The 104,129-nt window shown below is 41.4% G+C and overlaps 4 protein-coding genes across 4 annotated transcripts; 2 read left to right on the forward strand and 2 right to left on the reverse strand.

The window, feature by feature from the left end:
• Positions 1–4,009: 4,009 nt before the first annotated feature.
• RBM22 (RNA binding motif protein 22) lies at positions 4,010–16,333 on the reverse strand. The gene is made up of 11 exons (XM_072152538.1): positions 16,179–16,333; positions 14,382–14,435; positions 12,507–12,536; positions 10,851–10,983; positions 9,335–9,435; positions 7,541–7,713; positions 6,313–6,513; positions 6,071–6,235; positions 5,345–5,433; positions 4,473–4,595; positions 4,010–4,398 (listed from the first exon to the last, which is right to left on the reverse strand). Exons 1-11 carry the CDS (start codon positions 16,230–16,232, stop codon positions 4,271–4,273), a joined length of 1,251 nt encoding a protein of 416 aa, XP_072008639.1. The 5' UTR covers positions 16,233–16,333; the 3' UTR covers positions 4,010–4,270.
• A 1,079-nt stretch (positions 16,334–17,412) lies between these two features.
• LOC140133011 (uncharacterized) lies at positions 17,413–19,857 on the forward strand. The gene is made up of 3 exons (XM_072152539.1): positions 17,413–17,915; positions 18,656–18,802; positions 18,885–19,857. The coding sequence occupies exons 2-3, from the start codon at positions 18,756–18,758 to the stop codon at positions 19,765–19,767; spliced, it is 930 nt and encodes a 309-aa protein (XP_072008640.1). The 5' UTR covers positions 17,413–17,915; positions 18,656–18,755; the 3' UTR covers positions 19,768–19,857.
• A 243-nt stretch (positions 19,858–20,100) lies between these two features.
• Positions 20,101–25,453, reverse strand: LOC140133013 (uncharacterized). The gene is made up of 4 exons (XM_072152541.1): positions 24,577–25,453; positions 22,272–22,413; positions 22,036–22,189; positions 20,101–21,394 (listed from the first exon to the last, which is right to left on the reverse strand). The coding sequence occupies exons 1-4, from the start codon at positions 24,625–24,627 to the stop codon at positions 20,650–20,652; spliced, it is 1,092 nt and encodes a 363-aa protein (XP_072008642.1). The 5' UTR covers positions 24,628–25,453; the 3' UTR covers positions 20,101–20,649.
• A 763-nt stretch (positions 25,454–26,216) lies between these two features.
• RIOK1 (RIO kinase 1) lies at positions 26,217–69,106 on the forward strand. Its single transcript, XM_072152540.1, has 17 exons — positions 26,217–26,377; positions 29,091–29,268; positions 31,067–31,157; positions 32,983–33,052; positions 38,746–38,788; positions 39,816–39,908; positions 48,845–48,957; positions 51,223–51,303; positions 55,235–55,321; positions 57,139–57,276; positions 57,511–57,614; positions 58,077–58,183; positions 61,487–61,552; positions 64,284–64,403; positions 64,556–64,609; positions 67,460–67,600; positions 68,749–69,106. The coding sequence occupies exons 1-17, from the start codon at positions 26,325–26,327 to the stop codon at positions 68,857–68,859; spliced, it is 1,650 nt and encodes a 549-aa protein (XP_072008641.1). The 5' UTR covers positions 26,217–26,324; the 3' UTR covers positions 68,860–69,106.
• Positions 69,107–104,129: the final 35,023 nt, after the last annotated feature.

Below are 104,129 nucleotides of genomic sequence, written 5' to 3' on the forward strand. Positions count from 1 at the left end.
CCGGAGTAAACTTATCTTCACTTGCATAAGATTACCACAGTCACTGCCTGAATCTATGTAAGTGACCCATGTTTATTATACTTGATTTTGATGGGATTTCCTTTAAAGGAGCAGGATAAAGAATTCTAAACCAAGCACACTGACATACCGGGGTGTGCCCCCTCTGGCAAGAAAAAAGGGCTTTAAAAAGTCTGCAAATGAGCCTGAGGGGCACCCGGCTCCATTAACACCTATGGAACCTGGAGCCCTCAGACTCATTTGCATAATTTTAAAAAGCCTTTTTTTGTAACATTCAGGGCAAGAGGGGTCCCCAGAAGCGCCAGATGTCAACTGGTACAGGAGGCATGAGAAGTCCTGCCCACCCATGGCCTGCCTCACCACCCTGAACGGCTTTCAGCATATTGGCTTGAACTGGCTTACCACGACCCATTACTCTAGCCCCATGTTCTAAAACCAGAACCTGGTTTACAATGCCCCTTATTAAATCTTAAGAATGTGCCCTCATGCAGAGGTCGCACTAACATTTTTCCAGAAGGGTAAAAATACTCCTCTCACCATTTTTGAGGAGTATTTTTACCCGAGGAGGAGTATGAAAATTTTGGTAATACGCCGCGCTCACTATGCCCACACTCCACTCAGCACACACACTCCACTCAGCACACACTCCACTCCACTAAGCACACACAGCACACACTCCACTACACTCAGCACAGACAGCACAAGCGTAACTTTACGCATGGCAATTATTTTGGGGGGTAATGGCGCCTCATCACGTGTCTATGACGCGTGGTGAGGCGTTAATGCGACCTCTGCCCTCATGTATTTACGGCCTCTGTACAGCCCTTTCCCCCTTTAGGAACAGCGTCCGCAACCACTGTCATGTGCTGGGGTGTCGGTAACAGCTCACTGTTTCTACCTTTACACACTCCGATTAGGATATGAGAACTCGGACGACATCCGTTTTTAGTCCAACACCCATTTAATTTTGGTTATTAGTTTCCGCTGCGGTGTCTAAATCTTCAAGGACTGCAGGTATATTTTAATTGTACTAATTTTCTTTAGCTTTTTCCCAGTTCCTGTTTACCCCCTCCTGTTTTTCCTCCTCTTCCTACCCCCCCCCCCCCCTCTCCTTCCTGCCTACTCCCACATCCCATCCCCTGGTAATTCCCTGTGGAAGCCGGACCGCGGAGATCTCCCAACATTACATCACCCTCTTCCAGTTGGCGGAACTTAAGATCGCCTCCCTCAACGCTCAAGGACTGAACTCCCCATCAAAACATTCACGAATACTCCACCACTTACACAGACACAGATCCTATGCTTACAGGAGACCCACTTCAAGACCAACCATGCCCCCATAATCAAACGCAAACATTACATAGTTTTATGCCAACAACCCCCGGTCACGCCCAAGGGGCGTAGCAATCGGCCTACAGAAGTCCCTTACACACACACAATAGTGGACTGCACCACAGATCCCAATGGCAGGTATATTCATTCTCCTCAACTTGAACATTGGTGGTCACCCATTATAATAATAATTATTCTTTATATAGCGCACACAGATTACGCAGCGCTGCACAAAGCATGACAATTGGTCCTTGTCCCCATGGGGCTCACAATCTAAACATCCTAACAGTATGTTTTGAAGTGTGGGAGGACCTAGAGGAAACGCACGCAAACACGGAGAGAACATACAAACTCTTTGCAGATGTTGACTTGGGTGGGATTTGAACCCAGGAGCCCAGCGCTGCAAGGCAGAAGTGCTACCCACTCAGCCACCGTGCTGCCCATTCTCCATCTGCAATGTATATGCCCCAAACCAGGTACCCTTCCTCATCCAACTCAGACAACATTACCCCCTTATCAAAAGTACAGCTAGGGGGTGACCTTAATCTGACTATAGACCCCCCTAGTGCTCTCGATTGCCGCCCAAACAACAGGTGAACACCTTGCACCGATCGCGGATGTTAGCGATGGGTCTTTGCTGCAATATGCAGCAAAGCCCATCTCTGTATGAAGAGGACTCAGCCCGTGAGCCCTCTTCATACACCCTTCATAGCTCCATGACGTATATCCGCCACGGAGCGTGAAGGGGTTAAATACCTGGGATATTTAATGGCAAAGACTTATCACAGCTATTTGCCGACAACTTCGCTCCTCTACTGACCAGATTTGAAACAGATCTAGCCTCCTGGGAGAAAAAAAAATAATAATTTCTTGGTTTGGACGACTTAATATCTTTTAGATAACCCAGCTGCCACAACTGCTCTATCTTATGCAGACCATCCTAATTTTCATGTGCCTCTCCTTCGGGAAGAAGGTACGAAAATGCTTTGAGTCGTTCGACTGGTCACCCAAGAATCCAAAGGGATACACTGAATATGCATGAAATTGGACTACCCGACGGTTGCCTCTACTATTTGTCAGGAGATCTCGCCCAGAGACCTTATGACTCTCCCTTGAACTCACTCATCCTCCCGTGACCCTTTCCCCGACTCTTTCACACACTCCAAGCCTTAAGAGGAGTGTGACCGAAACTCTCCCTAATAAACCCAAAAGGACCTCTGCTCCCGATCATTGACAACCCTACATTCCCACCAGGAACATCCAAAGGCCCATTTTTAGCCTGCCACCACAATAACCCACTCAGATTCTCTCAGGTGCTTGTAAGATCTACACTCCAACCCACACAATTCCTTCTACCCAACGACACCCACTTCCCACACACTACCTCCAATTCAATCAACTTAAAACATTTCTCAACACCATTAAGAATCACAACAGACTTGTGTGCACCCTCTTTTAAGAGGCAAGTCTGGACTCCAACACCACACCATAACCTTCATCTACAAACTGCTAATAATCTGATCCTTGCTTCCCCCATACAGCGCTGCCGTGGAGGCCGAACTTGGCAAACATTTCTCCCAATCACAGTGGTCAAAATGTCTCGCTCAGAGATCCGCAATTGCCACCAGCTACAAAATCCTCTCCAGGTAGTACAGATTGCCCACACAACTGCATCTATGGTACCCAGAGGTCCCCGATGTCTGTTGGCGTTGCGGTGCCAGTGGAGGCACCATAACCCACATCTGGTGATCCTGCCCACATATCAACAACTTCTGGCCCACAGTTATCACCAGCATCAAAAACATCACGGGCAGCTTGCCCCAGGCCACCCCTGAAGCAACTCTCCTGTTCATGTTTGACATGCCGACTCACAAATATAAGAAGGCCCTCACGCCACCTTCTTAAAGCCGCCTAGACAGTAATTCCAAGGAGCTGGCGCTCAGATTCCTCCCCCCCCCCAATGCCTGAATGGTTCAATATCTTCCCTCGAGTACCGTATGCTCCAAGACTGATGAGTATATGGAAAGGCTGTATCCTATCTTGCCTTTCCGGCTGCCAACCTTCCTGACACCACCCTCTCCCCAAACCATACCTTCCCATTCTCCCCTCCTATCAATCCGTCACCCACCTTTTTCTCTTCTCTTTCTCCCCGTTTTTCAGTTACCTTCAGTTATAGATATGACTGTACATGTTAATGTGATACTTTGCATTGTACCTGTACAATGCTGATATCACCATCTTTGTGTGGCTTTGGATTCACAATGCCCTAAAAGGCGCTATATTGCTACCACACATATGTCATGCCAATGTTGATGTACCTATGTCTGTTTAATAAAATGTTTTTTCTTGAATGGAAAAAAAAAAGTTGATGGACCAAGAATCTCCAAATGTTTCTTATAAATGAAGTGCCAGTGTATATGCTTGGCCGTGTTTCATTCACTTCTAGAAGCCTGCTAGAAAATGAGGATGGACTCCCAGAAATCCAACTCTTAATCCCTCTCGTGTGTAGGGGACACGCATTTGTCTCTTACCATATGTACCAGGAAATGTAATTTTCATAACCTAAAGTAGTTTATGAAATATAATCGTGTAGCATTTTAAAGTTCTCCTGTAAAGGCAATTGAGCTAATAAAATGTATTCAAACTATTTTACAGACTGTTTAAAAAAAAATAAATTAAAGTTTTGATAATTTATTAAAAAAAAAAGTTGAAAAAAAGACAAGTAAAAGATTTCGACTTGATTTTTTTTCTTCTCTGTCACCACTAAGAAAACATACACATTTAAAAGCCAGTATATGCCATACGAATGTCCTCATTTGGTTCCTGTAGCTAGAGGGATTGGTAGTATACATCTGGCTTCCATTACCCAATAGGGCAGTTACAAGAAGTCTGTCTATTTTCCATGGAGTTCCTTGTAGACTCAGGCGCTGCTAGGCTTGCCTGCATGCGCACCCATGCGCTGGGGATCTTGTGAAGGATAATGGATGTGACCAGGAGCACGCAGGAATGGCGGCGGAGCCATAGGAGGAAACATGTGTGGGCTAAATCCTGTAAAAGAAAAATGTTACTGTTATTAGAAGTCTGATGATTTACAGAATCAAGCAATAAGGAAATAAAGTTACCTGGGGGCGGAGCAGTTAATCCTGGTGGGGGCAGCGCAATGTTCACTAAAGCAGGTGATCCATTTGGAGGAAGGTTGAAATAGTTTGCAGAGGCCTCCTCTTCAGTAGGCAGTGGGGGCAATACTTAAAAAAAAAAAAAAAAAAAAAATTTTTATGTCAGTCCGAACATCAGTAAGAAAAAAAAAACAAAAAAAAACAAAAAAAAAACAACAACACAACACTGACTGGTAGAAGTGGCCACAAGCAAAGTTGAGGTTTTTGAAGACTACTTTGTAATGTCAACATGTCAGAAATTTGCAGTAAATTACAGTCAGATGGAATATTAGCATTATTATTCCTTAAAGTACATTATGCCTTTACACCCTCATATTTAAATGGGTTTTCCCACAAAGAAACATTAGGACATCCCTGGGAGGCAGCAATGGTGGACATGTGTGGCACTGTTCCGCGCCGTACACTGGGGAAAGATAGAGCATGCACCGCTGTTTTCTATGGAGTGCTACAGAATTTGATGGCGCTATATAAATAAAGATTATTATTATGGAGGGAGTCAACTCCTCCTTCTCTTCACTCGGGTGGCATACCGCCATATGAATGTACCCTTACTCTGTACCACATTACAGTAGTCATAATTCTAATCATATTTGAAACATCTTTAGTATGGATACATGTGGTGTGCAGATAATGCATCAAAAAGGAAACCGAGCATTGTAGCCAGCCCACTTGTTGGAACAACAAATAACCTTGACACTAGACAATCAGACAGTCACACACTCATACCAACATACTCATTCTTCGTGGGAAAACCCCTTTAATAGATAATAGTACACACTAGTGAACATTGTGCTATACAGGCCTTTGACTATACATACCTCCAGGTAATCCAGGTACAGGTTCAAGTGTCAACCCAGAATCAGCAACACCTTCTCGCTCTCTCTCTTTCCCTCGAGCTGCCTGAGATCTGCAAATATGCAAAGAAACAGAGAAATGCATGCTTAACATCTCAAGAAATACAATAAAACACAAGTTTTATTTAAAAAAAAATGCATAAACTTAATTTTTTTTTCATGTCATATTTTACAGATCCAAAACAAAGTGTGAAGCCATCAGGATAGAACTGGTGGTGTGTGTTCAAACCACACAAATTTAGAGTTCAGCATATGCCTGGTCACAAGTCTATGGCAAGCATTTATTACAGCATTTGTACCATGTGCACCTAAAGGGGCATGTAAGTTCTTAAATGGAGTTTGCGCCACATTTAACACAGACATGTGCCACAATTGTGTCTGCACCAAAAAAAAAACAAAAAACTGTGCACACTTGCCTAGCAGTGGAGGAGGCACCAGATTAATCAAGACTGTGCACCAGTTTTGATGAATCTGCTGCACACTCCACACTATTGGAAAACTGCACATAGTACAGACTGCACTAGTTTTGATAAACGTGGGTCCAGGTTTTACCACTTCTAAATTTATGTGCAACCACTCACACATAGCAGTCAGTTTTCTTAAGAGGATTCTTATCACTTAATGATGCATGGACTGCATAATACATAGGAAAACCCATGTTCTAATAGCTAATATAGTATCATATCTCACCTTCCCCACTTGACATTGAGGCGCCGACCATTAACAATCAGCTTATTAAAAGATTTCTCCGCTGCCGTTTCTGCTGACTGTCTAGTGGCAAACTGAATGAAGGCGCACTGCTGGCGCTGGACTACTGTAATGGTTCTTATTTCTCCAAACTGGTAAAAATGATTCCTGTATAGAAGAACAAGGTATAATGTTAGGTTGTATCTACATGCTTATATTTCAATACATTATACAGAAACACATACCTAAGCTCTGATTCGCTGATGTTGTCACCCAGCCCTCCCACATATAGGGTAGTAATGGTCTTGTCTTCTGGGGGATCCAGACGTGGCATTGTGGAGGCCCTTTTCAATAGCTTGTCGGCTACGGGGTCATTGATGCCATAATACCGGTCTTTAATATTCTGGTCTGCAAGGGGGTCATCAGGATCTGTGGGCTTCTCGTGTCTAAGAAAATGTAAAATGGTTGAAAGGCAAAACAGGCTTCCAATTAACACCGTAAGAGAAATAAAACAGAAATAAGATTGCTGCATTAGCGACCATGAATCTGCACTACTCTCTCCATTCACTTCTATAAGAGATATCACATCAAGCAGGTTCTTTTGTTTCTGTGACTTCCACAAAGATGAATGGAGACGACATCCATTGCCAGCTCTCTATGCGTAGTATCCTTGATACAGAAGACTCCAGGTTCTTATCCCAGAAGTGATATGCATTAAAGGAAACCTACCACCACAAATCTACCTATAAAAGGTAGATCGGGTGGTAGGTGAATCAATGAGATGTGAGGAGAGCCCTTTTAAGGGCTAATCCTCACGTCCCCGCACTGTTTTGTAAACTTTTATTACCCTAATATGTTAATTTACTTATGCGGCTACTGGGGCGTGGAGTAGCCGCATCTGAGGTTACACGAGGCGGCTACTCCACGCCCCGGTAGCCACTTTACCCCTCCTACTCACCATGTTCGGCGCGCAGCTGCTCGTAGCTGCGCGCCCTCGTCCGCCGATCCTGCCGTCTGCGCATGCGCAGAACAGCAGGCCCGCGCCGTCACTGCTCCGAAGCTGCACAGACGCGGGCCTGCTGTTCTGCGCATGCAGAACATGGTGAGTAGGAGGGGTAAAGTGGCTACCAGGGCGTGGAGTAGCCGCCTTGGGTAATAAAAGTTTACAAAACAGTGCGGGGACGTGAGGATTAGCCCTTAAAAGGGCTATCCTCACGTCCCATTGATCCACCTACCACCCGATCTACCTTTATAGGTAGATTTGTGGTGGTAGGTGCCCTTTAAATGCGTAATATGGAAATACCTCTAACACTCATAACATTTTCCTTCACACCAAGTGAACTCCCTATAAAAGTAAAATTTATGGAGCTGCACATGTCAGCTTGCTCTCATTCAGAGCAGCTGAAAAATAAGGATCAGCGGATGTGGGGGCGCTGTCAGATATCTGTGGCATATCCAAAAACAAACAATTACCTGTATGGACATTCTTCTCCTCTTTTACACTCTCCCTTCACCCAGAAAGAGCAAATGTGGGGCCGGTTACGTTTGTAGTATGGAGTAGTACGAGCCAATTTTAAAAGCATATCGCTACTGGATGGTGCTTTACCCAGACCTCCAACGGGCCGCGTACCATCTGAATTTGCGATCTTTAGGATATTAAAGAAAATAAATTAGATTAGTAAATGCACTATACAAATGGTTTCTTAACTAAATTGTATCCTACATTACAAAGTTTTTTTCTATTATTTTTAAAGGCGATTGCTGACTACAAGCAGAGCACTTCATCTGTAGTTTAAGAACTGCCTTGTTACAACTTTGGCTACTTGCACACAGACAAACGTGCATTCTCTGGCACAAACACTGGACCTGTGGACCATTGATTGTGGCCCATGTAGCATTGGTGCGCGAAACCAACCCACCATTGACAGTAGAAGAGACTGCCCAAGCCCCAAACAAGGGCAGAGTCAGGTAATACATGTAACATAAAAACCACAGCCTAGTGGGTGCCCATTTAAATAACTGGAACCGTGAAACAACGGCTAGCACATGACAAAAAACATTTGTGTGCACAAAGCCTCAGGGTGCTTTCACGTTTTTTTTCACAACTGTGATTTTTCACAGAATCCATTTTTGCTAACGGACACATACAAATTGAAGCCAGGATAAGAAAACCATTCTTTTCAATGGGCTTTTTCACACTTCTTTTTGAGTTTACTGACAACTGATCAGGGGAAAAAAAAAAAAAAAAAAAAAACAGAACAGGAAGAGCCAAGTAGAGAAAAGCAATCAGTATGCGTCCATAAGCCAAAATGGGTTCAGTGAAAAATCACGGATGTGAAAAAAAAAAAAAACACCAATGTGAAACCACCCTTATGCTGCATGCACACGAACACGTGCCCGCCATGCTACACGGGAGAGGAGGAGCAGGTGAGCGCATAGAAAATACTAACGTTGAAAAAAAGTGTAGGCAGCACTCCAATTTACTACTGAAGGATCTTTCCAGGATCCATGGAGGCTTTGCACCCCCTCTATTGAGGTTTCTCTCTACTGTGCGGACTTGGTTTTCTTCTTTGCATAGAAAATACTAGCCGCACAGCCGTAGATACGGCTTGTTGCACTCACCATACCGAGCCTGTGGTCATAGCTGTCTCTGGGACGTATGTATGGCCGCAGGCTTGCGGCCATATATACATTAACCCCACCCAACGGTGGTCTGCATTGGGCCTTCGTCTGTAGGGTGCAATAATTGAACAGCAAGGGAGAGAGGTGTTGCACCCCAATGAATCAACCATCTAATACCCATCACATGGATTAAGCTAAGAAAACGCTTAAAAGAGTTGTCCACTTTCAGCAAATTGAGATTTTGTGATAAAAAGTTATCCGAATTTCCTATATACTTTCTGTATCAATTCCTCAGTTTTCCGGATCTCTGCATGCTGTCCTACTATAAAAAGCTTCTACGTTTACTTTTAGTGTAGCGGAATCTGTCCATGGTCATGTGATGGACACGAGAGACAGGTGCACAAGCCATTACCACAGAGTAATCAGAGCCGTGTGATAACAGCACGTGCAAGTACATGTCCATCACATTAGCATGGACATGAGGAATTGATACAAAAAGTATATTGGAAAATTGTATAACGTTTGATTACACAAACAATATCAATTATTTGTTAAAGTGGACAACCCTTTAAACTGCAAAAATAAATGCAATGTAAAACATTTACACTTTCATACATGATCACCATAAACTGTGCAAGTACTTACCTCTCTCTCCATGTTCTGTGTATAGTATTCTTTATTTACATCAGATCTAGGCATTTCATCCTTAAAGGAAACCCCTGCATCACGCACTTGAATCGGAAGTCCTTTAAAAAAAAAAGTTTGATGAAGGTGTTTGACACCGAAACGTTGCTGCTTGTTCAATCAAGATCACCTCTTTAAATTTGGAGTGCTGCCACTTTCTACTACTTGACCTGCGGCAAAATAGCAACCAATCACTACTCAGCTTCCAAATGCCACAGCATCCACCAGAAAATGGTTCCTTAATATGGTGGTTAATATTTGGATTTTGGAAAGCGTGGGGTGAAAATTTCAACTCAAAATCTGGTCTATGAGAGTGGCTGTGCAAAATTTGGTGATTGTAAACGCGACAGTGCGGATTCCTTTAGTGGACATACATACACACACTCAGCTTTATATATTAGACTAGCTGTAGATCCCGACGTTGCCCATGATCGTAAATAACTGCTCTTAGCTATAACAAAATAGTATTAGTTGACAAAAAAAATTTTCATCTAATTATGCATCTATATCTCCATGTTTGTCACACAATCAATCAGTTCAATCACTTTTCAGTCACAGTTTGTTCAGGGTCTCAGTTTTTCACGTGCATTTTTGATACAATTTCAATGCGTTTTTCACACGCAGATGATGCGCGTGAAAAGGACTCAGGACTGAGCTCTATCTTTTCTATGGCAATTGATCAGTGAAAAATGCATTGCACTTGCATGTGTCCCAGAGTGCAATGCGTTTTTGACGCGTCTCCATAGACTTGTATGGTGCGTTTTTCTTGCAAAGGGAGACTTGCAAAAGTAGAACATGTTGAGATTTAAACGCGCTTTAAAAAAAATGCGAGTGTGTGCGTGAAAACAAATGCAAGTCTGAAAAATCCCATTGATTACAATGGGTCAGAATGCAATGCTAGTTCCACGCGTCAAAAGCATGCGCAGAACACGCGCGTGAAAAACTCAAGTATGAAAGGGGCCTTATACTCATTGCCAATAGTAACCAATCAAAGCTATACTACAGTATAGCAGTATATGTAGTGCTAATAGCACATTGTAATGAAAGCGCTAAAACGAGACTAAGACCCGAGGCTATCATGGCGATGGCTCGCAGCTCCACGATGGAGCGACGATCCTCGGCAAGATGGCGGCGCCCACCGGGATAACAGGTGCTAGCTCCGATCGCGGGCATTAACGTTAAGTCTTTGCTGCAATATGCAGCAGAGACTTACCGGCTATGGAGAGGGCTCAGCCCATGAGCCCTCTACATGCACCTGGACCTGATGCACACCCGTTAAAACACGGTTAAAGAAATAAGGTGACATATTCCCTTTTATACTAAACTACCAACTTTAGTAGTTTAACATTCTTTACAGGTAGAAAAATATATCCCGTATTAAAATTAATCTGTCAATAGAATATGCTGCCCAAGACCAGCAACACTTGTATATTAGAAAATAATCCGCTATTTATAAGGTTGTTATGTGAGGACTTACCATACTCCAGGTCAAGAAGACAGGTCTGGCAGACATTTTTTAGCTTGCTACAAGTTTGACATACTTCTGTTTTCTTAAAGCGCATTCTCACCCCTGGACACCAGCGAAATACTGTGAAAGGTCGTGCACATATCTAAATAAAAAGAAAGGAGGAGAATTCATTATATAGTCCATTACCTAGATACACAGTTCTGAGCAGATAACAAGTCTCAGTGAAGAAAATTGGGGACTCCAATAGCCTAACTACTAACTTAAAGAACCTTGATGGCCACCTGCAGTCCTGGACAGAGGGCAAGATTTGTGATTTCATGTGATCACATACATACAGTACAGGTAGAGTTTGTTTATGTGAGGAGCCCAAAGTACCTGATGGACCAAGATGGAGTCAGAGTTGCTGAGTGACAATTCACATCAGACTGCAGTCTACATCTACAATGTTTTTCAGAACAGTAGGTAGATTGGAGAGAGAAATGTAGCCAAGAATGGTTTTGATCATCACATACGCATGCCGATAGCCTGAAAGTTTATCTATTCAAGTGCTTTGACTTAGTAGAGTTTCTTATACTACTATATGCTCTGATGTTCTGCCTCTTTTACAAAGCAATGTCTCAAGGACATGTAGGTCTCTTACATTGCTGTAAAAATATTTCTAGGTATAAATATCGACAACAAATATAGCTAGCAAATATTTACAAATGGGTGAAGTAGGTATAAAACATAATTTTAATTTGATAATTGATAAAAGCTAAACTTCACTAAACATGTATAAAAGCAATTTGAGAAGCAGTGGATTAAATGGCTTGAGTGTCCAGGTATAGGGGCTGATGATTTGATACATAGGTGGCAGAGGGTCCGTCCTGAGGGATGGCCAGAATTATGAGGGAAGAGGAGATAGGCGATGGGAATGATGATTCTGGGGACACTGGAACAAGAGGCTATATCTTTAGGAATCGTGAAACAGCCAGAACTTGGTGGGGGGGCGGGGCCAGGTTTGTATTGTATAATGTTTGAAACTAATTGTACACTACACAGAAGTGTTTATGATTTCTGTATGTTAATACTGTGAAGTTTATATGCTTAAATAAAAGTTCAGTGCACCAGTGCTTCTGGGTAGTCAATGATGGGTAGGAATCAAGAAGTCTATACATGCATTTTGGATCATTTGTTCAGTTGTTTAGTTTGTTTGGCTATTTGTTGCTTTCATACATATTTAGTTAAGTCTAACATTTAACAATTATCAAGTAAAAGTTATAGGGGTTGTCCACTTTCAGCAAATAATTGATCTGGTTTGTGTAAGGAAAAAGTTATACAATTTTCCAATATACTTTCTGTATCAACTCCTCTTACTTTTCTATCTCTCTGCTTGCTGTCACTGAATAGAAAGCTCCTATGTTTATTTCCAGTGGATAGAAATCTGTTCTTGGTCATGTGATGGACACACAGATGCACGAGCCGTTAAACAATCAAAGAATTTTAACGATTTGCTAAAAGTGGACAACCCCTTTAAGTTTTATCTATTTATCTATTGCATAAACTATTGGAAGCTGTCACCAGCTAAAAATTACATTTCTGGTGACAGGTTCACTTTAGTGTCAATAGGACAACTATACTCCAGAGCATCGTACAGCAGAAGACTGATATGGGATAACCTCTCACCTTGCATTCCTTGCCATATTTTTCTTTGGTCTGAAAGAAAATTAGAAAAAAAAAAATCAAAAAAAAAAAATCAATAAATCAAAAAGCCTGAAAACCATATAAACAGGAGGTTTTATTGATCTTTTAAAAATGCCATCAACATCAATTTCACGTCACCCGTTATGCATATGCATGTGGAATGACCTTTTCCATCACAATTTTTACAATTAAGTCAGATCGTGAAAAAAACACTTTTTCTAACAATCATTTAATGCATCCATTTTTAGTACATTAGATGATAGAACATAGGTGGTAAATTTGGATGCTGGTGTGGGTTGTGTGTGGTAGGAACATCTGGTTAGCAAGGGTGTCAGCTTACACTTGGAGAGATAGGAGGAAAGAGATGGGTGGATTAATTTATTATCATGTTGATGATTCATCATAATAAAAATGTTAAAAAGGGACAGCATCTAACATTTTATTGAAGCTTTATTGTTAAATGGGTTGTCCGAGAGCTAAAAAAAAAAATAAAAATTACTTGCTGCCGGGATGCAGTTGCTGAAAAAAATTAAACATTTACTTACCTCTGCGGTTCCTCACGCCGCTGTCTATCCAGCTTGTGCCCCCATTTGTTTACAGGGGCATGGAAGCTACGCTGAGAAAAGTTACCAGGCCGGCCAGGCCACGCCCACCCGTCCCCATGTCTCAGCACTGCATTGCGCTGAGGTATGGGGACGGGTGGGTGTGACAGGCCACCTCAGCAGGCTGAAAACTGAACTCAGCACAACTTCCATGCCCCTGTAAACAAACAGGGGCACGGGATAGATAGATGGTGGGCGGGACCGTGGAAGTAAATAAAAGTTGTTTTTTTTTGTTTGTTTTTTTTAAAAACCCTCTCCCAGCCACATTCTTTACACTTACAAATACCTGTTCCGACTTACATACAAATTCTACTTAAGAGCAAATGTATAGAACCTGTCTTGAACCTATCCTGAAGACCTGTATTAGGGTTAACATATTCGTAGTTGCTTTGGGAAAGCAGATATAAATCAAATTTTCAATAGCATTTTTCACTAATCAGGGTAAACTACATGGGTGAGAAAAGTTTCAAAAAGTCCCACAATTATCAGTATCTAAATGAAAATGGAGGGAGGAGTTGTATTGGAGCAAAAAGGTGGGGGCTGCGAGCCGAGGAGTGAGCGAGACAAGACATGATTTATTTAATCATGGCAGTTGCAAGCTTAAAACACACAATTATATTGCAATCCAGCTGTAATGGGCTTCTGGAACCTGTTTTAGTGAAAATTAGATCCCTGGTGACAGGTTCCCTTAAAGTGAGAAAAAAAAAAATCCTGGTACATCACCTATTTTTTTTTAAACCACTCCTGGTTCTAGCTACAAAACTACATACAAAAACACTGGCAAAACATAAGACGCAGTGTTAATGGGTAAGTCTTTGGGGACACATCTAAGAACCGGAGTACCAAATGGACAAAGTGAGAGGTGTGAAAACTATGTAAGGGCAAAAAAAAAAAAAAACAGCAATATGCAATGCAATATGAAGAGCCCATCCAGCATAGGAGAAAGTATTTCAGGAGAGTTTACAGCTACAGTGCTTTATTTATGAGAATAAGGGGGGCAGGTAAAATATGGGTCTAAAGCTGGATTTCTGACTGTGTTGATGAGGGAGAGGAACAGTGATGCAATATCTAAGCAGATGTGAGTTGAGGGAAAAAAAGCATAATGGTTATAATACTACCTTCTGAGTTACACGCATAAGGAAAGGGATAACCAGAGGAAGCAGCGGTATCAGTTATATTTGTACAATCATTACTTAATTGAATTGAGTAGAAAAAAAAGGTGTCACTCTAGGTGTTAAATGGTTGATTTACTTACCATTCTAATATAAGGATTTTCTCCTAGACATGTCTGACATAGAATTGGGAAATCCTGAAAAGAGAACACACCGGTCAGTAAACAATACATACTAAAATACATTCTACCATAATACCCGGTTTCCCAGAATATAAGACCTAGTGGCAGTCACAGCTACAGCTCCCCCCACACCGTACATTAGCATCAGTAAAACTTTTAGGTACTGCAAGAGGTTGTGGGAAAACTATTTATGGGATAAAATCACTGACTGTTGCATTTAAATGCGCCACAAGCAGCTACAGGGACAATAAGTACACAAGTACTCATTGCAGGAAAGTGCTATTGCTGAACAGGAGAGATTTGGGGGCCAATTATTTGAATGGAAATTCAGCATGAACATTTTGGAGAGTTGGTCTTTATATTTTAAAAATGTTACTTTACCAGGATTGGTAAATGTACCATAGATTGTTGTACATGGAAATAAAATGAGAAGACTTTGATGGAATTCAGATTGTTATGATGAGGTATGCGATGGAATGACTACAGTAAATGTAGATTTTTTTTTTTTGAAAATAAATGTTCATGTAAACATAAGACATCCCCTGAAAATAAGACCTATGGCCTCTTTATGGGCAAAAATTAATAGGAGATGCTTTCTTATTTTGGGGGAAACATGGTATATTGATTCATGCTGGGTCGGATGGGTCTCATGCTGGGACCAACAACCATTAATAGAAGTGGTTAGGAGAAGCAGAAATGAGTGTCTAAGCATCATTCGGTCATCAACACGTACCTACAAGCCGACTGTCTGTGCCACAAATTATAGGCCGCTATCATATGCCAGCGCAAAATCAATCTCCCCCTATGAGTAGTCCCTCCAGAACTTGACTGACCCAATGGTCAGGTCCATAGTTTTGAAAGGGAAACCGTAACATTGCAAGGCATGTCCAACACTGCTGGATAACATTGACCTGCACATAGTCTTACAAGAGGCACCATGATGTGCATCATTTTGAATGAATAAAACTGATATTTCTTTGCTGAATATGATATAATCTGTGACAAAGAATGTGGTATAGCAATGCATTATATGACCTATACAGATACATCTGATATATATACCCGAACACAAGCCAAACAGACTACCGTATAAAGCCTACAGGAGGGCCACCCGGTCCTCAGCTCTGGCGCAGGGAGAGGACCCATGCCACAGCTTTCTGCCCTCTCCCAGGCACTGAACAAGTTCTGCATGTGTACAGAGGAGTAGGGAGACTTCTGAATGGGGCCCCCTTCCCAATACTTCTTTGTTTACTACAGGACGCACACCTCTAGGGCCTGTGATGCTCCCATGCACACCATGAATATGAATGTGTTAAACATAGGAGGAGATTTATCATAAATGTCTGAGAGGAGAACTGTTACAGTTTCCCATGAAGGCCAATCAGGGAAAAGCTTTCATTTTCCAACAGCTGTTTATAAAATTACAGCCGAGTTCTGATTGGCTTCCATGTGCAACTAGAGCAGTATCAACTCTAGACTAATTGGAATAAATCTCTCCCATTGTGTGTATCCTCTATGGCCCACCCAGTGAGCCGGGGGCCAGCACACGGGATCACACAGGGCAATGTGGCACCGGGCGGGTGTGGTGTATGCTACACTGCAGCCTGTATACTCTGCACTCAGCGAATACACATCACGTTACATGGTGCCCGGCTCCGGCCTACTGCGGCCTCCCCTGCCCCGGCTCACACCGCGCTACAGCCGCTCATCCTACCACCGCCTGCCCGGTACTACGCCTCCGCTCTTCCCGCCACTCACCGCGTCTTCCCAGTTCTGTCGGTTATAAGTATTTGATCCCAACGACGTCGCCATTCTGATCCTCGAAGACCTCGACTGCCGCCCGGACTCTCCCCACTACTGAGCAAGCGCGAAAAATCCCAGCATGTACGCATGCGCTACACGAGTGACTCGCAGCTGCGCACTGATAATATGAGTGTGACAGGCGCCACCTCGTGGTTCGCAGTGGTGCATCCACTTTGGCAGAACTAAACTGCAGGATTGTACTGCTGCTGAGAGACATTCTGCTAGGCATAGCCAGCATATGCACACAGGAAGACAGACAGACAGATAAATCAGCACAAGAGGTTTCACTTTTATTCAGATTCAGGAGGCGAAACAAAGCAGCTGGACAGACAAATCCCCACAATATTCCTTTGTTATTCTCCTCACACATAATTGTCTACATATTCCAGCATGTTTTCACAGGTACATGTTCTTTAGCTTATCACTAAGGTCATCTTTATGAAACATTCTAGATAATCTGATACTATGCTTTTATCCATTAAAGCAAAATTCAACTTTTAACATTATTTTATAAATCAAAAGCGCAGATCATAATAGTAAACTTTATAATATAATTTTTAAAGGCATATGTTTCTGCATCCTTTCCTCCCACTTCCTTTTTCCTTGTTTAACCCTTACAGCAGTGGTCCCCTGCAGCCCCTGGTCTAATATGCTAATTTTCCTGCAGACAAGACACCTAATTTTACCATTAAAAAATGGAAAAGTTATCGGCTCAAGTATAATCCTAGGGTGGGAAACGCAGCCTCGCGTCATCAATGAAATGTCCAGCAGCAGCCCCCCCTTACTAATAAAATGTCCTGCAGCATCCTCCCAACATTAATAATACGTACAGCAACAGACGCCCCTCACTAATAAAATGTCCAGCGGTATCCATCATTAATAAAATGTCCAGAGCCCCCCCTCATGAATGAAATGTCCAGCAGCACACTCCCCTCACGAATAAAATGTCCAGCAGCATCCTCCTAACATTAATAAGATTTCCAGCAGCACACTCCCCTCAATAATAAAATGTCCAGCAGCACACTCCCATCACTAATAAAATGTCCAGCAGCACCCCCTCATTAATTCAATAACCACAGCAGATCCCACCCTCACTAATTAAATGTCCACAGCAGAGAATCTATTAATGAAATGTCCACATTAGAGCTCCCCTTTAAAGAAATGTCTACAACAGAGAACCCCTTTAGGCCGCGGTCACACGATGCGCCTGACGCATGCGTTGCAAGGCGCACGTTTGGCGCGTGCGTTTGACGCATGCTTCAAGAGCGCATGCGTTACTGTGACGCATGCGTCTTTCTTGCGTTTGCATTGCCAACCCCCAATTGCAAGCCATGGACACCTGTGTAGCAATATATAAGTGCAAACGCAGGTCCGTTTTTTTGTGGTGTTTGTGTTTGATGGTGGTGTCTAATGATGGAGCAATATACTGGGCCAAGCAGAGATATTATCATGGGATGTGGTGCTGTTATTCTTGGACTTGCAGCGCGTCGTCGCAGGCTTCGCAAATTGGTATTTTTCTTTCACTTTTACATTTTGTTTATTTTTTCTAGAACTGCTTTGGAAGTTATTTTTTAATCTTCTTTTAAAGGAACAAAGTCAGCGCCATTTGAGAAGACGATTATGGGTTCATCCTTTGTTGCAAGGACGGGATAGCCACGGACAGTTTTTTCAATTGTTTGTTGAATTACGCAGGTATATATATATATATATTTAAAATGTTTCTTACATTATCCTGGTTTAGTAAATACCTGTATATCTGTGGACCAGCGTCTAAGCTATGTTCCGTATTTGTCAACAAAATGGACAACCATATTGACTCCAGTCTAAGGTGTGGGTGGGAAATGCATTGGTCACAGCACCACTTCAGAATATAGCCAACAAGGCAACAGAAGTATACAGGCAGGTCAATTCTTTTTTAAATGATGTTACATTATATACTCACCCCTTTGGCAGCCCCGATGCTCTGCGTGGCTCCATGAGTTTGACGTGGCTGATCTTCTTTCTTCCACACGGCTCCTCCTATTTTTTTGGACTTCTGTATTCTGTTGCATAGATGCAGGCAGGCACATACTATGATGCCGCTGATTAATAAGTCATATTATGCAACAGCTGGCAGATAACTATGCCGCCTGTTACAGAACACCAAATACAGAGGAGTGGATACGGGCAATACAGAAGAGTACCCGTGCACACATTGTTGATCCATGTTTTTAATTGCGGCTGTTGTTGTGAAAGTATCCTTATTTTTTATTTTAACCTACATGTTTTTTTTTTTGTTTTTTTTGGACCCCCGTTTTTTTTTTATTTTCAAAGAAGCAAAAAAAAAGCTGGCTTATTTTAAGAATTGTATTGGTTTTATGTATGTGTGCATTTTATTAAGTGCTTTATAGTTAAATATTTATTAAAAAAGTTATCTCTTCTTTGTCTCATAGGTATCCTAATAAATTTCAGGAATATTGCCGTTTAAGTATAGAGCAATATGACTTTTTGCTTGGCCTTATTAAGCAGCAAATAACATTCCAATCTACTGTGATGAGGCAAGCAATATCTCCTGAACAACGTCTACTTGTAACGTTAAGGTTTGTTTTTTTTAATTTTTTAACCTGTAAAAAAGAAATTATTACACCAAAGTGATATCTTTGTTTCTTTCTTTCAATAAAGGTTCCTGGCCACAGGGGAGAGCTATCACTCCATGCAGCATCAGTTTCGGATAGGGAAAAGTACATTGTGCAAGATCATTCCACATACTTGCGCGGTGATATGGGCTGCTTTGCAGCCTCGCTGCATGCCTTTTCCCACCACAAACTATTTTCAAGCCATCTCGAAAGGTTTTGAGGAAAAGACGGATTTCCCAAATTGTCTTGGAGCAATTGATGGGAAGCATATCCGTGTGATACAGCCACCTCATTCAGGGACTCTTTTTTTCAATTATAAAAAATATTTTTCAATTGTCTTACTTGCCATTGCGGACAGTGACAGTAATTTTATTGCCATTGAAACTGGTTCGTATGGCAGCACAAATGATTCGAGAATACTCGAAACCAGTGCAATGGCAAGACAGCTTCTTCAAAAACATATTAATATTCCTCCGGCCAAAGCACTTACTGGGAGCTCCACAATTCTCCCCCATGTCTTTGTGGCCGACGAGGCATTTGGTCTCCGCACTCACTTATTGAGACCATACTGTAAGCGGGGTTTGACAAATATGAAACGGATTTATAATGCCCGTTTATCTCGAGCCCGCAAGACTGTTGAGTGCGCTTTTGGCATATTAAGTGGGCAATGGCGTTTACTTAAAGCAGCTATATGCCTAAGTGTAGAAAATGTAGACACAGTTGTGAAGGCATGCTGTGTTCTGCATAATTTCAGTCGAATTGGTATGTCTCCACATGCACTGCTTGACGTTGGCAATGATGTCAACCTTGCAAATACAATAGACCAATGCAATTGCCGTGCTTTATCTGGATGGCGCACAAGAGATGAATTTCTCAAATATTTTAATAGTGAGCACGGGGCAGTTGCTTGGCAGTATGATGCCATTTAATTTTTTTTTTTATATTTTTCATTTACTGTATCTGCATTTCATTATTTTGATGGTTGTAATAAAATCTAATTTTTCTTTATTTTGGGCTTATGTGGTTTAACAATGTTCAATGATTCTAAAAACAACTCTTTTTTTTTTTTATTTTTTATTTTATAATGCACTGAAACATTAACCTCTTTTTTTTTTTTTTTTTTTTTTAAAATATCCAAAAGGCTATATTTGTAAAACCAAATTTAGAAAAATACAAAAAAAAAGGTGTTTAAGATTTCAAACACAATATGATCCATTGGATCTCTTTGAAAATTTAAAGTAAATTTTTCAAAAAACCAAAATGGTTAAAACTCATTGCATAAAATTGGATTATGCTTAAACCCAGCAAGTAAGGCCGTGGTCACACGTTCCGGTATCTGTCCTTTCATAATGCAACATTAGCGCACAGGGGACGGTCCTTTCCCTTTGTAAAAATGCATTTTGAGGTATACTTCTGCAAATGACATATTGATCACATGCTTTTGCATGGAAAGGCTTGTAAGTATTGTCAAAGGTCCGCCCCCTGTGCACCAGCATTTCATTATGACTGGACCAATAAAGCCACTGACACATGTTCTGCTTGGAGCCAGTTTTAAATGTAACACAAGCCCAAGGTGTCCGCACTGTGACAAATGGCATATGTGCTTACAGGGATATGCATGTGACAAATAGACACATTGCATGTGTCTCTATATAAATGCATATGTGCATGGGCAGAGGCTAACCACATTTTCACTTGGGTTGCATTATAAACGGACTGTTTGAGCAACATCTGCCTGTATTGTAATGGCTTGACTATAGAAACTTAAAACTTGGATAACAGTTAAACGGAAACTGTAACAATAAAGACTGCTAATTGCGTCGTGTAAGGTCATGGGGTTCATTTGGACTATGTGTTGGTGAAAATGAAAATGTTGAGGCTGGCAATGCAGTTACTGTCTGCAACTCTTCATGTAGCCTTTGCTGTCTCCATGGGCTTGAATCAGAAAGCAGCATTTGAAGATAGGAACTATTTGGATCCTCGGAATATGATGTGCTTGGCAATGCATGAGTTTGTGTAGTTTCTGTTTGGGTACATGTTTGTTTTTTTGGAGGTGATGCAACAAGACTAGTAGTTGGACTAGTTTCAAATGGTTGTGTGGTTGTTGTTTTTGGACACAATAAGTCTTTTAAATTGTTGACCAAAATATCAATACTAGGCAAAATATCACAATTGTCAAACAGTTCCACCACAGTCATGACATAAGCAATAAATAAATTGCGTTTCCCAGCTGGGAAGCGTCTGCATTGGCCCGCTACAACAACACCCAACCCATCATACATGTCTTGTGACCCTGCACGACGCATCATGTTTACCGCCTCATGTTCAATAGCACTTATTGGATCTGACTGCACACGTGCTGCCCTTCTTCGAGTTTGCCTGGTGTTGATGGGTGGTGGTTCTGGTGGAGAGTCATCAATTTCCACGTTTGTTTGTGAATCTGTACCATGTGCATCTTCAACCAAAGATGTGTGGCTCTGCTCCATTGTTTGGTCATCAGTATCGAGATGTTCGTGTGCTTGTCCTCTTGTTTTTTTTGGAATGTTTCCTTGAGTCCTTTTTTTTTTTTTTTTTAAAAAAAAAAGAAAATAGAGTATAATTGTATGGTAAAAGATCATAATAAGATGCAGTAATTTCATTGTACATTCAAAAATGAAACAAAGTAAAATAATCTTATAATTAAATTTATACTTGAGAGGATCAATCCAAAAAATGCTAGAGTGCTTGTATTGAATAACAAACAACATTGAAGTCAAATGGATACACGAGCTTTTTGTAATGAATAAACACATTGAAAGAACCGTAATCTGCACACATTGCAGATGTTACCTACATCTGCTAACTTATCCAAAGTCATGCAAAGTTATGCATGTGTGTATACCATAAAATTATCAGTTGTTTGTAACATTGGCAATGTGTTGTATTCTGTGTTTTTTCACTGTGTTCTTCAATTCAATGATCCTGTGTTTAATAATTTATTTGTATTCATATCTTTGCTTCTCTGTGTTTACATAATAAACTGATAAATCTCAAGCTGGGGAAATACTCGTCCAAGCACTGAGCCATTCACAGTATGGCAATACTTGAAAGACCATCAAGCTTTGCCTTTTTTTTTTTTTTTCTTTTCTTTACAGAAATTTACTTAACCTTTTTCAATACATGAATACAAGATGATCTTATTTCTAAAATAAACTTACGGCCGAAGAGTACGAGTTGGTAAGAGAAAAAGTAATTCCTCAAAATGTTGATATGGCCTTTTGTGAGACGGGGAGGAGCCACTCTTTTCATTTATTGCAACTTCTCGTCTGAAGCGATCCCTACATGACCGCCACCTCGTGCGAACCTGCTCTTCTATTTTAAATGATAATTATTTTCTGTTATTATATTTAATTTATTAATAAAAAAAATAAAAACATAAATTTGTTGCACTTACCCATTTTCCACTGTTCACGTGGTTCCATCTCCTCCCAATCGCTGGTTAATTCCTTGCATATTTGAATCCATGCCTGACTTCTTTTGCTTTTGCTGGCATAATGTTTGTGTTGTAAGTCCCATAGCATTGGTCTTTCCTTCACCTATGTATGAGCACACATTTTTTAAAAAAATTTTTACAATGCAAATTGTTTTAATGTTGTAAATAAAAACTATACATTTTAAATTTGTAAATGTGGATTTATGTCAAACATCTTTTTTCTTTTCATTGTGATATTTTGAATGTTTCTTTAATGGCCATTTTTTAAAAATTAAATTTTTAATAAACTTTGTACTATTTAAAAAACGTTGAAATTGTATTCGAGCATTTTTTTTTTTTTTAAGTTCAAACTGAAAAATCGAATTGGCAAAATTTTTTTATAAAAATATATGTGGATGAAAATATAAGCCGTGACCAGTAGTTTAAAACAAAAAAAAATCGTTAACCAATTGTCTCCAGTGTAAGCCCAGGGTGTAGTATACAGCCAGCCACATACAGTATACAGGCAGCCCCCATGTAGTATACAGCCTGGACACCCTATTTTTTAAACAAGACATAACTCAACAATTTATATTCACTCTCTGTTGAGCCCAATCCACGCCACGGCTCCCGGCGGATTCTTCTCTCTTCTGTAGATGGCTGCAGGCCGTAGCACAATACAATGCAGCCCTGTTGACACTGATGACTTCATCAGTGGCAACAGCGCTGCATCATAGTGTGCAACGGCCTTCAGATTGCATGGACGCAACTATGCCAGCTAGAGAAGAGAGAAGATAGAGAATGAAGCACAGGGAGCCGCAATGGGGATCATAAGCCGCAATCAACATTGTGGACAATGGATGTTTTTTACAGAATTTTTTAAATAAAGACTATTGGATAAGCAAAGATGAGCTATTTTTGATTTATTTTGCATTTTAAAAGTAGGCATATACACAAGCATATACAGTATATAGCCTGCGCGCACCATGGAGTATGTAGCTACATGCACACTGCCTTAGGACGTGTTGACACATTCAGCTAACCATCCGTTAATAATGCTATGCTAGTGCACAGGGGGCGGTCCAAGTTCAAAATAGACATGCATTTCTGTTGAAAACAATGTGACCAATAGTTCAATTTCTTGATTCACAATGGAGATTTTTGAGAAATTTGGGGCCAAAGCCGGCACCCTGTGTGCAAGCGTTTCACTATGAACGGGCGGAGAGTGGAATGTGTATCCATGCCCATATGCTACATTTAATAAAAATTAAGATGGACGTATATACGGCCATTAAATGTTCAACATACATTCAAATGGCATCAAGTCTTCCAACGGTAGCAGTACTGTGCATCACACGTTGTGCTTCGTACCCCGTCCAAAGATTTGACATGTGCAATATTTATGCTGCAAATGACACTTTGAAACATATATACCTATAGAGAGGGTCAAGGCTGAGCAGCACTCACCTCCTCCTCCTCCTCTCCCCCGCAAAGTGCACAACATGTTATGGAGTGTGAGGGCGCATTCAGACAATGCATTGTGTAGTGCGTTGGGTTGCGTTTTGATCAATCACATGCTAAGGATACATTGTGGCAGATTTACTTAACCGGCCCATTTGCGATCCATCGGGGCATTCTCTGCGCTTGATTCTGGTCCGGCAGGGATTTATTAAGGTAGTTCCGCCGCCGTCCACCAGGTGGCACTGCTGCACTGAAAAGCATCGGAATGCTCTTCAATACACCAAGGCCGGCTGAGTGAAGGTAAGCGCAAGCTCCAAAAATGATTTTCTGTTTTAAAATGCATTTTTTTTTCAAAATACGTTGGGTTTTCATTCATCCACGCCCCTCGATTTCCATTGCGCGCGTGCAAGCGCAAATGCACCACAATCAGATCGCGTGTGCAAAATAACCCATGGCAATACAGGGAAAATCTGAACAGATCTTATAAATTCTGGTAAGACGTTGGGAAAACACAAATTGTGCCCTTAGTAAATGAACCACATTGTGTCAAAAAAAAACAACACAACATAACACAAGGCATCATCTGAATGCACACGTGTATATACACTGCCAGGCCGCCGTGTTATAAAGCATATTTTAAATGTTAGAAACACATTAGTTTAAAAATTTAGTAAAGAAAAAAGTAAACTCAACAGCAAAGTCACATAAAAAGATTTTAAAGGACAATGCATACAGCATTTACCCCTGCCCCACCACCAAAAAAAAAAAGGTGCTATAGGGAATTAAAGCAAGAATGAGAGACACAGAAAAAGTAAAAAAAACTTACAAGAGAAATGACATGTGAGGCATCAAGATCCGAGCGAACACCAGATGCCATACTGGCAAGTGCACCCTGACACAAATACCACAAGAAATGAAATGCCAACTTTGCAAAAATGTAAACAGCGGGAAAAACATCATGAAAAAGCAGACAGAACCGGTACTGAACGTCAGGCGCATCCGTCAAACGCACACAGAGCTAAACAACGTTCACTGACAACACGCCAGACGCATGCGTCCAGCAACAATATGAAAAACGCAACTGGACGCAAAAACACATGCGCTAAGCGCATAGAAACGCAAGGACGAAACGGAAAGAAAGAAAAGCCATTGATAACCATAGAAAAAAAAAAGGATGCGTCCGTCAAAAAGACGTAGGACGCATGCGTCAGGCGCATCGTGTGACCGCGGCCTTAATGAAATGTCCAATATTCACAGCACAACCCCCTTTTAAAGGAAACCTAGCTACACTGATGCAGGATCATATCTTGGTTAATCCCTGAATTGAATGGTTTTGCCCTGCCACTTGCTCAGGTATGCCCAGTGCTAGCACCGGCCCTTGTAGCATTGATCAGACCCCCTAGAGTTAAAGTACCCTATTAAAAAAAATCTAAAAGTTAAATGTCCACCCTTTCCCTAGAAGTGATATAAAAAGAAATAAACATTAGAAATCATAAACATGTTAGGTATCTTTGTGTCCCAATCTATCAATATATAAAAGCAGTTATTCCAGCCTTTTCTTTTGTCATTTTACAACTCTTAAAAATTTAAATATGGCACCCTTAATAGCTACATATACCAGTTTGAAAAAGATATTAGCATCAGAATATGGCAAAATGAAATTTTATTTGCACAAATAATTTTTTTTACAGAGGACCTGTCACCCTAAAAAAACGCTCTAAAGTAAGGAGCTCCGAGCGCTACCCCATTATTAGCAGTGATAAACTGCTAGCTTTTTCAGAACCTTCCTATAAGGCTAGCAGACACTGCACTGCCATACCATGAGAACGCTGAACCGCTTATTCATGAGGGGGTGGTCTGAGGCACTGAGAATATGGCAGTGCAGTGTCTGCCAGCTTTATTGCTGCTAATAATGGGGTAGCGCTATGAGCTGCTTACTTTAGAGTGAAAGGTCCTTTAAAACCTATATAAAGTAAAGCATAATGGGAAGGTGTCATTTGGAGCACACAAGGAAAGCCATAAAAATACAAGGCACAAGAAAATGGCCCAAAAGCGTTTTTTCCATCAAGTTCACTGCATTTGGAATTTTATCCCACTTTACAGTACTCCGCACGGAAAATCCAATAGCAAGGACAAACACTAAAACAAGCTCTTATATAAAGCTCTGTACACAGAAAAATAAAAAAAAGTTTAAAGAAGTGGAGAAAAAATTTTGCAAAAAAACGAAAAAGGGCCTTGTTTTGGAACTTTTTCATTTTTATGGCACCAAAAAAACAGGAGCCGTGGAAATGATACATCCCTCCTGTGCGCACAAAGCGCTACTCTGCAGCCGAGCACGCCATTCATTAGGGCGGCTGTGACTGTGATCGGACATCACTGAGCGCACACGGTAACGCATCAGAACATATCCTTGTCATGTCGTCCACATATCGCAGCGTTCTGGTACTATAGCTCGGGCTCCCTCCCTTATCCATCTAGAGCGCCATCTACAGGTTCCTTCGCGTTACCAGCAGCGGATGAGATTGTGTGAGGAACACAGGAAGCACATGGCGGCTCTGTCATATTACCCGGCACATGTTAGTACCTGGGAGCAGTAAGATGGCGGGCGAGCAGGAGCAGCTGGACAGGTAGTGTATATAGTGCGGTATTGCGCAGCGGTAACGCACTATACATGGTAAGAGGGGCATAGACGTCCAGACCACACCTGGGATAGGAGATAAACATTACATATCTTTGGGGGTGCAGCTCCCCCTCATAGACCGTGCTGCACACATGGAACTGTGTAGCCAGTGCCTGAGCTGTTATAGATACTAATATTCTACTGTGGAAGGCTGGGCACCTTCTATGTACTGTACACGTGACGGTTATCTTTTCATCTTTCTTCTGACAGAGGAGGAAACAAAAGTTTTCATGTGTAACTTGCAAGTCCAGCCAATTTTGGGTTGATCTCTTCCCACGTGCATTTGAAGTCCTGTTATCTACAGAACATATTATACTTCCTAGTGACACTAGTTATTGTTTTGTGTATTGTAATGGGAAGCTGGAAAAATTCCAAATGTGGCAAAAGACACAGTTACATACACAGTGGTCCAAATGACAAAAGTAAAAAACGGCAAAGTGTATTAACATAATACACATTCAGGGCATGTTCCCTTTAGGTATATTTTAATCCTTTTGTAGGCGTAAAATCAATGTAGGATAGGGCTACACATGATTTATACCATGGAGATATAAATATAATGCGATGGAAACTAGGCACTAACAGAGGTCGCATTAACGCCTCACCACGCGTCATAGAGACATGATGAGACGCAATTACCCCCCAAAATAATTGCAGTGTGTAAAAGTACGTGTGGCAATTATTTCCTGTTTCGCACAGGCCGCTCAGCAGGACACGTGATATAGTCATCCATGTCAGCGGCATACTGGAGAGACCCGGAGCGAGAGCGCCGGCCCCGGGGAAGACATGTGGGCTGCGGGGCTCCCTGTCTGTTCTGCAGCAGCCAATATGATGCAGGAGAGCAGTGCTACGGGAGTACACCGCCGACACTGTACACTGCACTCTTATGTATTGTGCGCGCTTGCGTGTGTAGCGGGCGAGCCGGGTGCGCGCTTGCGTGTGTAGCGGGCGAGCCGGGTGCGCGCTTGCGTGTGTAGCGGGCGAGCCGGGTGCGCGCTTGCGTGTGTAGCGGGCGAGCCGGGTGCGCGCTTGCGTGTGTAGCGGGCGAGCCGGGTGCGCGCTTGCGTGTGTAGCGGGCGAGCCGGGTGCGCGCTTGCGTGTGTAGCGGGCGAGCCGGGTGCGCGCTTGCGTGTGTAGCGGGCGAGCCGGGTGCGCGCTTGCGTGTGTAGCGGGCGAGCCGGGTGCGCGCTTGCGTGTGTAGCGGGCGAGCCGGGTGCGCGCTTGCGTGTGTAGCGGGCGAGCCGGGTGCGCGCTTGCGTGTGTAGCGGGCGAGCCGGGTGCGCGCTTGCGTGTGTAGCGGGCGAGCCGGGTGCGCGCTTGCGTGTGTAGCGGGCGAGCCGGGTGCGCGCTTGCGTGTGTAGCGGGCGAGCCGGGTGCGCGCTTGCGTGTGTAGCGGGCGAGCCGGGTGCGCGCTTGCGTGTGTAGCGGGCGAGCCGGGTGCGCGCTTGCGTGTGTAGCGGGCGAGCCGGGTGCGCGCTTGCGTGTGTAGCGGGCGAGCCGGGTGCGCGCTTGCGTGTGTAGCGGGCGAGCCGGGTGCGCGCTTGCGTGTGTAGCGGGCGAGCCGGGTGCGCGCTTGCGTGTGTAGCGGGCGAGCCGGGTGCGCGCTTGCGTGTGTAGCGGGCGAGCCGGGTGCTCGCTTGCGTGTGTAGCGGGCGAGCCGGGTGCTCGCTTGCGTGTGTAGCGGGCGAGCCGGGTGCTCGCTTGCGTGTGTAGCGGGCGAGCCGGGTGCTCGCTTGCGTGTGAAGCGGGCGAGCCGGGTGCTCGCTTGCGTGTGTAGCGGGCGAGCCGGGTGCTCGCTTGCGTGTGTAGCGGGCGAGCCGGGTGCTCGCTTGCGTGTGTAGCGGGCGAGCCGGGTGCTCGCTTGCGTGTGTAGCGGGCGAGCCGGGTGCTCGCTTGCGTGTGTAGCGGGCGAGCCGGGTGCTCGCTTGCGTGTGTAGCGGGCGAGCCGGGTGCTCGCTTGCGTGTGTAGCGGGCGAGCCGGGTGCTCGCTTGCGTGTGTAGCGGGCGAGCCGGGTGCTCGCTTGCGTGTGTAGCGGGCGAGCCGGGTGCTCGCTTGCGTGTGTAGCGGGCGAGCCGGGTGCTCGCTTGCGTGTGTAGCGGGCGAGCCGGGTGCTCGCTTGCGTGTGTAGCGGGCGAGCCGGGTGCTCGCTTGCGTGTGTAGCGGGCGAGCCGGGTGCTCGCTTGCGTGTGTAGCGGGCGAGCCGGGTGCTCGCTTGCGTGTGTAGCGGGCGAGCCGGGTGCTCGCTTGCGTGTGTAGCGGGCGAGCCGGGTGCTCGCTTGCGTGTGTAGCGGGCGAGCCGGGTGCTCGCTTGCGTGTGTAGCGGGCGAGCCGTGAAGATGATTTTCATGTATATATAGCGTCTGTTAACATTATATACAGCTAGGAGTTTAATATTTGTATTACAGAAAAATTTTATGCTCCTCCTTGGCTAAAAATACTCCCCCAAAATAGTAAGAGGAGTATTATTACCCTTCTGTAAAAATGTTAGTGCGACCTCTGGGCACAAAGCAGTAGGATATTTCTACTTTAGATTGCTAAAATATCAAGCAATCCTGCAACCAATATTCCATTATAAAGGTGGACAGTGTTGTCCTGATATAGCTATGTATGCATCCTCGTAGGTCCTATTGTCTTACTAATTGTCTCCTTCCTATCATAGCAACGAAATGGAAAGCTATGAACAGTTCCTTCAGAGAAAAGAAGAGCTTGCTTCTCAGCAACAGAATGAAGAGTATAGTGAAGAAGAGGATGAAGATGATGAAGATGGATGGGACTGGGAAAATGACAGCTCAAATATTACCAAATATTATGCATCTTCTAGAAGGTGTAACCCCCAGGTAAATTATGCAGACTGTTTTATTCTGCTTTGTACCTGTTCAGTATACCAGTGGATGTGTTCTTACTGTTGGCTACAGGAGAAATATACCTTACCACATTACACTTGAGAGAGAGGTATGATTACCTTCAGTTAATACGGAGGCCATTGCTTTTTATTAGTAGGTAGTGATCTGTTGAAACAGCAGCTTGACCATAAGTCATCCAAAGACTATAGAAGCAAAGAGATTTTCTGTATAATCCAAAGATTTTTTTTTTTTTTTGCAGCTTACAATTTTATTAAAGTTTACACATTTACAAATAATAAAACATATAGGAAAAATACAGTGATCAAAAAGACCATGCAGGGTCCACAACTGTAAATTAAAACAAGACAAGGAGGATACCAGATGCACTTAACAATGTAGTAATGGGTGGGTATACATTACATCTAATAGAACCCATGAGTAAGGACACAGGTATATAAAGAAAGGTATTGCAATCCAATAACCATTATAACTGTGAGGTATTCAAAAAGCAGTAACCTAGCATGTTGATATTTTCGGAACCAGCAATACCCAATGTGTTAATGATTTTTACTGTTTATATTTATATTTTTTTTCTAGGGAAAGGGGGGTGATTTGAATTTTAAGGGTTTTTTATTTTTCTTCCTTTTTCTTAATTTTTACTTTAACCCTTGGTCTGATCGATTCTACCATATGCTGCCATACTACAGTGTGGCAGTATATGGGGATTTTCCTCCTCATTCATTACAATGTGCAAATCACCCATTGTAATCAATGGGTTAAAACGAGACAGCCCCAGGTCTTCGGAAGACCCGAGGCTGTCATGGCAACCGATTGCTGCTCCCCAATGACATCACGCCACCATCTTTTAAAAGCCGCCGGCAAAGCGGTGATTGGGACACCACCCGTCATCGGTGCTAGCACTTATAGTGGGTGTTACCGGTAAGTCTTTGCTGCAATATGCAGCAAAGACTTACTGGCTATGAAGAGGGCTCAGCCCGTGAGCCCGCACCCGACGTGCACCGTACTATTACGGTGCGCATTGTTAAGGGATTAAGAAGAATTTAAGATATTCATTACTACATCCAACATTGACCACACCTCATAGAACTTCTCCATGCGGTTATTTGAAGAGGCTGTTAAGTACTCCATCATGCCTTAGTCCTGGATAAAATTATAGAAGTCTAGAGAGGATGGGGGGACGTCTTTTCCCAAAAAAGCAATATAAGTGCAGGTAATAAATGTAGAAAAAGCTTTGCTCTGGTTTTACCCAAACCTGCAGGTGGGGAGACATAATAGAAAGACCGTGGGGTTTAGGTTTATATCGGCATGGAGGTTTCTTCCCAAAGTAGTTTGTACCTGTTTCCAATAGGAGACTATTAGACGGCAGTCCCAGAAAATATGAAAAAGGGAACCTCCTGTTATCAGGAATCACCAGGTTAAGTTTTGTAATAGATCAGAGGTAAATATATGATAAATATATGGATAGCTAGAGGCTGCAGTTGAGAATTAAGGAGAGGCAAACTTCAGATTGTCCATGGTAGCAGTGAATGGTGACGTGAACACACATGTGGCATCACTGCTCTGTTCACATGGGGCTCTTGGATATGACAGTTCTAGTGACTGGCTTCTGCATTATATTGAGTTTGCTATGTATGTCATGCAGTTTGTTCCAAAACTACACCGATTTTTAAACTGTATTACAATTGTACATTTTCTTTATATTCCTTGGAACAATAGGTTGCAACTGTAGTATCTGCCATTTTTATTCTCAGCAATTTTTGTATTCTTGCAGGCTAACAAACAAGAAATGAAAAACAGTTCTTCTAAGACCTATACAGCTACAGACAAAGTTTTACAGAAGTATGAGAACAAAATTAATCTAGGTATGATTTTGCTTTTTGTATATAATTTGGTCACAGGTTGGCACAATCATGTGTGAATATGAGTAGTCTAGATTTTCATTCTCTGCTATACAGTCAAGAGCAAAGGTTGCATTACCGCCTATACAAGTGTCATAGATGGCTGTACAGTATGTCTCGCTCCTTAAAGAGGACATGTCGTCCCACCAAATATGCCCCCCATAATCCTCTCCCCAGTCTTTTTCTATATATGCCAAGTTTATTTTAATTTATGTTGGGAAAGCTGGTTGTAAGAGACCTGACCTCTTATCAAATAAGAGGTCGGATCCTCGTATCCCCTGGGCTGGCAGTCAGCTTTATTCATGAGGGGACCCGCCGACACTAAGCCACCATCCTTGGCCCCTCCCCCCCCCCTGTCAGTGCAGACCTGTAAGAGTAGCAAGCAGCATCGAATATATAAAAATATATATAAAAAGAGATCAAAAGGCCACACAGTCCTCAAAATGATAGCATTAAAAACGTCATCAAAAGTCGCAAAAAACGACACCACCCACAGCTCCGTGCACTGAAGTATGAAAAAGTTATTAGTGCCAGAACATGGCAATATGAAGATTTTTTTTTTTTTTTTTTACAGAAGCTTTTAATTTTTTAAATGTATGAAAACATTATAAAACTTATACAAATTTGGTATCCTCGTGATTGTACTGAACCAAACAATAAAGTAGACGTGATTTGGGGAGCTCAATGAAAGCTGTAAAATCCAAGAATACGGCGCAAGTGCGTTGTTTCATAATTTCCACTGCATTCAGAATTTGGAATGATAAATACCATATATACTCGAGTATAAGCCTAGTTTTTCAGCACAAAATTTGTTCTCAAAAACCCTAACTCGGCTTATACTCAAGTCAAGAAAATAAATGGTCAAATCTCACCTTTTCGAAGTCACCCGTTGGTCCTATGCTTGTTTCGATGCTCTGGTGCCGCTGCGGGTCCTTCAGATCCTCTTCGGGTTTTTCCGCTCCTCTTCGGGTCCCCTCGCGATGCCGGCAGCTCACAAACAATGACGTCGGCAAGCAGTTGACGTAATTCTGTGTGGAGGCCGGGCCCGAAGAGGACCGAAGGACCCGAGGCACCGGCGACAGACTGGGCAGTCTATATACTACATGGGGCTGGCAGGCTATATACTACAGGGGTCTTTCTGGCTATATACTGTGACCAATGCATTTCCCACCCTCGGCTTATACTCGAGTCAATAGGTTTTCCCAGTTTTTTGTGTTGAAATTAGGGGGTCTCGTCTTATACTCGAGTAAATACCATCACGGTACCATCACTATGAAGTGCATTTTGTTACGCAGAAAACAAGCCTAAACAGAGCTCTTCACATGGAAAAATAAAAAAGTTACAGATTTTTGAAGGTGGGGAGATAAGAGGCAGAGGCACTGAATGCCAGGGAATGTAGACTTGCCGTTACCTCTAGCGCCACCGCACAGAACCTGCTCCTGTCTTCACTCCTTGCCTATGCTCAAACACAGCATGTACTGCATTCCTTCTCTCTGATTGGTGGTGCAGTGGTCACATGCTCAGCATCGCACCACAAGAAATCCTGGTTTTGAACAGTTTTGCCACATTTAAAAACGAAAAGGGACCGAAATTTCGATCCACACTAACAGTGGAGACCTCCCAAAGCAGATGTATTTTACTGTCTTATTTCTGTCATAAACAAATTGACAAAATTTACCCCAATGACCGAATACTTTTGTCGGGATAAGCCATATTTATTTTTAATTGGCTTAAGTCCATAAGTACCTTTTAAGTGCATAACCAGTGTTACACATTTCATATTTTGTAGGTAAACTGTCTCTTTCCGATTCTGTTATGAACAAAGTCACAGAAAAATCCAGACAAAAGGAATCCGGACAGTAAGTATACATCTTTACCTTTTACTCAAAGCTTAAATGTAAAGTTGCTGACAAAAATGGTGTTAGCACAGCTGGAGAGAGCCTTTGACAACAATTCCAACGATACCTGTATCATGCTGCCAATGAAGCCAAAACAGCACAGTATGCTTGTAAATCACTGAAGGTCCTTTGCATCCCACTAAGTACTTTCAAATGATGCAGGATAGCATGTTTATAATTGGCAGACCTGAAGCATGTGATGAGTCACATGCTTGTGACATCACTACAGGTCCTACAGCCCCTCTCAACAATCCTCCTGTTGTCTCTAGCTGTAATCTACGGGTTCCCACGGCAAATGGAAATTAGCTTGGTGAGGTAAAACCTCTGCTAGCTGCTAAACAGTTTCAGATGGCTAATTAGAGTAAATTAGAGAATTGCTTATTTTTGGTTCGTGCAGAGTTAATGCTCTTTCACATTGGCATTGTTCTACCAAGTTCGTGGTTCAGTAATTTCAATGGATGCCTCACAAAACCATTGATTTATATGGGCATTTTCATATTGGCTTGTATTTTCACTGCTCCATTGTCCATGGAAAAAAAATTAATGAAACTTGTCAAAATAATGTTTTATTGTGGACACAGAGATAAAACAGATTAATCGCAGAAACAAAATGGAAGAAAGACAGACGCAACAGAGAAAAAATATAATGGAGGCGCCACTGAAGCTAAGCACCAACGCCAATGTGAAAGAGCCATTGGGCAAAAGTTTTTATGCTTTACAGTTCTGTACTTTAATTGATCTCCAGGTTCTTGAATTCGGGGGTCATTCCCAGACATTTATATAATATCCACTCCAGATAAATTTCTAAATATGAAAAACTAATTATAGTAATTGTACATAGAAGTCCAAACACCTGTGGAGCAGCAGCTAAGGACATTTCAGTTTCCTATTCACAGAAAATCTATGGCTTTGCTAGGTAATGAGAGTCATTTGCCATCTCTATTAAAGGGGTTGGCCGCTTTAACCCCTAGGCCCACCTGGACGTTATAATACGTCCCGGTGGCTAGATACTTAGCGCACAAGGACGCAATATAACGTCCTGCTACTGGCACCGGCTCACGAATTAAACCGGTACCAGAAGCAGCCAATGTCAGCTGTCTAGTACAGCTGACAGAGCGCTGTAACAACCGCGTTCGAAACCGACTCCGATCATGGGTGTTAACCCCTTACACGCCGCGGTCATGCATGACCACGGCGTGTAAGGGTGTTTCTGCTATGGATCCTATTCTGGGCAGCCCCAAAGTCTGCCTAATTCTCCGGGGCTGCCCGATGTCCCTGACACTCAGACCCCTTCTGGATCTGACTGTAAACTGTCTGAGCATGTGCCTGCACACTCAGACAGTTTACACTGCTCTACAATGTAAAAGTATTGTAGAGCAGTGTATTGGATTTGAACCAGCGATCAGAGCATCACTGGTTCAAGTTCAACTATGTATAAGTAAAAAAAAGGGAAAAACACAAAAGTTAACACATTAGAATAAATAAAAAATAAATACATTAAAATGTCACTATCCCATAAAAACACTTAATAAACTATAAAAAAAACACACAAAAAAAGCCACATATTTGGTATTGCCGCGTCCGTAACAATCTATATAATAAAACAGAATCGTTACTGGACCTGCACGGTAAACGCCAGGGGAAAAAAAGGAAAAGACGTTCCGAAAAAAGATAATTTTTAATTAATGCCTTTAAAAAAATGCTCTAAAAAGTGATTTGAAAAAGTTACGTACTCTAAAATAAGACCACTAAAAAGAACAACTCTTCTCGCAAAAAATAAGCCCCTAACCAGATTTGTCAGCCGAAAAATAAAAAAGTTATGCATATGAAAAAATGGTGATGCTAAAATGAACAAAATTTTCTCCAAATTAGTTTTTATTCAGTAAAATTGAATAAAATACACAAGACCCCACATATTTGGTATCGCTACGTCCGTGACAATCTGCATAATAAAGCAGAATCGTTATTGGACCCGCAAAGTGAACCTCGTAAAAAACAACCTCAAACTCTATCTGAACAAAGATGATTTTTAATTAATACCCTTTAAAAAATGCTCTAAAAAGTGATTTAAAAAGTTACACACTCTTAAATGAGACCACTTAAAAGAACAATCCTTCTTGCAAAAAATAAGCCCTTAACCAGATTTGTAAGCTGAAAAATAAAAAAGTTATGCATATGAAAGTCGGTGATGCTAAAATTTACATTTTTGACAAATTACTTTCTATTCAGTAAAAATCGGAAAAAGAAATAAAAAAAAAAAACTATATAAATGAGGTCTTTTCTTAATCGTGGTGGCCCATAGAATAAAAATAATATACTATTTTTATGGTATGGTAAATGGCCCAAAAAAACTGCAAAAAAAGTTCCTAAAAATTGATGATTTTTATTTCCTCAACCAACAAAGAGTTAATAAAATCTTACCAATTAGCTATAGATGCCCCAAAATTATGTACCGGAAAAGTGCATCTCATGTGGCAAAAAAGTAAGCCCCTATAGCAGTGATGGCGAACCTTTTAGAGACCGAGTGCCCAAACTACAACAAAGACCCACTTATTTATCGCAAAGTGCCAACACAGAAATTCTATTTGTGATTTATACTCCCTTCTCTGTCACAGTTTTCATTGATACCAGCACCTGAGGACACCAATAAAGCAGAAAATAGTCCCAGGTAGAGCTGTCACTTTAAAATATCTCTGTGCACAGCAAGTCCTGGGCTGTCTGGGACTGCAGGAAGATACCTGGAGTCATCTCTGCTGATGGCCTGAGTGCCCACAGAAAGGGCTCTGAGTGCCACCTCTGGCACCAGTGCCATAGGTTCGCCATCACTGCCCTATAGGTTCACAATAAAAAAAACAAAAAAATTATAGCCTGTACAATGTGACATGGCAAATCTGATCTGCATGGCGCCTCCTTCCCTTCTATACCCGGCCGTGCGCCCATACAGCAGGTTACCACCACATATGGGGTATCGGTGTACTCGGGAGAAATTGGGTATCAAACTTTGTAGAGCCTTTTTTCATTTAATCCATTACAAATGTTTAATTTTCCACCTAAAATGAGTGTATTGTCAAAAAATATTACAATTTGTAGACCACACCTCCATTTTGTTTTAACCCCTATAAAACACAAAGGGTTAACGAACTTCTTAAAAGTGGTTTTTCATACGTTGAGGTGTGTTGTTTCCATAATGGGGTAATTTACGAGTCTAGCTATTATTTAGGTCTCTCAAAGTAAATTAGAAGTTGAGCAGGTCCACCTAAATATTTGTTTTGGTGATTTTCCCAAAAATGTGAAAAATGATGCCTAAATTCTGAGCCCAATAACATTCTAGTAAAATATGTGGAATCTTAAAACTATGCCAACATAAAGCAGACATTTAGGAAATGTAAGTTATGAATTTATTTGGGTGCTTTGACTATCTGCATCAAAAGTAGAGAATTTAGAACGTTGAAAATAAAGAATTTTATTTAGTTTTTTTTTCATAACTAAACACAAAAATCATCCAAATTTTTAAACTCATTTGAAGTACAATGCGTCATGAGAAAACAGTCTCAAAATCCACTGGATATCTCATAGCGTTCCAAAGCTATAACCACTTATAGTGACACAGGTCAGATTTGAAAAATGGGGCCGCGTCCTTAAGGCCAAAAAAGGCTGAGTCCCGTAGGGGTTAGGCTACATTCACACGAACGTATGGAGGACGTATATACGGCCGATATACGGCCCCCATACACTCCTATGGGCGCACGGCACCCTACGGGAGCGGTACGGTGCAGCACACGTGCGGCACCGTACCGTTCCGTACCCGGGAAAAAGATAGGACATGTCCTATCTTTTCCCGTAATACGGCGCCGTGCGCCATAGGTTGCTATGGAGAGGGGCGGGGGTGAGCTGCGCTCACCTCCTCCTCCTCCTCTCCCCGTACACTGCCGTTGCCCGCTACGGTACGGTACGGGCGGGCAACGGCAGTGTGAATATAGCCTTAAGCACATTCCAGCAAATAATGTTATAACGAGCTGCGCACCTGTGTGACGTCACATGACCATGGACCGCTGTTTACTGAGCAGGACAGCAGAGATATAGAAAACAATAAGGAAGTGATACAGAAAGTAAATAGGAAAATTGTATAACTTTTCATTACTCAAACATTATTAATTATTTGCTGGAAAAAGCTTAAAGGGGTTATGCCACGAAACAATTGACTGTCAAAGAGGTTAAAATATTTCAAAAATCTATTTGTAATGGTTACCTGGAAGTAAAATGCTTGTTCAGCCTCTATTCTGCTCCACACAGAAGCAGATGTGGGAGGGGCCTAGCCTGGTACATGCACAGCACTGGCCTCACCTCAGTGCTACAGTGCGCTCAGCCTTCACAGTCTCCTTCCACCTGCTGTGCTCAAATAGTCCCTGCATTACTGATCCAATAGAAGTCCAATTGAAATGTCATACGCCCCATGTTAAAAGTGCACCAAAAAAAGTTGGTGCAGTCTGTCAAAGCAGTGCAGGGGGCACCAGATTCATGAAGAACGTGCGCCAGAAATCCTGAATCTGGCTCCCCTGCACACTACATAGGACACTGCACATAGTACACATGTACTATGTATTCTCACAGCATCATGGTCGGTCAGGCTGACATGCATGGATGCATAGATAAATAGGTGACAGCTTCTCACATGTTACTGATCTTTAGCTACTTCCCTGCTAGTCAGGGACAGGACAGCAGTGTAACATGGAGGGACAGTGAATGGAGGAGAGTACAGGAGGAGGACTGCATCAGGAGAGGTCAGAGCTCAGCCTGTTACTTGTGTTATCTCTGCAGCCTCCTGTGTGACCTGACTAATGGTGGAGGGAGGAGAGGGCTGCTACATTGCTATGATCCATGTTAGGGGAGGACTCCTCTGTGCAGCAGATAGCCATGTCTGGCTGCAGTTACCTTGTATCTGCTGCTGTAGGCTCCTGTGTGACCTGACTAATGGTGGAGGGAGGAGAGGGCTGCTACATTGCTATGATCCATGTTAGGGGAGGGCAGCAGATAGCCATGTATGTCTGCAGTTACCTTGTATCTGCTGCTGGAAGCAACTGTGGAGCAGTGGAAATCACCTCATTCACTGGTGTAGACGGCTGAGCTCTCTGCCCCCATGTCTCACTTCCTATTGGCTGCAGTGTGTCAGGTGATCTCTCAGTGTGGAGTGATCTGTAGTGCAGAGCAGCTGGTGGAATGTTTGTGCGCAGACTCGGCCAGATCAGCTGTTGCTCAGGACGGGACCCAGCTACCACTAGAGGGCGCCAGCAACCAGGACAAAAGGAGTTATCTCAGTAAGCCTGCATATTTTGTAATAAGTGTAAATGGTGAAAGTACTTGTCACAATGCATTGGACCCAATTACAGCCATTTGCTATGGTGACACAACCCCTTTAAAGTGAACAACCCCTTTAAGGCAATTGCAGATTGTACAATTGACCTTCTAATTCTGGAAACAAATGATGCATAAAACATTCCTGTTGTCTATCTGCAAATCAGTGTTGTAGCCTATAGAAGTGTCCAAGGAGATACCTGACCTAATGCTTTAAATCTCAGCCAGCAGTTAATAAATATTTAACATCCCTTCTAGTGTTTGATAAAGATGAATCTATTTATTATTTATTCTTTTTCTAGGTACCGGGTTAAAGACAAATCTGATAGAGCTACTGTTGAACAGGTATGTATGAAATGCATTTGGAAAGTATATGTGTTTACACTTCCTTTCATTCAGACCTCACTTTTTTTCTTCTCTTGCCTTCACCATTCTTGAGGCAACAGTAAAGCTTCATTGCAGACACCTGTGATAACTGTTACAGCTGTTTATTGTAGCCTAAGGCTAAAGTACAATAAATTACCAATATCCAGAGGTCCGTTTGTAACTAGGGGTCGTATGTAAGTCAAATGTTCTTAAGTAGGAGACCGCCTGTATTGGTGGCATAAATTCTAAATAGGGTTGCACTGATACCAGAATGTTGAGTGCAATGCCGATACCGGAGAAGTATCGCAATACCGAAAGAAAAAAATATTATCAGAATTTAATGTTTAAGGTGCAGTCACATGGGGAGTTTACATTGCATTTAGAAACGCAATACAATTGTCAGGGGCGGAGCTCAGCCTAGTGAAAAGTATGCGATCAGTAACGATCAAGGTGAAGGCCGTCTTGGTAATGTTAATATAAAATGTATAATTTATGTTGGGTCTTATACATTTTTATTTCATCTAACTGTATTAATTGTGAAAAAAACATAATGTAGTGATATATAGAGAGATCTCTGAGAAGATCCATCTCTGTATACCAGTCCATTGAGCCTGTGTTACAGTGTAACTCTAGTCAGAAACAATCCTCCCCATCCCGACTGAGCATAAAATAATTTGATTGAATAACACAAAATAATTTAGAGACCTTGTGTCTGGGGAAGCTCTGGGATATGTTCCTGATATTTCCCTGATGATGTGGCTCCTGCTATGCCGCTGTCTGACAAATCTATATAAAGGATTCCCGATCTGACTTATCTTTACAAAGGATTCCCTGCCCGAGGACTCCTCTGAGGATTGCCTGCAGTCAGATGCTAGAAGTCATTCAGTAACGAAAATGACAGAATCTACGTATTAAACCGTTCTGAGTATGAGAGTATCGCACAAGTATAGAGGTTTTGATAAATCATGCAACTCTAATTCTGAAATGAATGTACTTGTTTTCTCAGGTTCTAGATCCAAGAACAAGGATGATTCTTTTTAAGATGCTTACGAGAGGGATCATATCAGAAATCAATGGTTGTATCAGCACAGGCAAGGAAGTAAGTTTTATTATTTTGTGGACATAAAAACTTTAATAAATTCTTAAATATTATTTGGAAAAAGATGTAGTTTGGTGTATATTCAATTACAACAATTTTATATTTGGCAATGAGTTGTTACTAATTGATGTTTTGTGGGTACAAAAATAATTTAATTATTAAATATTAATTGGAACAAGATGTAGTTATTTTGTCGTCTCGTGGATTACGACAATTTTATAGTTGGCAAGAAGTTAATAATCAGCTGTTTGGCATCATATAAATACAGTACATAGAGCTTAAAGTATTGTAAATATTCAAGTATAAGCTGTTTGCGTATAAGCCTAGGTACCTAATTTTAACACAAAAAACTGGGAAAACTTATTGACTTGAGTATAAGCTTAGGGCAGGAAAAGCATTATTCACATCCTCCACATATAGCTAGCCAGTCCCCTGCCCCCCCCCCCCTCCAATATATAGCTTGCCAGCCCACTGCCACGCAGTATATATAGCTAGCCAGGACATTAAAAAAAAACTCTCTACTCACCTTTCTGACGCCCCTCACAGGTCCTCTTTTTGCTTCCTGTTGGCGGCTGGCAGCATGTCCTTGCGTAGGTCCACGGCACACACGCTGACATCAGCTGCCTGCTGACATCATAGTGAGTGCATTGCCATCATGCAGGGCCTGGCGCTCCCATTGCACACACTATGATGTCAGCAGGCGTCAGTGTGTGCGCCTCGGAGCTGCTGCCGGCCGCTAACAGGAAGCAAGAAGAGGACCGGTGGGGGGTGGTCGTAAAGGTGAGCATTGATTTTATTTTTTTTATAGACTTGAGTATAAGTCGAGTATAGTTTTTACAGCACATTTTTTTTGTGCTGAAAAACTTATTCTTGTGTATGTGGTAGATTTATTTGTTGTCCAGTTGTGAAAGGAAGCTTTCAATGGGAGCCGAAACTGCAGTGATGGCTTACAGGTACAACAGGGCTATTAATCCAACCTCTTTTGGCGGTGTTTACCTAAGTTTACATGGTGATGAGTACATAAGGTGTCAGTAATTACTGCCCTCCAGAATAGTCCATCAATAGTTTACTAACAACCTAAAAGTTAAAGAAAATCTACCATTTGATTTCATGCATTGTGAACAAAATATACCTTGAGAATGCTGTAGCTTTCGTTGTATCATATCTTGTTTAATCTCTGAGCTGAATGGTTTTGCTGAAAAATCAAATATAAAATTCAGAAACGTGGGAAAGCTGGATCCACATTACACACAAGCTTTTTGAACAGCCAAGACTGGACAAATCAACCTGAGCTGGATCACTCATTCACAGCAGCTGGGGGATGGTGCAGCAATTGATTTTTCTGCTTGGAGGGGGGGTGTATGTAGTTACTGTATTTCCTATGGGTTTATTAAGGTAGATCTGGTGGTAGGGGCATCTAACGTATGTAAGGATAGCTCTTTTTAGGGCTAATCCTTTACTCCCTTCAAACTTTTCTAATCTTTAATCAGGGTAGTGTGCAAATTTTCTAAAGAGGCTACTGGGGTGTGGAGTAGCCGGAGCAGAGGCTACACGGCGTGGCTACTCCACTCCCCAATAGCCTCTTTGATCTTCCTACCCAGACATCTTCAGCGCGCAGCTACAAGGAGCTGTGCGCACTCGTCCGCATGCACAGTACACAGGCCAGCGGCTGCGTGATCTCGGCTCCAAAGCCGGAGTTACTGCGCATGCACAGAACTCCGGCTTCGCTAAAGATGTCTGTGTAGCAGGATCAAAGAAGCTACTGGGGTTGGAGTAGCCGCGTTGTGTAGCCTCAGCTCCGGCTATTCCATGTCCCAGCAGCTTCTTTAGAAAACATTGCATGTTACCCTAATTAAAGATTAGAAAAGATTGAGCGGAATAAAGGATTACCCCTAAAGAGTTATCCTTATATACGTTAGATCCACCTACCACCGGATCTACCTTAATAGGTAGATCCGTAGTGGTAGGTTTCCTTTAAAGGAAACTACCATCAAACAGGGATAAGCCGAGGGTGGGAAATGCATTGGTCACAGCCTCCCAGTATAAAGCCAGCCCCCTATAGTATACAGCCTGCCCATAATATAATTCCTGTAGATAAAAAATTGGCGGTCCGTCGCAGGGATCGTGATGTCAGCCTCTCACTGACATCATAGTGTGTGTCGAGCTGCCGACGTCATGATCCCTGCGACGGCAGCGCAGGGACACTGAGCCGATGCCGGAGCATCGCAGTATAGAAGAGGACCTGCCGGGGGTGTCGGAAGGTGAGTACAGTGTTTGTTTTTTCGCATGACTCGAGTATAAGCAGAGGTGAAGTTTTTCAGCACATTTTTGCTTCTATTCGAGTATATACAGTACCACAGTCTCAGTACCTGGAGTAAGTGCCACTGTAAGTGCCTTTGCCTCTAAACTGTAACGTGTGAATTTGCAAGCTTGCATTAATAGCAGAATGTGGGGCTTGTCCCTTTTCCCATGAAAAGTCAATGTCAAACCGCTTGGTTTGAATTTAATTTGTTCTTTTGTTGAAAAGTAAGAGAGTAGAACAGTGGGTGCCCAAACCGTGGGGATGTAGAGGTCCCTAATATCAAGTAAGAAAATTGATAGCTGCACACTGGATTAGGCCACGACCTCCATCTGTGAGGGAATATATAAGTAGGGTTAATAATGTGCTCACCATGGAATATGGTTCTTACTTGAAAAAAAAACTCCATAGCTAAATTCGAAAAAAAATTTGGGGAAATGGATGGATAAGCCAGGTCTGCCTTCGCAACGGCTACTACAAATAAGGACGAGTATGCAATACCAGCTTTCTCTAGCCTCCTAGACAAGTTAGATAGCTTGATATGGCAAGATTAGGAGGAGTAACATTTTTGGGCGCATATGCCCTACCCTTGGGAGCTGAGTCTGGGGGGGTGGAGGTTGGGGGGGGGATATTCTGTTTGTTACTGCATTTTGTTAGTTTAATGATCCATGCTTTGGAAGATATTTCTTGGGTCTGTTGTAATTCAGATTTGTGGAATAATGTAGGCCATGCTTGGCCGATTTTACACATACTGCCCTATGAAGTCTACATGACTGAATGTAATGCAAATGTTTTGTTTGTATGTGTTTATGCTATAAAATCAATAAAAATAAGTTTGATTTAAAAAAAAAAAAAAAACAAAACAAAAAAAACAGTGGGTGCCAATGTGTACGCAATATCTTTGTTTTCATTGAACCATTGGTGAGCTGGGTTTAGTTACCTTTAAATATAAGACAGAATAGGGCCACTCGGCTGCTTAAACCCTTTTTTGCTCTTTAAAATTTAACTTTTGATTCTCATGCATTTAAAAATATAGAGTGAAAAGACAAAAAAATGTGTGAATGAACGGTGTTTCTTACCCGATTTGGTTGTCTAAAATTATCAGAGATCTGGAGGTTAACCTGTTTTGGCTTGTTGATCTATCACATTCCTTTCAAGATGCTTTGATTAGTATTAGAGTCTTTCATTCTGGTCAGCTTTCAAACAGAGGGTATTAGTAGGGTATGGGAAAATTTAGGATTGGGGTAGGGTAGTTCACACCATGCATGCATCCCACTGCATCCATCTGCGGTATCCTATACCTGCTGTTTTTCCCCTCCTCTCTCTGAGCTACCTCTCTTATGTGTTTGTCTTCCGTATTAGAGCCTGGCCTGACTCTCTATTCCATTAGGTTCCTCTCTGTCTCTGTGCTAAAACCTATTGTCGCCAAAAGCAACTCCAGGTGCCGTATGTGAGCCTTTTAAAGGCTTAATCGTGACATCACTCTGTGGGCGTGTGTGGCTCCTCCAATGTTTCTCTCCGTTTGGGTACCTCCCACTAGTTTTGATTGGTTCCTGTGTATGCTGGGTCTCTGTTTGCTAAGCCTATGTCCAGCCCTGATGTGCGTGCATGGAATACTCCACACTTTGATTCCGGTATGTTTAACCTCTTCCTACATGCGCGTGCGTGGGGCGCTCATCCCCTCTCTCACAGGGCATCGGCGCAGCTTTGTCCCTCCTGGCGCATGCTCTCGGGCATCGTAGTTCTTCCCGGTGCCCAATTTGTCGCTGCGCAGGTATTGAATCTTTGCTATATCAACCACCGAGTCTTCATATTCTTTGTTTTATTCATTATTTGGGCAGTCCTGATTGGTTCGATTAGTCATCTTTTTAATGTTCCTTATGTCTATCTGGTTAGTGGCTGGCTTACAGTCTCAGTTATACAATTATTAATAAGACTGTGGTATTTAGTGTTATCTCAGTTGTGAGTATTTAGAGGAAGGGTGCAAATGTAAAGCCCTCGTTTAATCCCCTGGGGCTTAGTGTGTGAAGGCGATAGATCCATCGCGCTTCAATTTGCATTAGTTTTTTTATCTATGTTTCCCCGTCTGGCTCCTGTCTTGAGTTGGTCAATTGCCCAAAATTTCAGTTGTTTTAGGTCATCCTGGTTCTGCCAGTTTCATATGTTTCGTTAGTGTGGTCTCTTTATCTGTGCAGATTGGAGGAGATCCTCCTCCGTAGCTCTTGTACGGTTTTTCCCACGTACAGTTTGGGGCATTTGCATTGTGCTATGTATATAACTCCTGTAGATTTACAGTTAATATATTTTCTTATTTCATAGGTGTTTTGTCCCTCGGCGTCTGTAAAGGTTTTTTTCTTTAACATGAATTGGCAAAATGAACATCCCCCACATGGGTACGATCCTGTGATTTTTAGGTTGTGATCGGCTCATGTTGGTCATACTTTTTTCTTGATAGTGGCTTTGTACCAGCATTTCTTTTAAATTCCTCCCACATCGATATGTTACACTGGGATGTGATGTTATTATATCTTTTATGCCTTCATCAGCTGTTAATAGTGGCCAGTATTTTTGTAGAATATCTCGTACTTGTTCTGTGTGTCCATCATATGTCCTATGTACCTAATCAGTTGTTTGTCATGTCGTGATGATTGATTCTGCAGGAGTGTGTCCCTCCTGGTTGACTTTGCCCTGTTAAATGCCCTATGAAGGACCTTTTTGGGGTATCCTCTCATGGTGAACCGTGTGTATAGTATTCCACACTCTTTTATGAATTCGTCCTCACTTGAGCAGTTTCTCCTGGCGCGGAGATACTGGCCTACCGGTATGCCCCTTTTGAGTGGCTTCGGATGCCAGCTCCGCCAGTCCAGTAGGCTATTAGTTGATGTCTCCTTTCTGTGTATGGTCGTTTGGAGGTATCCTCAGATCCAGAAAGCAGATGTGATTCTTGTGTATCTCTGGTGTGAACCGCATACCTATTGAATTGTGATTCAGTTGTTGAACAAATTGGTAAAAGGTGTCCCTATCCCCCTCCCAAAGGATAAGGACATCATCTATAAATCTTCCCCAATAGAGGATACTGTTGGTGAACTGTGCAAATTTTTCTGTGAAAACTATAGTTTCCCCTCACCACCCCAAAAATAAATTCGCGTAAGTGAGTGCGCAATTTGTGCCCATGGCGGTGCCCTTCACCTGATGGTAAAAGGCACCGCCGAACAAAAAGTAGTTGTGTGTGAGGAGGAACTGGAGTAGTGAAACAGTGAACTTGTTGTGTTTCCGATATTGTGTTCCTTTCATGTTTAGGTAGTATTCAACTGCTTGGATCCCGAGGTGGTGCTGAATGTTGTTACATAGTGATTCGACATCGAGGCTGGCCAGATACGTTTGTGGGGTAACTGTTACATCTTGTAGTTTGGTGATAGGAGGGTAGTGCTGTCACAAATGGTCTGAGTATTATATCTGTGTATTCACTAATACCCTGGGTTAAATTTTCAGTACCTGAGACTATTGGTCTACCTGGGATTGGGGTTGTCTGTTTGTGTACCTTGGGTACAGCGTAGAAGGTTGATATCGTCGGTTTGGGTTTTAGGAGGTATCTAAATTCGTCTTTTGATATGAGGTTTTCCTGTAGGGCATCACCCAGGATTTTAGTTAGTTCTTTAACATATCTGTCGGATCGCTGGGGTCCGACAGAAAAAAAAAAAAATCCCCAGCGATCCGACAGATATGTTAAAGAACTAACTAAAATCCTGGGTGATGCCCTACAGGAAAACCTCATATCAAAAGACGAATTTAGATACCTCCTGAACCCCAAACCGACGATATCAACCTTCTACGCTGTACCCAAGGTACACAAACAGACAACCCAAGAGACAACCCATGAAAAAAGTATGACCAACATGAGCCGATCACAACCTAAAATCACAGGATCGTACCCATGTGGGGGATGTTCATTTTGCCAATTCATGTTAAAGAAAAAAACCTTTACAGACGCCGAGGGACAAAACACCTATGAAATAAGAAAATATATTAACTGTAAATCTACAGGAGTTATATACATAGCACAATGCAAATGCCCCAAACTGTACGTGGGAAAAACCGTAAAAGAGCTACGGAGGAGGATCTCCTCCCATCTGAGTATGATACGCACAGATAAAGAGACCACACTAAAGAAACATATGAAACTGGCACACCAGGGTGACCTAAAACAACTGAAATTTTGGGGAATTGACCAACTCAAGACAGGCGCCAGACGGGGAAACATAGATAAAAAACTAATGCAAATTGAAGCGCGATGGATCTATCGCCTGCACCCTTCCTCTAAATACTCACAACTGAGATAACACTAAATACCACAGACTTATTAATAATTGTATAACTGAGACTGTAACCTGATAGACATAAGGAACATTAAAAAGATGACTAATCGAACCAATCAGGACTGCCCAAATAATGAATAAAACATAAAGAATATGAAGACTCTGTGGTTGATATAGCAATCGGATGTCACAAACTATAAAGTATCCCCAATTTAAGATGTGACACAAACACTCATATGGGCTGTAGAGGCAATCGCGATACCTAAAGGAAGTGTGGCAAATCAACCCATAGGAAATACAGTAACTACATACACTCCCGCCGCCCCCCAACTTAAGGTGTTCCAGATGCAAAGATTCAATACCTGCGCAGCGACAAATTGGTCACCGGGAAGAACTACGATGCCCGAGAGCATGCGCCATGAGGGACAAAGCTGCGCTGATGCCCTGTGAGAGAGGGGATGAGCGCCCCACGCACGCGCATGTAGGAAGAGGTTAAACATACCGGAATCAAAGTGTGGAAGTGTGGAGTATTCTATGCACGCACATCAGGGCTGGACATAGGCTTAGCAAACAGAGACCCAGCATACACAGGAACCAATCAAAACTAGTGGGAGGTACCCAAACGAAGAGAAACATTGGAGGAGCCACACACGCCCACAGAGTGATGTCACGATTAAGCCTTTAAAAGGCTCACAGACGGCACCTGGAGTTGCTTTCGCCCCAAACCCCTGAGGACGCCACGTTAGGTGGTGAAACATGTCGGGGGTGGGGGTTGGCGACAATAGGTTTTAGCACAGAGACAGAGAGGAACCTAATGGAATAGAGAGTCAGGTCAGGCTCTAATACGGAAGACAAACACATAAGAGAGGTAGCTCAGAGAGAGGAGGGGAAAAACAGCAGGTATAGGATACCGCAGATGGATGCAGTGGGATGCATGCATGGTGTGAACTACCCTACCCCAATCCTAAATTTTCCCATACCCTACTAATACCCTCTGTTTGAAAGCTGACCAGAATGAAAGACTCTAATACTAATCAAAGCATCTTGAAAGGAATGTGATAGATCAACAAGCCAAAACAGGTTAACCTCCAGATCTCTGATAATTTTAGACAACCAAATCGGGTCAGAAACTCCGTTCATTCACACATTTTTTGTCTTTTCACCCTATATTTTTAAATGCATGAGAATTAAAAGTTAAATTTTAAAGAGCAAAAAAAGGGTTTAAGCGGCCGAGTGGCCCTATTCTGTCTTATAATGTGTACCCAACGAACAGAACAAGATTCCATTTAAATGGGTTCTAGATAAAAAAAAATACCTCTAGACATAACATGGAAAAATATCAGCTAGCTTAAAGCTTTATATCCAAGGATGGAGCCTTATTTCAGTTATCCTGCTTGATGCAGGTGCAGTGTGTGGTGTCTATTGGTACACTCAGGAAGTCCTGTGCAAAACCTTGTCCACAGGATTTCGGATCCCTCGTCAAGACATAGGTTTTAGAAGCTTAAAGCAAAGGAATGACACTTGAAGGTGAGAATATCGGGTATTTATGACATATCTCATGGATATGACTTGTGTACTTGAGGAGGCACAACCTCTTTAATGTGTTGTCCACCTTTCATCATGTTATGTAAAATAAACATAAATGACCTCTCCTTTTTAAGCAGGCATAGCAGGTCGCCGATGCAGCCAATCATTGGTCTAAACAATGACTTACAAATTTAAAGTAAATCTACCATCAAAAGCCTGGAGCACTTATACGTAGATCTTCTTATATTTGTTATCCATGGTCCCCTTCCTACTAAAATCAACCTTTAAAATAATGGCAATGCTGTAGCTTCACAGGAGCAGCAGGCAGAGTGAGCAGGAGTGGGGTAGACTTAGTGCAACAGCCATTGATGCTACTGCACGGAGGGGCATGAACACCTCTCAGAGCCCCTCTGACTCTCTAGCAACATTTTAGAAGAAAGGAGACCATGGATAACAAATATAAGATTATGTTAAGGTGCCTGGATCTGTGTGCAAGTGTCCCTGATTTTATTTAACATTTCTATGTCTGTCGGTAGCAATCGCTACAGCCATTGTTTGGCTGTAGCAGTGACCTGCCCTCAAATTGCCCCACCACTGTGGATGCTGGGAGCCGAGTTACTGGCGCATAAGGTAAACAGATGAATGGGGGCAGTGTGAAAACAGAACCATGTACAATAGTGTGAATTTTTTTAGTTGTATACGGTATATTTGTTTCAACCCTTCTTATTGTCTACAGTGATGTATACATTTTTTAAGAACATTGTAAATGCTTTTTTTTTTTTTTGCATTTTCAGGCAAATGTCTACCATGCTAGCACTCTAGATGGGCAAAGCCGAGCCATAAAGATTTATAAAACCTCAATCCTCATGTTTAAAGATCGTGATAAATATGTGAGTGGGGAATTCAGGTGAGATTATTTACAACTCTGTATGAAAAGTAATTAATAATTTTATTACATTTTGTCTATTTTACCATTATATTTTATGTACCGTATTTTTCGGCCTATAAGGCGCACCAAAAATCCTTTAATTTTCTCAGAAATCAAAGGTGCGCCTTATAGGCCAGTGCGCCTTATATATGAACTTATACAGAAATGTACTACAGACAAGATGTACTGTACATTTACCAGTGTTTAATAGCTCCAGCCCCAGAAATGTCCTGCACCTTCCCACACAGTATACAGGGTCCCTAGCTCCTGAAGTGCCCTGGCACCACAACTAACATTGTGCCCATCCTGCCCTCCCCTAGCACTGAGAGACCGGAGCTTCCATAGTGCCGACCACGAGGCAATCATCATCATCAGTAAGAAATCCCCCATCCCACAGGGAACCCCAGAGGAATAACACCCTGGCTGAGGAGGGAAGGAGAAGGGGCAGAGGGAGACCGCTTAACCCCTGCTGCATCACCCTGCATTAACCCCCAGCAGCCCATGCCTCTGAGATCGGAGCTCTCTGACACGCTGAAGACAAGTTTCCCGGGAAGTGTAGCTGGCTTGAACTGTGCACAGGTCTGATCCTTATACTCCAGTGCGCCTTATATATGAACCTAGATGTCTTAGCAGGCATTTATTAGAGGTGCGCATTATACTCCAGTGCGCCTTATAGACCGAAAAATACGGTATGTAAATGAAATGTCCTATTTATGTATAATATCAGGGAGTTTAATTTCAGTTGTGGTAATGTTAAAATCTGCAGGTCTTTGAATAATTCTTAAAACTGCACATTAATTTTTTTTAAAGGGGTTGCCCGGAGCCTAAAAAAACATGGCTGCTTTCTCCCAAAAACCTCACCTCTCTTAATCATTGATGGTGCATAGTAACTAGCTCCATTCATCTCTCAGCTGAGTTGCAATCCCAGCACAAACATCAGGTGTGGAACTGTTTTTGTAAGCAATTAGCCATGTTCTTCAACCTCCAGACTCTCCCTTTCAGATGAGCGATTGTGATGCAGGGTATCAAAAGTAACCTCTGCCTTTTCAACTCTCTAGTCGTCGCTTTGACTGCAGCATTTAAGGAGTTTCCATGGCCTGCTTTTCCTAAAATATATACAGGCAGTCCCCGGGTTACATACAAGATAGGTTCTGTAGGTTTGTTCTTAAGTCGAGTTTGTATGTAAGTCGGAACCCTATACTTTATTATTGTAACCCCAGTAAAAAAATTTTTAGGTCTCTGTGACAATTGGATTTAAAAAATTTTGGATTGTCATAAGAACCAGGATAAACAATAAATCTTAATTACAGGAACCATTGATAACTATTATAGCTGCTTATTGGAGCCTAGGACTAAAGTACAGCAAATTACAAAAATCCAGAGGTCCGTTTGTAACTAGGGGTCGTATGTAAGTCAGGTGTTCTTAAGTAGGGGACCGCCTGTATATATATATATATATATATATATATATATATATATATATATATATATATGTATATGTATATGTATATGTATATGTGTGTGTATGTATATACCGTACAGTATATACAACAACATCATGATCCTTGGCTGAATCCTCCATTGCCATTTCATGTATGTTTTGGCTTATTGAACAATAGTTGGGACATAAAAAAGAACAGGAAATTTGTTAAACAGACCTCTTTTTTTCTGTATACTTAGTTACTAGTAGCAATATTTTTTATGCATATTGTTAATCACCTATTTAACCATGCGTAGTGTGAAGTGGTTTTTACTTGTACTAGAGAAGTATCTACATTAGATGCACAAGAAACTCTGCAGTTTTATGAATTATCCAACAAAGCCCTAATTTTATCTTGTGCTGGATTGGTCTATAAGTCTAGTAGGAATAATAAAAAACTTTATTTATATAGCGCCATAAAATTCTGCAGCACTTTACAAATCATAGGGGATATATACAAATATACCATTACATTACAGAGTACAGTCATATGGAACAATAGGAGTAAGGGCTGTGTTTGAGGGCTGCTGGCAGCCCATGCACACGGGCGGCCCTGGTCTATAATCCAACTTGGATTTGGTGGTGAGTTGGAAGAAAAAGTGCTACTGGTTCTTGTTCTTAAATATTAAATTGGTATGGAAATACGGTATATGATAAATCTTTGATCAGTTTGGGCTGTGCCCATTCAACTCCGTTTTCCACTGTTGTATTGTTGGCTATCATCTTCATTGTGGTTACATTTACTGTTACATTATTTTGTAAAGGTTTCGACATGGATATTGCAAGGGGAACCCTCGAAAGATGGTGAAGACATGGGCAGAAAAAGAAATGAGGAATTTAATACGGTAATCTGTCAATAACAGAATAATAAACCAATCTGTCACATAATTGTATTTCAATGTGTGTGTACATGTATATCTATATAGTTTACTCCTTTATTTTAAAAAAAAGTCTAACATAATTCCTATGTTATAAATATGTATGTTAAATATTATAATAGAGCATAAATAATAAGTGTGAAACAGTTTAACTAAGGAAAGTAATAGATAATAAGATGGTCACCAGGAAAGCAGAATATTCCTAGATTTTCCTCAACAGAGAATACTTGAGACCGTAAACAAGGTGAAGCAAAGCCCAAGTCTATCCTAGCCCTGTGCACTGTGGGATAGAAAGAATAGGACTGGGAAGTGGGAAATTTCCAGTGCAAGGTTGAGGCCCATAATAGCAAAGATGCACAGACCAAGCCCCGCACCTGGAACAGCTTTAAAACCTCTGATCTTATCAAGGGATGAGGGTCTGAAATTGCCATTTGGGAAGATGTATTTATCCTGAAGAACAATTTATTCTCTGCATTGAACTGCTCCTCTGGTCCTCGGATGTAATAGGCAATATACTGTAATACAATTGTACATATGCAATATACTACAATACAGATTTACCCCATAGCGCAATAAGACGTACCCTTACGTCTTGCTGCGCATGGGGGAGTATGCTGCGCATGGGGGAGTATGAAGAGGGCTCACGGGCTGAGCCCTCTTCATACTCACCGGGCATTTGCTTCATAATGAAGCAAACGTCCGTCGCTAACACGCGGGTGTTAACCCTTTGATCGCCGCCGGCAGCTTTGCATGGGCGCCGCCATCTTGGCTCCGACCGTCACTCCCCGTGACGTCACCGGGGAGCGGCGATCCGTTGTCATGACAGCCTCGGATCACACAAAGATCCGAGGCTGTCATGATCGAGGCTATCTATTACAATGTGCGATCTGCACATTGTAATAGATGGTATGCAAAATCCCCATATACTGCCATACTGTAGTATGGCAGTGTATTGTAGGATCAATCAGACAACCTAGGGTTAAAGTACCCTAGGGAGTCTGAAAAATAGTAAAAAAAATAAATAAAAAAAAAAGTAAAAAAAAAAATTATATTAAAAAAATATAAAAATTCAAATCACCCCCCTTTCCCCAGAACTGATATAAATATAAATAAACAGTAAAAATCCTAAACACATTAGGTATCGCCGCGTCCGAAAATGCCCGATCTATCAAAATATAATAACCGTTTTTAACTGCGTTTTACCCCGTAGCGGAAAATAGCGCCTGGAGTCGCAAATTGCATTTTTTTTAGCCATTTTGAAAAATAGAAAAAATTCTATAAAAAGTGATCAAAAGGTCGCACAGTCCTAAAAATAAAAGCGTTGAAAACGTCATCAGAAGTCGCAAAAAATGACACCACCCACAGCTCTGTACACTAAAGTATGAAAAAGTTATTAGCGCAAGAACACTGTAAAATGAAGAATTTTTTTTTCTGTACAGGAGGTTTTAATTTTTGTAAATGTATGAAAACGTTATAAAACCTATACAAATTTGGTATCCCTGTGATCGTATTGACCCAATGAATGGTCTGTCATTTGGGGCGCACAGTGAAAGCTGTAAAAACCAAGCCCACAAAAAAAAAAAATGTTTTTTTCATCATTTTCACTGCATTTAGAATTTTTTTCCCGCTTCCCAGTACACGGCATGGAATATTTAATACCATCACTACGAAGTGCAATTTGTTACGCAGAAAATAAGCCATAACATAGCTCTGTACATGGAAAAATAAAAATGTTATAGATTTTTGAAGGTGGGGAGTGAAAAATAAAAACGCAAAAAGGGCCTGGTCCTTAAGGGGTTAAAGGAGTTTGCCCATGAAATAAAGTTCTCAAATTTGAATCCCTTAGTGATGTTTACATAATAAAGATCATTTTTAACCCCCTACTTTGGAATTTTACACTGACCATCACTGAGCTAAAAGAGCAATAAAATTGAGTAAAATTGTAGAGTGTGGGAAGGAACTCTCTAAGCAGACACATTATGATCCCTCTGCGCTGTGAGATGTTGTGTGCTGACATTGTGCTTAGATTATCCGAGTCCAGGTTTATATACAATTTTATTTAGCTTTTGAACATTTACTAGTATCTGACACATAAAATATATGGCTTCAGCTAAAAGTCAAAATGCAGGATGAAAGGAAGGGCTTTTATTCTCCATTCCTCCCACACTCCAAAAGATACTGGTAGGTTGATTAGAGTGTGAGCCCCATGGGGACATTGACCGATTTGGCAAGCTCTCTGCAGCGCTGCATAATCTGTAGGCGCTATATAAATAAAGAATTATTATTATATCGGGCCAGAAGTCAACCCAGATATCATATATTACCGAGGCACAAACGTGAGAATTTGTGGATCGAGATAAAAAATAGAATCCAGGATAAATTAATATATTTAATTGCCTTAAAAGGAAACTGTCACGACGTTTTTCACAAATACAGGTAGTGGCAGATTTCTATAGAGCCCTGGCGACTGACACCCTGCTTTTAGCTAAAAAAATAGTTTCTCTCAGATCCCCATAAAATCTGAGTTATAATCTTGCCTGGTATCTATGCATCTTTGGAGCGAGCCAAAGGCGTGGCCTAATGTCATGTGACCAGGGTGACTTCATCACAGTTCCTTAAGATGCTTAACATTAGCAAACTGCACCCCATGTACATTTCTGACCACATAAAACAATCATAGGAGCCTCCATGGAAGTTTACTTCTCTCCATGCAGGCTGCTGTGATTTCATGTGATAGAATATGCTGTGATTTCATGAGATATATGCTTGGTGTACAGTTTTCTAATTCTAAAAAGCTAAAGGACCTGCCGTGATGTCACCCTGGTCACATGACATTACAGCTGCATACAGAGAGGATGGAAAGGAGCTGCTGGATTCAGCCCGAGGAGGCCAGGCCCTCCTTGACTCGCTATAGACATGCTTAGATACCAGGTAAAACTATAAAGTTGAATATATGGGAACCTCAAAGGAACAATTTTTAGCTAAAAGAATGTTGTCAGTCAGTTACTAAGCCTCTATGGGAACCTGTCACTGGCTGTATTTGTGAAAAATGTGGTGATGGGTTCCTTTTAAGAGCACACTAGACAAAACAATACACACAAGAGAATATATGTACAGTTGACAAAGTTTGTTACAAACGGAGTACAACAATTATCAGCAATCCAATGAAAGGCAAATTACTGTGTGCTTCACCAATGGGGGAGGGATGGCCACCTACAGATTCTCCCTGCCTTGATGTCCATGACAAATATATCCCACGGCCAAAGAACAATTGCCTAAGGGCCCATTTACTTTTCAGGGTTGTGTAGACAGAAACCCCTGCACCTTAGCTGATACAAGGAACACTTCCAGCCTAGATCAGCTTTAGAACCTTGGATGAATTATAACTTCTCAATGAGAGGTCAATAGGACTATGGTTCCGGTGCCATCAGACCGATCTGTATCTCCAGTATCTTTTGAAACCAAACCAGACCCAGTCAATAATTTCCCATTGAGAGTTCTGTGTATCTCCACATCTGAGGCCTTCAGAATAGACTGAAACCCAGGTGTGCGTTCACTCCACTGCCCTGATCCCTGATATTTGGCTGTGGTGACAAAGATATACCAGTTATGGAATATTAGCCATATACGCTTTCGAAGTTTTGGAGGGAACTCTATGAAGGTTCTTGGTGCCATGAGGTTTACACGAGGTGTGAAGTTGCTTGCATCCCCTTTGGGATAATTTGCTTATCCATCTTGTCATTAATATAAGGCTGTGCAATGCAGTGATGTACCTGTAAAGTCCTGACATGTGCCCCCCTTTCTGTATATCCCTATGTTTATCACAGATCTGTGAATTTCAAATTAAATCTTGATGCTCTTATTTTTTACTTGGCTCTATTTTTTCATTTTTTTTAAGGTTGAACACTGCAGGGATTCCCTGTCCAGAGCCAGTTATGCTGAGAAGTCACGTTCTTGTTATGGCGTTTATTGGAAAAAACGATATGTAAGTAATGTTTCTATATATATTCTGATGTGTAACTGACAATTGTAGAAATTAAAATGGTAAATTGAGTTTTCTAATAACAGTATGTTCTTGTTTTTTTCTGTAATAAGAATATTGTAATGACCTTTCAAAAGGGGCTTTTCCCAAGATAACTGGGTGAAGAGAACTCAAAACCGCATCTCAAGCAAAGTACATAAAGAACAAAGAAAAAGAGGAATGCGTACAAGTATTAAAGTAATTTTATTGAGCAACAAAAAATAGAATATTAAAAACACAAATCGTGGTAAAAATACCCATTGTGCATGGACGAGTGTACATGATAAAAATAGCCAATATAAAATGTGTGCTCCATGTACAAAAGCAAAGTAACCGGTATAAAAATTGAAATTGTGTGAGGGGAAAGACCTTGTAAGTGTATAAATGGTAAGTATTATATAGGGATAATTTCAGGGCCCCTGATGAAGCCTACGAGTTAGGCGATACGCGTGGGGCGGTTTTCTCTTTGCTGGACGATCACTGGTAACATCTTTTATGTACTAAGCTTTCTAGCAAAGTTTTATTGCCTATGTTTGTTTCCTTCCATAAGTGTGTTACTGAAATTGTGTGGGGTCACCTCTAATGTACTGTTTGGCATTTATCCCTATAAAATACTTACCATTTATACACTTACAAGGTCTTTCCCCTCACACAATTTCAATTTTTATACCTGTTACCTTGCTTTTGTACATGGAGCACACATTTTATATAGGCTTTTTCTATCATGTACACTCGTCGCACAGTGGGTATTTTTACCACGATTTGTGTGTTAAATTGTTTTTAATATTCTATTTTTTGTTGTTCAATAAAATTACTTGAATACTTGTACACATCCTCTTTTTCTTTGTTCTTTAAGATAACTATCAATGAAATATCCTGAGGTGGTCAGACTCCCACAATTGGCAGAACTTGAGTTCCCATTAATTGACCTGCAATACCAACTTCCAGCAAGCTGTGATAGAAGTCCCATAGAATGCATTGGTAAGCAGAATTATTTTTCATCCTATGTATGGAAGACATTCTGAAGGCTGTCATCTTGGAATCAAGTCAATGGGGCTCATTTACTAAAGGTCCAAGGAGTGCTTTTTCGCCGGGTTTCCCAACGATTACCATTTACGCCGCATTTAACAGGGGATTTTGGTGTGCACGATCGGATTTTGGCGCATCCGCGCCGGCTTGCACGCAACACAAATCGGGGGATGGGGGGGCCTTTGGACAACCCGACGGATTTGGACTACGCACAGGATTTAACATTTCGAATTTTGTTGCAAGACACGCACTTACAAGCACCGGGAAGAAGAAGGTGAACTCCGGCAGACCTTGGTGGGGAAGCAGCGGATGCAGGAACTCGGGCGCACAAGCTTCGTAAATCGCGCCGGACTTCATCTTTGTTGGACCGTCCGAATCGGGGATCGCAACAGGACCAGGTAAGTAAATCTGCCCCAATATTTGGGAAGAGCTCTCCATGTTCCATGTTCTGGTTCAAGTCTTCTGTTTACTTATGATGGACACCAGGAGCTATGGTGTGAGCTGTCGCTGAAGGACACCAGGATGAACTTTTGGCAGGGCCATCACAGAATTGTGAAATTGGCCAACTGTGCTTTGGAGGATGGGGGTTTTGTTAGGGTTCTGATCACTAAAATCTATTGGAATGTCTCTGGTATTGGTACAATATTTGTCTTCTTATAAATAAACCTCACCTTTGCACCATCTGCACACTGAGTGGGTAATAACTGCGCACTGTAAGGTTCTACTCGTATTTTTTTTTTTAACCATTTAAGGCCTGCTCCATTATTGAAGAACGTCCCGCTGTCCGAGTCTAAGGCTCGGGAGATTTATTTGGACATTATCCATTACATGAGAAGAATGTACCAGGATGCAAGACTTGTACATGCAGATCTTAGTGAATTTAACATTCTGTAAGTAAAACATTTTTTTTTGACAATCCCTAAGTTGGTAATCTTAAAATGGTTGTCCTAAAAGGACAATGTGTTTGCAGAACGAATTCATATTTAACTTTTATCCCTGTTGGTATGTTGCATTACAATCTGAATATCTTTTTTTCACACGGTCTTGTGTGCAACATCTGCTGTGTTTGTTATGTATGTACTAGGCATATATGGATGTTGTCTTTTAATATACTGCATTTTCAGGTACAATAACGGACAGATATATATAATCGATGTGTCTCAATCAGTGGAACATGACCATCCACATGCTTTGGAGTTTTTACGAAAAGACTGTGCCAATGTGAATGGTGAGCTTGAAAATCTGCTAAATAAAAGTCATCAAAATATGTAGACACCTGAGCAATTTGAACCTTCATTTTTAAAACAATGATAAGAGCCCCTTTGCACGGTCCTTGGAACGTTTTCCAACATGTGTTAGAGTAGATCTGTGAGAATTTGGGCCTGTTTAGCCGTCAGATCATTTTATAATGTCAAATAAGTAAACATATTCTCTTCATCCAAGATGTGCTTCTAATGCTTGGTGACCATGCTCTGCAGAGGCCTCTCAATTAACTTTCTTGTCACCAATCTTGGAGTTTTCTATAACTGAAAAAAACCTTTCATTTTGCTTTCTCTGTTTCTTGCATTTCTTGTATTTTTTTTTTTTACACTGTTGGCTTGTAGTTTGTTTAATACATGCAAAAATCACCAGGATGATTGAATCTACTGCCATGTACATGAAATCTATCATAATTTTTGCCCCCTGGCAGATTACTTTGTCAAGTATGGAGTTGCAGTTATGACGGTACGAGAACTATTTGAATTTGTCACAGACCCTTCAATAAATCCGGATAACATGGATGCCTATTTAGAAAAGGTAACCCAAATATCCTTATTTATGAGCATAATCATAGTTTCTAATAACCTCTTATGCTTTCCTTGGGACGCAGAAGCATTCATACCCTTAAATGTTTCCTCATTTTTAAACATTACATCCACAAACTTAAATGTATTTTATTGACTTTGTGTTATTTTATCACAAAAGTATCAAATTATATTTAAGTTTGTGGCTGCAATGTTAGACCTATGAATACCTTTGCAAAATTACTTCAGATTATACATGGTTTTTTCCCCAAATAATTTGTTTTTGGGTTTGGCAGTTAAAAATGCCATTTAATGGAAATCTAACATTTAAAACAAGTAGAACACATGTACAGATAATTAGCTACGCTCCTCTTCATCTTGATCCCGCCGCTGTCCTTTGCTAAGCTTGACATTCCGGGATCATTTAGAAAAGAAACTTCTTTGCAGCCGAACCACGGGTGCACATCATGTCCAGTGCTCTGAGCTGCTAATTATGCACACCCGGGCCACCTCCCATTCCCATTCTGGGTGGGGTAGGTGACCTCAAGTGAGAGGCATAAATTCATGCCTCCTGCATGATGGATGCCTCCCGTTCCCGTGTTGGAGAGGGAGGTGATGTCATGAGGGGGACAAGCATAATTGGCAGCCCTGAGCGCCGGACATCCCCTCCCTGTGCTACGACCTGCCTATTATAAGTTTCTTTTTTTAGGTGATTCCCGCATGTCAAGATTAGCGAATGACTGCCAGAATTAACATCAAGAGGAGTGTAGGTGAGTATCTGTATGTGGTTTTTTTTTTTTTTTTTCCTTAACTTTTTTAAATGGTAGATTTCTTTTAAAGGAATATATTGCATCTTCTATCGTCTAAACAAACATCTTGCAGTTGAGCTGCGGACGTCAAACCTAAAATGGTCTGTCACCTTCTGTTTTAGATATTCACAGTAGTCTTGAAATTACCTTAATCACTTTTATGGAGCGTTTTCTAGTCAGGCACTGTGACTTTTAAAAGGGTGCAGCTAGTAGAAGATAAGCTCTGAAATTGTAAAAGGTGGATTCTGTGTGTTATCCACTAAATATATGATAGCTGTAATATTCAGTGTTCTGATAAGGAATTTGACCGCAGTGTATTCGGCTAATACATTACAAAAACTGTGTCTACCCACGTGTGCAATACGTCAGGAAAAAGCACCACGAGTAAATCTAGTAGTCTTCTTGAAAAAACAGAACTAAAACCTATCTTAAAGGAAAACTACCATCAAAAGCAAGCGTGATAATCCAGTGACACTTGCTCATAGATCCAGGCACTGACTGTGGTAATATTCATAGATTTGTATATCCACTGGATAGCTATGAAGGGTGCATGAAGAGGGATCACGGTCTGGGCCCCCTTCATACAGAGATGGGCTTTGCTGCATATTGCAGCAAAGACCCATTGCTAAACCCCCCCCCCCCCCCGGTCGGTGCTTGCACCAATCGCGGGTGTTAACCCCTTGTTTGCCAGCAGCACTTAAAACAAGGGGCGGCGATCGGTTACCATGACAGCCTCGGGTCTTTATCTCTGGTTTGTGAATGAGCTCATTGTAATGAATCCTATGTAAAAGCACCATATATTGCAATACAGTAGTGTTGCAGTATATGGTAGGAATGATCAGACCATCTAGAGTTAAAGTACTCTAGAGGGTCTAAGAAATAGTGAAAAAATAATTTTTATTTTTTTTTAAGTTTAAAAAATTTAAAAGTAATAAAATATAATAAATTCAAATCACCCCCTTTCCCTAAAATTGATATAAAACTAAATGAACATTAAAAATCACAAATGCATTATGTATCGCGGCGTTCCAAAATGCCCAATCTATCAAAATATAAAAACGATTATTGCCGCCGGTGACCTCCATAACAGGAAATGGCGCCCAAATGTCCAAAACAAGACTTCTACACCATTTTGCATCACAAAAAATGTAATTGTCGTACAGTCCTCAAAATGTTAGCAATGAAAATGTTGTCTCATTTTGCAAAAAAATACCCCTCGCACAGCTCCGTACGCCAAAGTATGAAAACGTTATGAGCATTAGAAGATGGCAATTTTTTTTTCTTTTTCGGACACTTTCGTTTAATTTTTAAAAATGTATTAAAGCGCAATAAAAACCTGTATAAGTATGGTATCACTGTGATTGTACTGAACCAAAGAATAAAGCAGAGGTGATATTTGGAGCACACAGTCAAAGTCGTAAAAACTGAGCCCCCAAGAAAGTGACGCAAATGCATTTTCTTTCAAATTTTTCCACATTTGGAATTTTTTTTTTCCAGTTTCCCAGTACATGGCATGGAATAATAAATAAATAACCTCATGGAGAAGGAAAATATGTTACGCACAAAATAAGTCCTTGCACAGCTCTGATTTTTGAAGGTGGAGAGCAAGAAATGAGAGAAAATACCCTGCGTCCTTGAGGGGTTAATATAATTTTAAATGTTGATTTTCGAAGGAAGGAGGCTATGGATAACAAATACAAGAGTAGCACAGTGCCGGTGTTGGGATCTATGAGTAATTCCCCTTCCTCACCCCACGTGGCTCTGACATGGTGCAGTGGGCAATACGGCCATTCAAACCGATGACTGTATTGGCCATTGAATTGAATGTGGCTGTGTGCTAAACTTATCCCTACTAGACCAGAAATATTGTGACCACAATGGGAAGGATAGGATTGGGCTGGAACAATGAAGCAAAAGCATAATCGTTTTTTTGCCATATATTTCCTCCTCTTCCTATATTGGGACCAGGATTACTCTTTTGAATGGAAGGTGCAATTTCCAGGACCAGCCGCTATGCGGAGAACAGAGCTGAATTTGTGCCTCATTAATACTGTTATTATTCCAGCTCTGGCTGATCAATCGGGTCATGAATGTCAAACCCCCATCGGTCTGTTATTTGTGACCTATCCTATAAGATAGATGATCATTATCATGGAAAACCGCATGAAATAAAATGCCCTTGATAAGATCATATTTGCTATTACAATTCACTGCCAATTGAACATGGGTAGAAAACTGTTCAGTGGTTGGTAGTGGTGCCATGCAACTGAAGGGTTCTGCATTCATATTGGCATAAAGTTTGTACCCGCCTATGGGTTTGGGTTGGTCTCCTCTGGTGGTTAGTTTTCCTTCCTCTAACCTAGTTGGCTTACGTAATATTTTGCTAATAATAAAACCCAATGGGGACAGTGGTTTTTGTACATGATGTTTCTGTGCAGCATATGTAGTTGCTATGTAACTCAAATTGTTCTTCAGAGTAAAATTCTCAATGTAATATTATTTTTCAGGCAATGGAAATAGCAGCTCATAGAACAGAAGAAGAAAGGTCGAATCAGGATAAAGTCGACGAAGAGGCAAGTTATTTTCTGCATAACGTAAAGCGTAAAGAGGGTTTTCAATTTATTGTTATCTATGCACATTTTTTTAACTATTTTCTACAATACAATATACTGTAAATTATTTTATTTACTTGTTAAAGTGTAGAATGAAGTATGAGAAGAACATATTTTTGAGATGAGAGATTGGAGTATGGTTGTCATACACCACAATTATTTGCAGTACATACTGTAGCTGCAATCACTATTAATATAATCACATGCCAAATATGGTATGAAGCTGCTTTCACACAGTGTAGCTTTTTCTTTTAACTTTTGTGTGTTCGTGTGTGTGTGGGGGGAGGCGGGGGATTTTATTATAGTATAAACCATGTGAGAACTTTGGCCTTATGGTGGATTGTTGCTGGAGGACAATGATGATGCCTAATAAGATTGTATATCTTACCATAGAATTTCTTGGCAGGGGGATCTAATCTAAACTTTACTAAGTTTATTTAGTAGTTCTTGCTTAAGATGGTCATACAACAGAGATAACAATCGTCTGCATTACAGATGACCATTCATCCTTGGGATTGTTTAATGTAGTCAGCAACTTGAAAGACTAAATTCAGTCCAGGAGCCAGTTTAATAAAGACCTTCAAGATTGGATCTTTATGCAACATCCCCCATTGGGGTCCAGCCTTTTCTTGGGGACTTGAGGCATCCATGGCCCAGAATACCGGAGTGGCTGGCTATTGCGGCCTAGGCATGCTGTTGTCATGGTGCTTGGTATGGGGACTGGAGGAGTGTCATACAACCTGGCAGGTCTCCAGCAGGTGGTGTGGGCAAGAAAGATGGAGAGAGAGGCTGATGTACTGAATCTTCCTGGGACAACCCCTTTGGTGTCTGTAGTACGAGTCCCGTGGTAAAGAGCTGTCTTCTCTTCTAAGAGAGGTTGCTAGCTAGAGAGCTGTCAGGAGCTGGGGCCTAAGAGCTGCTCATGCGGTGAGAGCCTGGGCCTAAGAGAGCTTGCCCCTTCCTGTCCAGGGGTTTTGTCAATCCCTGGTCAGGTGGTGGCTCACTCTCCAATCACACTTCAGTCCACATGGAAGAATATCATTGGATAAGAAACATCACATACCTTAACCCTTGCTATACAGGCAGGGTCTAAAAACCTCTGAGGCCTAACACTGACTGCATTCTTCCTGAGGCGAGTTGCGCAGGCTCACTTGCTGGGGAGATACAGATGGAGGGCCTCATTCGCAACACTCCACTGTCTTTATGTTGGCAGGGGTGTTGCATTTATGTATGCCTATACAACTCCTGGGAAACCTGGACTTTTTGGGGATTTTGCATGTGGAAAATCTGCAGCATTATACAGTAGCAGAAGTGAATAGGATTTAACCAAATCTGCAGATGAAAAAAATTCTCTTCTGGGGATTTATAATCTGCAGCATGTCATGTATTTGCTGCAGATTCAATTGTGCAATTCAACATTTTCAATGTGAAGGTTGAGCTCTGTCCTCTTGCCATAGCAAATAAACATGGCACAAAAACAGACTATTTTGTCTGGTTTCTGTTGCTTGTGGAATGGCTGCAGAGCCAATTACAGAGTGGAAGGCGGGCAGATTTTGAATAGTTTTCTGTTGTCATGACACGTTTGCAGAGCTCCTGATGTAACAGTGTGCAGTAAGGAGCAAACGGCCCTCTCCATCCGCTGGAAGCCAGCAGGATACTGAACGCCACAGGAGGTCCCTTGTCCTGCTACCAGGGGGTAATGTGACCCGCAGCAAATGACAAACTTTATCAAGAGTAAAATGGGTTACCCTATTATAGCAAACTTTAACAGGATAATAAGTGGCAAACCCAAATCCAATTTGAGGAAATCTCTTTAGAAAGTCTTCTGTATTTGCGCCATTAAAACATCCAGGTATGCAAAGAATAAAACTGACAGTTTTATTCTTTGCAAACCTGGATGTTTTAATGGCGCAAATAAAGAAGATTTTCTAAAGAGATTTCCTCAAGCTGGATTTGGATTTATTTTTCTATGCTGTTATGCCCTAGCAGTGGGGTCATCTGTGCATGAGGAGACTGACTGTTGGAGGTTGGTGAGCTGGAACATTTTGAATTTTTGCTCTTATAAGTGGCAAACCCCATTACATATATAAATAAAAATAAATACCTAACATTTTACCCCATTTTATAAAGATCACTTAATTTTACAAAAAAACTCAATATAGTCCAATCACTGGCACAGTATAGATTTTAAAAAATGGTTGATGCTGCGATATACGAAATATCACGGTATTACTAGGTGCTTTTTCCGAAGAAATTAACAAAGTGGCAAATGTTCAGTGAAATGCAGCTAAATGTTTTTGGACAATGAAGGACAGATATTTAAAATGCATCGATTCTACAGGCACACTAAAGATTGTAACAGTATAGGCTGTGTTGTATAATGTGTGTTCGCAAACTTTTGTGAATGACAGTAGCCCAACACCCGAGGTTCCAGCCTCCTGATCTTTTCGCTGGGGGTGTGACCAGCCCCTTCATGCCCACTTGGCAAGGAGAGGTGGGTTATTGTGCCTATTTTAGAGCTTGTACATGTGAAAACAGGTGCACAAATCCAGATAATCCCCCCCATGTGTTGTATATGTGAGACCTTTCTTGGCAAAAAAAATCATTTTGATGCTTGCTGTTCTTTAAAGATGGTTAGGTCTCCTTAGAAGTTGTACGTCATATTGATTGTAATACATTTCTTGTTTTTAAGGTTTTCAAGAAAGCGTACATTCCTCGAACTCTCAATGAAGTGAAGAACTATGAGAGGGATATCGACTTAATGCAGAAGCTGAAAGAAGAAGACATGTCGCTGAACACACAACAGGATAACGTAAGTACCTGGATGAAAATCTTTGCACTTTCCATATACCTTATGTATGTTAATAGCACTGAGGAGATATTAAACTCTTCACACTATAAAACATATGACATAAATTAGGAGCAAACTAGCAAGTAAAGATCTTTGTCATTTTAATTTTGTAGATTCTCTATCAGACTGTGACTGGCTTGAAGAAGGATTTGTCAGGTGCTCAGACGGTAAGCTGGATGACTTCATATTCTGGCTTTATTTTTTAAGTGAGGAACTTTTATTACATTATGGATATCTGGACAATTTATTACTGTTAATACAATAATAAGTCAGCAAAGACTTCTTTGAACATATAAAATCAGGCGGCACGGTGGCTGAGTGAGTAGCAGGTCAACATCTGCAAAGAGTTTGTATGTTCTCTCCGTGTTTGCATGGGTTTTCTCCCACACTCCAAAACATACTGTTAGGTTGTTTAGATTGTGAACCCTATGGGGACAGGGACCGATTTGACATGCTTTGTGCAGCGCTGCGTAATCTGTGTGCGCTATATAAATAAAAGAATTATTATTATTATTATTATTATTCCCTAATATTCATAATGAATTATAGTAAGAGATTTCTTTTTTTATTTCTCATTTGCTGGAAAAACTTCTGAACGTTCAAAAAAGAGAAATATGCAAAGAAGGATGGAACAAGGAGAACCACACCTTTCTTGCTACCTTGTAAGGCAGCCTCCTTACCATTAAAGGCGTTTGCCCATGAAAGAAAATTCTCAAATTTCAATCCCCTTGTGATGATTACACAATAAATATCATTTTTAACTCCTTACTTTACAATTGCTCCTGCATCGGCTACATGTCCCGCGCCGTCCATCGCAGGCACTATGCCGGCATCGGCACAGTCGATGCTGTCAGCGAGCGGAGCCGATGACGGAGCATCGCTGTATAGAAGAGGACCTGCCAGTGGGGCGTTGGAAGGTGAGTACACTGTTTGTTTTTTACCTACAGGCATTATATTGGGGGCAGGGGCTGCAGCCTATATACTACAGGGGGCTGGCAGACTATATACTACATGGGCCTGGCAGGCTATGTACTACGGGTGGGGGGGGGGGGGGTGGCAGGCTATGTACTACGGGGGGAGGGGGGTGGCAGGCTATGTACTACGGGGGGAGGGGGGTGGCAGGCTATGTACTACGGGTGGGGGGGGTGGCAGGCTATGTACTACGGGGGGAGGGGGTGGCAGGCTGTGTACTACGGGGGGAGGGGGGTGGCAGGCTATGTACTACGGGGGGAGGGGGGCTGGCAGGCTATGTACTACGGGGGGGGGCTGGCAGGCTATGTACTACGGGGGGGGGGATGGCAGGCTATGTGCTACGGGGGGGGATGGCAGGCTATGTGCTACGGGGGGTGCTCCCTGGCTATATACTTGGGGGGGGGGGGCTCCCTGGCTATATACTTGGGGGGGGGGGGCTCCCTGGCTATATACTTGGGGGGGGGGGGGGCTCCCTGGCTATATACTTGGGGGGGGCTCCCTGGCTATATACTTGGGGGGGGGGGGCTCCCTGGCTATGTACTGGGGGGGGGGCTCCCTGGCTATGTACTGGGGGGGGGGCTCCCTGGCTATGTACTGGGGGGGGGGGCTCCCTGGCTATGTACTGGGGGGGGGGGGCTCCCTGGCTATGTACTGGGGGGGGGGGGCTCCCTGGCTATGTACTGGGGGGGGGGGCTCCCTGGCTATGTACTGGGGGGGGGGGGGCTCCCTGGCTATGTACTGGGGGGGGGGGGCTCCCTGGCTATGTACTGGGGGGGGGGGCTCCCTGGCTATGTACTGGGGGGGGGGGCTCCCTGGCTATGTACTGGGGGGGGGGCTCCCTGTCTATGTACTGGGGGGGAGGGCTCCCTGTCTATGTACTGGGGGGGAGGGTTCCCTGGCTATATACTGGGGGGGGGCTCCCTGGCTATATTCTTGGGGGGGGGGGGCGGCTCCCTGGCTCTATACTACAGGGGGCTGTCTGGCTCTATACTGGGGAGGCTGTGACCAATGTATTTCCCACCCACAGCTTTTATTCAAGTCAATAGGTTTTTCCAGTGTTTGTGTTAAAATTAGGGGTCTCGGTTTATACTTGAGTATATAGGGTATCTATTCCAGAAGGAACAGATTCCCAAGAGCCATGGTTTTCCATCTCCCGTCCTGGAAAAGTTATTTGCATATTTCCCAGAATCCCCTAGTGGAGCAGAAATGGCTATAAGTCACCGCACACCTACGAGGGGGCCTTAATTGGCAAAGTGTCCTTAAGGAAAACTCTTACTCCCTAATCCTCGTTCAATACAGAGACATGTGTAGTAGAGTGCCAGCTCCAGCGTGAATATTCATCCTGCACCCTGTATATAGGAAGTTTTCATAAAGCCTCCTCGCTGCAACTCTCACGGTCATAATTTTCTTTTCTAATTATGTGTTCACCATATCCTTGAAACTGCTACTTTTGGTGATAACCAGCCCTAAGCATATTCAAGCTGAACGATCATGATCACTTTGTGGGGTCAAGTCTGGATCATAGTGTTCCACCTCAGTAGTGACTTCTGTGATGCTGGTGCCATCAGCAATGTGCTGAAGGAACGTTAGCTCCCTGCACATTTGTATAGATGCTTATTAGGTATTTCACATTTCTGCCATATTTTCTCTGGTACATAGCAAGGTCTGTGTCATTGATCTTCCTCAAGTGCAGTAGCCATTGGCATTTCAAGTCCCATCCACTTCTAAATTTACTATACAGGACAATCGGCACAGTACTTTATCTTGCAAATATATTTTGGCTTGTTGTACATATATAGGTTTTATGTTTTTAATTGTCATTTATATTTTATGAATACTAGATTAGTGGATACATTTGTGAGTAAGCCACAGCACTCTAGAAATTAGATGAAGCAGGGATGGTAAAACAATTTGTGAGGATACCTTGTTTTGGGAAAGTTTTCTCCTGCAGGTATGAATGAGTGAAACTCCCCATGGATAGTAGAATTTTCTCATTAATACAAAATAGTTTGTTTTTCATAGTCTGTTTTATCCTGTTTGTTCAGGTACCAGATTTGCTTCAAGAATGTGACCCTAAGCAGAATGATGGATCAGGCTCTGATGTGGATAGTGGTGATGATTCTGGGTCCGACTATGAAGAGATTCACCCCAAGGATCAAGCTCCTGTCTCTGAAATAGATAAAAAGGTAAACATTCAGCTGCACTTTGGAAATTGCAATATATGATATCATTCAATTATTTCGAAGTGTTCTGGAATCATGAATAAATAGTCTCCATTTAACTAAGCACAGTATAGCTGCATAGTTTAGTGTTAAGATGTAGCTTATTGTCCCGGATTTTGTGTACACCTGATTTGACATGATTTTATAATTGTAGGTTAACACAATAGAATATTCTAGTAACTAGGTTCCCAAAATAGTGCATAGTTTGTGCTCGCCCTCCCTCCTTGTTCCAGTAGAGAAGCTGGGAGGAACATTCGTTAGGGAACTGAACCTGGACACATCTAGGAATTACATAATACAGGTAACTACACCTATATGAATGGTGTAAGCCCAAGAGAAGAAAGCCATGGACGATAGAAATAACTCCTTAAAGGGGCTTCCCACAAATTCAAGTTGGGCCCTATCCATAGGATAGGGCTTAACTTGCTGAACGGTAGGGGTCTCAGTGATGAGACCCTCACAAATCACGAAAACGAGTGGTTTGAGGGGGTCCCATGTACCTCAGTCGGACCCCTTGTTGCTCCATGACAGTAAAGGAGCAGATGGGTGCACATGACCGTTCTGCTCCGTTACTCTCATGGAGTGATGATGGGTCCGACTGAGGTACGTGGGACCCCTCATTTTCTTGATCTGTGGGGGACTCCCACCGATCAGCAAGTCGAGGCCTAGCTTGAATTCTTGGGAAAACCCCTTTAATGCAGCAGATTGGAAAACCTTAATCCAAATGAAACATGGCTAAGTCCCCATTGCTTGCTGCCATTCATATGATGTACATGCAATGTCTATACACCATAAGGATGGGGTGCCCTCCACCCCTTCTTCCCCAATCTTTATTTCCATGTATTATGATGGGACATGTGTAAACACCCCTTTAAGCGTCTGCTAAAGGAAATATTGCTTTATCCCTATGACTGAAATTTGTAAATATGATTGTTTTTGGCAGTCTTTGTTTCTAAGTAGTTAATATTTTATTTCCTTATTTTAGTGACTTTTCTCTAATCCTACCCAGTGTTTTATGGTATTCTGCCAAGTCTTTTATGTTCTTATTTTCACATATGTAACTCTGTAATTGCCGTCACTTTATTTTAAGCCTGTTATCCTTCTTTCCATAGGAAAGGAAGAAACAGGTCAAAGAAGCACAAAGGGAAAAGAGAAAAAACAAGATTCCAAAACATGTGAAGAAGAGGAAAGAGAAGGCACCAAAAACAAAAAAGGCCAAATAGACTGTTCACTTACGTATACAGCAGGAGTATTCTGACTTAGTGTGTGATCCATCCATCTTACTGATACATTGTTTATATAGGTACACACTACTTAATATCCCTCATAATCCCAGCAGGCAGCAAAACGGTCTGCTTACTGGTGTCTCACACTATAAATTCAAAGAAACAATTCAGTTTTATAACTTTTTAAATATTTTGTACAGAGAAATGCATATAGGCGAACCTAATAAATGAATATTCCTCATAATTTTTTAATTGTGATCCTCTACGGTCCAGAGAATTTTACTAACAGGTCCATATGCTGTTCTAGTAAGTGAGTGGCATCTAGCTGAGAGATAAATATATTGCATGTTTGTTAAAGAAGTTTCAGTTCCCAGATTTGCTTTTGCTTCAGGGAAAATGTGGTATTAAATAGCGTACGTTCAATAGAAAGGCTCTCCATTTATGGGAACAGTGAACCAGGAAAATGCACTAAAAGAATTTATCAACATCTCGGGACTTCTTGCTATAGGTGTTATGTTTTAATACAAAGTATTAGTTGCCTTTGCAGCCTACATTAGAACTCAATCATTTTTACATCCACTCTGTTATTTTATCTGTTTTAAAAGAATTGAAGCAGGAAAGTCCCTTTTATTCTGAGCCAACCACTTTTCTTTATTTTAACAAAGCCTTGAAAGGTCAAACAGATAATCCTCCACATTCTGGGAAGATTAACAGTAAGAGATAGACAAAACCCAGTCAACTATTTGAACTCTTAGTTTCTTAAACCATTCCGTCCCATTTTCACACTGTGCAAGGGCTCATTATTCTGCCGAAAGAGGAACACTGTCGTCATGGAGCGCTGCTCTGCAACAAAGTTTAGGTAGGTGGTAGCTGTTACTGTAAAATGTTAATGAATATCGGGACCAAAGCTTTCCCGGCAGACAAGGATTCTCCAGATTTCATTCTTCACTATAGTTTCCTTCTTCACTCTCCCCCCCAGGTAAGGAATGCATATTCATTTTATGTGATTTATCTGGGCAGGAGACGTTCTTCTATTGGCTCATGGTCTGGTCCTCTTATTCAATGTTAGTACTTAGAAATAAGTTACAATACATAGGACTTTGCAGTCACACACACACTTTTAATCATATCCAGCACAAATTATTTTGGCAATTTTGTTACATTATCTGTTCTGTGGGATTGGACCAGACAAACCAACTTTTATCAGCATTATCAGTTTGCTTATGGTTGTCTTTCCTTGGACCATCTTTAGTAGATACAATGCAGACCAGGAACACACCCCACAAGACCTGCTATTTTGGAGATACTTTGACCCAGTTTTCTTCCCATCACAACTTTGCCTTGTTAAAGTTAACTCGTATTACAAACATGCAAAATTGAGGACACATCTGCTTTCAGAACTGCCTGATATATCCTTGGAAATTGACAATTGCACAGTGGTATTGTATGACTGACATCTGTAATTTAAATAGATAAGAGATGGCATGTAATATATGTAGTTACAGCTATAGTAGTGAAGAGCAGACATAAAATGAGCTATCCTTTGTACTTTTACACAAAGAAGGACCAAAGTTCGGACCTTCAGATATCATGCAAATCCTCACTTTTAGTCATCAATAATACATCAGCATTTATGCAGACAAAAGATTGCTTACATTTTGATGGAGATGGACTTTAAGGTGTGGCATTTGTCTTGCTTAGAGAGCAAGTATAACCGGCTTTGTTTTTTATATGGGTGTGTCTGGAATGGATTCACAGCCTCTAAAAATGATACCATACATGAAGAATTCTTGATCAATGGTGACTAGTGTAAGGAAACACTCTGATGGCTTGGTTTATTCTATATAGGCTTTTAGGCTGTCACACCTAGGTGGGGACTGGAAGAGATGGGACAGTAGACAGAGTATAGTCTCCACCCTTTTTGTGTAGGAACAGTGAATAGTAATGGGTAAGGCCAACTTTCTACAAGCTTCGTAGTTGGTTAATTTATTTATTTTATAATTTCTCATTGATTATTATTTTCTAAAAGGTGGTCAAAATTTTTCAGTTATGTACAATGAAAGTTCTCAGATCAATGATCAGTTCTGGCAACCTGATAGACAGCCCTTTCACTAGGGATATTTTGAGTATAAACTAATATACAGAGTAGGGTTCCCTGCACACAAATGTGTTCAATCCGTGTACTGGTTACTTCCCTGTGACTGAGCACAGAGGAGGGGAATGTTGCATCATAGTGATATATAGTCAGGTCCTTGCGTGATAGTGATTTATATTGGTTTGTAGTAAAACATCTACTCATGCAGATTTTCAAATTTGCAGTTTATTTTCTATTGTGTATGTAGTCAATAGCCCCGTAGTCGGGTGGATTACGAAAATTGACCGCCTTTGAACAGATCCCACAGACTTGGCACAGTGCAGTGGACAGATGTCTGCATCAACACTGTCTGCATACCTTACAATATCCTCCTTATATTATGGCCCCTTCTCCATCCTCCTCAGATTGTGCCCCCCTCTTCTCCATCCTCCTCAGATTGTGGCCCCCTCTTCTCCATCCTTCTTGCATTCTGGCCCCCTCTTCTCCATCCTCCTCGCGTTGTGGCCCCCTCTTCTCCATCCTCCTCGCGTTGTGGCCCCCGCAGCACAACAATAGCACTGCGCTTGTTAGGCCAGCAAACTGACCTGACCTGAACCTTATAGAGAATCTATGAGGTATTGTTAAGAGGAAGATGAGACACCGGACCCAACAATGCAGACAAGCTGAAGGCTACTATCACACACAACCTGGGCTTCCATAACACCTCTGCAATAACACCTGTTAATTATCTGTTAATAATATAGATTCTAAATTTATTTTACTCAGTGTGAAACCTGGGCCTGTTTCGATAAACACAAAGGGGATATCCTGGCAGGAATGGTGGAAAGAGACACACACAAAGCTCTTCCTCAACAGTTCTCAGTTTCTCCCTGTTTTTAGTATATAGTGCTGATTATTATGTGGCTCATATACTGCAAAATAAAGGGGTACTATGAGGCCAGAGTACAAGTGCCAGCACATATACTCAGCTATGAGCTGGTACTTGTAGTACTCCAGCCTCATGACTATAGTATTTCTCATTTTGTATTTCTCATTGTTATATGCAGTATACTGCTGGAGTACTAAAAGTACCAGCTCATATGCTGAGTATTCTGCCAACAGTTCATATACTCAGGCAAAAGCTCATATAGTCAGTATTATTGGTGGGCACTACCTTGGCGGTGGGCAAATGCGAGAGTCTCTCCGCTCTCAGGATGATGCGCCGGCCTCGGAGACGTAATTTTGTCGCTCGAGGTACAAAGCTTGCGCATGTGTTATTGTACACGTCTCCTACATTGTAAGAAGCCGTGACTGCGCATCGCCGGGAAACAAAACACAGGGGGCACCATAGATTGAGGAACTTTCCCCGCGGCACACCCGACCATGTGTCGCGGCACACTGGTTGAAAATCACTGGTTTATCACAATCTTATTTTCTGAGACGTTTGGGTTTTCCTAGGTTATAAGCCATCATCATCATCATCAACATTAAGTTTCACTTTTTGAATTGAATTACTGGAGAAAAAAAACTTTTCACTGATATTCTAATTTATCGAAAAGCACTTGTATGTTGTCCCAGAAAAATATTTCATAGGCTTATTATTCACCACAAGGGGGCATTACGCTAACTCCCAACCTCTGCCATCATAAAGTATCTTCAGAGTTTTATGAAATGTCACATAATCTTACGACTATAACTAAACCAATACTTTTCTTTGTACTTTATCATAAAACACAATTTTGGCTTTGGTAGGATAGATTCTTTATTGAGATAGTGGGCTTCCACTCAGCTTAACATTATTGTTTAATTATAACAGAAGAGAGGTTTGGGTATGAGCTGTATGTATCTATAACTCCTCTCTCAACCTTTGTTCTTCATAGTTTTCTTCAGGTATTATGGTATTTGTCACTGAAGACCACAAGGAAACTCTTGTGGCTTTCATGTAGTCTAACTGTAGGAAGTTCTTCTATGGTCACATAATGATAAAATGTTACCTTTGGCTCCTGAGTCATCTATGTACATGCCAATACTAACACAATATCATCAAATCACATTGCTTTCATTATAGGGGTTGTCTGGGTTTACAACAACACATATGCTTTCTTCCAAAGTCAATGCCACACCTGCCCATGGGTGTCTGTTTTCTCAGATCTGCTGAGCTGCAGCAATACACACAAGCAGTGGCTAGGGGAAGCACTATTTTAAAGGGGTATTCCTACAAGGGCAAGTTTCTTATATGTACTCAGGATATCAAAATAACACATTCTCTAATTTACTGTTAACAAAAATACAGCTTTTCCCCGATAGAAGTTCAACCTGTCTCTTTCAGTCCTGGTGTATACAATTTCACTTGCCCCTAGACACAACCTTGTAACTTCTGACATGGGGTCGGGGACACCATCTTTGATTTCTGTGTGACTGTAGTGGAGCTGAGTTTCTATCTCTCTGCTGCTGGCAGTCTAGCCCTGTCCCCCTGCGGTCTAGGATGGAGGTCACACTGACACACAATCTGAGTTGCAGCATGAGAAGAACTATAAGCTACAGACAAGTTTTTTATTGGGGGAGGCAGGCACAGCAGAACTAGTGTGTTGTAGAATAGCAGAGCTGACTGTCATTGTGTGTAATAGGCCTCTTATGGATATCATAATCTCTGATCTGTCTCATCTCTCTTTCTATGTGTTAGATACTGGTACAGTGTTCAGAAGGCAAATTAAAGTGTATATAAACCTGTACCTTGATAATCTAACCACATTGTCAACTCACACAACTTGATGATTCATAATTTGACTGCTAAGAGAGTCCCCGCCCACACTCTGGAATTTAACAGTGACCAACCTAGGGAGTGATGGGAGCTAAAACCGCATAAAACTGAGTAAAATTGTAAAGTAAAGGGTTAAAAATTATCTTTATTTTGTAAACATCACTAAGGGGCTGAGATTTTGAGTTTTCTTTCATGGGACCATAAGTCAGTTTTATTCATAATCTAAGATATTTTCAAATCAATGTTGTGCATTATCCTACACTAACCTGAAGACAAAAGAAGATTTCTAATATTTGGGATCCTCCCTTGGAACATTGACACCTTTTAATTATATTTTGTTCTCTGCAGGTACGGGCAAGTTAAGCATATAAATTGTATTCAAGAAGAATATTCAGAGATTAAGATATTAGATAGAGATTGCAACAAAAACGTGTGCTTAAATGTTGTATAATATGAAGAAAACACGATTAAACTCTCCATACGCTGCAACTGGATGGGTGCAGAGGAACCTGCAAATAAGTATTACCCTGCCCAACTAGACTGAATATCCTATGAAATAAAAGTAGTGCCAATATTATGTAAGGTGTTTTGCAACTGGTTTGTGCCACCTATGTTTTTGTACAATGCTGTAATGCCTATAAACAGGACCAACACATTACCCACGCACAGAAGTATCAACATTACACTACTCTGAAAAGTTAGCTCTACTATGCTGACGTCACCCTTTCTCACTGACCATTTTCATCCACACAGTTATCCCTATCTAGGAGCATGTCTGCACACAACGTCCTTTAAACATCCTCTGACAACACCCATGCACAGAACCGTCATTCCTAATTCATTACTAGCGCATAGGCTTGTTACCCTCTGGCTCTGACAACACCCAAACACAGAGGAGTTATCCCTCTCATTCTGACTTCCCATACGCTTGGAATTCTCATTATATTGCATTCATTTTCAGTATTCAGCACTTGTGCACTCTACTTCTACAACATAAAGTTATCCACCCAAAGGCACCAAAATCCCATGCACAAAATAACACCATAGAGCAGTGATGGCAAACCTTTTAGAGACTGAGTGCCCAAAGTACAACCAAACCCCACTTATTTATTGCAAAGTGCCAACATTTAAAGGACACCTGTCATCAGGTCTCTGCCACTTGTCCTGTCACTACTACCTGTTGCAGCAGCTCACAAGGATCCCATCCCAGCCTTTATCTAGTTATTTCATACATTATTCATTGTAAAATCATCTATTCTTTATTATGTAAATGAGGCTGGTCACATGGTCAGAGGCAGTGATGTCACCCCTGTTACCCCTCCCCTCTCCTCCCCTGCTCATGTCTGTGTGTAATGTATAGTAAAGCATGGCTAGTGTGTGTGTATGTCATCTGCTGACATGCTGCATCCTCCTAATATACAGGTGAGAGACACAGACATCAGCTACACAAGTACCTGACATGTTCTGCTATAACATGGCTGCCTGGAGCTGCTGTATCTCTCCTATACACACACAGGCTGCAGGGGGTGTGGCCAGCAGCACCAGGAAGCACATCATTATACAGCCTCACATCATTACACAGGCTGTCAGTCATGCACTGGGGGTGTGGCTGTGCCTCCCACTCATGAATAGAGTGGACAGCTTGAATATGCTAATGCTTCATTGGACATTTCACAGGTCATTTGCATACAGCTTTAGGACCTCATTGCTTAGGCTTACAGGCATGTAGAGGGACAATGAAGGGATAGAGGCAATGCTCTCTAATGGCAGTTTATGAAAATATATTTAGTTTAGGGGGTTATTTTGCATGACGGGTTCTCTTTAAGTGCAATTTGAGCAGTAACTTCTTGCTTCCTGTAGTCTCAAGCAGCACTGTCGCTTTAAGATAGCACTGAGTGCAGCAAGTCCTGGGCTGTCAGGGAATCCATGAAGATAGATTGCATCCTCTTTGGTGATTGCCTGGGTGCCCGTGCCATAGGTTTGCCATCACTGCCATAGAGTATTTACTTCTGTATTTATAAAATTGTTACTGCAAGATAATAATTGTGACCATAAGTTATAAGCTTAATGTATGTAGCACCAACAAATCTATGCCAGTTGTCATCTTCATGTTACATCCCTGAAGAGTTTATTCATCTGGTAAAATATTTTCAATTGCATAATTATAAAGACAATTTTAATGGAATAATTTTTAAGGTGTTCTTCTGAAAGGGAAACAAAAGAACACAAATGTACTGTATTCTGTATGAAAAGATATTCTTTGCCTACAAGAAGGAACTAAAAGGTTCAAAATGGCAGAGATCAAGAATTCAGGCAGTTGGATTGTGCTTGACCACCAGCAATGGATGTATTAAGCAGACATTCTGGGGCTTATTTACTAAGGGTCACATTTAGTCAGACTGTTCACGGTCTTCGGGATTTGTGCAGCTTTGACAGGTATTTAATAGGGCTTTGTACTGGGATTGTGTCGCACGCGATCGGATTGTGGCAGCTGGGCTGGCTTCCATGCTACAGAAATCGGGGGACAGGCCGTTGGACGATCCGACTGATTTGGACTGAGCGCGGGATTCAACTTTACAATTGTATCACAAGACAATGCACTTACATGCAGCAGGGAGAAAGAGCACTCCGTCTGACCTGAGTGGGGAAGCGACACATGCACGATATCGGGCGCACAATCCTAGTGAATCGCTGGACAATGCATTATAGGTGGACAATGCACTTTTGTGAACTCTGCGGGACCGGGTAAGTAAATGTGCCCCTCTGAGATGCAATCAAAAGAACAACAGGAAGTACCACAACATAGTTAATAGGAAAAGCAAGTCCGCCCTCTTTGAAATTCTATGGTTTTATTAGGTATCTGGCCATAATAATAATAATACATTGGATCCTTAGACTGCCTTGAAACTGGGTAAATTTAACCTCAAATACAGTAAACGGGTGGGATTCACATTTTTAACAAGTTTCCCTTCTTTGTGTGTAAGAAGTCGGTATTGTAGCACACCATTGACAATTGCATCTATTCTAATATAAAGCAACAATACTGTTACATAAGATTAAGAATATAAATGAATGTACAGTTTATATAAAGTAACAGGAATTAAGTCTACATTTACCAACTTGGTGCGGTTTTCTAACCTACATTTTAAAATGATGGTAAACTAGAAAAAAAAATGTTTCTTTAGCTACCTACCCACACTGAAAACTTACTAATAAACCTATTTGCACCTATACTGCAGAGACTTTTAAAACCCCAAATTACAAAAGTTTTTCATTCACTGTACAAATTTAAGTTTTAAAGGAACCTGTCATCAGCTATTGGCCTCATAAACCACTACCAGAATATTGTCAAGCAGTGTAACACCTTCTAGTTTTTGTTAAAGTGAGATGTAAAGTGGCCGTATAAAGTCAAGGAGGAGGAGAGTTTCTAGATGATGCCACCACACTGGACCATGAAAGAAACATGATCTGGAAGGTGTTTAGCTGCTTGATAACAGGTTCCCTTTAAATACAGCCCCAGAACTGAACTCAATGCATAAATACAGAACGCAAATCAGCATCAGTAAATAAATACAGCATCAGAACTAAATTCAGTGCATAAATTCAGCACCTAGACCAAGGTCCGTATATAAATATTTTATCAGAAACAAACTCCATACTTAATACAGCACCCAAACCAAGTTCAGAATATAAATATGGTATCAAAACCAAGCTCCAGAAGAGCATCAGAACCAAGTTCTGTTTCTAAGTACAGCAACACAACCAAGCGCAGTAATTAACCCCTTAAGGACGCAGGGTATTTTCGCCCATTTCTCGCTCTCCATCTTTTTAAAAACACATAATTTTCATATTTCCGTGTACAGTGCTGTGTGAGGGCTTATTTTGTGTGTAACATATTTTACTGTCCTGTGATGTTATTTATTATTCCCTACCATGTAGTGGGAAGCCGGAAAAAAATTCCAAATGTGGAAAAATTGGAAAAAAAAACCCTGTGTGCATCACGTTCTCGTGGGCTCAGTTTTTATGACTTTCACTCTTCGCTCCAAATAACACCTCTACTTTATTCTTTAGTTCAGTACGATTGCGGTGATACCAAATTTATACAGGTTTTATTGCGTTTTAATACATTTTCAAAAATTAAACGAATGTGTACAAAAAAGAAAAACATTTTTTTGCCATCTTCTGACGCGAATAACTTTTTCATACTTTGGGGTACTGAGCTGTGTGATATGTAATTTTTTTGCGAAATGAGCCGACCTTTTCATTGCTACCATTTTGAGGACTGTGCGACATTTTGATCACTTTTCATTAAATTTTTTTATGTCATGTAAAAAGGTGTAAAAGTCGCGTTTCAGACATTTGGGCACCATTTCCCGTCTCGGAGGTCACCACCGGCCGTAACCGTTTTTATATTTTGATAGATTGGCCATTTTGGGACGCGGCAATACCTAATGTGTCTGTGATTTTTACTGTTTATTATGTTTTATATCAGTTCTAGGGAAAAGGGGGTGATTTGAACTTTTAATATTTTATACATTTTTTACATTTTTGTGACTTTTTTATTCTTTTTTTTTCACTATTTCTTAGACCCTCTAGGGTACGTTAACCCTAGATGGTCCAATCGTTCCTACTATATACTGCAATACTTCTGTATTGTAATATATGGCATTTTTGCACATGATTCATTACAACGAGCCACTGGCTCATTGTAAGGAATCCTCAGAAACCATGCAGCCTCGGCTCTGACCAAGAGCAGAGGCTACCATGGCAACCAATCGGCGCCCCTGATGATGTTCGGGGGAGCAACGATCGGAGGTAAGATGGCCACATTTTGAGTGCCGCTGGCGACTTTGGAAATCATTGCGTTTTCAGGCAGATAGATTTACCAACTAAATAAGTTGCTGAATAAAATTTCCCATATGTCTACTTTACATTTTCATAATTTTTGAAATGTCTGAATAATTTATTTTATGTCATGTGGCTTACAAATCGAATATCAATTTTCCGTATTTTCAGAATTGACTATTCTGGGGATAAATACTGTTTTGAATGAAATTTTACATATTTAACATCAAAAACACCCTATATAATCAACCCATTTTCAAATCTGCACCCCTCAAACCCCTCAGAAACAGCTTTTAGGAAGATTGTTTACCCTTTCAGATCTTCATAGTAATTGAATCAAAATGGAGGTGAAATTTAGAATGGTCAAAATTAGTTGGTTATACATTCATTTAGCCCTAAAATGTACACATTTCCAAAAGATAAAAAGAGAGAGCTCACCTTACCTTACCTTGCTCATGTGATTGCTTGTTCATAATAATTCTCAGCAAAACCGATGTATTGCAGGGTATTAGCAGTGTCAGCTTATGTACATGCATAGGCTGACACTGTGCCTTTAAGATGACATCATCAACGCCATCTTTCAAGCACTGCCAGCAGGCAGCTGCCATAGCAATGATCGGCACCCTGTGCAGCGCGAGGGGGAAAGCCCCCCCCCCCAGGCACGTTAAATGCCGTGGTCACGCTGTGTTACACTGGGGTGCCCGTATGAGCCCGTATAAACGTCACGTATATACGGGCTCATACGGCCTGTAAATACAGGACTGGAGAAATCATACGGTCGTGTGAATGTAGCCTATTACAGAACTTCAGTTTAAAACTACAGCACCAGATATAAGCTCCGGAAAAAATACAGGATTAGAAGCAAGCTCTGTACAGAAATACAACTCCACATTGTTGCATTGTCATTGCTCTGTAATGTCTTATTTTGTTTGTATGTGTACCCCATGGTTTGTATATCTAAAAGATATATGTTTATTTTAAAGCAAAAGAACCAAGTTCTGTAAATAAATAAATCATTAGAACCAAGTTTTGTACACAGATATAGCATAAATACAGCACAAGAACCAAAGCCACCACATAAATACAGAATCATCATCATCTGATCTTGGTTCAAAATGAAAACACGAGAACCAAGCTCGGTACATGCGTACAGCACTAGTACCAGTTCAGTCATAGAAACAGAAACAAGCTCAGTTCTGAAATAAAACACCAGAATCAAGCTAAGTCCATAAATACAACACCAGAAACAAGTACACACCACAGATACAGCACAAAATCCAAGCTCAGTATATAAAGCACTACAACCAACACAAAAGCAAATTAATCAAAATCAGTACATAAAATATAGAACCAGAACCAAGCTCTTCACATAAATATTCTGATTTAAAGACTTTGCTTATGCCATAGATACACCACACGAACCAAGATCAATTCATAAATTAACCCCTGATTAGAGTCAAAGAACAATGACTCTGTGTTCCTATCTCTTTTATCACAGAGTTGTGCTAGAAATTGGGGACCAATATGCCTGGGCTACAAAGGGACTTTTGCAGCTTGAATTGATTTTTACTATTAACTACTATTGGCGGGCCACAAGATTGTATAGAATTTCATTTATTGCTGTACACAACATATTGGCTTTTTAAGTGTTTTCCCCTCAAACCTGTCAGCTGAAAGCAGAATGGAAAAGGACCTGCAGGACACAGAGCCTCCCCATTCCCGACTGTAACTTTAACAGTGGATATATTTTAGATTCCACTCAACCTAGAAACACCTTGTGCAGTATTTAGGCAAGATTCTCCTCTTTAATGTTACACTGGAGCTTCTAGGTGCCACAGTTTAGTTGAAATCAGAATGAAAAATAAACTATAGGGAGACAGAGCTGACAGTTTGAAGTACATGCACACTCTGCATCTGTAGCTGAACCTGAGAAATAGTGATTGATTGATGCCGTACATATTTTTAAAATATTTTGGGAAGGTTTAAATTAGTTTCACTACTTGTTCACAGTTTCATATATTTTTGCATTAGGTGTGGCAATCTGTACATTTGAAAGTAAATTCATGGTAGACTATTCTGTAAAGCATGCACATAGATTCCTCCAGATCTAGACAAAGACACATATCAGACATGACTCACTGACATTGTGTCGAGTGATTTAATAAATGTTATCGTCTATGAACTTTAAAAATGTGCATCAGCAGGGTTTCAAGGTCTGTGAACGTAGCTTTAGTATTTCCCACTCAGCTGGATGTTAGGAAAAAAAATCCAATGCCTCGCAGTACCAGAGGCCAAAGAAATTATATTCTATAGCATTTAGGGTTGTCCAGGAGAACAGCCTAAAATAATAATAATGAAACAACCTCTGATCACTTCTTATAGGACCTTATACTGCACTGTAGATGCTTTTGTCCCTGCCAGACATGCAGTGATAACCTTTTGTACATAATTCATGTGACCGCTGCAGCCAAAACTGGCATCACCCCTGAGCTTAATGGTATCTGGATGGTACTGGTGCAGGAAAACATTTAAAGGGGTTGGCCACTTTCAGTAAATAATTGAAATTACTTGTGTAATGAAAAGTTATACAATTTTTCAATATTCTTTCTGTATCAATTCCTCGTGGTTTTCTAGATCTTTGCTTACTGTACTTCTATAGAAAGCTTCTCTATTTACTTACAGTGGTGAGAATCTGTCCATGGTGATGTGATGGGCATGCGGGTGCATGAGCCGTTATTATCACCGAGAGAAATAGGAGTTTTGTGATACTAACAGCTTGTGCACTTGCCTGTCCATCACATCACCATGGACAGATTATATCCACTGAAAGTAAATACAGAAGCTTTCTATAGTAGCAAAGCAAGCAGAGTTCTAGAAAACAGGAATTAGTACAAAAAGTATATTAGAAAATTGTATGACTTTTCATTACACAAACAATATTAATTATTTGCTGAAAGTGGACTACCCCTTTAAATGAGTAATGTTAATAACAACTATAAAACAACATTTTTGCTTCCTGGGGGGGGGGGGGGTTGTTTAAATTGTGTATGGAAGTAAACTGGGTTCTCGAACTATGCAAGGGTTAAAGCCAACATTTATGATGTTCTAGAGTGCTGGGTAGGTGAAAGCTTTTTTATGTGAAATGTGAAAGGTTGCACTTTGGTGAAAGGGATAATATTTAAGTGGGTACAGAATAGTTAAGGCACTTTCCGATTGTGTAAAAATGTAAGTGATTAATAAAATGTTCTGTCCAGGACCACTTCCTGCATCTATCTTTGCATAGCAAGAAATGGGTGGGAATGAGAATTCAGCCTATTAGCAGCTAAAGCAAGTGATTTACACTTCTGAATGGAAACTGACCTCAGTACAGGATCTTGAATTAATTCAGTGACATAAAAGTCCAAGTCCAAGTAGAGGGCTCCAAGCTGAATTCCAAGCCATGCATGTAAATGACGTGTTACATGAGATTACTCATTAATCACTCCTGTGCTCACTGAATGTAACACCAAGTCTTCCACCTAATAATCCTGTAACCTTTATCCTCTATTGTGTTTTTTATTGTGTCTGCCACATAGGTGATGCATTTATGATACATAACATTGTATGTGATGATTACAAAGTGACATTGAGTCGCTTTCTAGTACAAATATGTAAAAAAAAGCGCTAGCAGAATTGTCATGATATATTGGATTGTGATGTACAAGCAAGTTCTCAGGGTGGGAAATGACACAAGCTGCTACCTGTGCAAGTGTTTATAAGACGGCATGGTTCAGAGCTTGAATGAGGGTGTTGCCCCCCACGCCCATAGCTAAATTGCTGGAATACTACATAGAGATGGGAGAGGACTTTGATGGCTCTGCAGCTTTTCTCCCTCCCCTCAGGTAAAGGTGTGTTCTCCCGCTCACTCAGCAAGGAGAGTGTAATACGATCTCAAAGGATTTGCATTGGATTTTCACATTAGCATTTAGCACCGATAACAAATTCAATCTTCAAAATGTAAGGAGAAACAATCTCATTTTATTAAACTTGCACTTTGATATAAAAGTCTCCATATGCTGCAAGTACAGGGGCATATCATGTAAGCACATAGCTTTAGGAATGTAAGCTATATAATTTATTGTATAGAAACCAGTGCAAGGGCAATTCAAATCTTCCAGTCACAGCACTGCTTACATTTTCCAATTTGCCATAGACAAATGACAACTGTAATTTGGTTGCACAATGACTCCTATTAAGGAGGTTGCCTTGTATGACTATACAAGATTTCCATTCCTCATGACAGGTTGACCTCAGATTGGAAATGGAACAACACCCAGCACCAGGGGCGTAACTTTAGGGGGTGCAGAGGTTGTGATCGCACCCGGGCCCAAGAGGTTTAGTAATACTCTTAAGTAACACCCTTATGGTGTCACTTTCCCATATAAGAAGAGTATTACTATAAACCATACATTATAGTTGGGGGCCTGGCACAGACTTTGCACTGGGCCCATCAGCTTCTAATTACGCCACTGCCCAGCACCCTGCACAAAGCTAGAAGCAGACAGCTTTGTACTGTACAGGAAAGTACTGGCCATGAGGGGTAGTTACAGCTCTTATAAAAGGGCTTTAGTACTCAATGTGGCCAGAACAGGCTGTTCTAGAGATAATTCTACTGATATCTTTATGACACCGCTAAACTTGATAATATGCGCGGGACAGGGTTTATCTTAGATTCCAGTGGCTCAATCAGCGTTTTCATGTTGTCAACCTTGTGACATCATTCTTCTGCCAGCACTCGTAAGAGGAGGAGGATGGGGGAGCACTGGGAGGTAGATCATTTATTTTCTGGGGGCGCAAAATATAATAGAATATCGTTCTACCTATAATGTCATTAATCGGCGTCACTGTATAAAACATAGGAGTTTATTCTAATAAGGCCGGGGGCTACTGTATATAAAAGTTTAGTGCCGACAGTATATACATTTTAGGGGATAAATTAACCCTAAATTGTTGAGAAAAAGATATCCTGACAAAAGTTGCTGTGGCCTACGGAAGACGACCCTACGGTTTCAAGCCAAGCAATAAACAAGTTTGTATCTGCCTGATCTAGGTTCTTATCCATGAACACCGCAATATCTCCTTTTCCTTTGTCATTTTAAACACCAGTTCAGCAAGCCTACCAAGTATGAATAACCAAAACATTTCTTTATCATCTGTAGCTCTGCAAATTATGATGCAATGTGTCATATTAAAATATAGAGATATAACAACAGGTGCATCAAACTCCAATAAGTGTGAGTCAGTGTCTAAAATGTGAAATATTTTTATGTATGGGAAAGTAAGAACAATTACACCCAACAATAGAGTTATCTTCAGAAAATTTAAAAATATGGAGTCTTCATTTCTCACATCTCCACCCTGGTTAACATATGTCTATAAATTCTGCAGCCTAGTGAGTGCGTCTGAGCACGCAGACACACCCCAAAGTCTCATTAATTCCCAATCAAATGCTATCCCTTCCTTGGCATCTTCAGCTCCGCTGGCTCAGCTTCAAAATCATCCGCCTATTTATGTCCTTCATGCTGAAGGTTTTTGAAGCCAATAGCTGCTTGCAAGATTTTTAGTCTACCAATAAGTAGCCAAACATTGGTAGAACTAGGTGATCTACGCCGAAAGCAAGTAGTTTGACATTGTTTGGGTGTGACACAGTACTATCTAGATAAAGCTTGAAGGAGGCTTGACTCATTTATAGACTTTACATACCACACCTCTTGGGTACCTGCCAAGTGTAGATTGAAAAGAAGTTTCTTGCACTAATTCATTCTTGTCCTGTTGCAACAGGTTTTGTCCAACAACAGATTCCCATGGAAAATTTGCTGTGTGCATATCTTTACTCGGTACAATTTAATTCGGGATGCTTTACAAAGAAACTAATTTTAAGGAATTTTGAGGGTGGCAAAACATAACAAGTCATATAGGAAGGTCTCAGACTTTATTCACATTGTGAAATAGTTTTCATATTTGACACCTACATGTGAATTGGTAATGGAATCTCTCTCGCAGGGTTCTGCATGTATGTGAAAGCTGCAATATTTCATTGTAGTAATGAGAAGCTACTTTTAAACACTGTATCACAATTCTGCATAACAAAATAGAAATATAATGCAATGCTAATAAAAGCACTTAAATGGAAATCTACCATCAAAATCCATCATGAAGCTTACTCTACACTTACTTAGATCCAGAAACTGAGACTGTGGTAATCTTATTTCTGCCATCCATGACCTCCTTCCTGGTAAAATCAACTTATCAAATTATACTTATGAGCCAGAAATACTTTGGGGCATGTTACCCGAGCAATTCCATGTTGCAGATTCATAGGCTGTTAAAGTGTACAAGTAGCACTACCCCCTCCCACTGTATGCTGAAACTTCCTGCAGTGAGATTACATCAGGCAGAGGGAGGGGTGGAAGTGCTGATGGAGCAGAGGGGAGACAGTGTAACAGCAGCTGAAGCTACAGCATAGAGGGTCTCTGGTAACACTCTCACCCATGTTCAGAACATTGTGATATAAAAATGTGGTATCACCACATCCACAAAACCTAACCTAAATTTTAAAAAATGTGGAAATGTTTTTAGGTCTGTGACGCTCACCATAACAACCCCACCACAAATACATAGGGAAAAAAAGATGGTTCTATTGAAATTTGAAATAGAAAAATATAAAAAGTTGGTGTCAGAATTTGGTCATACAAATTTAAAAAGTACAAATAAAAGTAAAATAATATTTTATACTATTAAAAACATATTTTTTAAGCTATTAAAAAAATAGTATCTAAAAGTATTATTGTATTGACCCTTAAAATGAAGATGAATTCAAGCCTGTGCAATTCGTCGAAAACACGCATTGTTTGAACGCAGCCTCAGAGTATCTGAGCTGACCACAGGGAAGCTGTTTGTGCCAAAGTAGCTGCAACCTGACCCCTAAATTATCAGCATTTTTGTTTTGTTCATTTTTTGCTCATTTCTTTTGACCTGAAGAGTGAAGACTTTTTTTTTTAACGGCCAGAAGAACCCACATCTCAGCACAGTATTATAGGGAAGCAGTCACCTCAAGTCACCATTATAAACCTCACAAATAGCATTCCAATGATTCTATTGAGTTTTCTGAGGGATTACGCTGTGGACTAAAAACATCTTTTATTCCTCCCCAGTTGCTCCCTTCATCCAGTCACAGGGTGGAAGAGCTCGTAAATCCAGTCAAGCCCACCCTGCCCCCTCTCTGTTGTCTAGCTACCTAAACCTGCCTCACCACACTGCCCCTCTGCCCTGCTCTCTTCCCCACGTCATTACCTGCCCATTCATAATGGCGGTGCATGCGCAGTGTGCCTGTAAATTTGTGAGCCAGCCTACTCGTCCACAATGTAATGTGCGCTAACGGCGTGGTGTCGCTGCCATTAAGAGCTAGTTGGCTGCACACCATCGTGAATGTGCATTACGCTGGTGAAAAGACTGGCAACGCATGTGCAGTGCCCCAGGAAGCTGGGGATGAGTAGGCCAGCTTCAAATCTACAGGCGCATTATAATTGCTCCGAATGGGGAGGTAGTGACATGGGGAAGAGGGCAGGTTGGAGAGACAGTGCTTTGGGGCGGGTTACGGTAGCTAGAAGGCAGAGAGGATGCGCGGTGAACTTGACTGGATCCACAAGCTCTCCCGCCTCTGACCGAATGAAGAAACTGAGGAGGAATAGAAGACATTTTTATTGCACAGTGGTGTCATTCAGAAATCTATCAAATCTTTGGAACGCCTGTACCCCTGTCTGTAAGCTAGTGTGTGAGGTTTGTAATGGTGATTACCTTTAACATAATGCAAGCATTAGAGCCTGCTTTGTCAAAGTAAGTCAGCATACAGTATACAACACGATAGGTTGCTAAGGAACGTGGTAGATCAAAGTCCATATCTTTTATATTATACATGGTCAGAAGTTCTCTGATGACTTCATTAATACATTACTTACATATGGTAGAAGTATGTAAAATCAGTGGTAGTTATGTAAAATAGTTTTACAATATGACTCCGTTACTACATGGGCTACTTAATTACATGATTGTTTTGGACTTTTCACTTACTTCGATATATATAGAAAAGTGAGGAGTCAGCTCACCTGAAGGCACAGCAGCATATGACCGGGAGTCCAAGCACGGATTCTCTTTGTTCCAAGTCCAAGAAATGTATAAAGTGCAAATAATCCAGCTAAAGTTTAGATATGATATATCAAATATCCTCTAACTCTCTCTGCTATAAACATTTCCTTTGCTATTCCATAGTCCTTGTTATCCTATTTTTATATGTATAACATTATTTGTATCAGATTTTATATGGATATGTCTTCTATGTAAATTAAACAGGTCGTGTGATTGCAGGTAGCTAGGATTTATGCACACCTGCACACATGCCCAATGGAGCATGCTCTATCTTCCCCCATAATTATGGGCGTGCACACTTCTCCCTATGGAGAGGGGAGGGGTGAGCAGGTTTCACTCCTCCCCAGCCTGTTGCCATGTGCTTGCCTGGGCTACTGTCGGCCGAGCACAAGTCAGTGTAAAAGCGGCCTAAAACTGAGCCAAGTTTATCATCCAGCTTCAGACACAGTGATACATCTGGTGCAGAATAAGAATGTCTGTCTAATGTTGCCCTATCTTACTTTGAGACACTTTTGATAAATCTGACCCCATCGGTTTATCTCTTTGTGCATAGTTGGATCATATTATACAACGTGAAAGACATAATACAGTTACTTAAATGTGCAACTATAGCCCACGGCAATCTGTATGTGCCCAGAGTTTCCCCAGATGAGTCCCAGACATATAATAGTTTATTGTTTAATCTCATAATAAAATGATCTAATCCCAATTGTTAAAGGGCATCTACCACCAGGATAAAGAACTGTATGCAAATGAGCCTGGGGGGCTCCAAGCTCCATAGGTGTTAATGGAGCCTGGAACCCCTCAGGCTCATTTGCATACAGTCTTTCATCCTGGTGGTAGATGTCCTTTAAAGGGGTTGGCCACTTTCAGTAAATAATTGACATTATTTGTGTAATGAAAAGTTATACAATTTTTCAATATACTTTCTGTATCAATTCCTCATGGTTTTCTAGAAATCTGTCAATGGTGATGTGATGGACATGCACGAGCCATTACTACCACTGAGAGTCATAAGAGTTGTGTGATAATAACGGCTCGTGCTCCTGCATACAACGGTTGCGTGCAACTCATTTGTGGTGCAGACACTTAAAAAGACACTAGAAAGAAGGTGCAAAGTCCTCAGTAAATGTGCCCCATTATATCCACTGTAAGTAAACTTAGAAGCTTTAGTAGCAAAGCAAGCAGAGATCTAGAAAATGGTGAGGAGCTGATAGAGAAAGTATATTGGAAAATTTTATAACTTTTCCTTAAACTAACAATATCAATTATTTACTGGAAGTGGACAACCCCTTTAATTTTAAAGTAAGTTTACAGCCACAAGGGCACAAATATATCACCTCAGTAATTCTCAAGCACATGAATGGAAAGATTACAGTATGAGATCATTTGGTGATACATTCCAGATCTACCTTATTTTCAATCTAAATAATAGTTGTTACCGTAATTTGCACCATGTTTATTAATGGCCTTTTTTGCTCTATATCATTATCACCACTCATGGTTATCTTTTATGCGTAACCTTTTCATGATACATGCATGAAAATATATTTCTGGATGACAGCTTGCATCAGGGTTGCAACGGTTGTACGGTGTGCAATATACTTCAAGCCTAGGGCAACCACATGGCACATTTAGGATGATTACATAGACTTCTTTTAATAATTTATTGGGAGTTAGAGCCGCTCTGAAAAGAATTAAAGGCACAGACATTACTGACATCTAGTATCTAGTACAGTGATGGGCAACCATTTGAGCTTGTTGTGTCAAATTCGCCAAAAAACTGAGCACAACTCGGGTGGTGTGTCACCTTGAGAAAAAAAAATATATTTTTGTGATATTTATAGTTTAAATAACAAATATGTTTAATTATTTAACTTACTTGCTTAGTGACTTCATTGTTAATCTGTCAGTTGGTTTCTTTTGTTGGTCATTTAACTTGTGTGGGGTGCCATGACCTAAGATAAGTGAGGGGGAGGGGGAATTCTTCCAGTGATGGCAAACCTGTGGCAGTCCAGCATCAGCTGGACTGCCACAGGTTCTCCATCACTAGTCTATATGCAGCTATTCTGTACAGCTATTCTGTCCAGACACCGATCACAAGACCTCTAGACAGCTTCAGATATGCGTCCCCCATGGCGTTCCGCTGCTCCCTGCTGTGCCAGCCCGAAGTTCGGCCTACCGGAAGTCCCAGGCCTATACGCTCTATGCCGTAGCTCTGCTGTTCTGGCCTACAGACCTCCAGCACTATGGCACACCACAGCCATTTTTTTTATCATCGGCTACTGCACATGGGCGTGTAGGAGCAGAGGATGAAATGTAACTCTCTGGTGGTCGCGTGTCACTGAAAATGGCTACGCATGTCATAGGTTCGCCATCACTGATCTAGTACCTTACACATGACGATCTATAAGGTTCCGCAATCTGATGGCAGATGCGGACCTGGTAAGATCTGTTTCTACTATATGGAGTAAATAAATCCAATTTAAGAACACAAAATTCTCTTGTCCTGGTACCAAGGATATAACAAATCTGTTCTAAACCTCTGAACATATTGTTCTTTCCCCATTAATTGCTGTCAGTACACTTATATTTTAGACAACATTCCTTATTTTTATTGTGCGTTTTGGAAGACAATGAAATAGTTGCTCCACCAAGAAGATTAACTATTGAACCCCAGCTATTACTCATATGATATAACTTGAAGAGGCATAAAACTTGTGAGCATTAGGAACACAAGAATAGTCTATGTAGTCATGTCTTAGTCAGAGCTGATGTCAATACTATGAATCCCAGAATCTATGGGAAAGGACAGGCTCCATTTATGATTCATGGCATTAGTTTCAGTATGCTTTTACTAGACTTCGCTTGTGGTTATTTGTAAATGAGATACTTCTCTGAATATTGGTCTGTGTGCAAATCTAGAAACTGCATCACTCATATATCAAAATTAAAAAACAGTAAAGTTACATTTAAGGGGTGTTCCCATTTCAGCAAATTCATGTTAGCGTTTGTATTATAAAAAGTTATACAATTTTTCAATATACTTTTCTGTATCAATTGCTGACAGATCTATAGATCTCCACTTGCTGTCCTTCTATAGAAAGCTTCTGTTTTTACTACCAGTGGACAGAAATCTGACCATGGTCACACCAGTGCACGGCTCATTATATCACACAGCTCTGATTACTCTCTATGATACTAATGAGCCGTGCACCTGTGTGACCATGGCCAGATTTCTGTAAACTGGTAGTAAAAACAGAAGCGTTCTATAAAAAGACACCAAGCAGAAATCTAGAAATCTGTGAGGAATTGATAAATTGGTAAATTGAAAAGTTGTCTATCTTTTTATAATACAATCAATAACACTAATACATTATTACCCCTTTAACAGTAGATACAGTAGACAGTAGGACAAATATCTGAGTACTGATAATCATTAGACCTTTAACCGCCTGCAAGACTGTGCATCCAATAATACTTATTGCTCCACTAATTGTCGCACATTGATTTATGTGTTATTCCTTAGCTTATAAAGTAAATGTTTCGCAGTGGATATGTATTAGATGTATGCATTGCCTTCTGAGGATCATTTTTAAACACATGTGATGTATATTTATATGAAATTAAGATTTCTATTTAAAGGAATTTTCCAGGTATGTGGAAAACACAAAGGAGGCCTGGGTAAGAAAACATAAACTTACTCCACACTGGGTTCTGATTCGCTTATTGCTCTGGTACTTCCGTTTTTCGGCCTGCCCCATATGGTATTTCATGGGAGTCAAGACACCTGCTTCAACTAATGAGTGGCCTCCTCGAACCAGGGGACAAAACAATAATAATAATTCCTTTATTTATATAGCGCACACAGATTAGGTAGCACTGTACAGAGCTTGCCAAATAGGTCCCTATCCCCAATGGAGCTCACAATCTAATCAACTGAACACTATGGGGGTCATTTACTAAGGGCCCGATTCGCGGTTTGTGCCGATTGTACCTGAATTGCCCCACGTGATCGGATTGTGGCGCACGTGATCGGATTGTGGCGCATCGGCGCTGGCATGCGCGCGACGGAAATCGGGGGCGTGGCCGAACGAAAACCCGACGGATTCGGAAAAACCGCTGCATTTAAGAAAAAAAATGTGTTGCGAAAATTACACTTACCTTCACCAGGTATAGGCCGGTGAATTTCAGGGCATTCCAGCACGCCTCCGGGGAACTTCAGCGCAGCAGCGCCACCTGGTGGACAGCGGAGGAACTACCTTAGTGAATCCCGGCCGAACCCGAATCCACCGCAGAGAACGCGCCGCTGGATCGCGAACGGACCGGGTAAGTAAATCTGCCCCTATGTTTTGGAGTGTGAGAGGAAACCGGAGGACCTGGAGAAAACCCACACAAACAAGGAGAGAACATACAAACTTTTTGCAGATGTTGACCTAGAGGGCGCGTTCACACGTTGCGTTTTGGTCGCGTTTTCATTGCGTTTGAAACGCATATACAACAGCTAATTACATTACCGTTTACGTTTGTAAATGCAATGTTTACGCATGTGTTAACAAAACGCGTGTGTTAACGCGTTGTTAACACATTTGTTTTTTGCGTTTTGTAAACGGAAATGTTAACAGTGATGTAATTAGGCAAATCACCCCTCCTCAGCTGTTTCAAACGCAATGAAAACGCAGGTCAAAAGGCAACGTGTGAACGCGCCCGGATGGGACTCAGGATCCAGGATCCCTGAGCTGAAAACTGAAGTGAGGGCCCATGGGCAGAGGAGGCCACTCATTCGGTGAAGCAGGTCTTGTGAACACCAAAACCTCTGGTAGAGGTTAGTCCCAAAAACCAGGAAACCAGGAGTAATGACGGAACCAGGAGTCAGAGTGGATTAGGTTTGTACTCTTTTTTTTTTTTTTCTCCAACCCTTTATCAGCCAAGGGATGTTGAACACACCCAGCAATGTTACTGCATACTAAAGCCTTGCCTGCAGTGGATTACTGTCCTGTCTTAGAACCTAACAGATTTTTTTCTACATCACAAATAACATTTCCATTCATCACTGAAGCGGCTGATTCACTATGATGCACAAATCAGGAGCTAGAACAGGATAAATACACTATATTGTTACCCCTGACCAGCACCTACTAAGTTCTCTTTAAATCCTAGAAAACCACTTTAGTCTTTTGCATGGAGATCCAGCACCATGGGGGTTTATATCAACCTAAGAGAGTAGTTGTTATTGCCAGTAAACAAACCCCTCAACAGACCAAGGAATGTCCGGCTGTGCCTGAGACTACAACTCATTGCTGCTCAGTCTCATTTCAGTATATAAACAAGTGCTTCTCAATAAATTAGTATAACAGCGAAAAGTTTTTTTTTTCGGTAATTCAGTTCAAAAAGCGGAAACTTAAAAAGAGTATATTATAAAAAGTCATTACAAACTGCCAAAGAAAAGCCAGAAGTCATTGGCCCAGATTTACTATTGAATTGGCCCTGACTGAAGCCTAGATAGGATTGATAAGAAAAGGCCATTCAATAATTTTGGGGAGATTCATAAGGAGTGGAGTGCTGTTGGAGTCAGTGCTTCAAGAGCCATCACACACAGACATATCCAAGACCTGGGCTAGATTTGTTGTATTGCATTTGTCAAGCCCCATCTGGCCAATAGACAATGCCAAAAGTGTCTTACCTGGACCAAGGAGAAAAAGAACTGGACTGTTTCATTTGGAAATTAAGGTCCCAGCGTCTGGAGGCAGAGTGGAGAGGCACAATCCAAGCTGCTTGAGGTCTAGTGTGAAGTTAACACAATTAGTGATGGTTTTAAAGCCATGTCATCTACTGGTGCAGATCCTCTGTGTTTTATCAAGACCAAAGCCAGCGCAGCGGTCTATTTGGAAATTTTAGAGCCCTTCATGCTTCCCTCTGACGACAAGCTTTATGGAGATGGAATTATCATTTTCCAGCAGGACTAGGCAATGGTTCACACTGCTAAATGTACCAATACCTGGTTTAATAAGTACAATATCACTGTGCTTGGTTGGCCAGCAGGTAGCCCTGACCTTAACCCTATAGAGAATCTATGGGGTATTGTCAAGAGGAAAATGAGCGACACCAGACCTAACAACGCAGATGAACTGAAGACTCTGAAGACTCCATAACACTTCTGCAGGGCCATCAGCTGATCACCTCCATACCATACCACATTGATGCAGTCATTCATGAAAAATGAGCCCCAACCATGTATAGAGTGTATTTACTGTACATACTTTCATTTGGACAACATTTCTGGGTTAAAAAACTTTTGTACAGTTTCGTTGTATATCTTATTTTCTGAGATAATGGGGCTAATTTACTAAGGGTCCCGCGGACCACACTTTTAGTCGGATATTCCGACGTTTTCGGGTTTGCATCGCTGGGACAGGCATTTAGAAGGGGATTTTGGCGCATGCGATCGGATTTTGGCGCAGCGGTGCCAGCTTCCATGCAGCACAAATTGGGGGGGGGGGGGGGGGGGTAGACGATCCGACTGATTTGGACAAACCGCGGGATTTAACACACACCGGGAGGAAAATGGTGAACTCCGGCCAACCTGATTGGGGAAGCGACACATTCAGGAAATCGGGGGCACGATCTTATTGAATCGCGGCACAGTGCCTTGTTGTCGGACAATGCACTTTCGGGAAATCCTCTGGACTGGGTAAGTAAATGTTCCCCAATGACTTTTAGGTTTTCCTTATATATCAGTTTCACATTTAATTTTTGCTGATATTTTAATTTATTGTGAAGGACTTGATGTAGTTGAGGTGTGGTGCCAAGATAGAGCAAATAAGTGAGATTAAAGTTTTGACCAATATATGTATTTTTATGTTTGTATAAAATATTTCTTTATAAGTACATTTTACGATGCAGAATAGATTTCCCTTGGAACTCAATGCTCATGAGATTTTTCCAATGAAGTGCACCGCACCAATGTAAATACCTTTCTGTTAAACCCAAGTTTGACTGGGAAAAGCAAATGTGGCAGTGGACAGAGCAGTGCCTGAAGTAGGGCAACCTTCAGGGAGAGTTTACTGTGATTCCATTCAATTAGACTTATACACTCTCCTACTAGTAGCAAAAAGGTATTGCTGGATTCAGCAAGCTATGCCCACAATTTCGGAAGTAATTTCTCAAGTAAGACATCTGATAAGACTAGACAGGCTACAAACCTCAAGACATAAAGAAAAGCAGGCGAAGGGTTTTTTTTTCCAGAAATGGAAGAAATTCATTACAACTCACATAACTAGGGCAGAGATAGTAGAATTAGTCTCACTATTCTATCTAACTCAGGGATCAGGAACCTTTTTGGCTGAGAGAGCCATGAACGCCACATATTTTAAAACGTTATTCCGTAAGAGCCGTACAATATGCACATGCCCCCAGTAGATAGGTAGTTCCAGTCTCCAGGGTGCCCTTGCGATCTAGGTCTCGGATCACAGGCACACCCGTGCCCCTTTGCGAGCTCACTCAACCCACCACTTTCCGGCTCCCTCCCCGGCCGGCCAGCGCGCGTGAGCGCGCCAGTACTCACAGATTTAAAGGGCCAGTGCGCCGCTGATTGGCTCTGCCCACTTCCTGTGTTCCTATAAAGACCGGCGGCTACCAGATATGTAGCCATAGCACATGTCCCCCAGTATATAGGCAGCCACAGCACATCTCCCCCATTAGATAGGTAGCCCCAGCACTTACTCCCAGTAGATAGGTAGCCACAGAACATACTCCCAGTAGATAGGTAGCCACAGAACATACTCCCAGTAGATAGGTAGCCACCACACATGCCACCCAGTAGATAGGTAGTCACAGCAAAAAAAAAAAAAGAATGTTCACTTACCAGCGCTCCCTGCAGCCAGCTCCTCATCTCTCCCACGCTCTTCTCTTTGACCCAGGCTTAGACGATGGCGGCGATGGTATAACACAGAGTTCCTAAAAGGTTCACTGGGAGTACTACAACTGTGAAAGCAAGCCAACCCCATAGAATTAGGGTTTTTTACCGAAGGAACAAGCAGATTTTCACTTTTTTGTTCTTTGTATATGGTTCTGGAAACTGCATGGTGATTTATAGCGGTCGAATCGTGATCCATAACCAGCAATAATGTTCATGTTGTATTTCCTTTTGCTTGATGAAAATCAAATAATTATTATTTTTTTTTTAATCTTCTAGCTCAAGACTGGGGGAACCTGAGACATATTGATAAATTCTCCCCAATGTCATAGGGGCACATTTACTTACACGTTCACAGAAAGTGCATTGTCAGACGATGCCGCGATTCACTAAGATCTCAGGTCCGACAGAGTTCACGATCTTTTAAGTGGTGCATCTAAGTGCTAGGGTTTGTGACACAATTTCAAAGGTAAATCCCGCATTCAGTCCGAATCAGTTGGCACGCCCCCTAAATTGTCTCGCATGGAAGCCAGCGCAGCTACGCGACAAAAAGGGTTGTGTGCAATACAATCGCAGTGCACCCACTACTTAAATACCTGTGCAAGCCATTTAAACATTGAAGAATGCACACAGTCCAAAAAAAGTGCATTGCAAAGTGGCGCAAAGCCCTTAGCAAATGTTCCCCATGGTTTCATGGTAGATGAAAGCTTTCTGTTTTATATCATTAAGCCAATTGTTAACCCATTGATACATATTTTCATCTGGTTCTGTTTTAATAATTTTACAGCCTTCTATGGGGTAGAATATCAAACACCATGGAAAAGTCTAGATATGCAACAACCAACCATCTAGTCTCTCCACTGTGGCCAACCTCCTGCAGCAATTTAATTCAACCACCAGACCACATGCATAACAAAGACAGCTTGTAAGGCTTCCTGACAAGTAGTACTAGTAGTAGTAATACTACATTCAATTCTATAATGTGGGGAAAAAGTATTTGGTCAGCCACCAATTGTGCAGGTTCTCCCGCTCAAAAAGGTGAGAGAGGCCTGTAATAGGCATAATAGGTAGACCTCAACTATGAGAGACAAAATGAGAAAACATCCAGAAAATCCCATTGTCTGATTTTTAAAGAATTTATTTGCAAATTATGGTGGAAAATAAGTATTTGATCAAGAACAAAAGTTCATCTGAATGCTTTGTTATATATCCTCTGTTCAAAGGAATGTTGGAATTTCAACTCCCTCCAAAGACTTGCTAGGCCACTCCAGGACCTTTAAATGCTTCTCATGAAGCTACCGCTTTGTTGCGCTGGTGGTTTTCTTGGGATCATTGTCATGCTTAAAGACCCAGCCACCCTTCTTCTTCAATGCCCTTGCTGATGGAAGAAGGTTTGCACTCAAAATCTCACAATACAAGGCCCGATTAATTTTTTTCATGTACATGGATCAGTCACCCTGGTCCCTTTGCAGAGAAACAGCCCCTCATCATGATGTTGTCACCCCCATGCCAACAGTAGGTATGGTGTTCTTTGGATGTAACTCTGCATACAGTATCCACCAACTTTTTTGGAACATCCAAATGTTCATTAGCAAATTTCAGACAAGGCTGGATCTAACAGTACAGTCTGTCATTGCAGGATCTGAGTCCCTGATGGTAGCATTTCTCCAAGCTTTCTGTAGGTCATTCACTAGTTCATTTTGACCCCATGGGATGAGATCTTGCATAGTGCCCCTGAGTAAGGGAGATTATCAGCAGTGTTGTATGTCTTCCATTTTCTAAGTATTGCTCCCACAGTTGATTTCTTCACACCAAGCTGCTTGCCTATTGCAGATTCAGTCTTCTTGGCCTGGTGCAAGTCTATGCAACATCCTCCACCTGGAGTCAGTCGGGGCCCAGAATACCGGAGTGGCTGGCGGTTGCGGCCTAGGGCGCGCTGATGGTTGGTATGGGGACCGGAGAGCTGTCTTACAGCCTGGCAAGTCTCCAGCAGGTGGTGTGTGCAAGAAATACGAAGGGAGAGGCTTATGTACTAGTTCTCCCTGGGGCAACCCCTTAGTGTTTGTGAGATATGTCCCTGGGTAATATGGGACAACTGCAGGCAATGGCCTAAACGATTTTGGTAACATATTACGGATTACTGGAGTGGTCATGGAGAGTGTCCTCGGGAATGGTTCACCAGCATGGTAGTAGAATCTCTGGATTCTGCAGCTATGAGTCTTCAGACTCTGGTCCTGGGATAAGCTAAGTGTCAGTGCCGAGGGTGCACATACACTGTCTCTCTCTCTGTGTTCTGGAACCCAAGAGAGTGTGCTCTTGTGGTAAGAGTTGGGACTTAATAGCTAAGACAGACTCTCTGCTCTGTGGAAGGGCCTGGGGTCTAAGAGGCCTAAGAGCTTGAGCAGGCTCCTGTGAAGAAGCATGAGGTCCAAGAGGCCTGTGCTATCACTGCACAGGGGTGTTATTACTCCCTCTGGTCAGGTGGTAGCACCTCTCCAATCACACTCCAGGTTACAATACAGCCAAACTCATTGGTTAATAACTTACACATAGTTAACTGTTTTCTTTCCAGACAAAGGGTGGACCGATTCACTGAATCAGGAAAAAGAGGGAGATAACCAAAGTGCGCGACTCAGGTGTAGTATTAGGGTGACAGTGGCTGAAAAAATACTGTTATAAGGTGCTCACCTTGCGGCTACCTTGTAGCCTAGCGTGTAGTATATTGTTGTGATGCGCTGCCTGTGGGTCCACGAGGATTAGGTGTCCGATGTTCTATCCCGCGGCTGGAACAGGTAAGTAGTGGCAAGGCTGAAGAATCCACATCAACGGCGCGTCATCACTTGGAAAGCTCTTTATTGATATTATTAATAAAAGGAACTAAGCAAACTACTGCATAGGCAGGCTGGTAGTTGCAAATATCGTGTTATTGCAGCTGTAGATACTGCCTGCCTGTAGATAGGCAGTATCTACAGCTGCAAAACCACGATATTCAGTTCTAGAAACTGCCTAGAGGGTTCATGACTCCCCTTAACAGCTCCTTACCTGAGGAGGTTGCTATTCACAACTACCAGCCTGCCTATGCAGTAGTTCGCGTAGTTCCTTTTATTAATAATAACAATAAAGAGCTTTCCAAGTGATGACGCGCCGTTGATGTGGATTCTTCAGCCTTGCCACTACTTACCTGTTTTCTTTCCAGGCAGCATTTCCAGGCTGTAATTACTAAGTTTCTCCTGTGACAGACATGGAGAGGGACACTTTCGCAATACCTATTTAACCCTTTGCATTCGCGAGTGTGTTGCATCTACAATTTTGTTTTTGGTCTTCATCATACTAGAGTTTTGAGTATGACTGTTGAACTTGCACAATTGGTGGCTGACTAAATCCTTTTTTCCCCACTGTTGGTGTCCTTAGGGCAGATACAGTTGAATTCAAGAAAGGGCAACCCACTGTGACTGTTCTGTGCACCCCAAGCTGTTGCCCTATGCAGAACTGCTTTAACCAAGTTGAGACTTCAGGGCAGTGATGGTAAACCTTTTAGAAACGAGTGCCCAAACAGGTTTTAATTAAAACACCTTAAGGATGTGGCCCTTTTTCGTTTTTGCATTTTCATTTTTCACTCCCCACCTTCAAAAATCTGTAACTTTTTTATTTTTCCTGTTTGGGCATGTTTTCGGCGTAACAAATTGCCCTTCTTAGAGATGGTATTTATCATTCCATGCCGTGTACTGGGAAGCAGGAAAAAATTCAGAATGCAGTGGAAATGATGAAAAAACGCATTTGTGCTGTTTTCTTGTGGGCTTGGATTTTACAGCTTTCACTGAGCGCCCATATCACACATCTATTTTATTCTTTGGTTCGGTACGATCACGAGGATACGAAATTTGTACAGGTCTTATAATGTTTTCATACATTTAAAAAAATAAAAACCTTCTGTACGAAAAAAAAAATCTTCATTTTGCCATGTTATGGCACTAATAACTTTTTCATACTTCAGTGCACGGAGCTCTGGGTGTTGTCATTTTTTTGCTACTTTTGATGATGTTTTTAATGCTATAATTTTGAGGGCTGTATGGGCTTTTGATCACTTTTTATAGAATTTTTTATATTTTTCAAAATGGCAAAAAAAGTGGCATTTTCGACTTTGGGCGCCAATTTCCGTTACAGGGTTAAACGCCGGGAAAGTTTACTAATATATTTTGATAGATTGGACATTTTGGGACGCGATAACTCCTAAAGTGTTTATTATTTTTACTGTTTATTTATATTTATATCAGTTCTAGGGAAAGGTGGGTGATTTAAACTTTTACAGTTTTTTACTATTTTTTCATATTTTTTTTTAAAAAAAATTTTAATTTTTTTTTACCATTATTTTAGATCCTCCAGGGTAATTTAACCCTGCAGGGTCTGATTGCTAATACTAAAGAATATTTATAACGAAACGGACAGATTATATGCTTAACCAAAATATGTGCCTGCATTAGCTCACCTCCACTTATGTGCAGGTTAGTGTGGGTCAGAACAACCATTTCCAAGTGCTAGGTTTCCTTTAACACTAACTACTTCTCTAGGTATTTCACAACTCTTTGATTCTCCCACTCATAATGAGGAAAACATCCTCAACTTGGCCTTCTCTCGACTTTCTTTATTATCTGATTTAACCAATTCTTTCTTTCTACTTTCAGACATAACCTTCTTTTACATTTAATAATCCTCCACCTCAGAATCCAAGCACCCATCACTCATACTGGAACTCATGTGCCCTCAATACTCCCCATCTCACAGAAACATTGCTGTTTTCCTCCATCTTCACTGTCCCCAACTCCTCCTTCACCTGTCCAAACCTGGCTACTAACCATTATAATCATACTGTCAGAAGCGCCCTAGATGAGATGGAACCACTCTCGATAGGAAATTTTCAACACAGATGCAGGCAACCTTGGCACATGGACAAAACTTGTCTTCTTTGGCAGTGCTCCAGGAGTGCCGAACATCTGTGGAGAATATTATGCACATCTGCAGACTTTATACACTTCAAGTTTATGCCCAGAACCTATAACTCTGCCCTTCACTTTACTTAACAGCGCTATTTCACCAATCTAATATCCTCTCTCTCTAACAACTTTCCGATACTCTTCACTCAGTTCTTAGGGCTGAAGTTATGGCCCCCTACTTTAAAAATAAAATTTCTCAATCCACTTACTGCATAAATCCCCTTTATCCTCACTATTTTGCTCTCTTCATTTGAGACAGTCACAGGGGAAGAAGTGTCCAGGCCCCTTTCCTTTGCTTGCCCCACTACCTGCATCAGTGACCCCATCCCCTCACATCTCGTACAGTCTCTCTCCTCAGCAGTCACTTCTCACCTCACTAAAATCTTCAACCTCTGGTATGTGCCCTTTCACACTGCGAGGTGGATATGATAACCACAATGTGTGACATATATTGAACTGATTGTAAAGACTGGTGTGGGGGAAGTGAGGGTAGACGGGGGGGGGGCTGGTTGAGAGAAGTTGTATGTTTCTGTATTTGTGTTATAAAAAACCTTAATAAAAAGGATCTGATTAAAAAAAAAATCAACCTCTATTTCTCTTCTGGTGTCATTCCATCTACTTTCAAGCATGCGGTTGTTACCCCATTACTAAAGAAACCTTCTCTGGACCCATCCAGTGCTACTAACTACGGACCAGTTTCTAATCTCCCTTTCATCTCCAAAATCCTGGAATCCCTGGTCTGTTCTCAACTAACCCGCTATCTCTCAGCTAAATCCCGTTTTCTTACTATGCATTTCACTGAAACAGCTCTTTCTAAAGTCTCATATGATCTCCTTTATGCTAAATCCAAAGATAATTATTCTCTCCTCATTCTGCTGTATCAATCAGCTGAGTTTGATACTGTGGACCACAAGCGGCTCCTCAGGATGCTTCGGTCTATTGGCCTCACGTTGGGATTCCTCATGGCTCAGTCCTAGGTTCTCTTCTCTTTTCCCTCTATACTGCCTCCATTGGACAAACCATGAGCAGATTTGGTTTCCAGTATCATCTTTATGCTGAAGATACACAGCTATATACTTTTGCATTTAACATCACCCCTGCATTACTTCATAACACTAATGATTGTCTCTCTGACATCTCTAACATCATGTCTACCTCTTCTTGAAACGTAATCTTTCTAAGACTGAACTGCTTGTCTATTCACCATTTACTACCCCGACCCAACCCTGACTTCTCCATCGCGTTCTGTTGTATCACAATTACACTGAGGCAGCAGGCCCACTGTCTTGGAGTTTTGCTGGACTCTCGACCTCTCTTTTGCACTGAATATTCAATCTCTTGCTCGTTCTTGCCACATGCATTTGAGAAACATCTCAAGATTTCTTTCAATTGAAACATCTGAAATGATAATTTTTGCTCTCGACTCCCTAATAATCGGTCTTCCACTCACTAAGCTTTCTCCTGTCCAATCTTTTCCTAATGCAGCAGCCAGGCGTGTCTTTAAGACCAAATGCTAAACAGATGCCTCCAGTTTGTGCCAGCAATGGTTGCTCATTACCTTTTGAATACAGTCTAAAATAACGATCTTCATCCACATACCTCTGAATAATGCTGCACCTCCCTATTTCTCTTTTTTTGCATCTCAGTCTATTGCCCAACCTGTGCTCTTCAGTGATGTTAGATTAATCTCTACCTTAATTTGAGCCTCTCTTGCACATCTCCAGGACTTTTACTGAGCTGCACCAATTTTCTGGAATGCCCTTTCCCGGACTATCAGAATTCAAAGTTTCAAACATGATCTTAAAACCCATCTCTTTAGGCAAGCCTATCACACTTGCTAACTGCATGAAATTTCAACTTGCTTTGTACTTACCCATCCTATGATCCTCCTATCGGTTATCTGGCAAACACCAGATATATACCAAGCTCCAGGCCCATTGACTTTGTACATAAAATGGCAGCTGGTTCAAGCAGCAGCATTTTAATTTATGAAATTATTTTATTCAATTCCCTTATAAAGAATGGTTGGAACATTATAGAAGCTCTTATACCTCTTGTGCCACCCCATGATCCTCATAGACTGTAAGTTTTAGCAAGAAGGACCCTAACTCCTACTGTTCCATATAACTGAATTAATAATAATAAAAAGTTCCCTAGTTAGCACATATACAGCTTGGCTCCTGCTACTGCACTGGTGCCATTGGAGAAACAGAGCAGGGATAGAGGTAAGTTCTTTTTTATATTTAAAGACCCCCAGACAAAAATTAAAGAGTAACTATAACCTGTAAGGTGTAACCTGTAACCTGTAACCTTACAACCCCTGTAAGGTGGATAAACAATCTTGGCAAGTTCTGTGGTAGATATATAACTTTCCACTCCTTTCACACTTTAACACACATGTAGAATATGAGAATATCTAACACCCTCATTCACCTTTCTTCCCGACTATCTGGATTGTCAAGCAAATAGGACAGTCAATAGTTAAAATGTATTACCTGTCCGTCATTGTGCATCTTTCTATGGACATCTGGTGTCTATAGACATCTCAGGTGTCTGACTACCCCAGGCAGATGTGAATCCTACATCTAAGCTGATCACTATTGGGTTTTATGGGTGAAGCATTTGATATATTGTATATAAATTGGGTATTCTCCTTCCACTCTTTCATTCTAACATTCTGACATTTGAAGGTTTTATAACCCAGTGTAGTTGTTTTTCATATTTTTTGTGCTAACAGAAAGGGATAAAGATATGTCTGAGCTTTTATGTTGACATTAGTTCAATGCAGGAAGCCCAGAACAACAAGTAGATTATGTACATAGTGCTTGTTAATACAATGTACCTGCAATGTTTAGCAGTAGACAATAGGCTGCTAACTTCAGGGTAATGAGACTACCTTTTGCAAAAATACTCAAATGAGCTGACAGGACAGAATGTAATGTATGTAGACAACATGGTCATACTGTATGTATAGGTTATGCTGTTGAATAATATATTCTTATATATCTTTACTGATATATCCTGTAAAATGTTCCTGTGTATTTAGCTTAAAGGGGTATTCTCATCTGGGCATTCACATTCCGTCTCATTAATCTGCCACACATAAACATTTCTTCAATTAGATGTTATTAAAAAATGTTTAGCTGTGTGCAGATAATTTCTAATAAATGTAGTGATATGGTCCTTTGGATATAAGACTGCGTCCTTGGATACGGCCACCTCTGCTGGAGAGATTGCACAAAGAAACAAAACGTTTTTGTATATGAAATGTCCGTGAGTTACTGCATATCCTACAGCCGTCCTGTGGTAAGGATTGCTGAATCCAGGAGGTCAGGCAGGACTCAATAGCGCATCTCTGGCTACCGCTGCCAGAGTGTGAGGTGGTCATATCCGAGGAAACTATCTAGCTTCTAAGGGACAACATTACTACATTTATGATAAATTATCTTCACACAGGAACATTTTTTTAAATAACATCCAATTGAAGAAATGTTTACATGTGGCAAATGAACCAAATTAAATGTGAATGCCCAGATGGGAATACCCCTTTAATCATTGATCTGTTTAACAATTCATAAGCCTTTTTTAGTGTTTTTTACAGGTATGTGATCAGCAATATGAAGAAAAGGTAACTTACCTGCTACATAGCTCACCTATACTTATTTTATAGCTTGTACTATCAGCCATGTATATATGAATAGTGCAGACTTATGGTGCTGGAGTGATGGTGATTTCCTAATGCTCTGTAGTATGTGCACTTACACCAAACGTTATCTATTATATATTAGGGTCTCCTGACTCTCGTGACTGAAGATGTTGCAGAAAGGTAGAATATTTGATGCCCAATTCCTGTTGATTATCTATCAAAAGCATACTTCCCTATTCCCACTAAAAATATCTTTATATTTGGATGTATTTATGTCTGTAAGACTAGCTATTAGATGAAAAAGGGTATTTCTGGATTCTCTCTTGGGTGACCATTTCTCTGTCTCCAGGCCCATATTTTCCATTAGGCACTCAGTTGCACCTTTTTTTCCTCATGCTGTTGCAACAGAATTATGGCGCAGTGCAGTAAGAAATGTGATGCAAACTAGGAACACACACAACACGCCCCAATTTTTTCATCCAAACAAAAAAAATTGTCGCAGACACAATAATATATCTGGGCCATTGTATCTTCGGGAGCAGGAAGCATTTACGGTATCGTATATACTTATACTCGGATCTATAAATTTTTTTTAAAAAAAGTGTACTCACTTTCCAACGCCAACGCCCCCCCCCCCCCCCCATCCCCGGGAGGTCCTCTTCTGTCCAACAATATTCCGTCTCTCTCTCTCTATGCGCTGCTGTTGCTGAAGCTGTGACGTCAGCAGCTCACTGACATCAGTGTGTGCTGAAGACGGTGCACACACTAGAAAGTCAGCGAGCCGCTGATGTCACAGCGCGAGTGACGGCACCCTACGGAGAGAGCGAGCCGGAGCATCGTTGCACAGAATA

This window comes from Engystomops pustulosus, chromosome 5 (genome assembly GCF_040894005.1).
Source record: "Engystomops pustulosus chromosome 5, aEngPut4.maternal, whole genome shotgun sequence".
NCBI lineage: Eukaryota > Metazoa > Chordata > Amphibia > Anura > Leptodactylidae > Engystomops > Engystomops pustulosus.

Bases quoted from the DNA above. Each gene is read 5' to 3' on its own strand.
- RBM22 (XM_072152538.1), bottom strand. From the start codon at position 16,232: ATGGCGACGTCGTTGGGATCAAATACTTATAACCGACAGAACTGGGAA. The intron at 7,714-9,334 runs GTAAGTACTTGC...AATATCCTAAAG, and splicing joins CACAGAACATGGAGAGAGAG to ATCGCAAATTCAGATGGTAC. The intron at 6,236-6,312 runs GTATGTGTTTCT...TCTTCTATACAG, and splicing joins ATCAGCGAATCAGAGCTTAG to GAATCATTTTTACCAGTTTG.
- LOC140133011 (XM_072152539.1), top strand. From the start codon at position 18,756: ATGAGGCAAGCAATATCTCCTGAACAACGTCTACTTGTAACGTTAAG. The intron at 18,803-18,884 runs GTTTGTTTTTTT...CTTTCAATAAAG, and splicing joins CGTCTACTTGTAACGTTAAG to GTTCCTGGCCACAGGGGAGA.
- LOC140133013 (XM_072152541.1), bottom strand. From the start codon at position 24,627: ATGGCATCTGGTGTTCGCTCGGATCTTGATGCCTCACATGTCATTTCT. The intron at 22,414-24,576 runs GTAAGTTTTTTT...GCTCATACATAG, and splicing joins CCTCACATGTCATTTCTCTT to GTGAAGGAAAGACCAATGCT. The intron at 22,190-22,271 runs GTAAGTGCAACA...CATTTAAAATAG, and splicing joins ACGTGAACAGTGGAAAATGG to AAGAGCAGGTTCGCACGAGG.
- RIOK1 (XM_072152540.1), top strand. From the start codon at position 26,325: ATGTTAGTACCTGGGAGCAGTAAGATGGCGGGCGAGCAGGAGCAGCTG. The intron at 51,304-55,234 runs GTAATCTGTCAA...ATTTTTTTTAAG, and splicing joins GAAATGAGGAATTTAATACG to GTTGAACACTGCAGGGATTC. The intron at 61,553-64,283 runs GCAAGTTATTTT...CTTGTTTTTAAG, and splicing joins AGGATAAAGTCGACGAAGAG to GTTTTCAAGAAAGCGTACAT.